This window comes from Loxodonta africana, chromosome 11, assembly GCF_030014295.1.
Source record: "Loxodonta africana isolate mLoxAfr1 chromosome 11, mLoxAfr1.hap2, whole genome shotgun sequence".
NCBI classification, from domain to species: Eukaryota; Metazoa; Chordata; class Mammalia; order Proboscidea; family Elephantidae; genus Loxodonta; species Loxodonta africana.
In genome coordinates, this window is record NC_087352.1 from 96007392 (window position 1) to 96151570 (window position 144179).

Genomic DNA, 144179 nt, shown 5'->3' on the forward strand with positions numbered 1-144179 from the left:
TCAACTCAATTTTAGTGCTGGTAGAAGCCACATTAGAACTTACTTGAACAGGTCCAGAGTTCTGGGTACAGCCACAAGAGCTCTGAAAAAATGGGTGTTCTGGATGTTGTGTAAAATGTGACATTTTTACATCTAAATTATTAGAAGAGGACATTGGGGGTCCAGTGGTAGAATTTTCACCTTCCATGTGGGAGACCTGGGGTTGATTCCCAGTCAATGCACTTACCGTGTAGCCACCACCCATGACAGTGGTATTTTGCACATTTGTTATGATGCTGACCAGGTTTCAGAAGAGCTTTGACTAGGAAGATAGGCCTGGTGATCTATTTTGGAAAATCTGAGAATTGTAGATCACAGCAGTCCAATCTGCATCCCAATCATGGGGATGGCACAGGAGTAGGTGGTATTTCATTTTGTTGTGTATGGGTTCACCATGAGTCAGGGGCCAAATCAACAGCAACTAACAAGTTGTTAGAAAATTCCTGAAATTGAGTTGTGACCCGAGGTAAATCAACTTCTCTAGAAATGAATTCTTATTCCTAAAATGAAGGGGTAGAGCTAGACTATTTCTTTGAGTTTCAAATTATATATCTTCTGCTTATTTCAGAGCAAAGATACCATGAAGTCTGAAAGAACTTAGGAATCTTGGAAAGGAAGGCTCTGGATCAGGAGTGAGTTGGACTTTATGTGTCCACTTATTAAGTTTTATAGTTTCGTATAGTTTATACCAAGGATTGGCAAACTTTTCCTGTAAATGGCAAAATAAAGCCAATAATACGGCTTTGTGGGCCATACAATCTCTGTCACGGCCACTCTGCTGTTGTAGTGTGGAAGCCATTATTCACAGACAATACATGAATGAATGGGCATGACAGGGTTTGGCACACACTGTAATTTGCTGACTCCTAGTTTAAGTCCATAATACCTATCTTCCTACCACTTGAAGTTAGGTGAAGAAAAATGAGGGAAAAACACTGTTGATTCAATTTTATTAACTCTAAGTACACACGTAACTGGTCTTTCCCATATAAAGGTAACAATTCAACGGTTTATTATCATTTCAGGTTATACGTATTTTACATTAATGAACAAGATTTATAAAAGATACAAAAATATTCCACAAGCTTGGGGAGATATGATCATGAGACTTCTTTGTAAGGAGTGGTATAAGACAGATTTTTTAAGCTTAGAGAGAACATTTCAAAATTTACACTGTTTAATAAAGTTCTTGCTTAATCAACATTTCTTCATTCATCAGAAGCCTTTAGTAGAGCAGCTTTCTTCTTATACTTGTCTGCAATCTCTCTAATATTTTCTAAGATATCTTCAGACATGTATTCTTCATACTCTCTATCAACTTTAGCAAGCTGCTCCTCAAGATGTTTCTAGGGGAAACAATTGTTAATGTAAATACATTATTTTTTTTAAAAGTCTTTAATTCTAAAATTTACAAACAAGAGTGTAACATTTGTAAGTTAAGAACAGGAATAAAAGGAGCATTCTCGTATCTACCATGCAGTCCCATTTTGTGTCCTTTTCTAATCACGTTCCCCTTTTTCCTCCCTCAGAGGCAACCACTCTCCTGAATGTTTTTTTTTTTTTTTTTGGTGGGGGAGAGGTAGCAGGATTGAGAGTGATTTTTATCTACTTTTTGGTTCTTCTGATTTTTTAAAAAAACATTTTATTTTGTTGTTTTTGAGAATATACACAGCTAAACATACACCAATTCAACAGTTCCTAAATGTACCATTTAGTGACACTGATTACATTCTTTGAATTGTACAACTACTTTCGCCCCCCTTATCTGAGTTGTTCCTCCCCCCTTAACATAAATTCATTGTCCCTTAATGTTCCTATCTAATCTTTCAAGTTGCTGTTGTCATTTTGATCCCATACAGTTCTTATAAGAGCTTAATGCTCAAGGTGGACTTTTTTTTTTTTTAATTAAGCTAAACTATTTTTTAGTTTTAAGATGACTTCAGGGGATATTTTTGGCTTAAGGTTTAAAGATATCTAGGGGCAATAGTTTCAGGGGTTCGTCCAACCTTCACGGTACAGGAAGTCTCAGGTCCATGAGAATTTGAAAATCTGTTCTGCATTTCCCCCCTTGTGATCAGGATTCTTCTAGAGAAATCTTCGATCAAAATGTTCAGTAATGGTAGTCAGACACCATCTAGTTCTTCTGAACTCACAACAAAAGAGGCAGTATTCATGGAGGCTATTAGCCATACATTCCATACCCTCCTCCTATTCCCTTCTTTCTTCCTCAGTTGCTCCAGGAGAATAGAGACCAATTATTGTGCCTTGGATAACCGCTTGCAAGCTTTTAAGACCCCAGGCACTACTTGTCTTAGTCATCTAGGGCTGCTATAACAGAAATACAAATGGACAGCTTCAACAAAGAGAAATTAATTTTTTCAAAGTCTAGTAGGCTAGAAGTCCAAATTCAAGGTGTCATCTCCATGGGAAAGCTTTCTCATCAATCTCCCCTGGACTAGGTGTTTCTCTGTGCAGGAACCCTGGGTCTAAAAGATACACTCTGCTCCTGGTGCTTCTTTCTTGGTGGTATGAGGTCCCCAACTCTCTGCTTGCTTCCCTTTCCTTTTTGTCTCTTGAGAGGTAAAAAGTGGTGCAGGCCATACAGCAGGGACTCTCTTTTCATTGGATCAGGAATGTGACCTAGGTAAGGGTGTTACAACCCCACCCTAATCCTCTTTAACATAAAATTACAATCACAAAATGGAGGACAACCACACAATACTGGAAATCATGGCCCACAAAATTGATATACACACTTTTCAGGGGACATAATTCAATCCATGACACTACTCAATGGACTAGGAGGTAGAGCAGAAGCACTAGACATGTTGTTAGGCCAATTAACTGGGATGTCTCATGTAACCATGACCCTAAGCCACCAAACCAAGGAGCCAAATCCCATAAGGGTTTTGGTTGTATATTAGCAGCCTCAGCAGTTTCTCTTTTTGTTGTTGTAAATATATCACACAACTTTTTACAGGTGTACAATTTATTGACAGCAATTACAATAATCAACTGTACAATTCTACCCTTATTCTATATATTTCCATTACCGTTAATCCCCCCTTGGCCATCTTTCTTTCCCTGGTAACCACTAATAAACTTTGTTCTCTGTACATTTGCCTTATTTTGTCTTTTTCTGTAAGTGAGGTCATACAATGTTTGTTTTTATGATTCACTTATTCCACTCGGCATAATGTCTTCCAGCACCATCCATATTGTAGCATTCATCAAGACTTCATTTCTTCTACTGGCTGAGTACTATTCCATTGTATGTATGTACCATATTTTGTTTATCCATTCATCTATTGATGGATATTTAGGTAGTTTCCATCTTTTGGCTATTGTGAATAGTGTTGCAATGAACATACATGTGCAAGTCTGTTTGCGTCTTTGCTTTCAAGTTTTTTGGGTATGTAGCTAGGAGTGGTAGTTCTATTTTTAGTTTTTTGAGGAACTGCTATACTGTTTTCCACAACGTCTGACCCATTTTGCATCCTCAGCAGCAGTGGGTAAAAGGATTCCAATTTCCCTACATTCTCGCCAATATTTGCTATTTTCAGTTTTTTAAAAAAAATCTTGTGTCATCCTAGTGGGAGTGAAATGGTATTTCATTGTGATTTTGATCTGCATCTCTCTGATGGTTAATGGTGCTGAGCATCTTTTCATGTGTTTGGTAGCCACTTGAACGTCCTCTTTGGTGTATTCAAGTCCTTTGTCCACTTTATGATTGGGTTATTTGTCTTTTTGTCAAGTTGTCAAAGTTTTATACACATTTTGTTTACTAGATTCTTGTCAGATGTATGGTTTCCAGAGATATTCTCCCAGTCGGTAGCTTGTCTTTTCACTTTTTTGGTAAAGTCTTTGTCTTTTAAAAAATTTTGTTATTATGCTTCAAGTGAAAGTTTACAAATCAAGTCAGTCTGTCATACAAAAATTTATATACCCTTTGCTATGTATATTCCTAGTTGTTCTCCCCCTAATGAGACAGCACACTCCTTCTCTCCACCGTCTATTTTTGTGTCCATTCAGCCAGCTTCTGTCCCCCTCTTTGTCTTTTGATGAACAAGTTTTCAATTTTTATGAGGTCCAATTTTTTAATTTTGTCTTTTGTTGTTTGTGCTTTTGTTATTAGGTAATCCATTGTTAAAAGCTAGGCCTGACAGTGTAACCCTTGCTTTTTCTTCTAAAAATTGTATGGTTTTAGTTTTCACATTTAGATCACATTTCACTTTAGATCCTCAATCCATTTTTAATTTGCTTTTGTGTATGGTGTGAGGTATGCACCTTGTTTCCTTTTTTTGCATGTGGAAATCCAATTTTCCCAGCACCATTTTTTGAAGAGACTCTTCTTTCCCAATTGAATGGACTGAGCACCTTTGTCAAAAATCAGCTGACCTCAGATATGTGCCCGAATGGTATTTTGCTTTTCTTTATAAGTTACCACACACACATACACGCAGACTCCAGATATAGATACAGTAGTGTGTCACTTAATATCTATGATACATTCTGTGGAATAGGATGTTATGTGAGTTGGACACTGTGCCAACATGCCTAAATCTCCAGCAATAGCATTCACTGATTTTCCACCTTTGTGTTGTTTAATAACCTTTTGTTTCACTTCCAAATTGATGTTTCTCCTTTGTATCTTGCTACTGCTATCAGTAGCACTGGTTTTGCTATGTTTGGGAGCCAGGATGCACTTCACGGTAACATTTTCAAAAGAAAATTAAACAGAGAGATAACACTACAACACTCAAACACGCGTCATACATGAGGTTGGATACTACCGCCTATGAGTCGAAGCATGCACTGTCATACGGTAAACTTTTTATTTTTAAGTAGGGAAAGTCACATTAAAATAATGATAGAAAAACACAGTACAGTACATACATAAGCCAGTAACAAAGGCATTTATTATGACTATCAAGACAAACGTATTATAAGTTATATATGTACTGTACCTCTATACACCTGTCAGCACACTTTGTACACAAGAGACATGAGATACATGTGTTGTGTTGAGGGAAGTGGTTGTGCTTCCTACGTCCCATTCACCAGTCAGAATTTCTGAACTCTATCGTAACCTTCTGGGACCATGAACGTACATGTGGTCGGATGTTGCCCAAATGGCATTATGTGCAGTGTGACTGTGATACATATGTGTCTGTAAATGATTTATTAGTTTAGTGTTATCTGGCTTTAACTTTCATATTTATAGTGGTATTAAATGTTAGGTTCTATGACTTTTTTTTCATTCAGTTTGAGATTCATTCATGTTAATGCATACAGCTGCAGTTTATTCATGTACTGCTATATGGCATTCTACTGAACGAACATATCAACATCTACTTATCCATTTTACTGTTAATGAATTTATGTTTATTCCCAAGTGTGGTAGGCTGAATAATGCTCTCTCCACAACCCTAAATGTCCTCATTCTAATCCACAGAACTTGTGACTATTACTTTACATGGCAAAAGGAACACTGCAGGTATGAGCAAATTAAGGGTTTTGATATGGGGAGATTATTTTAGATTATCCAGATGGGTCCAATGTAATCATAAGGGTTTTTATAAGAGGGAATCAGGAGTATCAGAGTAAGAGAGAGATGTAAGGCAGAAGGAAAGGTCAGAAAGGAGATGGAGGAAGGGGCCAAAGTGAAGTAAGCAGCCTCTACCCAGTAAAAACCCAGTGCCGTCGAGTCGATTCTAGATGTTGGAAAAGCAAGGAAATGGATTTTCCCCTGGAGCCTCTAGAAACGATGCAAACTTGTGCATCCATTTTAGATATGACCTCCAGAAGTGTAAGGTAATAAAATGTGCGTTTTAAGACATTAAATTTGTGGTAATCTTCTATAACAGCAACAAGAAATTAATATACCAGGTTATCTGTCTATCTCTATTTTAAATATTGATACTCTAAAAGAAAAAACCCTGAGAGCAGCTCGAAAAAAACAAAAAGTCACATACAGAGGAGAAACAATAAGACTAAGCTCCGATTATTCAGCAGAAACCATGCAGGCAAGAAGGCAAAGGGATGACATATATAAAACCTTGAAAGAAAAAAATTGCTAACCAAGAATAATTTATCCCACAAAACTTTCATTCAAATATGATGGTGAAATTAGGACATTTCCAGATAAAGAAAAATTAAGGGAATATATAAAAACCAAACAAAACTTACAAGATTTTTAAAGGGAGTCCTTCAGTCTGAGAATAAACAACATCAGACCATAGCTTGAATGTAGGATGTAAGATTGTACCAGCCAGATACCAACCTAGGAAATGAACTCTCATCTACTATCCAAAATCAAAAGAATTGCAACAGGGAACCAGAGAGGTTAATCCGTTAATGACAACAACGTCAGAATAATGAAAGAAAGAATAAAAGAAAGAATAAACAGGATAGGTATAGAACTTTCTAATGGAGAGGAAGGCAAGGTGAAACCAAGTAATAACAGACTGGTTTAAACTTTCAAGGTAACCACAAAGAAAGTTAACAAAATTACTCACCAAAATGAAGAAAAACAAAGTCTCAATAAAAACAAAATCTACAAAAACAAAAGAAATGAAAAAGAAATCAACAAGCGAAAGGAACTCTGCACAGCAGAGTAAGAGGAACAAAGAAAATGTCAGCACCACAAAAAAAAAGCACTAGGAACTGACAGCAATAAACTCATAAAAAAAAAAAAAAAACAAAACTCATACCTATCAATAATTACACTGAATGTAAATGGCCTAAATGCACCCATAAAGAAACATTGGGTGACAGAATGGATTAAAAAACAGGATTCATCAATATGCTGTCTATAAGAGACATACCTTAGAAACAAAAAATGTAAATTTATTAAAAATCAAAGCATGTAAAAAAATATATCAAGCAAATAACTACCAAAAAAGAACAGGAGAGGCAATACTAATCTCAGATAAAATAGACTTTAAGACAAAATCCACCATAAAAGACAAAGTAGGGAACTACATAGAGATTAAAGGGATGATCCATCACAAAGACTTAACCATAACAAACGTCTATGCATTCAATGACAGGGCCCCAAAATACATAAAACAAACTCTAACAGCACCGAAAAGAGAAATTGACAGTTCCACAATAACAGCAGGAGACATCACTCTTGATAAAGGACAGAACATCTAGAAAGAAACTCAAAAAAAGGTACAGAAGAGCTAAAGAGCACAATCAGCCAACTTGACTTCACAGACATATATAGGACACTCCACCCAACAGTTGCAAAGTACGCATTCTTTTCCAATGCACATGGAACGTTCTCCAGAACGGACCAGATCGTAGGCCACAGAGCAACCTTCAACAAAATCCAAAACACTGAGATAATACAAAGTATCTTCTCTGACTACAATGCCATCAAAGTAGAAATTAACAACAGGAAGAGTAAGGAAAAAAAATCAATTACCTGGAAACTGATTAACACCCTGCTTAAAAACCACTGGGTAATAGAAGAAATCAAAGGTGGAATAAAAAAATTCCTAGAATCAAATGAGAATGAAAACGTATCATACCAAAACCTTTGGGACATAGCAAAGACAGTGCTCAGAGGTCAATTTATAGCAATAGATGCCCACATCAAAAAAGGGATAAAATCAAAACATTAACTACACAACTTGAATAGAAAGAGAACAGCAAAAGGAGCTCACAGCCACCAGACGAAAGGAAATAATAAAGATCAGAGCAGAAATAAATGAAATAGAGAATAGAAAAACAATAGAAACAATCAAGAAAACCAGAAGTTGGTTCTTTGAAACGATCAACAAAATCAACAAACCACTGGCCAAATTGACAAAAGAAAAACAGGAGAGAATGCAAATAACCCAAATCAGAAATGAAATGGGGGACATTACAACAAGAGTATTATGAAATACTCCAACAAATCTGAAAACCTAGAAGAAACAGACAAATTACTAGAGACACACTACCTGCCCAAACTAACACGAAATGGCATTGAAAACCTGAACAGACCCATAACAGAAGAAGAGATTGAAAAGGTAGTAAAAAAACTCCCAACCAAAAAACGCCCTGGCCTGGATGACTTCACTGGAGAATTCTACCAAACATTCAGAGAAGAGCTTACACCAGTACTACTCAAACTATTTCAGAATATAGAAAAGGAAGCAATACTTCTGTATTCATTCTACGAAGCCAGCATAACCCTGATACCAAAACCAGGTGAAGACCACAAAAAAAGAAAATTACAGACCAATATTTCTCATGAATATAGATGCGAAAATTCTCAACAAAATTCTAGCCAATAGAATTCAACATCGTATCAAAAAAATAATACACCCATGACCAAGTAGGATTCATACCAGGTATGCAAGGATGGTTCAACATTAGAAAATCAATTGATGTAATGTACCACATAAATAACAGAATCCCATGATCATATCAATGCAGAAAAGGCATTCGACAAAGTCCAACACCCATTCCTGATAAAAACTCTCAATAAATACCTTCTGTCAGTTTGTGACTTGTTTTTCAATTTCTTTCTATGTCTATTGGTGTAAACCAAAAAATCTTAATTTTAATAAAACTTAATTTACCAATATGTATTTTGTGGTTTTTGCTTTTCACGTCTAATTTAAGAACTCCTTTACAACCCTGAAGTAGTCTCTTACGTTTTCTTCGAAAAATTAAAAAAGTTTGTCTCACATTTACTTTCTTAATCTATATGTTCTTAATCTGGAACACACTCTATGTTTGCAACTTCTTTTTGGTGACAACAAATTCTCATGAATACTTACCATGTGTCAAGCATAATGAAAAATGAGAGTAAATATTATAAAATGGCAACAATTTTAAGGCACTTACTATTGCTAGGGGTACAGTTACAAAGATAAAGAATAAAAAAAATTACCAACAGTTCTGTGGTTAGGTGTTTGTAACAGAGCAGTGGTTAGCTGAACACTTCATTCTGCTTCACTAATCTGCAATAGTGCTTGTCCCATACATCAGAGCTCGGCTGCTAACCTCTCATTTATGTTCTAGCATCTATTTCTGGACTTGCAATCATATAGACGGTCTGTCTACATCAATACTAGAATGTTAGTTATTATAGCTCTACAATAATTATTGAAACACCTAAACAGACAAAAAATGATTTTGTGTCCCTCTGGGAGGCAGGCGTCCAGAATAGGAGTGAGCAAACTTTTTTTGTAAGGGTGAAATAAATATTTTAGGCTTTACGGGCCAGATGATCTTTGCTGTAACTACTCAACTTCATTGTTGTAGTGAGAAAAGAGACAGTACAGAATGAGTGTGGCTGTGTTCCAATAAAACTTTATTTACGAAAGAAGGCTACAGACTGAATTTGGCCTATAGTTTGCTGATCTTTGGTCCGGAATACCAAGTCACATTAGGACCTGTAATCAGAGACTGCTTAAAGAAACATTTTGTCCCACAAGAAAAATATACCACCCTTTAAAGATAGCACTGGATCTAAACTCCTCTGTTTTCTTTAGTCCAACTGTTTATCATTCATTACAAGATTTTCCACTAGGTTTTAATGATGATCTGCTTGCCTTTCTGTGCTTCTTCCATACTTGACTAACTTTACTAAGAAAACTATTATGTTTAATAGATTCACTGGCTAATTGTAAATTTTACATATTGTGAATTAAGTGCTCAGGTAAATGTTTATTGAATTTGGTCTGGTCCTTTTGAACAATACTGTATAGAAAATAACTAAAAACTAATAGTAATCTACCATTAGATTTTCAAATGCAAGACTTTATGTTAATGGATTTAAACTAATCATTGTGGTTACCTTTTATACAATCTCTAGTGATAAGTAGTTACAGGTAATAGAAAGTTAGAGACGCTAGGGATATTGGAAATTATTTAGTACAACACCCCTCATTTTGCAGATGAAGAAACTAAAGACCAAAAGAAGTAAAGTGGTACATGCAAGTGGAGCTCCTCAGCCAAAGGCATCCATTGTACATTATGAACTTATCTCCTATACCTCTAGTAATGGTACTATTACATGCCATCTTTGGGAGAACTGGGAAAATCGTCATTCAAATCATTTTCTGGTCTGTGGCTCAGATGAACAATAATGGTTGAAAAAGGCTCCACGCAAGGTTATAGAGCCACTAAGCCCGTTGCTATAGATTCTGACTCACAGCGACCTTACAGGACAGAGTAAAACTGCCCCACAGGGTTTCCAAAAGGCGGCTGGTGGATTCCAACTGCCAACCTCTTGGTTAGCAGCCAAGCTCTTAACCTCTGTGCCACCAGGGAATCACTAAGTGGTTGAACTAAGTTGAAGGTGGGGGTGGGGGGAATCCAGGTTTTCTGATGTCGTATTCCGCAATGCTTTTCTTAGTTCTTACAACTAAGTAATGAGGAGACTTGGAAACAAGAAAGCAAGAGTTCAATGTCTTTCAGGCGAGATGATACAAACCAGGGTATCTATCACATGCTCATAACGTTTCCAATAAATGTTTCCTATTAATGAGGGTTGCTATGAGTTGGAATCGACTCGACGGCAGTGGGTTTATTAATGAGGTATAATGAGGTTTTTTTCTTTTTAAATGACTCTCAACAAGAAATATGTTATCACCTAATAAATTATAGAGAAGTTTTAAAGTTTAGCAATTTATCTTAGCTTTTAGGGCTGTGTACAGCAGGATGGAAGAATAGTTCTTATTATGGAACTTTCGAGCTATGTGAAGAGTGAAGCTAAGGTAAATTAACCACCTTTCAGAAATTCTTTATTCTATGTTTAAATGAAATCAACAGAAAGGAAAAAACATTTTTCATAAAACAGACTTTTCCATCTCAATGTTAATGAAATCTCGTATGTGCCAATATGTTTTTACTATGCAAAACGTGGCCTTGCACATTATCAGTATAAGCTACTGAAGTAGTAAGTATCAGTTTGTTTTTTATGTCATAAAGCAGATTACTTTATAAAATGCAGAAGTGTCCCCTTGAATTCCCTTGCTACACTACTACATAGGATTCTTCTGGTAAATTTTTACTAGATGTATTTTCCATAGAATTAACTTATCTTTTAATTTTTATAGAAACAAAACAAAAATACATCAAAATTAAAAAAAAAAAAAACTTTCTTAGAACGTAGGAAAGACCTTCCCAAACTTACCTCCACAGACCCTACATGTGTAGCAACCATTTCTAAAAGTCGCTGCAAGTTATTTCCCACTTTTCGTCTTTCTTCACTTGTGGTCTGCACAACTAGCTGGTATCTGAAGAATAAAATTCTTGCTTTAGTTATCTAAGAAAAAACTTGGGTATCAGCTCTACTTAGCTCACTTCTCATTTCCACACTCAATAAAACCACGCTGTGATTGGTATATGTGCTGCCTCCTATGTATATAATTCATAGAGGCCCAGCTATTAATCATTAAAACAGAAGTAAAAACATCTTCAAGAATCCTTTGCAAGTTAGGTTAATATACCAGCACAAACATAACAAAGAAATTCATTTTACTCAATCAAATATTTACCAAAACAGATTTCCTGACTTAAGAGTGTTAACTACATTAAACACAAACAAAGATGGGACATTGAGCTCTCCTTGGAGAACTGATTAAACATATGATACAGAATAAATTAATTCTTATTTTATTACTTCATCATTATTTTACCCCCTCAGTAGACATGGGCCCAAGGTATAGGTGAGTATTAAACAAAACCAAAACCTCGTGATTTAATACATAAATTTCTGGAGCAAATGGTCTTACCTGGGCCTCCAAAAAGACTGTAAACTCAAAAGCTTTCAGGGGCAAGATAGATAGACTTGTGAATGGGGAGTAGAAGAGTAATACATTGTTTGAAGTGTAGTGTGGGGCCATAGTTAACTGGAAAGCAGAAGTGCTGTATTTAGGCATTCAAATTCAAATTAAAAACTGTAGGTCAAACAAATCACAACTGAGTTTTCTACCCCTAGCCTGTTATTGTGGCTCTGTGCCCTTGAGTGGATTCCAACTCGTAAGGATCCTATAGGACACAGTAGAACTGTACCGTATTTTTTACTAAAATAACACACACCTTCTACATTTGTTTGCCAAACTATGTCCTCCCCCAACCCTGTGAAATATTTTCATAAGCGCACTATGCTAATATTTTTTTTTACAGCAACATGTAAAAAAATTGGCATAGTGGTGCTTATGAAAATACCTTGTGGGGGGCTGGGGGGAAGAGGGTGTGGTTGGCATGTTATTTGTGTAAAAATACAGTAATCTTCTGGGGGGACTGGGAGGGGTAGATTACCAGGTTTTTCTCCCTCAGAGTGGCTTCTAACTGCTAACCTTTCGGTTAACAGCTGAGTGCTTAACCATTGTGCCACCAGGGCTCCTACTCCTAGCCTACTAATAAGGAAGAGTTGTGACTTTCTCAGTGCTTGTACTTGCAACTTTAATAAGGTTTTCTTGTTATTTGAGGGTCCCTTAATTGAGATTAAAGAAGCCCTGGTGGCGTAGTCATTAAGCAATCAATGTTAACTGAAACGTCAGCAGTTCAAATCCACTAGTTGCTCTGTGGAAGAAAGATGTGGCAGTCTGCTTTCATAAAGATTTACAGCCTTGAAAACCCTATGGGGCAGTTCTACTCTATTCTATAGGGTTCCTAGGAGTAGGAATTGACTTGAAGGCAATGGGTTTGGTTTTTAATCGAGACTTTAAAAAAAAATGGATATTTGTATATAAGAGTACATAGAACCTATGGATTCAATATATTGATGTATTATCAGTATATGAAAGAACTACATACAGACTACTCTTTAAAGAAAGGATGCCATTAGTTTTAGTCATTACTTAGTGCAACTAAAATGTTTCCTATATGAGTGCTAAATTTTAATGGGAACCAATAGAGAAAATCTGACAATGTATAATTTGAGTATAAATAACTTCTAAGAAATATAACAGTCAGTTCTGCTATAATGCTTGTTTAGAAAAAGGAATTTGTTCCAACTTGATCGATACATTAAGTAGCAATTCGAGCATAATGAAAATCTTGCCTTTGCATATGCCATTTCTGTCATGAGAAACATGAGGTGAGCCCAGAAAATGGCACCCAGCCAAATTTAGATGTACAGGGATACACAAAACGCACATACTTCAAAAGGTCTACCAGCTATCTCAGCTCAGTTCATGCACACTCATCTACAACTGCTTACAGCTTTCTATCTGATTTCAGATAATGCTCCTTCCACCTCGTCACAATAACTCACAAGCTGTAATTCTCCTGACAATCAGCTCCCCAAGCAAACTTCAAGGTAAAGTGTCATATTTATCACAGTACTTACAAATTTCTTAACCAGCTAATATATGGAAAACTGTGCTAACATTTTTCATTCCTATCTTTTATGTATGTTCCTGATGAAGTTTTTGAATATTGTGCCCCAATTCCAATTTTCCCCTAAGTCTTGTGGTTCTTATTGCACAATTTTGCACAGCATGGTGATTTTTAAGAAGGCAGATGTTGTGTTACAGGACTGTATAATTTATAGTCTAATTATATTTTAGTATAAATATATATAATTTCTACAAAATATATCTTAAAATATGAGAAACTTATGGGAGTTTAGTGATTTTATTAAAATTCACTAAAAAACAGCCAAAGTTACTTGAATTCATTTAAAATTCTATGTTGCTTTTAGGAATTAAAAGCCATTTATTAACTATATGTAAAAATGAATGATTTTTTTGGAAGGCACTAACTATAATAGTAGTAGAATGTATTTGTAGACAGAAAATATCTCAAGTTATAAGCAAACTTGTAATTCTAAGTATGCTGTCCTGCTTAGGTATCACTCTCCACCCCAAATAGCTCTATAATATAGATTAAAGCAAATTAAAATAGACCTAATTTTACATAACTGTTAATTAATCTGATATACTGTAAATCTTGGAGAGATGAACTTACTCCCGCTGAATAGTATCTAATTCATTCATTGCTTCACTGAGGCCTTCATTAACCCCACTCTCCAGTAGGTGCTTGTGTTTCTCCAAGGACTCAAGCTCATTGGCACATTTTTTGTCCTCTTCCTCAGCTTCCTATAAGGATAAACTCATGGTTACAATTTTTGATATTCCCATTCTATATAATCCAGACAGATTATTTTCAAAGCATTTCTTCATCAGATCGCATCATTAATATTCTCAGGATGCTTACTGCTTTACGTGTAAAAGACTCTAGATGATCTTTTGGGAATTCCATACCATAAATATAAATATGACCCTTTAAACAGGCCTGTATAATAGGACTCATTCAGCAATACTTTCAATTGTGAACTACTAGAAAATCTTACGTTACTTTGTTTTAAAATTTTTTTACATGAGCATTGAGGAGGACTAGCCTAGGTCAAAATGTAACTCTTATACTACCATCATTTTACATTTGCATTAACTGTGTATCAACCATATTTTCTAGCTTCTGTAAAATGATATTTTAACACCCACACCAAGTGACTCGTCTCTACCCATGTCTGCTGTACCTAGATAAGAAGCTCCCTCGTTTCCCCTTTGGTAAATGTCCCAAGTCCTAAGGTGTATTTCAAATATATATAGGTGATCAATAAATTCCCCATGTACTCTGACCTCTTCCTGTTCCGTCTTCCACTAAAACCACAATAAAAATGCTTGCCCCCTTTCCAGCTCTGTCTGTGACTGTTCCCTGCATTTTTCCCATGTGGTCTTGCTGGGTATGCTGTGAACACCAGGGCCTGTGAGCATAACAGCACATTTTCAGACCTTACCATATCTTAAACATTTACCATTATATCAAGCTACAACACTATGCATAGGCGAAGTGGCCAAATTTATCAATTCTTAGATTTCTCAAGATAAAGTATCGTGAAGTCTTTCATTTAAGCACTTCAGAGAATAAACTAAGTATTGACATAGAGGACAAATGAAAAAATAAAAATGGTTAACAAATGTCTCACATTTTACATGTAGGTCATAGTAAGTGGTATATTTTCTAAAAATTTCACAACTGACTTAAAAACAACAAAAAAGTATAGACCTTAAATATGATACAGGTCAAGAGAAGAGCTTTCTACTCCTGAAACTTTTTTGGCATAATTATGTACAAAATATTGGCATGGTTAAAATTTCCACACCAACTGTGTAAGTGGTGATGAACAGAGTTATCTGAGTACTTCCGTAAGTCAAATGCTGCCTAGGGGTTGGGGGAGATGGGGTATGGAATCAATCTTGTTACTTTACCCACATTCTAGATTTCGCATAAATGTTCTTTGGAATTTGGCCAGGATGGTCACTTTGCAATGACTCTTGATGGGAAATTACATACACAAAAAGGCCTTGTTGTTGTTGTTTGGTGCCGTCAAGTTGATGCCAACTCAGAGCAACCCCACAGGACAAAACAGAACTGCCCCATAAGGTTTCCAAGGAGCAGCTGGTGGATTCGAACTATCGACCTTTTGGTTAGCAGCTGAGATCTTAACCACTATGTCACCAGAGCTCCACAGAAAGGTCTTATTGGAGCCCTGGTGGCGCAGTGGCTAGTGGTTAAGAGCTAAAGCTGCTAACCAAAAGGTCAGCAGTTCAAATCTACCAGTTGCTCCTTGGAAACCCTGTGCGGGCAGTTCTGTCTTTTGGGGTTGGTATGAGTAGGATTTGACTTGACGGCAACAGGTTTGGGGTTCAGTAACACCAAATCTCTACAGAAATGTCAACCTAAAAAAACCCAGTGCCGAATGTTTAAAAAATGTTTTAATCTTGCAAAAATACTGAATAGTACATATTCAAGTGCAAAGTACTAGAAACGGAACAGTAAACATGTTCTATGGTAAAATAGTCCTAATCCAGAAATAAGTTTTTTAAAGAATAAAATAACCTAATTCCTTACAACAAACTTTTGGAATGGAAGACTAAACTAAAACACAAGTTATAAAATATATTTTAAAATTTCAGTTATGACATCAGAATGTGCCTAGTCAATCAATCCTGACACAGCTTTGGCTAAACTCACACAAACCGTGGCAAGGTTCTTACCTTAACCTTGTGTTGGTAGAGGTCATCCAATTTTTGAACTTCTTCTTTCAGAGTTCTTACACTTCTCTTGCTTTCTGTTACCATTATATTCAACTAGGGGAATAAAATTTTGGTTGAGAAATTATAACTATATGAAATATTTTTTAACAAGTTATTGAATTTTTATATTGCCAATCAACTAACGGAACCATATGATTTCTTCTGGTCCTTTTGGACTCTCACCTTTCACTTGTCCAACAATTTTATATTCCTCAGAGAAATTTATGGTTTTTAATGTATAATTTATACTTATAAATTTATACTTATAGTACAAATAAAAAGTGCTTACATAAAGAAGCATACATAATGATTTACTGGAAATATTAATTACCATGTTTAAATGCAAAATGGTAAAGTGGGGCAATAGTTAGGAATGAAAACTTAATTCTCAGTAAAATAAGGGTACTAATATCTGCTCTTTCACTGGTGGCTGTAAAAGTGTTTTTTTCGGTTGCTAACCGCAGTTTGAATCCACTAGCTGCTCCCTGGAAATCGTGTGAGGCCGTTCTAGTTTCTCCTGTAGGGTCCCTGTGAGTCAGGATAGACTCGACAGCAATGGGCTTGGTTTTTCTTTTTCAGTAGCTATTATACAAATATTACTTACATTACATGTAATATTAATACATTACAGATATCATTATAAATTGTTTTTGAAACCTAGTTTTGAAGTCCAGTTCTATTAGATTTTATCTATGTTAGCTAGTTATCTAGCTTTCCGTCTATGCACTCACTTTCTGGGGTGTTAAAGGGACTATTTATGTTAGTTTTACTGGATGATGTTTGCTAATTGCTTATACTCATGCCTTCTTCCCAAGAGGAGTAACCACATTTAATTTTGCTAAAGCTTGAATTGTACGATGCGTTGACAGCAAAACTGAAAAAAGTTTTTTCTAAAGTTCATTTCCTATTGACAAATACTGATACCAGCTGATGCCAGTAATTAATACAAAGCGTTCTTCAGCTAGACCAAGAGGAAACAGAAAACAGCGATATATAAACAGCTGAGATTTTTTTTAAAGGATGATTCTACGCATACGTGGATTAAAAAAAATACACGTATTTTAGGAAAAATTCAGCCAAGCTATTGTTACCCGGGAAAAGGTAGGGTAGGTGGTCAAACAATTAAAGAAACTTGTAACTTCTCATTTAATCATCAAAAAATCACTTGAAAGTTTTTTCACTATCTTACAAGTGAGAAGAGAGGGGCGGGAAAGAATGCTATTTGCTCAAGGTCACACAACTAGTAAATGCCCAGTACTCGAAGCCAGATGTCCTAACTTGCACGACCTTTTCTTTAATACCACCTGCCTTTCAAATTAAAGCCTAGAGTTAATGAAGCTATAATCTTAGCTTCTAGTCTATTTTCACATGTATAATTCAGTGACACTGATTGCTCAGGCTGTGCAACCATTAACACCGTCCTTTTCAGGACGACATGATTTCATTTCATAGCTTACAACTTGTTAGTCAGAACACAATCGTTTCTGAAGTGCTGACTTATAAGTATTTTCCTTTAATTGTTTGGTGTTATATAAACAATACCCTTGGTGTACATCTGAGAAGTAGCTTTTAACTTTTCTTAATCAGCTATAACAATGTTTAAAGATTATTGAATATAATAATAGTGCTCTCTTCCAGGGATGTTGGCGATATTCTGTTTCCAGGACCTCTGAAGCAGGAACTTTCGGAAAACTAGTTTTGGAAATTAACTTTTGTATGCATCTAGGTTTTTGAATTTCCCTGAATTTAATGACCCAGAATGAAAAACTTTGTAAAAAGAAACCTCTTACTCTATCACAGCTAATTTTAAGGTAGTCACCTCAAATCTGTTTTCTGTTACTTCATCAATGAAATGTGAATCCTAAGATGTTTAAGTTATTTACTGTACTTCAAATATTTCTAAGTCAAGGTCACTGCCAACTCTCATTTTTCATAATTTTATTAAAAAACTCATTCCTTAGCAATCAGAAAACACAAATCACATTTAATTTTTATTTTTTAAAATTCTGATTTTTGTTTTTAATGACTTTGTTTCATTACTTACTTGTTCTAAGGTATCCTCTAAACCCATTTTTTTATTTAGAACTTTATTAATTTCTTCTTCAGTTTGGTTCAGGAGTTCCTTGAGTGGTGCCTATAAAATACGTAATAATGTGGTTTATATATGACACGTGTATTTATAAAATTTCTCTCATGAGGCATCTACACATGGTGATGGGAGAAGCCACTTGTGGTTTAATACATTAGAGAAAAAAGTGAAGCCATGATATTTTTAATACAGACTAATACACCATCAACAAGAAAAACCAACCAACCAAAACCGTGAATTTTTAATACAATTTCTATAACTGCAGAATGTAATCTGCTTTTTTTCTTTTAGAGTTAGGGTTTAGTGTTTGCGTTTAGGTTTAGGGTTAAGGTTTGGTTTAAGTTTTGGGTTAGGGCTATAGTTATGGTTAGTGTTCAGTGTTAGGTTTACTTTAGGTTTAGAGTGTTCATTAATTTAGGTTTAGCATTAGGTTTAAGTTTTAGGTTAGATTTAGGGTTTAGTTTATGTTTAGATGTGAGTTAGATTAGGTTTTGGGTTAGGGTAACATACGTTTAGGTTTGGGTTTAGGGTTAGGGTAAGGTTTAGGTTTAGTAATTTGCTTTCTTTTTTAATTAATACTGGCAAAATTCCAGATTTGCCATTTAAAAATTTAATTTCAACCAATAATTGTTACTTTCTATACAGCCTATTTTAGCCTGAGTTCTTAGTTATTCTGGAAATTCATCTCCGTTATTTAAGTTTATTGCAGTATCTTCCTTTCAAAATAATTCATATGTAGGTTGTATTTTTATTCTTTATATCTTAGATGCACAAATTTCTCTTAATCTTTTTCAACTGTTTAGTCCCACGATTCTCTGCTTTTATGTTTATTTTCTGTTTTACTGATTTAATTTCAATACAGTACTTCACTGCTTCCCACTGTTTTTCTTTTTAATTGAGGTGAATCCACATTTTAACATGGTTAAACAGAAATGGTTAGGTTTAAATCAATTTAAGATAAAACTAACCATTTTAAAGTATACACTTCAGTGGCATTTAGTACATTTACAACGTTGTACAACCATTACCTCTAGTTCCAACACATCTTCATCACTGCAGAAGAAAACCCCGTATCCCACTATGTTTTAAATAGGCCTTTTGAAGTTTTTAAGGAGTTTTAATTTTGGCCTGCTCATTTTTGAAAGATGCAATGGCTCCTTTAATCTATTTAAGAGCTGATTTTCAACTTTTCTTCAGTTGTATTTGTAACACCTGGGACTGCATGCCATTGATGCTATTTCTATTATTCTATTATCATATAATAGGACAAAAGGCCTGGCAATCTACTTCTGAAAATCAGCCAGTGAAAACCCTATGGATCACAGCATTTCCTTCCATTATGCATGAGGTCAACTCAACTGCAGCTAACAACAACAGATTGTGATGTAAAACTATTTCCAGAGATCACAGAAAGTTTTCTCCTTTTCTAAGCATATGCATTCTTTATATGCTTGGTAACTTCTTTTACTTGACAGCACCTAACAATGCAACAACAAACTCTTCTACAGTGATTTAATGCAGCTAATTATTGTCTTGGAAACACTGGTGGCATAGTGGTTGCTACGGCTGCTAACCAAAGGGTCAGCAGTTCGAATCCTCCAGGCGCTCCTTGGAAACTCTATGGGGTAGTTCTACTCTGTCCCATAGGGTTGCTATGAGTCAGAATGGACTCTACAGCACTGGGTTTTTTTTTTGTTTTTAATCATTATATTGTACCAGACATGTCAAACTACTGAAAGCAGTGGTGAGCAAACTCCATTCATCTATTTTTTGATCTATCTACTGACTTTAAGAACAATTCAGTGAAAGACAAAATGTTTACTAGGTATATTTTTTCTATTGAAAATGAGTCTAACTTTATTTAATTAATGTTCGTTCATCAAAAGACTAATTGCTATGGAAGCAGGAGCTGTATCTGTTTTGAGTTAGTATTTTATCTCCAGCACTTAGCTGGTTTGGTACATAACAGGCACTCAATAAATATTTGTTGAATGAGTGAATGGTTCTCAAGCAAGAAATGCATAGCTTTATGATTTAGGAAAAATCATTATTATTATTTTAGTTGTAAAAATATCATAGCCTTATGACTTAAATCCACAATTTTTAAACTTAAAAACGAAGTATTTTGAAAATTGGCATTTTTGAGGGGGTTATGGAAATACTAAAATCTGTAAATAGTTGAGAAGTTAGAATACAGCATTTTTAAATTTTCTTCCCTGAATTACAACTTTTGCCATATTTCAAAATTAGGCACTGATTTTTCGTCATTGACTGCTAGTATTATTTAATGCTCTATTACATGTCATGCCTTCATGTGTGTCCTTTGCCTAGAGCTCTTTCCCACGGACTGCCCCCATAAATAACTCATCTTTCACGATTTCACCCCAGCGTCACCACCCACCACCTCTATGGAGTCTGTTCTATTAAATGGGAAGAATGACTTTGTTACCGTATCTGTAAAGATTTCTAATAAAGCATGTCTTAAGGAGACCTGAGGAGGCCACTAGCAACTTGGGAACAAGTGTCAGGTAATACTTGTCTTTATAATCCTGGTGTCTATCATAGAACCTTATAAAATGTACTATATGTAATCAAATATTTTATTGATAGTTGAATAGATAAGACAGAAAAAACAGGTTTTATAATTTGAAGAGTAAGATACAATTAAGAGAAGATTTCTACTACCAGGAAGAAAAATGATAAAGCTGCAGTGTTTTATTTCTATGTTTAGTCCTGAGCTATGGACACGCTGAGTTGTAAACACCTGCATATAAATATATAAACCAGTCATCAATCATATCATTTAAAAACCTTTTAAAGTATTCATAATTACTTACATAAACTTGAGCCTTATATTTGACAAGGCAGTTGGCACCAGCCTCAGGGTTAAACTTAATTTCAAAGTCATAACCTTTGGAATTCTCAGCCCCCTTAGGGATAAGTTTTAATTTTCTAGCCAGCTTATGATATTCTGCTAACTGTGCTTCAATCTGTAAGGAGAGGACAATAATAAACAAAAGGAAATGTTAAAAAAAGGCCCCATTCCATCCACTTTTCAACTGTCATTTCTGTAATTTTACATGTGATATGTCCATTTTTCAGTAGCTAAGTTTTTTTTTTAGTAGTATTTTAAAATACACAAATGAAATGGTTTGTTTCTGCTAAATTTGTAGAACAATTTAAACCCTATAATTGGTTAGTAAGCAATATACTATTATTCTTCCATTTACCTGACAAATATTTAGGATTAAGAGTTCATATTGAGGAATTAAAATTTTACTTTTCAAAGTACCAGAGATGATATTAAAAAACTAAACAAACTTTAGTTTTGTCAATGTACAAATCAAAGCATTCCATCTATCCAAAATAAGTGAAATATAATCATTAAAGTAACAAAATATTATTTTAACTGTTTCAATTTCCCACTCACATTACTTCCTTCAAAACTGTTCAAATTACATCATCGGAAAGGCTTTCCCTCTAATATAGTCCCTAAATCTCTTTTTACCCCCTCACTTTTTTCCTGTAATTTTTAGTTCTATTTTTCTTTATAGCACTTATCACTACCCTGACATGCAATTTATTTTCACACTGCTTTCTCCATTTAATATGTATTAGCTTCTCACTGCTGCTACCCATCCTAAAAATAATTTGAACAGAAAAAAAAAAAAAAAATAGTGACAAACGCACACATCTAGAACTTGTCTAAATAATTCACAATTTCAAAAAATGTACCAGACCGCAAAAGCAATACTACCTATATATTTTAGCTTTTTAAAAATTAATCAGGTCATCATTTCATTTTTTATATTGCAGTATAGTAGTTCTCTATAGATGACTAAAGTACATAGGTCTGTTTGTCCTAACTGTCCTAGAATTGTGGGCTTTCTAGGAGTAGTTCTGTTTTCACTATCATTTTATCCAATGAAAGCTGCTTTCACAAGTCCATGCACTTTATTGTGTCTCAATGCAGGACAGCAAATATGTGGCACATCGCTCACTACTCTCTCCTTTCGACAACCAATTCAGACCTGACAACTCTTTCTTGATGAGACTAGATGCAGCCTCATGTCCACCTCAATACAGAACTCCAGAAAACTACTACCCATCAGAGTTAGCATATGGAAAAAAATTAGTTCAGAAAAAAGGTGATGGCTGAAATGTTTGTGCATCTTTTGAACTCCATCACTGTCCTTATGGTCCTTCTTTCCTGACTCCCAGGTATGTAGTACCCTAAGGCTTTGCTCACACTGTCCATTGTCCTTACTCTGGCCCCTCATCAGGTCATAGCTCACTGATTTCCCAGGTTTTTTTTTCCCTTTCAGTCTGCACCTCCAAATAAAAAATAGTATCCTTTTTAGAATACCTGATTTTAGTCAGTTGAACTCATACTTCACCTAGTCCAGGGACTCCTAACTTTTCCTTTCCCACAAAGTGCTTGAGATAAGATACATTCATTACTATCAATTGAAGTAACTCAGTTTCCTTTTAGGCCTCTTCAGGGGCCTCTGCCTACCCCAAAATGCTGGTGTTTCCGAGAATTCTCTCCTCGTCCTATATATCCTTCCTTGGAGAATTCATCTACTCCTGTGGCTTCAGTCACAATTTACAGATTTTTGAGAAATCTATATTGCAAACCTAATACTTTATGCTGAGGTCCAGACCCATACATACAATAGCCTGTTAAGTATTATCACTTGGATGCCTCACAGATACATATCCAACATACCATCCCCATTTCTGCAGTAATTTCTTCCTTCTCCTTTATTCCTGAATGAACGGTACTACTACTTGCCCAGCTGCCCAGGCCAGACACCTAAATATCTACACTGTGACTGCTTCCCCTCTCATTGACCAGGCCTTACTTACTCTACCTCCTAAGGAGTCAGAATCTATCCACTTCTTTCAATCCCCACTAACAATACTGAAATTAAACTTATAATTTCTCCCCAGATTACTGCCATGGATCCTTATCTGACTATCTTGCTCCTTTCCAACCCATTTTTTAAAGTACCAGAATGCGATCTTGTGAATTCTGGTCATGTCGCCTTAAAAAAATTTAAGATCTTCTTAGAGTTTTCAGGATTAAATCCAAACTTCTAAACACACAAAGGACTCAACCATCTGGTCTGTGTTTCTCTCTCAAGTCTCATCTCTTGCTACTTTCATCCCTTGCTAATAAGCTCCACTCATACAAAAAGCTTACAACTCCAGAATGTGTCAAGCTATTTTCTCTCTCTTCCACCTAATCCTTTTTTTGCTGACCCCCCCACCTTTGCCATGTTAATTCTTCCAGGTAAACGTCACAATTCGGCTCAGGTGTTCTCTCTTCAAGGAAGCCTTCCCTAAAAACCTCATCCATCTCCCCATACCATGCACACCAAGTCTGGGTTAGGTATACTCTACTTCCTCAGTACGGTTGTAGTAGAGGTATGATCCTATGGTAGAAATATACATAGTAGACTGTAGGTTTCTTGAGGTAAGAGTCTGTCTTTTTATTTTCTGTATGTCCAGCATGATAACCGAGCCATAAAACCCATGGCCTTTGAGTCGATTCTGATTCACAGCGACACTACTGGACAGAGTAGAACTGCCCCATAGGGTTTCCAAGGCTGTAAATCTCTACGGAAGCAGACTGCCACATCTTTCTCCTGTGGAGCGGCTGGTGGGCAGCTGAATGCTTAACCACTGAGCCACCAGGGCTCCTTTTAACCGGCCCATACAAAAAACCAAAAACAAATCCACTGTCATTGAGTTGATAGATGTTAAATGTTTCAGTACTGAATAGGTAAATGAAGATGTGACTCTTTGCCTCTTCTACAGAGTAAAAGGAACTAGATTTATGAAAATTACTTTCATAGGCTTAGAGACTTTTTGGTTTATTTCCTGGCTCATAGTTAGAAAATACAGGCTACCTTAAATATGACTGAGGGAAATTAGGGTGTTCCTGAATTAAGTGTTTTAGTCAGTGCTGATCAATTCTAGCTCTTTGGCCAATTTACTCTATCCACTGCGTTCTTCTTAACTGAGATAGACCTTTACAAATGTCAGCTCTGATGAGTTCCCATTCTGGAAATGGTATGACATACCGTCTCTTTGCCTCTGGCATATTTTAGCTCCTCATTCCACAACTGCTGTTGTTCAGCCTGCAGGTCCTTGGTTAATTTATTAATGGTTTGCTGCAATTCATTTCTTTCATGATTTATTCTCTCAATGTCTGCAACTGAGTACTTCTGGTTATCAACAATATTCTGTAGTCGAGTATTCTCCTGTTTTACTGTTTCACATTCTATTTCTGCAATGGGATAAAAATGAATTCATTGAGGTGGGGCCAATATGGCAGAGTAGTCAGACACTTCCTGTGGTCCCTCTTATAACAAAGACCTGAAAAAACAAGTCAATCAATTATACATGACGATCTAGGAGCCCTGAACATCAAAGGCAAAGAGGAAGCAGACTGAGTGGAAGGGCCAGGGAGAGATGGTTCAGAAACAGTGAAGAGTTGACAGACCTGTCCCGGGGGGTACCGGTATCCTGCAGGTCAGACTGGCTGGTGCAAGCGGTGGGATAAGCAGTGGCGCTTGGAACGCATTTTCCACGTTGGGAGAGAACGAGCGGCGGAGGGTCCACTCAAGCCTCCAGAACCAGTGAAAAGCAGCACTCAATCCGCAAAAGTACATGTGTCTAACCTACCACGTGGATAAAAAAAACACCCCTTTGGGAGGAACCTCTCTCCCATTTGTTTGTCCCCCACCCAACTCTGTACCAGGTCTGGCCCAGCTTCAGAGACTGCCGTGTCCCCTGGGCTGGAAGTAGGGCTAGTTACACTCCCTGAGCCATTCTCCTGGCCTTGGAGAGGGAATAAAGTAACAAACAGGAAAAAATAACCCGCCAGCTCTCCTAAGCTGGAAACTTGGCAAGAACAGCTCCTTTGCCTAGGGACAGGCATGAGGGGTCCACGGGCTTTGAATGCCTTTCACCCCTGCATAGACCTGCAAAGACCAGTATGGGCCTATTTCAACAGCATAGGCCCCCATCAGCACGGTACAACAGGGTATATGCCTGAAGCCTAACTTCAACTGTATCAACTATATGGTGGAGTAGCAGGTTTGTGACATTTGACACCACTCTGCCCATTAAGCAGGGTCCTCACCCACCCACATCAGGGACCTCAGGACTGGTGGCTCCACCCACACCACCTGGCTACCTGTGACAGGGTACCAAGAATAAGTGGTACCTCCCAGTCCTTACATCCAACAGCACTGGGTGCCCATAGTCTGGCCACAAAACCCACCCAACTACACATTCTAGGGAACAGGGACACAATTTTCTCCCAGACATTCAGGGGCAGCTGTCAGCCCCCTGCCTTGCTCAGCACATGACCCCCTACTGCAGCCAAATACCTTTGGCTACTTCAATCACTCCTGCCTGTCTAGGACTGTAAGTGAGATCCCGTACCACACACTTGGTGACCAACTTCCTGGACACCTCAGCTGAATCCATACAAGAAAAGTAAATGGATTCCTTGGCTCACATACCTAGTAACGGATCTAATCGCCTGGTGACAGGACATTAGAGCTTCAAAGGTGCCAATACTCAAACTAGCTCACATAAGCAGCCTATTTGGGCATATCAAAACAAACAAAACAAGAAGCTAAGGCACAGTAAGGAAACATAAAATAAGTAAATAGAATAACTTACTGATGGCTCGGAAATAACAGTCAGTATCAAATCACATAATGAGGCAGACCATGATGACTTTAGCACACTCCCAAAACAATCAAGAAATTTTCCGGAGGAAGAGAACTTCCTGGAATTACCAGAGGTAGAATACAAAAGATTAACATACAGAACTCTGGAAGAGATCAGGTAAAATGCAGAACAAGCCAAGGAATGCAAAGACAAAGCAACAGAGGAACTTAAAAAGATTATAGAAGAGCATGATGACAAATTTAACAGGCTGCAAGAATCCAGTAGAGAGAGAGAGCAAACAAATTCAGAAGATTAACAATAAAATTTCAGAATTATATAACTCAATAGAAAGTCAAAGGAGCAGAATTGAGGCAATGGAAGTCAGAATTAGTGAGACTGAAGATAAAGCACTTGACACCTACTTATTTGAGGAACAATCAGATAAAAGAATTAAAAAAAAATGGAGAAACCCTAAGAATTATGTGGGACTCTAAAAAAAAAATTTTTTTTTTCTATCAAGGAGAATAACTTATGAGTGATTGGAATACCAGAATGGGGGGGGGGCGGTAAAAGAAAATACAGAGAGAATTGTTAATAATTTGTTGGCAGAAAACTTCCCTGATATCGTGAAACGTGAGAATGTATCTATCCAAGATGCTCATGGAGCCCCACACAACGTAGATCCCAAAAGAAAGTCACCAAGACATATTATAGTCAAACTTGCCAAAACCAAAGATAAAGAGGGAATTTTAAGAGCAGCTAGGGATAAATGAAAAATCATTTAAAAAGGAGAGTCAATAAGACTAAGCTCAGACTACCCAGCAGAAACCATGCAGTCAAGAAGGTAATGGATGAAATATATAAAGGCTTGAAGGAAAAAAATTGCCAGCTAAGAATTACATATTCAGCAAAACTGTCTCTCAAATATGATGGTAAAATTTTAGGGCATTTTCAGATAAACAGAAGTTTAGGGAATTTGCAAAAACCAAACCAAAATTACAAGAAATACTAAAGGGATTCTTGTGGTTAGAAAATCAATAACATCAGATAACAACCCAAGACTAGAACACAGGACAGAGCAAGCAGATATCAACCCAGATAGGGAAGTCACAAAAATAAATCAAAGCTAAAATACTAAAATAGCAAAAGAGATATCAATATGTTAAAGATGACAACATTAAAACAAAAAAGAGGGACTAAAAAAAGTAGTCATAGATCTTTCATATGGAGAGGAAGTCAAGGCAATATCAAGAAATAAAAGATTGGTTTAAACTTGGAAAAAGAGGGGTAAATATTAACGTTACCACAAAGGAAACTAACAATGCTACACATCAAAATAGTAAAACAGGAAAAACATACAGATTCAGCAAATACAAAATCAACAACAATGAAAAAGATGAAAAGAAAACACACGAAGAAAAACAACTCAGCACAGAAAATTAAGTGGAGCAAAGAAACAAACACACAAAAAAAGACATCAAAATGACAGCACTGAACTCATAAAAAAAAAAACAAAAAACCTCACACCTGTCAATAATTAGCAAATGGACTAAATGCACCAATAAAGAAACAGAGCAGCAGAATGGATAAAAAAATACAATCTGTCTATATGCTGCCTACAAGATACACACCTTAGACTTAAAGACACAAACAAACTCAAAGGATAGAAAAGAATATGTCAACCAAACAACAATCAAAAAAGAACAGGAGTGGCAATATTAATTTGTGACAAAATATAGACTTTAAAATACAATCTACCACAAAGGATAAGGAGGGACACTATATAATGATTAAATGGTCAATACACTAGGAGGACATAACCCATAATAAATATTTATGCGCCCAATGGCAAGGCTCCAAAATACATAAAATAAACTTTAACAGCATTGAAAAGAGTGACACACAGCTCCACAACAGTAGTAGGAGACTTCAACACGCCACTTTCAGTGAAGGACAGAACATCCAGAAAGAAGCTCAATAAAGACACAGAAGATCTAAACGCCAATCAACCAACTTGACCTCACAGATATATACAGAACACTCCACCCAACAGCAGCCAAGTATACTTTCTTTTCCAACACACATGGAATGTTCTTCAGAACAGACCATATATTAGGCTATAAAGCAAGACTTAACAGAACTGAAAGCATCTAAATATCACAAAGTATCTTTTCTGGCCATAAAGCCATAAAAGTAGAAATCAGTAACAGAAAAAGCAAGGAAAAAAAATCAAATGCATGGAAAATGAACAACACCTTGCTCAAAAGCTACTGCATTATAGAAGAAATTAAGGACAGGATAAAGAAATTCACAGAATCAAATAAGAATGAAAACACATCCTACCAGAACCTTTGGGACATGGCAAAAGCAGTGCTCAGAGGTCAATTTATAACAATAAATGCACATGTCCAAAAAGAAGAAAGGGCCAAAAATCAAAACATTAGCCCTACAACTTGAACAAATAGAAAAAGAACTGCAAAAGAAGCCATTAGGAGCCAGAAGAAAGCAAATAACAAAAATTACAGCAGAATTAAATGAAATAGAAAAACTGCTAGAGTTAACAAGACCTAAAGCCAGTACGTTGAAAAGATCAACAAGATTGATAAACCACTGGCCAAACTGACAAAAGAAAAATAAGAGAGGAAGCAAATAACCTGAGTAAGAAATGAGACTGGTGGTATCACAACAGACCCAACTCAAATTAGAAGAATCATAACAGGATATTATGAAAAATTGTACTCTAACAAGTTTTAAAACCTAGAGGAAATGGACAAACTTGTAGAAACACACTACCTACCTAAACTAACACAAACAGAGGTAAACAACTAAATAAACCTATAACAAAAGAAGAGATTGAAAAGGTAATTGAAAAACTCCCAACAAAAAAAAGCCCTGGCCCTGATGGCTTCACTGGAGAATTCTACCAAATTTGCAGAGAAGAGTTAACACCACAACCGCTAAAGCTATTTCAGAGCATAAAAAAGGATGGAATACTTCCAAACTCATTCTATGGAGCCAGCATAATTCTGATACCAAAACCAGGTAAAGAAACCACAAAGAAAATTACAATCAATGTCCCTCACGAACACAGACGCAAAAATCCTTGACAAAATTCTAGCCAATAGAATTCAACAACGTATCAAAAAAATAATTCACCATGATCAAGTGGGATTCACACCAGGTATGCAGGGATGGTTCAACATTAGAAAAACAATCAGTGTAATCCATCACATAAATAAAACAAAAGATAAGAACCATGACAGCTTACCAATTGATGCAGAAAAGGCATTTGACAAAGTCCAACACCCATTCATGATAAAAACTCTCAGCAAAATAGGAAGAGAAGGGAAATTCCTGAGCATAATAAAGGGCATTTACACAAATTTTAACAGCCAAAATCATCCTAAATGTAGAGAGTCTGAAAGCTTTCTCCTTGAGAACGGGAACCAGACAAGGATGCCCTTTATGACCACTCTTATTCAACATTGTGCTGGAGGTCCTACCCAGAGCAATTAGGCTAGAAAAAGAAATAAAGGGCATTCATATTGGTAAGGAAGAAGTATATCTATTTGCTGATGATATGATCTTACACCAGAAAATCCCAAAGAATTCACAAGAAGACTACTGAAAGTAATAGAAGATTTCAGCAAAGTATCAGGATACAAGATAAACACACAAACATCAGTTGGATTCCTCTACAGCAACAAAGAGAACATCGAAGAGGAAATCAACAAATGAATACCATTTACGATAATCCCCAAGAAGATAAAATACTTAGGAATAAATCTAATCAGAGATGTAAAAGACCTATACACAGGAAACTTCAAGACGCCACTGCAAGAAACCAAAAGAGACCTACCTAAGTGGAAAAGCACACCTTGCTCATGCATAGGAAGACTTAACATTGTAAAAATATCTATTCCACCCAAAGTGATCTACAGATACAATGCAATCCCAATCCAAATTCCAATGGCAGTTTTTAATGAGATGGAGAAACAATCACCAACTTCATATGGAAAGGGAAGAGGCCCCGGATAAGTAAAGCATTAATGAAGAACAAAGTGGGAGGCCTCATACTACCTGATTTTAGAACCTATCATACCACCACGGTAGCCAAAACAGCCTGGTACTGGTACAAAAACAGATATATAGACCAATGGAACAGAACTGAGAATCCAGATGTAAATTCATCCACCTATGAGTAGTTGTGAAGATCAAAGACCACAGCCTTCAGTATGGATCGCATCTCAACATAAAGAAAACAAAAATCCTCACAACTGGACCAATGAGCAACATCATGATAAATGGAGAAAAGATTGACGTTGTCAAGGATTTCATTTTACTTGGATCCACAATCAACAGCCATGGAAGCAGCAGTCAAGAAATCAAAAGACACATTGCACTGGGTAAATCTGCTGCAAAGGACCTCTTTAAAGTGTTGAAGAGCAAAGATGTCACCTTGAAGACTACGGTGCACCTGACCCAAGCCCTGGTATTTTCAATCAAATCATATGCGTGTGAAAGCTGGACAATGAATAAGGAAGACTGAAGAATTGATGCCTTTGAATTGTGATGTTGGCAAAGAATATTGAATATACCATGGACAGCCAGAAGAACGAATAAATTTATCTTGGAAGAAGTACAACCAGAATGTTCCTCAGAAGCAAGGATGGCAAGACTGAGTCTTACATACTTTGGACATGTTGTCAGGAGGGATCAGTCTCTGGAGAAGGACATCATGCTTGGCAAAGTACAGGGTCAGCGGAAAAGAGGAAGACCCTCAACGAGGTGGATTGACACAGTGGCTGCAACCGTAAGCTCAAGCATAACAACAACTGTAAGGATGGCGCAGGACCGGGCAGTGTTTTGTTCTGTTGTGCCTAGGGTTGGTATGAGTTGGATCCGTCTCGACGGCACCTAACAACAACAACATAAGTAGCTGACATTTGACAAAGGACCAAAGTCCGTTAATTGGGGAAAAGATAGTCTCTTTAACAAACGGTGCTGGCGTAACTAGATATCAGCCTGCAAAAAAAGGAAATGAGACCCATACCTCACACCATGCACAAAAACTAACTCAAAATGGATCAAAGACCTAAATATAAAATCAAAAACGATAAAGATCGTGAAAGAAAAAATAGGGACAATGCTAGGAGCCCTAATATATGGCATAAACAGAATACAAAGCATTACTAACAATGCACAAACACCAGAAGAGAAACTAGGTCACTGAGAGCTCCTAAAAACCACTTACACTCACGCAAAGACTTCAACAAAAGAGTAAAACGACAATCTACAGGCTGGGAGAAAATTTTTGGCCAAGTCAAATCCAATCAGTGTCTAATCTTCAAAATCTACAAGATACTGCAAAACCTCAACAACAAAAAGACAAATAGCTCAGTTAAAAAAATGGGGCAAAGGATATGAACAGGCACTTCACCAAAGAAGACATTCAGGCGACTAACAGATACATGAGGAAATGCTCAGAATCATTAGCCACTGGAGAAATACAAATGAAAACCACAATGAGACAGCATCTCACCCCAATAAGGCCAGCATTAATCCAAAAAACACAAAATAATAAATGTTGGAGAAGTTGTAGAGAGACTAGAATACTTATACACTGCTGCTGGGAGTGTAAAATGGTACAACCACTTTGGAAATGGATTGGGTGCTTCCTTAAAAAGCTAGGAAAAAAAAAAAAAAAAACAATTCAGCAATTCCACTCCTTGGAATATATCCTGGAGAAATAAGAGCCCTCACACGAGCAGATGTATGCACACCCACGTTAACTGCAGCACTGTTCACAACAAAAAGAAACAACCTAGATGACCATCAACAGATGAATGGATAAACAAATTATGGTATATTTACACAATGGAATACTATGCAAAGATAAAGAACAATGATAAGTCCGTGAAACATCTCGTAACGTGGAGGAATCTGGAAGGCCTTATGCTGAGTGAAATTAGTCAGCTGCAAAAGGACAAATATTATATGAGACCACTATTATAAGAACTGAAGAAAAGGTTTAAACCCAGAAGAAAACATTCTTTGATGGTTATGAGGGTGGGGAAGGAGGGAGAGGGGTATTCACTAACTAAATAGTAGACAAGAATTATCTTAGGTCAGGGGAAGGACAACACACAATACTGGGAAGTCAGCATAACTGGACTAAACCAAAAGCTAAGAAGTTTCCTGAAAACAACCAAACACTTTGAGGGACAGAGTAGCAGGGGTGGGGGTCTGGGGACCATGGTTTCAGGGCACATCTAGGTCAACTGGCATAACAAAATTTATTAAGAAAATGTCCTGCATCCCACTTTAAAGAGTGGCATCTGGGGTCTTAAAAGCTGGCAAGCGCCCATCTAAGAGGCATCAATTTGATTTGTCCAACCCACCTGGAGCAAAGGAGAATGAAGAACAGCAAAGATACAAGGAAAATATTACCCCAAGAGACAGAAAGGGCCACATAAAACCAGAGACTCCATCAGCCTGAGACCAGAGCTAGACGGTGCCAAGCTACCACCAATGACCGTCTTGATAGGGAACACAATAGAGTCCCTGATGGAGCAGGTGAAAACTGGGGTGCAGAACTCAAATTCCAGTAAAAAGACCAAACTTAACGGTCTAACTGAGAGTGGAGGGATCCCAGAAGACATGGCCCCTGGACTCTGTTAGCCCCAAACTAAAATCATTCCTGAAGCCAACTCTTCAGACAAAGATTAGACCGGACTGTAAGACATAAAATGATACTTGTGAAGAGTGTGCTTATTAGCTCAAGTAGATATGCTCATCAGAGATTATTCTTATTTCACTGAGATTTTCAGTGGTTTCATGCGATATTAAGTAGCCACAGTGGTTGGGCTCTTGCTTTGCCTATTTACCAAAATCTGACATGAAGAATGACTATACTGTACTAAGAGAATATAGTACATACAAACAGTAATGGTTATATGGAACAGTAGTTCTTCTACTACCTAATGTCGTTCAGAAAAGACTTTCAGCATTCATGATCCACAGCGGCTTACATTGCCTTTCTGGCTGATGAAGGCTCTCTTAACTCTTCTGTGGCAGTTTGCAAACTGAGGAGACTGATGAAAATAAGATGGCAACTGAAAAACGTGTATGTAGAAACCTTGTAATGAAGCTAAACAATTTTTATAATTTATTAATTGTCTAAATCCGCAAAAGCTGAATTAGTACAGATAAACTATTATATCTGAGAGTTATAGGAAACATTAGCCAAATATCTGCAAAGGGGAATAATTATCAAATTTAAAATATTTGGGGTTATATAGAACAGTGCTTTCCAACCTTCTGTGACTCATGGTTTACATAGAACATGATAGTATTTTTACAACAGGCTGGGATGAATGGATGAAGATGCTCATGACCAAAGGGGCTAAGATAATCATCCTGAGGGCTGAGGGAATTAATATCTTAGCACTGTTATAATCCACCTGCATCATAATAGTTGGAAATCTCCTAGTTGGAGCTTAAAATAATGGTTGGTTTAAGAAGATCTTTTGCATTTTTACAAGAATGTGTAAAAAAATAAATAAATAAAGTACAATATATAGAGAGGTTAAATATGTATTGTTCACTTTTGGCCACAATGGTTTTAAATAATCAAGAAAGTTAAAATACTTACAGAATAAAAAGATCTTGGTTTGGCAGTTATCAAATGAATGTCTCAAACTAAATCACTCTAGAGTGGCAAATGACTGCTGAACTATTTCCTCAACAAAACCCACTCAGTTTGCTACTATTGGAAAAAAATCCTGATCAAGTAGGAAGTATGATAACACTCTTGATTAAATATCAGTAAGAAAAATAATTACAGTATCAATATCGGAAAGTACTGATTTAATTGCATTATAAACATTGCTATAACAAAAACCAGTGTAAAGCTCCTTCCCATCATGGAGAATACAGGACCAAATTAGGGGCCAAGTGTAAAATATTTAAAAAGTTGGCTGAGAGCATATCCAATATATAGAAAATCAGGGGTATCTGGAAAAAAAATAATAAAGTGACTCAGAAATACCCTGGGTTACTAGCCTCGTTTTGACAGAAGATCAATACTCCATAGACTAAGGGTCAAAGTCAAATATCCTAAGGACCATCTACATAGCTCCTACGTGGGACAGATGCAGTGTGTAGAATCCTAAAAGAATAAACATAGAAGCAGGCAAAGACGTGGGATAGCAATACGGTAGTCCATACTGTTATCTGTCTTTTAACCCACAATCCAAAGACTCTGTGATTGTAGATACCTTCCTCTGTCCTCCTGGCACCTTAGAAATGTTAACCAATTGTGTGTGACACATTGTTCTTCAGAGTTTTATGATTAAGATCAATAGCATTTTTATGAAAACAAGATTAGGAAGACAAGTTATAGACAGGCATTCTTTAATTGGGCTTTTGCTCCCCAAGAATTGTATGGTGCTTGCAGCTTTTTATCTTATTTTCAATCAGCTTAAGCTAATGAGTTGCTTAGTAGGTGGTGCTGGAGGATAGAGCTGACTGAGGCAGGCAGAGATCAAGAACATGGCTTATTAATTAAAATGTGGAATAGAATACATATTATATCCAGGAAGCATATGTTATGTTCCAAGTGCTTGACAACATGTTAGAAGGTATGGTGGGATGAATAATGAATAAGCATCCAAAGATATCAAGTCCTAATGCCTGGAACTTGTAACTATTACTTTATTTGGAAAAAGGCTCTTTGTAGATGTGATTAAGTGTCCTGAGATTATTAGATTACCCTGGATCATCTGGGTGGGCCCTAAATGCCATTAAAACTGTCCTAAAAGATAGAGGCAGAGGGAAATTTCACAAAGATAGGAGAAAGAGACACACAGAGAAGGTGACGTGAAAATGGAGATAGACACTAGAATGATGTGGCCACAAGCCCGGGAATGCCATCAGCCACCAGAAGGCAGAAGAGGCAAGGAACAGATTCTCCTCTAGAGCCCCCAGAGGGAGTGTGGTCTTGCTGGATTCCAGACTTCTAGCTTCCAGAACTGTGAGAGAATAAATTTTTGTTGTTTTAAGCCATCAAGCTTGCAGTGATTTGTTACAAAGCCACAGGAAACTACAACAGAAGACAACGAAAATGTGAGTGCCTGAGGGAAAAAGGGTGTGGATGACAAACCTGTCTCTATATGTGACAAATCCCAGACACCTCATATCTCAGTCTGAACGATCTTTTAGTGTTAGATGTGCTTACCTACTCTGGCAATGTCTTCATCAAGACCATTCAATTTCTGGTCAAGAATGGCTGAGTGAGACTCCAAATTGCTCATGTATGCCTGATACTTTTGAACATCTGCTTGCAAGGAACCTTTCAGTTTCCTCAATGACTCTAGACGATTCTTTAAGAGAAAAGAATATTAAATTAGTTTCTTTCATCAATAATCACTCCATATTTTGTCTGCAAGTAAAGCAGTATTGTTTAAATTCATCTTAGAGAAAGGTCAATTACAGGTTTCCTTTCATTTTTAGAAAGAGTCAAAAGAACAAAAGGGGACTTAAACCAACAGCCAGGGTAGAAAAGCACATTTTTCCATCTGATGTTTTACAGAACAGTCTGGGTGCTTTGGTAACATAACACACAAAATAAAATTAGACATACGGTTATTACCATTTAGCTTTCAGAAAGCCCTCAGGACACCATATATTATATAAACCCGTTTATTACCATTCCTTTTTCACTAACTACAAAACTCAGGGTCTCTTGTGAATAATACTCCCTGAAGGTATATAACATGGGTACCTTGTACAAAAGATACTTTTGGTCTTATGTAAAGAGGTGAGAATCTTTCATCATATTCTCAGTACCATTAGTCTAAGACTGAGAGACCACAAGGGAAAACAAAGCTCCACAAATACCAAACATGTTTTCATAGGGAGTTCTGCCCTATGTAAAATAATTTAATTTTTTAAAAATACTTGTTAATCTTTTTTTTTCCCCAGTAAAAAAATCGTTGGTATTCTCTGAGGAGGCCCACAAATCTAAAAGAGCCCCCGAATGTATATGCCTATTGAAGACAAGCATGTTTACTAACCGGTTCTTTTTCTCTCTCGCGCTCCAATCTTGCAATCTGCTCATTCAGCGCTTTGTTTTTGGCTGCTAATGATTCCAACTTGGAAGCATCCACATTAAACAAATCCTCTGGAGACAAAACCAGAAGGCCTTACTTCAAATCTGCCCGGAACGTTCTTCCCCAGGGTTTCGCCATCGCTTGCCCCCTCACTTCCTTACATTCTACCCTCAGTAAAACAGCAAAGCCTTCTCTTCATGCCACTGCACTCTCCATACCCTTTACCCTGCTTTATTTTTCTCCATAGCACTTACCATCATTTGACTTACAGTTATTCATTCCGATTACTGTCTTTCTGTCTACGAAAATGTAAGTTCACAAGGGCAGGGATTCTTATCTTTTATTCATGACTGTATACTCAGTGACTAAATGGTGGCTAGCACACAGTAGGTAAACAAACAGTTGTTTGAAATAATGAATGCAATTTGTATGCTCAATTATATACAGAAATACTAAATAACTTACTAGATACTTTCTGTATGAGGTCAATTACCAATATTTCTCTTTGGGAACAAAACAAAACAAAACACCCCCCCATTTACCATGCTCCCTTTCCCATGTGGACAAATTGAAATTGTTCCGGTTATTCTTCAGGAAGGTTATCCTTCCAGAGGGAACATATAGGTAAGCTTTCACCTTTTGTGCTAATAGTGGCAAGATGATATTCTCCTCTTTTGCCTCTCCTTTACCTACCACCCTGGCATTTTATACACAAGGCTATTGCAGTTGAACATTTTAGGATTATCCAGTAAATACCGAATGCCACTAGATTATAGTTGAATGAAATAAATAATTTCCTTATTCAGACCATTAACTTTCTGCTACAAATTTTGAGAGATTTTAGGTCTTTTGACAAACTGGGGCTTTAAATTAACAATAATAAAGCAAGGCTATCACAAGGATATTATTCTTCAAGAGAAATAATATTTGCAGGTTATCTTCTGGGAAACCCTGGTGGCGTCGGCAGTTCCAATCCGCCAGGTGCTCCTTGGAAACTCTATGGGGCAGTTCTACTCCTCTGTCCTATAGGGTCGCTATGAGTCGGAATCAACTCAATGGCACTGGGCTTGGTTTTGGCTTTTGATTATCTTCTGTGCTCCTGGTAGTGTCCAGTACTTTACATACATTACCATCTAATCTTGTAAAACTTTGTTAGCCAGGTTATATAGCTTGTTAAGGTCACATAGCCAGTAAGGGGTTATGCCTCAGCATTCTTTCTGCTTATTACTTCTCGCCACCAAAGAAACTATGAGGATAAAAATCAGCAGTCATCAAAATGCATTTAAAGTAAACCGGTTATATAAACACAGGGTAGGTTAAAATAAACTACAACTCCAGAAAAAGAATTAATTTAAATGACCAAAAGCAAACACACCAGGGAGGAAGAACACTTACTAAGCTTTGACTGCAACTCCGTGTTCATCTCTTCGAAGCTGTCTGCACCAGTCATAAAACTCTCATAGCATTTTATGGTGTAGTCCAAAAACAACTAATAGGGTTAAGCAGATTTTAAAAGCAAAGTTATAATTTTTCTGTTTAATTTGTTTTGCTTTTTAAGCGAAAATTTAAATTTGAATTAAATGAATAAACATCAAGAATACTAAGTTATGATACTGAAGAGTTAGAAGTGAAAATACAAATCTAGGGTATATCATTAATTATATGGAATAGACTCTCAGAGTACCCCACTACTTCTAATATGAATAATGAGGATAAAACTAATACTTAAATTTAGATAAAGATGATATATAATAGACAGGTTATCATACCTGTGGAATTTTGGTAAGGTTAAACAAAGAAGCTCATTAATAAATATAATTACACATAAAGTATACAAGCAATCACTTTTAGGAATAATCCACCTTGAGAAAAATACAAGTGTTTTGCTGATCATCTAATTAAATTGACAAAATCCAGTCATCAAAACCAGAATGTAATTAATCAAGGTTGCAATTACATTGTAACTTCAGTCTAAAAAGTGGCGTGATTAAGTGGAGATCTAAACAGAGTATTAGAATTTATTAGCATTTCTCTAGGAGGAAGTACGACATTATGCTTTGCAGACATGAGGCATTTGGGTCACTGCGGATATACATACTTTATTAGGAGGCCAATGATGGCTGATCTGAATTTTCCATAGCCTGGATGAAGTACCTACCCCAGTGTAAATATCCCTAAAGACAAACCTATTCCCTTTGCACTGACGGTCTGCTTACTCAGCAGCCTCCTTATGGCTTAGTTGACACTGAAGGGGTACTGTGAATAGGCATTATGAGTATTTCTGTAACTGGGAAGGTGTACCACTTATGGTAAACTAATAACTCTTCTACTTCACAGATCAATGTCAGGTGAATCTGGTAAGAATGAATCTGTTTCCTTAATAATCTTGGTAAATTCTCATTTTACAGATTAAAAAAAAAAAACAGTTTCTGGACCCACAAAACTGAGGATTAGAATTTTACCATAGTGAAGCTAGATACTCTGATAACCCTCTTTAATTAAAAACAGCACTTTATAGTTTCCAAAGTGCTGCTTCTATATATTGTTATTTAAAATAATAGCTAAAGTAGCAAGAACAGCTTCCATCGGTTTTGCTTTCAGGATGAATGTCAAGAAATTTAATACTCAATAGGTGTTCTTATAACTGTACTTGGGTGAAAACTTAGGCGCGACTAAATTTAGGCCGGTATACACACTGTAACAGGGGTGGAGAATTCTTTCAAGGGTAGGATCAAAGGCTGTCTAGCAGCCTCTCCAGCAGGGATAATTCCTGAAGTGGTAAAGGGGCATGTTTATTCTTTTTTTTTTTTTAAAAAAAAAAAAAAACAAAAAACCATGATATTATGCCAATTAGTTGGTATGTCTTTGAACTATTTCCCAGGCAGGCAGTAATAAAGTATGAGGCTGAATTTATTTACACTTCCCTTTTGTGACAAATGTACCAGAGTTAAGGGTAAGGTTAAAATTAGAGTAAAGGACAGTTTTTTTTTTTTTAGGAGTGTTCCTGGTGGTTGGTCTTTTATGTATACAAGGGGATGTTAATGTACAACCTCAACATTTTAAATCTACTTTTTTGGATTCGCTGTTTTGCTCCATCTGGATATTTATATTTGAGTGTTTCAGGAAATAGGGTGAGGTTAGTTACACAGTTTAGGCTTCCATAAAGCTTGGTGTGGAACCAATTCAGACTGCCTGTTTTTTTCGACCTCAACTACTTTAGGAAGTGGTAATGCTGACTACAGTGGCACTATGCCTAACTACAACAACATGTTACAATTTAATTCCAACCTCGCATTTTTACTTAGGTAACATTTTCAAGTTTCTGTTCCTAGTTATTTAGGAAACTACAGTGTGACTCTAACACTGGAGCCATTGATTAATATTTGTAAAAATAAATTTCAGTAGCCTTCTCAGAGAGCAAAAAGACAAGCTCTACAAAAGGATGTATATTAATAGTGACACATTTGATTACTTAATAATATTAAGACAACTCCTTACTATAGTTTGTGATGAAGTATGGTACCTTATTATGCATAATTCCATCTTCAGTTTCTTCTCCCCAAGGCTGTCCATCATCAAATGAAGGCGAGCTTTCTTTCATGGCAGTGTATAACTAATTAGTACACAAGTAACACATGAAGCTGATCTTTAGCTCTAAAACACATAGCTTTCATGTTCTGTCAAATTGTTCATGTTATTTTTAGAAGCATTTACATTATTGCATGACTAAAATTGTCTTCTGAGAGTTATACTGATCCTGTTGATATTTTGGTAAATAAATCCTATACAATTAAGAATGGATGGATTCCATATTTACTTCTGTTCTAAAGAGAAAAACATGCTGACTTTTATGCTGCTATTAACCCAAGCAGAGCAGATATACACATTTTAGTCCAATTCTAACAGAATCCAAAACGGAATTATCACATAAAAGGTGAACGAATAACAATCATTTCTTTTATGTGAACTAAATTTTGGGGCTCAAATTTTATCAACTGACTTCTTCGATATGTACAAATGTAAATTTGGACCAAATGTTATTATATAAAATCTTCCAAAAATACTGCAGGTACTTGTTTAAGCTTGAAAGTGGTAACAGATGATACACTACCATAAAACATTCAGATAGTTCTTGTAACGGACAAGTTAAAAGGAAAATGGTTAAAGGTTTTTTTAAGGAACAGAAGTCTCATTTTGGAACACCTGTTTTTTAAACTTATTTTAAAAAATATCTTTCAAACATGAAAAAAATTTAGAAAATTTAAACAAAATTGCTATAAAGTGTAAAGATATAAGTGTGTATCTAGTAAGATGAACCCTAAGCTTCTAAGAAAAGGGCTATGCATTAAAAAAAAAATGTACATAAAAGAAGAATGTGGTTTCTGTGAAAACATTTAATTGAATTTTCTTATCCTGGGTCTCATATCTGGGATTCATGAGGGAGGACACTGTCCTTAGTCCAGGGCTGCTTGCCCTCCAGCACTTTTCTATTCCAAAGCCACTCATGGGACTTTCCATACACCCAGGGTGAATGCAGGGAAGCTCCATTATCCTCTACCTGTCCCTCCCTTGATAGAGCCAGAGGTGACAGTCAGATTTAATTAAGTCTGAATAACACAGGGTACAGCCCAAGATGAAGAACAGAATCCTCTACCTTGTCATCAGGGTAGATGAAGACAGAATTTCTATTGCCTTGTCAAAGGTCCTTATAAAAATTCAGTGCTCTGTAAGGTTCGAGGAGAACTTTACACAAGGACAAACAGATTTGAAGGAGTTACTGAAAAGACTACTACAAGTATTGGGAAGGTCTTCCGAACTTAGAAGATTTGGTCAAAATAGTTTCAACTTGAAGTTGTACAGAGATAAATAGAAACATGGATTTGAGTAATCCTTTTTTAGCTAAAGGTGCCATTTTCCACTATAATACCACATTAAGAGGAAAACACAATAATCTCAATAGATCAGGCAAAAGCATATGATAATCTTCAATAATTACTCTTGATTAAAAATTTCAGGTAAACTTCAACATGAAAAACATTGTCTTCTATCTGAACATATGATAACTAGCTGATAAAACAGGAAGTATTTCATTTGATAACAGTGGTAATAAAAATCAACTGAGAACAGTCATAATAATAAAGTAATTCAATAAGGGTAGTAAACACAAAAATAACAACAAAAAAGGCCTGTTCATAATACTAACAAAATACATGGAATGAAGAGCTAACATAATAGAAAATATGCAGCCTGACATCAAAGAAAACTACATTTCACTGAAAGAAGAAAAGAGACATGAATAAATGAGAAGACTAAATATTGTCAAGGTGGCAATTTTCCCCGAACAAATTCAATGTGATACCAAAAACCAAAAAAACAAAACAAACAAACAAAACCCCTACAAGCTATCTTTTGGAATTTGGAAAACAATTTAAAGTGTGAGAATAACCAGGAAAATTATGAAAAACATTATAAACCTTCCTCTACTAGATAAAAATCTATTATAAAGCTACAGGAACAGAATGGTCACAATGCAGGAACAGAACATACCAGTAACAACTCAAAACTGTGGAAAAAAGATGAGGATTAAATAAATAGTACTGAGTCTTTCTCCTCCTTACACCAAGATAAATTTCAGATGGATCAAGATTTAAACACACACAAAGAAGGCATAAAAATACTAGGTGAAAAAAAAAATGGGAATTTTTTTTTCCTGAGAATCAGGGAGCAAAGGAGGCCTTCCTAAGTGTGCCTAAATTTCCAGGATAATGTTACGTGGGAAAGACAATTAGAACAAGAAACTTCAGTCTCCTACTGTTTCTTACATTGCTATAGCGTTCAGCAAACAATCTCGAGCAAATCAAGATAGCAAGGAGGGGATTTCAATGCAGATAGAGGACTTAGAGTCTTTTCAAGAGGTCCCTCCCCAACAGAAGCCATGGCAGCTGGTCCACAAGCTCCTGTATCACTGTGGAAATGTTATCTCCCAACTACAAAACAATGACATAAGCTGTTCAGGCAAAAATCTGTGACAACAGGGGTGTGAGATGGTGAGAGCAGAGTACTCAATTACCATCGGCATCACTAGGGAGAGACAAATTGAATGCATGAATGTTATAAAGTCCAATAGAACCTAGTTTCATTAATGGACTATGGTATTGGATTTCTACTCCTATCTTGACAACCGGAGATAGTGAATGTACTAGCATGGCTCCTGGATCAAAGTCCACCCACCAGTACCCAGTGCCTGCTCATATTTAGTTAAGGGCTTGCTGATGGCCAAGAGAATGTTGGGGAGACAGTATCAGTTTTAAAGATTCCAGCACTAAGTGAGACAGAAAATTTAGAAGCAGTGAAAGGAAAAGGCTACGCTAAAGTAGATAAACTCAACATTTCTGAACAGTCAAAAACCAGGACATACAATCAAAAGGAAAAAGAGGGAAAGTATTTGCAGCATATATGCAGGAGCTAATTTCTCTAACTTAAACATCTTTGACTTATAAAACGTTGCTCTTGCGAATCAGTAAGAAAAAAGAAAAATGGCGAAAAACATGAACAGGCAGTTATAATAAACGTGAAAAAATGTTCAAATTTAAAAACAAACAAAAAATGCAAATGTGAAAAAATCAGCTCTTGTTTTTTGCTTGCCACATTGTCCGCTATTAAAAACATTAATATGCTTAATATATAACAACCTCAATATATAAGGGTCCAAATTAATAGGCAAAAACAAATAATCCAAAGCTCAATTATATATATATGCACACACACATATATATAATATATAAAAAATTAAAACCATCTATTTTTCACCTCCCAGTTGGTAAAGATCTTAAAACAATAATGCCTGTGGTGTGGGAAATGGGCAGGTGCATACACTGCTGAGGAGCTTTTAATTTGTAAGAGTTTTCTGGAGAGAAATTTGTCAGTATGTATCAAAAGCTTAAAAAAAAAAATACATATTTTGTGCAGAAATAACATACCTTTAAAACCTATAGCCCAAAGAAATGTCATCAGTTGTTGTTTCCGGGCTGCAAGATTATAGGTGTACTACTTCTTGGGTGTAATTTTCTGTATTTTCCAAAACTTCTTCAATGAATATAGATTTTAATTGGGGGGGAACCTAATGACTGTCATGAGGAGAAAATAATAAATCTTCTATTTTTTTGAGTTGTAAACCCTCATGAAAACGAATGATCTCCTTGCAGATATGTATACTTCCTTCCCCTCACCTATGCTATCATGTGTTTCGGTCTGAAGAACTTAGAAAATCAAATGTACTTTGAAAAAACTCTGAAGCAGACTTTCAGATAACTGGCAAAAGCAGAATTGGGAAGAGAAACCGAAAATCTTTTTGACAAAAAAATCTTTCTCATATATACACTTGAAAATGACAAATCAAATACCTTGATGCAGTCTATCAGCCAAACCAAGGCTGCCACAATGTGAGGCCATGTATGAGGGGCCCCCACTGTATACATGGAGCTTTTAGATAATGCAAAAGGATACCTGCAAAAAATGAGAAAAGATAAGCTTACTTAATATGTTAATCTAGTAAAAATAAGGTAATCAAGAAGTCACAATAAAAAATTTGGCATATACATTCACAGTCTTGACATACTTAGAAGTTATTTGTTGAGATCTGTCTTTAGTAATCTTACTCTCAAATAATTTTGCTTATTCTTTGGTGTCTTCATTACAGATTGTTCTACATCTAGCCCTCCTAAAACTGCAGAACTTGATTAACAAATAAGTACTGGACTTCTTTCCTAAAAGATCTTTTGTTCCTTTGAATTCAATGTACTCTAAGTTCAGTAAACCACAGGTATGCACTCCTCATCCCCAAATCCATTCCTATTCCTGTGTTTACTCAACAGCAAAATCCTCTAAAAACCAAGCTAAAATTTCTGAAGCCCTTTTTGACTTCATCTCACCCCATTTTCACTACGCCTTCAATCCTGTCTTTCCCACTTCTGTAAAAATTCTGGTATCCAGTCCATCTTTTCTATTTCTCCTGTCACTTAAGCAGTTCAGGGCCTTATATCACTTGTGGTTTTATAACAACCTGAAAAGAGTAAATTGTTTGCCTTTTTAGTTTACTTGGAGCCCTGCTGGCACAGTGGTTAACAACTATGGCTGGTAACCAAAAGGTCGGCAGTTCGGATCTACCAGCCACTCCTTGGAAACCCTATGGGGCAGTTCTACTCTGTCCTACAGGGTCGCTATGAGTCGGAATTGACTTGATGGCAACGAGTTTGGTTTTAGTTTAATTTAGCCTACGTATGGTGCCCACAGTGACCCTCTTAAAGCATGTTATTATTATTCCAATAGTCTCTCTAATGAGAAATATAACATACAAACCCAAGATCCTTAAAGATTCTTGGAACCTCTTCCTCAAATTTTGTATCAGGAAGTTCATAGGAAGGGCACAGGAAGCCATATAGAAAAGTGAAGATCTTTAGGAAGTCTTTAACAGATGGTGCTTGGAGAGATTTCATGGATATACTGTAAGCATAACCATTTTCTGTAAGAAACTATAATAATCTTTATGAAACATGATATTTCATAATAGAAAAATTATTGAAAATACCTAAGAGAACATTCACAATTACAAAATACCTCACAGAGTTGACGAATACACTGCTGAATAAACGCTTTGTCATTTAGTGGTCTTGGGTCCTTGATTTTTTCAGAACTGGAAAATATGCCAAACTGACTGTTCCGGGATCCAGTTCCACTAGTTCTGGAAATGTATTTTTAAAAAAGTCAATTAAAATGAATCCTTCTGTGGTCAAATCTAAATTATATATTATATCTTAACATTAGCATCAAACAAGGAAGTTCAATTCTTTAATTTGTATTTAACTAAACAAAATTCTCTCATCCAAAGCAGAGAAAAAGAACATGTTGAAGGATAAAGCATGACATTATGGCAGTTAAATAACTGAGATATGAGGGAGAATAAACACGCATTCCTGGAGCTCTGCATTAGCAGCACATACACTGCCCTCTAAGAACATAACTTCCAGTCCAGTCTCAGAATGCGGGTATCAGTGCACAGCCCAGGCCCTCTGCACCACCGGCTCTCCAGTCTAGTCAGTCACCTAGGTCCTTTCACCATCCTAGTCATCCCTCCGTGACTACTCTCTCACCCCCAACTCCTTCATTTACCATTATTTCCTGTGGGAAAATTGCCTTCCAGTTATGTTAAAAAAAGGTTGTGTATGCTTTTTCTTATGAACATTTCTATGTTATGCAATACCCATACTATGTATCTGATTGTTATTTACTGTGAACATATATGCTGCTTTTTAGTCATTTATGAATATAGCTATATGCTTTATTCTAAGTCCCCACCCACCAAAACAAAACCTCATTAGTTTAAATAATCTCCGTGTTTCATTTTTCTTACTTTGCTTGTGCTCCAGTTGAGCTAACCAACATAGCCTATTAAGTATTCTCTGAACAGTAATTTTCCTTATTGGACAGATGCCATAAAGCTGAGTTACAATGAACACTGTTGTAACATCTGAACTCTTCGTCCACGCTTCATTTCTCTGTGGAAGTTTCTTGCAAGTTCTCCCCTGCTTGGTTCTTTAGCTTGAGACGTCTAATTCCACTGCTATGATTAATTAGCTATTTTTTCCCTGGGAACTTGCTAATTTGAGAACCACCTTTCCATATACATTCTATTACTTCATTTTTAATATTTTTTACCATAACAAAAAGAGATATATAGAAATATGTGATGGGATTCAGCTCTTATTCTACACAAAACTCGACTTACAGATATCTTTTGAAATTATAAGAGAATTACCCAACCAATCAAAATAACAATTTACACTTAACAGCATAGGCTCTAGAGCCAGAGAATATGGTTTTAAATTATGTCTCTCTTACTAGCTGTGTGACTTTGGGTAAGTTACTTAACCTCTCTGTGCTTCAATTTCCTTATCTATAAAATGGAACAGTAACACTAGCACAATTCTGAGGACTGATTAAAAGAGTTAATATAGATAAAGCATTTAAAATGCTCAGCAAATGACAGGTTTCATAATTATCCACATCATCTCTGAAGCTCAGCTCTGGGATGAAAGCTACATTACAAAAATGTCTTAATATTGTTCACCAACTGGAATAAATGTGAGAAACAGAAGTCTGACTTGATATCACAGCAGAGATTTTTATAAGGTGACAAATATTTCACCTCTAAATATTTTCAAAATAACTGAACAAACAGGTTTGTCTTAAAAAGTTATATTTTGTTGTGGCAAGAAAACAGAACATAGTTTACTTTCATAATTTTAGGGTTGAACATTTAAGATCAATTTTATTGAGATATAATTTGCTTAGAACAAAATGCACCTGTTTAAGGTGCACAGTTGATGAACTTTGACAATGCATACACCTGTGTAATCTTTACTACAATCAAGATACAGGACATTTCCATCATCTCAAAAAGTTCCCTTATCCCTCTTAACTGTCAATCCTCCTCCCATTCTCCGCCCCAGGCAAGAACTGATCTGCTCTAAAAGTAGTTCTCAAAATGAGATCTTGGGGTTGGAGAAGTCAAAACTATTTCCACAAAACTAATACGTTATTTGCCCTTTTTACTCTCAGTCTCTCATGAGTGTACAGTGGAGTTTTCCAGAGGCTACGTGACGTGATACTGCAAGACTGAATGCAGAAGCAGATAGGAGAATCTAGCTGTCTTCTGTTAAGCCAGACATTTAAGAGATTTGTACAAATGTAGAATGCTACGTTTCTAACTGAAATTGCTTTGTCTTTGAAAATAAGTTGTTTTAAAATTTAAAAACATGTTATTCATGTTAACATGTAATGGGTTTATTATTTTTAATTGGATATACAATATTTTTAAAAATTTCGTTTTAATTTTTAATACGGTAAATATCGATAAATATAACCCAGAAAGCAAATGCTCTTAGGAGTCCTCACTAATATTTAAGTGTAAAAAATCTGGGACCAAAACGTGAACTAGATGATGATCCCTCCTAATTTAAAAATGCTGTAACCTAAAGGTTGGCAGCTCAAATCCACACAGTGGCACCACAGAAGAAAGGCCTGGCACCCTGTTCAGTAAAGATTACAGCTAAGAAAGCCCTATGGGGCAGATTTACTGTGTAACACATGGGGTCACCATGAGTTGGAATCAACTTGATGGCAACAAGCTTGGTGGGGTCTGGGTATGATTTCACAGCATCTCAAAGGCAGGCACGGAATTTTAGATCAACTAGATACTTGTAACAAACAGTGGTCTGAATGTGCTAATATATTTCTTGGCACCATCAAAATAAATATAACCATTGCTAACCATTTAAAATAAAGGAAAATTAGAATCTAACTTTGTCTTGGAAAAGGACCATGCCATATAATTTTTTGTAGTCTGAGAGGATCTAGCTGAATGCATGACTATAACAGTTCTTTCATTAGAACTATTCAAGAAATATCATTACCTTTTGCCAAACACAGAGACTTTTCTTTCAGATGTAGATGATGTGGGTTTGTTTAAACTTAACTTTCCAAAGGCTGATTTCTCTTTGCTTTAAGAAAAGGAGAAAAATATCTCTTTAAAATAAATATTAAAAATATTAGTTTAAGAAATTTTTGGAAATATGTTAGACCCAATACCTCCCAATGCCTGTAAAAATAATTCAAAATCATAAAAATTTTCTAGCGTATAAGTTCTAATGCTAAGACATTAAGAAAAATGCAGAACAAATATCACATCTATATTAAGATTTCAATTACTTCATATACTTACGGATAACAACTTTTAGGAGAAATAAAAATTAAAAAATTAGATATGTTTAATCATAGCATGATAGCTACAGTAAAATATATTTTTAATGTTGTCGTATTTGTATAGGTTTAAAAGTATTATTTAAAATCTAAGCTTTCTTAGAATGCAGCTGCTCTTAAGAATATACATTATCTAAATTACAGGCAAAACACATTGGCGATAGTGACCTTTTAGCTTCTAATGCAACTCACGGAATAAATCTTTTTCTTTTTTTAATTTTTTTTTAATTTTATTGTAGTTTAAATGAAGGTTTACAGAACGAGTTTCTCATTAAACAGTCAGTACACATATTGTTTTACAACATTGGTTAACAAACCCACAATATGTCAACACTCTCCCTTCTCAACCTTGAGCTCCCTTTTACCAGCTTTCCTGTCCTCTAGTCCCTGCCCCTGCGCTGGTGTGGCCCTTTAGTTTGTTTTATACGTCTGTGCAATCTCTGGCTGAAGGGTAAACCTCAGGAGTGGCTTCATTACAGAGCTGAAAGCGTGTCTGGGGGCCATACTTTCAGGGTTTCTCTAGTCTCTGCCAGGCCATCAAGTCTGGTCTTTCTTTTTGAGTTAGAATTTTGTTCTACATTTTTCTCCAGCTGTCTGGGACCCTCTATTGTGATCCCTGTCAGGGCAGTCAGTGGTAGTAGCCAGGCACTAGCTAGCTGTACTGGACTCAGCCTGATGGAGGCTGTGGTAGATGTGGTCCATTAGCCCTTTGGACTAATCTTTCCCTTGTATCTTTAGTTTTCTTCATTCTTCCTTGCTTCTGAAGGAGTCATACCAATGGAGTATTCCAGACGGCCACTCGCAGGCTTTTAGGACAACAGAAGCTACTCACCAAAGTAGAATGTAGAACATTTTCTTTATAAACTCTGTTATGCCAATTGAGCTAGATGTTCCCTGAGACCACGGTCCCCACAGCCTCAGCCCAGCAATTCCATCCCTTAGGGAGTTTGGATGTGTCTATGCAGCTTCCATGACCTTGCCTTGTACGAGTTGTGCTGGCTTCCCCAGTACTGTGTACTGTCTTACCTTTCACCAAAGTTACCCCTTATCTATTGTCTATTTAGTGTTTTTCCCTCCCCACCCTCATAACCATCAAAGATTGTTTCTTTTTGTGTATAAACCTTTTCATGAGATTTTACTGTAGTGGTCTCATACAATATTTATCCTTTTGTGATTGACTTATTTCACTCAGCATAATGCCCTTCAGATTCATCCATGTTATGAGATGCTTGACAGATCCATCGTTATTCTTTTATCGCTTCCTAATACTCCACTGTGTGTATGTACCACTGTTTATCCATTCATCTGCTGATGGGCATCTAGGTTTTCTCCATCTTTTTGCTGTTGTAAACAAGGCTGCAAGAACATGGGTGTGCATATGTCTATTTATGTGACAACTCTTATTTCTCTAGGATATCAAGGAATAAATCTTTTTGTGTAAGTAATGTGCAACAGTACAAAAAAATTGTTTAAAGTGTTCAGATGGAAAAATATATACATTCTTCAAATTTTTAAAAGCAGCAGAGGCTCATACTATGTAAACCTAAGTAATCTAAAAACACTTAGCAAGTAACTTGGTATTAGAGAAGGATTGATATAGCTCTGCTGAGGCTTATGAATAGCCTTCTTTTTTAAAAATTCATTTTATTTTTTAATTTATTTTTGGTAGCAATATATATAATCAAATGTACACACATTCACAATTTCTACACGTGCAGTTCAATGACATTGGTTACATACTTCATATTGTGTCACCATTCTCACTATCTCCATGCATATTGTTTCATCACAATTAATCTAGAATATTCTGCTCCTTAGAGTTCTCATCTGTGTTTTAGATTAACTGTTGTCAATTTGAACTCACATAGAGTCTTCTTTATTAGAGCACAATGCTCAAGGCAAACCTGTATTAATTGAACTAAACTGTTTCGTTTAACGATGGCTTCATGGGATGGTTTTGGTTCACGGTTTGAAGATTATTTCTGGGCAATAGATTTGGGGGTTTCTTCAGTCTCAATGGATCCAGTAAGTGTGGTTTCCGTATGAACTTGAAGTTCCTTATGAAAAATCTGTTCAATGATTTTCCTCCTTTTGATCAGGATCCATCTACTGGGTCCTTGATCAAAATATCCAGTAATGGTAGCCAGGCACCATCCATTTCTTCTCGTCTCACTGGCAAAAGAGGTACTAGTTTATGGAGACAGCCTCTTAATTGGAACAAAATCACTCATAGAAAAAAAAAAATACAGTTTATGATAGCATATTCCTTTGGACACTTTTTTCCAGCAAATCTTAAGGAAACAGACCAGAGAGGTGGTGTTCTGTAGGCTGCTACTACACTACAGCTCATGATCTGAGCAAATACTACCTTTGACTGAGAGCTCTGCTAGCTGGATACACCTCGATAAATTATCAATTACAGTAAGCAGTTCTAGAATAAAGAGAAAAACTTATAGCATGCTTGGAGTCTCATAAGTGGATATTATTCTAGACAGTCCTAGATAAAGCTACCCACATGGGAAGTGAAAACTAACAAGGTTAGCGATATGAAAAAGTGCTCAAGGTAAATTAATAGTTGTTTTAGGGGCTGCCAGACAAAGGTGATTGACTTAGTTTTGGGAATTTAAGAAACAAATTAGACAAGTCACAACACCTGATATTGTGCCTATCTTTACCCTTCACTGATCCAAAATTAAGCATGACTGGGAACAGATAGGAAACCCTGGTGGCGTAGCGGTTAAGTGCTACAGCTGCTAACCAAGAGGTCGGCAGTTCAAATCCACCAGGCACTCCTTGGAAACTCTATGGGGCAGTTCTACTCTGTCCTGTAGGGTTGCTAAGAGTCGGAATCGACTTGATGGCAGTGGGTTTGGTTTTGGTTTTGGGAACAGATAAGGAAACCCTGGTGGCGTAGTGGTTAAGAGCTATAGCTGCTAACCAAAAAGTCGGCATTTCAAATTCACCAGGTGCTTCTTAGAAACTCTATGGGGCAGTTCTACTTTGTTCTATAGGGTGTTATGAGTCAGAATCAACTCGACGGCAACGGGTTCTTGGGAACAGATAAAATTCACCAAGACACCCAGTCATACAACATCTTTGTATTGACTATTTTTACAGATTTCTTTGCCCTAGGTGGAGGTACTTACTTTTGAGGGGTATAGAGGCCTTGTTTATTGAGGTCCTGGGATCTTAACTCTTGCACAGAGAGGCGGCCAGCACCACCGGTGGAAACTGAACTGCGCTTCATGCTTGTGACCTACATTCATGAAATCAGTATTTAAAAATCCTTCCACACATAAACTGCACATTTAGCAAGCATCATTATCTTTATCTTCAAACAGAAAGGAGGCCAAGTTTCATTCTTTCTTCAAGATAATCTTTCCCCTGCACTATCTTTACTCATTTATGTATTGTGTACCATAGCCCTCATTTCAGGGAATGTCATCTACTTAATTGCATTTTTAAGTATTCACCATACATAAACATTTACTAACTACCAACCACCTACACAGGAGTGTGCCAGGCAATGCAAAAGATACGATGAATATGGTATGATTCCTGCCCTGCATGGTAGTTAGAGACCTGAATCTTAACCCAGACCACATCTCTATGGTTGGCTGTGCCTGTTTCAAATGGGAAGGCAGAGGCTACATGAGAAGCCCAACTTCTCAACTTCTTGCATCCATCACAAAATGTTTCTTTTTCTTTGGTCTCTGAAAATAGAATTTATTGTTTTTTCTTAATGACAATCTCTCCTGCTCTATCCTTAACTCATTATTTCTCAGTTTAATATTCTTCAATCACCGCCCCTCTTGCTTCACTCTCCCCTTCAACAAGGATAAATCTGGTCCACAGAAGCGTCTCTAGGCCACATCCATCTTCTTGGGCCACATTAACACCTCATTCCCTTACCTGTACTGAACCTGCGGCCTCCTAGGTTACTCACGATTGCCAATTTTGGGGGTTCTGTCTCATCTCTCAATGGCATTAGGCACTATACATACAGCCAGCCTTCTCGGGTCCTGCCCTGGCTTCCATGAAAGCGGACATCTGTGGTTATCCTTCTACTTCTCTGGGCACTCCTTAGTCTTTTACACTAATCAGGCTCTTTCTCGGTTTTGGCCGCCTATTTCCTCTCCCTCAATATACCCTGCTTTCTTCTTACAACTTTCCCACTCTCGCCTACTCGTTCACTCCCCATCTTCACTTAAGGAGCAGAGTTCCAGATGCACTCCTCCCACAGCCAGTAGGATACCACATTAGTATCTCAACCCCCACCCACCAAATCACAATTCCTCATCTTGCTCTCTCCTTTCCCCATCAGTGGCCCCCTACGCCCTCCCCTCCTCCCTGAGAATTCCTTGGCAGTAGAAATTTACTAGTCTCTGAGAAACTAGCGCCCCGCACAGATGCGGCCCGAGGCCTCTCACAAAGCGGACGCTAAAACATTGTGCCTCAGCGTCGCTCAAGGTAAACTGTCGGCGCTATCGCTTTCGCCCCCCGGGACCGTACCGGCCGGAACAAAACTAACCCAAAGGTCTTTCATGAGTCCACCACCCGTTAGTCACCTTTCGTCCAGCTTCCCGACACGACCTAGGGGCCGAATTTCTGAACGGCACGATTCCGTAGAAACACCGCTCCCTCCTCTACCCGCCCGCGCTCTTCAAATTTTAAAATCTCCGCCCGTGCGAACGTCCCCACGCACGACGTGCGCGCGCATGCGCAATACTCGTACGCCACCGCCCCGTCGCCGGGACTCTGCGTGCGGGCTGCGCCCCGCCGCCTCGCTGGCTCCGCCGGCTTCCCCAGGCAGCGTCAGCGTCTCCTACGAAGTTTAGTCCGACCGCTCGATTTAAGTTCTGAAGACTTGAGGGCTCTATGTCACTGAGGAGCGGGCAGAACGCTCGAAGTCGCCCTGGAAACGCTTTCCGTACAGCAATATGGCTGCGCCCGTTGACGCTTAGAGAAGGAATTTTCCCTTCGCTTTAAAAGGGGCTCCCTTCACGACAACTACTTAGATGGGCGCTGTTCTTACTCTGGGAGTCTGGGAAGGCGGCGTGCATTTTTCTGACAAGGGAAGCGGTGAGGTAGGAGGTGGGGGCTGCGGAGTGTGCGTGTAGCCGGCTCCGAGCATCGCCCTGCTAATACTCATGGAGTTAGAAGGTTCAGTTTAAATGTGCTATTAGCCCCTTACTTCGCAGCAACTGTGCTGTTAGCCACTTACTTATTTCTTGTCTTGGCCCCCTCTTCAATTCTCCATTACACTAGTTTGAGAAAGCAATATCCAGAACCGTAAATCATCTCTTGAAAAAAGATGAAGTTCTGAAAAACCTAGTTTCCTGAGAAGTACTGCTCAGAAGCAGTTACAGATCTAGACCCTTAATCTTACAATTTTGCTAAGGTCCAGTGCTTCTGATGTGCAATTAAAAATTGCATTTTGCTGTGCCCAGACCAATAGTTTGCCATCTTCATTACCCCATTATTCCGTTGATAGCAGTGGTTTACTAGGGCAGTGATACTGAAGAATGGGCTAAGGGGAATGTTTGAAAAAACAAGGGCTGTTCTGCTAATATGTTCTCTTGGAATTCTGTGACTCTCAAGATAGGGTCGCTATGAGTCGGAATCGACTCGACGACACTGGGTTTAATTTTTTTGGTTTGGCCTCAAGATAGGTTTATATCATCAAAAGGGCTGAATTTATATAGATAATGTAGTGTTCTTTGCTTTAACACGTCACTTTCACCTTTCAAGGATTCAATGATTTCCTGACTTGGAGACTGTGTACTTGGTTGCTAGAGCCACAGACTTAAGCAAGAGGTTGTGGAGGGCCCAGGAAGAGAGGTAGATTAAATTGGGTTTACGGAAATAAGATCAGGTATTGACTATCTTTGGCAAAATTGGCTGACAATTTTAAATGTTCAACTCTGACATTAAAAGAAGTTAATATCAAAAAGTTGCCATTTTCCTTAGAACTACTATATAAATGCTAAATATGTAAAGTTTATATGTATTTGTACGTCAAATGTGCTTGTGTGTATGAAGTATATTTTTCCTGAAATACAGGATATTTAAAGACTTTATATGGAAAGTTGGGCTTTAATTCTAGTCCTTAATTTCTAGAGGTACTTTTTATGGGAGAGAATGTCTGTGGTGCACCAGCTGTCACCTGGGTGGTTACTGGATCATCTTTCATTCATTAACAAGATAAACTATCAACTTCATCAGCATCACAAGGCTTGTTGCAGTAAAAATGAGCCTACTTCTTTTGTCCACTTTGATTCTCTTCAAACGGATTCTATGTCTTCTTTTGGACCCTCTGCTACATATGTTGCTTCTTACTCGACCACTGTGCCTGAGAATGTTGATAGAGGAAACAGTGACATGCTCATACAAAACTATGTTTTTCGATCTGAATTATTTGATGTCACCAAACCCTATATAACTTCAGCTGGTCGTGAAGAATGCCAACGAAGTAATGAAAAGGAAGATCTAAGAGATGGTGTTAAAAAAGAAAGCTCCACTCCTATCATTGGGAAGGTAGAAAGTTTAAAAAAATTTTGTTTATAGGAAACATGAAAGAAATTTATCGTTACAATATCTTAGATATCTTGTGATGTATTAAGTATAAACATCAGTAAAGCATAAGAAGGCTTTAGCATATCCAGAATAGTTTTTAACTCTTTCCAAACATTTCACCATTCCTATAAGACCAAATTTGCATAATTCAAAATTAAGCAACGTTCACAGGGAGTGAATGTAAGTTAAACATAACAGTCAGATAAAGAGAAATCTCTGCTTTTCTACTTAGGTGTTTATATTGATGGCATGTTTTTTTTACAACTGATTTTACTCAAAAGCATGTTTCCTTTTCTGCAAAATTCCAAGGTAGCAGTTGGATTTTGGGATTTTTTTTTAGAGGCCTGTCCTTTGGGGAGAGGAGCCCTGGTGGGATAGTGGTTAATGTGCTTGGCCACTAACTGAAAGGTTGGCGGTTCGAACCCACCAGCTGCTCTGCCGGAGAAAGATTACAGTCTTCGAAACCCTATGGGGTGGTTTTACCCTAGTGTCCCTATGAGTTGGAATTGACTCGACGGCAGTGGGCTTTATCCTTTGTGGGTAAGCTCAGATAATAACATTTAGACGAGGGTGATGTTTCTGAAAAATTTCTAGTGATGGAAATAGAAAGCTATTGTGGAAAATGTGTAGAGTTTTTTATCTTTGTATACACACAGTGGCAATCTTTTAATAAAGTTTTGAGAATGTCATATAATACCAAATTAATTGTGCTTCAGTAATTTGTATTTTTGAAGAATTCGGAGATAATTATACAAAGTCCATGTCAGATAGATACACTAACATTTTCTTTGGTGGAGATAGGAATAACATTCATTATTCACCCAACAAATGTTTGAGTTCTTTTCTGTGTGCCATTGTACATAGAGGGATGAAACAAGATAAACACAATCCCTGACTTCATGAATCTTACAATGGAGTGGAGAGGAAAGATACTAAGCAGGGAAGAAAGTATCTTGAGAATTGGAATAGGAAAGTAATAGAAATAGTATGTTGTTACAGGTACCTGAAGTAGAATTTTTAATATTATGATTTCTTCTTGTACATTATCTTTTTCCCTTTCAACAAATATTTATTGAGCATATGCTGTGTCAGGTATAGAAAAGGCGTAGTGTTGCCTGAGATCTCAATAAAATAGTATATAAATACTGTATCATTGCTATTAGTAATTCAGACAAATAAACATTTGTAAAGGACTTTACAATTTACAGAGTATGTACACTACCTTTTAATGCTTAGTTTCTTACGTGGGGTAAGTTTCTCACATTTTAATGTTGAAGAATAAGGTGAACATATGGAATGGTGTTGATGTATCTGATTTGTACCTAACCCTCAGATAAATCCTAAAGAGTTACTACAAGATACGTTGCCACTTCTTTTGACTGTAGTATGTGGGTAGTTCCTCTCCTCAAAAATGAAGAAAGATGAGAATAATTATACTCTGTATTTCAACTCATAGGTGACACTCATTACTGTCCATATAGTGTCACTGCCAGTGCTACATTTTATCATGTGGTGGTGGTGTTGTGTGCTGTTGAGTTGATTTTGACCCACAGTGACCGTATATGACCCTATATGACAGAGTAGAACTGCCCCGTGGGGTTTCGTAGGCCGTAATCTTTACTGGAGCAGGTTGCTGGTTCTTTTCTCCTGTGGAGCCTCTGGTAGATTCGAGCTGCTGACTTTTCAGTTAGCAGCTGAGTGCTTTAGCCACTGCACTGCCAGGGCTCCTTGTCATGTTGTACTAGTTCTCATTAAACAGGTAAGACTGAGGATGACCTTTCATTACCTATTAAGTTGGGATTTATTGATTTATTACTTACTTTGGGGAAGTCTGTCTCCTTAGTCCATACCCTTTCCATTCATTTTGACCTCAACAGATGATTATTATCATTTAAAGATTGGAATACACAATATGAAAAATGTGACAAAAATGAAATACTGATATATTTCAAAAGATCAACATTGTGACAGATGGCAACATAATTTTTTCCTTGTGACTTATCTACCTTTTAGAAGCGTAAAAGGTGTGTGGTTTTCAATCAAGGTGAATTGGATGCTATGGAATACCATGCAAAGGTAAGTGTAAAATGTTCATTGATCACATTGGAAGATTTACATGACATAGTATAATAAAGGAGTCCCTGGGTGGTGCATAAGGAACCCTAGTGGCACCGTGGTTAAACATTCAGCTGCTAACTGAAAGGACGGTGGTTCGAACCCACCAGCCACTCTGTGGAAGAAAGTTGTGGCAGTCAGCTTCCGTAAAGTTTACAGCCTTGGAAAACCTATGGGGCAGTTCTACTCTGTCCTGTAGGGTCACTATGAGTTGGAATCAGATTGATGGCAGTGGGTTTGCTTTGGTTTGGGATGGCACATACGGTTAAACACTCGACTGTTAGCTGAAAGGTTGGCAGTTTGAACCCACCCTGAAGTGCCTGGGAAGACAGGCCTGGCAATGTGCTTCCAAAAGATCACAGCCTTGAAAACCCTATGAAACACTCATGGGGTTGCTGTGAGTCAGAATCAACTTGACAATACCTTGAAAACAACAAAAGGATGGCTTAATACTATAGGATTTTTAACGTACTGAAGATAGCCGAGGACACAGAAGTTGAATCCTTGAATATCAAAAGTCTACTGTATCTATTAATTTTGGAAACATACCTGTTGCCTGGAAATGCCATTTGTGTGATTAAAGTGCAGAGAGATGCAAAAATCCAGGGTATGATATGATACATGAAGAATGTTTACTTTAAGATGTTAAATGATATTAGAGAATAGAGTTTCTTGAATATATGTATATTCAGAGTGCTAAATGAACTACAATACATTTGACTGTTAATGGTTAATACGAATTATGAAATATTTGTGTGCATCAGAATAGAATCAAACTTAAATAGTCATAAAAGAAAGAAAAAGTTTTTTTTTTTTTATAGGATATTTAAAAAATCTTATTTAGATCTCTTAGTGCTTCGGTAGCAAATTTGAATAAAGATAATATAGGGTATTTATTATCAGTGAGTAATTTCATAGAAATTAGAATCTATTTGCTATAGTGTGGTGTTAAAAAATGAACTATTAAAAGGGCTGGAACCAGGGCTGTTAATAGCTAAGATATCTAGGTTATTTTAACTTATATTAAGGAGAAGCCTGAAGTAGAACTTGCCTTGTTTGCTTTCTTTACTGAAGTTATCGGTCTCCCTCCCTTCCTATCTAGTTCATTTATCCATTCACTCACCGAATCATTAAGGTTATTTACAAATATTCGTTGAATGCAGACTTCATTCCAGACACTGTGTCAGCCTTAGGACTTCAGTGGAAGTTGAGATAGATAGAGTCCTTCTATCACAGAATTTATGATCTTCTTGAGGGGTACAGACAAATTACATTACATTGTAAAAAGCACTGTCATAGGAGAATTATAGTATCTCTTGGAAACCCTGGTGGCATAGTGGTTAAGTGCTACAGCTGCTAGCCAAAGGGTCGGCAGTTCAAATCCTCCAGGAGTTCCTTGGAAACTCTATGGGGCAGTTCTACTCTGTCATATAGGGTCGTTATGAGTCAGAATCGACTCGACGGCACTGGATTTGGTTTGGGTTTGGGTATGGGGGCATATAGGAAGGCATCTAACCCAGACTTAAGGATGGGGATGTCAGGGGAAAGGTTTATGGAGGCAGTGATAATTGTTCAAGTTCAATTCTTTTGAGTAGACATTAATCATGAAGAGAGTGATGGAGAGTGTTCTAGGCTTAGAAAGTAATAGTGTTTGCTAAAGCTTAGAAGCAAGAGGGAGTATGGCTTGTTTGAAGAACCTGTGTTTTCCTTCAGCTCTTTGGAAATATTTAACGATGTTTTAAAACTTATGTTTAAGTCCATTATCTGAGCTTCTGTGGGGATTGTTTCTGTTATATTGTTCTATTGAATGATCCATCTTTTCTTCTTTCTGTTTTTGTGTCTCTTGTTAGTTTTTGTCAAAACCAGGACATTTAAATATTATAATGTGATAACTTTGGAAATCAGACTCTTCCCCTTCCTTAGGGATTGCTGTTTTTTCTTTTCTTTTTTTAACTGCGGTAATGTCTTTGTTTAGTGACTTCCCCTTTCTGTATGTGTGTTGACATTGAAGACTCTGTTTCTTAGCTTGTGCTCAGCTAGTGTTTTGAGAGAAATTTCCTTTGAATATCAGGGAGAAAACGAACAAGCAGTGACCTCTCCCAGTCTTTGCAAACTGGACTTGTGCCAGAGCCTTTCTTCAGCAACCCCTCCCCCCAGCTGATTTTCTTTTTTACTCAGAGAAATTTGATTATGATGTTCCTTGGTGTAGTTTTCTTTATGTTTCTTTTGTTTGATGTTCACTGAGCTGCTTGTACCCATGAGTTTATAATCTTCATCAAATTTGGAAAATTTTTTTACCATTACTTCCTCAAATATTTTTTTCCATACCTGATTTCTCTCTTCTACTGTAGGGTCTTCACTTATACATATATGAGACCACTTGAAAGTACCTCACAGCTCATTCATATTCTTTTCATTTTTAAAAATCCTTTTTCTGTTTGTGGTTTTTTTTTGTATACTTTCTTACTATGTCTTCAAGTTCATTAATCTTTTATTGTATAATGTTCAAGCTGCTGTTAGTTTGATTCAGTGTATTTTCATCTCAGATATTGTTATTTTCATCTCCAGAAGTGTAATTTTCTATTTATGTCCCTACTTTTTGAAAAGATGGCATTATAATAACTGCTTTGCTGTCCTTCTATGCTTATTATATCATCTGTGTTAGTTCTGGGTCCGTTTTGATTGATTTTTATTACCCTTCCTCATTGGTTGTATTTTCCTGCATCTTTTTATGACAGGCAGTTTTTGATTGGATGGCAAACATGGCAAATTTTACTTTGGGTGCTGAATATTTTTGTGTTACTTTAACTTTGATTTTTAATTGTATTTTCAGTGCTGATTTTTTTTTTTTTTTTTTTTGATTCCTATAACTTTGAATAGATTTTCTGCCTTGGACTTTGTTCTGAGATGCAGTTATTTGAAAACAGTTTGATCTTTATTCTTGCTTTTCAAATATTGTAGGTGGGCTTAGAACAGGGGTTGGCCTAGGGCTAATTGTTCCCCTTTACTGAAACAAGATCCTTCTTCCCTACCCAATGTCAAGAACTGTAAAGGATCTGAAATTTTAGTGAGCTTGCCACAGTTGCTTGGATGCTGGGAGAAGATATGAAAATCTTAGGTCAGGGACAGAGGATTTTATTATTAACAGTACAGCAGGAAACATATGCTTATGATCACGTATTTACTCTTGTACCCCCTGTCCCATGGGATAATGCTAATCAGCCTTGTTGGATGCTGTGTGTGCCGTGGGTTTGAGTCACATCTTAAGGAACCCCAAGGTTAGGGAACCCCAGTCTTTTAAGTGGGCTGCAGTCAAACCTATTCAAACTTTGCCCCAGATGGAAACTTTATTAACCTTTATACAAACAGACTCTCTGCCTTGGAAGAAGGCGGTATTTCCGTCTTCCATGGATTTTTGCTATACAAATATCCTTGAAATTTTTGTCTGCAAAAAAAGCTGTCGGAGAGACCCGTGGTAAAATTTCTCCCAGTAGCCTTGTGAATCGTGAGGTTTTCCAATCTGGCTGGTTGACACAGGCATTATTCTTGGCTCTGTGAAAGGAGCAAGCACTGTTGCCTCTAATCCTTTTGGGTGGCCCTTTTCCCAGTCATGCATGCACTGATCAATACTTAGGTGAATTCTCCAGTGGGGACTTCTGCAGATCTTGCTCTATCTCTGTAGCTCTTTGCTGTCTGGTACTCTGTCTTGTGAACTGTAACTGTCTTAACTTCACCATCCTTTCAGCTCCATCTCCCCAACTCAGGGAATCTGCTGGCCTTTGCTTATATTCTTTCTTCTTGTGGTCTGGAAATTCTCTCCAGGCAGCTAGCTGGGGCAGTCATAAGTTTACCTATGATTTCTGTCCCATCTCTCAGGAATCACTGTCTGTTGTTGCCTCATGTCCAGTGTCTTAAAAGCTGTTGTTATCATTCTTTTTGGCTGGAAGTAGAATGCTTAGGCTGCTGTTAAGATTTTCTCTTTATCACTGATTTTAAGCAATATGATTATGATGTTTCTTAATGCAATTTTTTTTTTTTTTTGGTTCTTTGGTGTTTTTTGAGCTTCTTGGACCTGTGAGTTTGTAGTCTTAATAAAATTTAGAAATTTTTGGCCATTATTTTTCAACTTTTTTTTCTGTGTCTTCATCACTTTCTTTGGAGACTCCAGTTATACATATATTAGACTGCTTAAAATTATCCCACTCATTGATACTCTGGTCATTTCTTTTTTAGTCTTTTTTTCTCTGTATCATTTTGGATACTTTTATCATTACTTTTTCAGTTGCACTCATCATTTCTTCTTTAGTGTCTAATCTGCCAATCCAATCTGGCATATTTTTCATTTCCTACATTGTAGTTTTCATCTCTAGAAGCTCAATTTGATCTTTTTTGGAGGTTCCATTTCTCTTAACGTGTTTATCTTTTTCTTCATGTTCTTGAACATATACAATATAATTATAATAACTGCTTTAATATCCTTTTGTACTCCCTCCCCCAATCTTTTAAATGGGCTGGAAGCAAACCTACCCAGCCTTTTCTACTAATTAAATCACATGTACTATTCTTCTGTCCACTTCTATTGAGTGATCTCATTTCTTGTAATGTGTCCTATTTTTCTGCTTTTTTGTATACCCAGTAACTTTTTATTTTTTGTAAGACATTTCAATTTTAGCTTGTTGTGTGCTGGATATTTTTGTATTCCTATGAATATTCTTGAACTTTGTTTTCGACGAGGTTGCTTTGAAGGGGTTGATCTTTTAGAGACTTCCTTTAAGCTTTTTTAATTAGGAGCAGAATATATTTTGTCTAAAACTATTTTTTTTTCTCAGTACTAAGACAGTATCCCTCTGAGTAATCCACCTGATGCCCTGTGAGTTACAAGGTTTTTCACTCTGCCTGGTAGGAGCACTAATTATACCCAGCCCTGTGTCAGCTCTGAGGATTATTCCCTCTAAGCATTTCATCTGGTTCTTTTCCTGACCTCGAGTAGTTTCATCACACACTTATGCTGATCAGTATTCAGCTGGAGTTTTGAGAGGACCCTCACAGATTTCAAGAACTTTTCATCTTTGTAGCTCTCTTCTCTCAGTGCCTGCTGTGAAAACTCCAGCGCCTTTGTCTTTCTAGACTCCTGGGTCTATCTCTTTGACTCAGAGAAGACTGCTGGACTCTGAATGGATACTCTTCTCTGTGCTGCTGCCTGTAAACTTTCTCAAGGCAGTAAGCTAGAGTAATCATTTGTTTCTCCTTTCTTAACTGTCTTTGCCCTGCACGGCTTGACATTCCAAAGTCTAGAAACCTTTTTTTATTTTTTAATATGTTTTCATACATTCTTTTTAGTGATTTTATGTGGTAGGGTAAATCTGATCCATGGTACTTCATGTGGTCCAAAAGCAGGACTCAGGCTTTTAGTTTTATAATTACTGCAGTTTAATTTCTGCAAAGCTTTGTTTATACGTTAATTTACCTGTTATTTTTCTCTCTTGCTCCCGCCCCCTTTTTTTCCCACAATTCAGGCTATATTTAAAAAAATCAAAGGCATGTTTATTTTACAATTGTTGTTAGGTTCTGTCAAGTCAATTCTGTCTCATAATAACCCAATGTAACAGAGTAGAACTGCCCCATGGGGTTTACTAGTCTGTAATCCTTATGGGAGCAGATCACCAGGTCTTTGTCCCACAAATTCACTGGGTAGGTTCAAGCTGTCAGCCTTTCAGTTAGCAGCCTAGCACTTAACCATTGCAACACCAGGTCTCCTTATTTTACAATTAACCAAACCCAACCCAGTGTCATCGATTAGGCCACTAGAAATATATTAAATATTGTGATTTAAACTTAATTCTATTTATAGGTTAGAAATTCTGTTTTCTTATAGGAACATTCATATTATCAAGTTCATTTTATATATTTTAAGGAAATGTTTTCCTAAATATATACTACTTGGTTATTTAATTGTCGGTACATTTGTGAGGTTTGTTTCATTTTACAATTAGGGAACAGCAGTTCAGAGGTATACCAACACATTTGTTTTATTCTAGTATAAAGTTATTATATAATTTTATTATAGGCGTTAAGAATGTTGATTTCATCTAAATTCAAATATTCACAGCATAGGAGGAATCTCATTATTTAGAAAATTGTTTTAATGTCAATGTCCTTTCTTTTAATGTGTTTTTTAAAAATTCTTTTACAGATCAGGAGTTTGATTTTGGATGGATCTTCACAGTTAGTTCAAGAAGGTCTCAAAAGTGGTTTTCTTTATCCACTTTCTGAAAAACAGGACAAGTGTAGCGATCACATTACTTTATCACTTGATACTTGCAGTTTATCAGAATTATGTGAAATGGCAAAGCATTTGCCTTCTCTGCATGAAATGGAACTTCAGACATTACAGTTAATGGAAGATGATATGTCTGTTACAGAGCAGGATTTATTTTCACGGGTTGTTGAAAACAACTCTAGCTTCACAAAAATGATTACTTTAATGGGACAGAAATACTTGCTGCCACCAAAAAGTAGTTTTCTTTTGTCTGACATTTCTTGTATGCAACCGCTTCTAAATTGTAAGTAATTATTTTGTTTATTATTAGAAATAGATAATTTTTCTGCATTGTCAAAAGCCAAGACCTAGTCTGAGTTTTGAATAAGGCTCAACATTTTATGAGAGTAGGGTAAACACTTTTCCTGGGTTCATTTTTCCTTTATATTTTATTTCAGTGTTAAATTTTGCTTTTTTAAAATTCTAAATTCTTACTTTGAACAAAGTGTCAAAACTAAATAGCCCCCAGAAGAGCAAATATAGATACTGCTCCATAGTTAAGAATTCATGATACAAATTATGTTTAGTCAAATTACTTAAGTCTTTTTCATAGCAAAGTAGAAACACCTCAGACATGAATATTAATTCCCAGTCTTTTAGGTTAAATTGTAAGTGAATTTTCAAGTTTATTGTCTAAAATTTCTTGGAACATTTTCTTCCACAAAGTTAAAGAATTTAAATATTGAAATCTATAGCCACATAGACCTGGTTTGAATTTAAATTCTGAAGCTTAATTGACTGTGTCTTTTACTCTTCACAGAAATAATGGCTATTTACTTCTCAAAACTGATCCTCTGTTTCCTAATCTGTAACATTTATACGATAGCACCTACTTCTAAGGATCATTTTGAGGATTAAATAAGATAATTTGTGTCTAGTGCTTAGCTCAGTGATTTATATATCTTTAATAAATTATAAATATTTTAATATTCTTAGGGATGAAGTGGGTAAGAGGTGTATTGATCAAATTGAATTTAATTTGCTGTGTATTGTTATTTGGATATTTTATAACAAGATTTAAAATCTTAAGCAGCTACAACAAAGCTTACTAATGAAAATTTCTTTTAATTGCTGTCAAGCCATCTTACTCACGGGTGGTTATCCATGTACTAATGTCAGAAACTCTTCAGAGGCAAATGACAGGATAACAGATTAATGAGAAATTCATGCCATATGTTTGAACATAGTCTTCAGTTCTCTTTGATCTTTGTTACTCTAATATTTGAAAATCTCCTTATTTTAATTGTTTTTTTTTTTATATTTATGAGATCATGCATTTACTAAAATGTGTCTATGTTTATAAAAGGGAGAGAAGGGACAACTGTTTATTACAGCAAAATTCTAATGAATGAAAAAATGTGGATAGAGTGATAAAATGATAGAGGTAGTAAATTTCCATTTGGAAATCGTCATGGTAGTAATCGTTATAGGCAGGTATCCTCAGTTGAGGTCAAAATAGTGTTTGAAAATATGAGACACAGGATATTGGCCTAGTCTGAAAGTACTCCCCGACAAGATACTTTTTAGTGATAAAGAGAAAATAATAAATTTACACTGGATCAACGTGGCAGACTACAGTGTAACCTGGTAACCAAATGTAACATCACCAACAATAAGACATATTGGCATCACATACTTGCTGATATGATGTTCTGATAAGGGCACAACATTACTTCTGAGATACTGTTGCCAAAAATGGGCAATCTACATTTGATCATGAGGAAACATCAAACCCAAATTGAGGGACAGTCTATAAAATAACTGGCCAATAGCCTTTAAAATGTCAGGTCATGAAAGTCAAAGAAAGACCGAGGAACTTTCCCAGACTGGAGGAGATTTAGGAGACTTGGCAGCTAAATGAATATGTGATCCTGGTTTAGATCTTGGACACAAAAAAGTACATAAGTAGTCAACTGGGGAAATTTTACTATGGTTGATATATCAGTTAATATTGTACGAATTTTAATTTTTTGGTTTTTGTAGTTGTATTATGGTTATCTAAGAGGTTAACATTTGGGGAAGCTGGGTGAAAGGTATATGGGAAACTCTTTGCACTGTTTTTACAACTTTTTTATAAGACTGAAATTATTTCACAATAGAAAGTTTAAAAAGAGTAGTAAAGTAAAAAGCACATAGGTTTGAAAAGGCCACATTAATGGCTACAAACTTGAAATGAAAGGTCCACAAATGACTGCTAAGACTTGTGGTGAATTTATAAATCATTATCATGTAACCAGTGAGCTGTAGCCATCTGCAAGTAGTCTCTGCAAAAATAGCAATAATTGAAATCATGTTAAAACCCTAAAATGAATAAATGATAAGGGAAACCTCTAGTTTTTCAGATAAATTACTCCATTTGAATAAATGCCACAAATCTTTTGTGTTTCGTTCCATTATGTTTGTGTCTATAGTGAAAGCATTTCATCTTTGAAGAATATATATAGTTTTTAAAGTGATCATATATAGAAGGAGGTATTTTCTGAAATTATGTCTTTGTTTTCAGGTAGAAAAAAATATGATGTAATTGTGATAGATCCACCATGGCAGAACAAATCAGTGAAAAGAAGTAACAGGTAAGTGGAAATAATTTATCTGTTAGATATGCTATGGATTGACCCTCTTAATTATTATGTAATGGCCTTTGTTGTCTCTCAACAATTTTTGTTTTAAACTCTATTTTGTCTGATATTAGTATAGCCTTTCCAGCTGTCTTATAGTTACTGATAGCATTCTATATCTTTCCCCATTTTACTTTCAACCTAATTGTGTCTTTGAATATAAAGTTTATCTCATGTCAACATTATGTATCTGGATCCAGTTTTTTTAATCCATTCAGCCAATATTTTTTCATTGGTGCGTTTAAGCCATTTACATTTAGTGTAATTACTGATAAGGAAGGGCTTACTTCTGCTATTTTTTTATTTGTTTTCCATGTCATATCTTTTTTGTTCTTCAATTCCTTGATTATTGTTATCTTTTGTGTTCAGTAGATATTTTCTAGTACAGCATTTTAATTCCCTTGTTGTTTCTTTTACTATATATTCTTGAGTGATTTTCTAAGTGGCTGTCCTGGGGATTACAATTAATATTTTAATTTATAACAGTCTAGTACAGATTAATGCCAGCTTAATTTCAATAGTATATAAAACTTTGCTCCTATATAGTTCTTTTTCCCTTCATCTGTTTATGCTGTTGTTGTCATCAATTTTATTCATATGTTTATTTATACAAACTTTTTTATACATTGTATGCCCATCAACATAGATTTATAAGTATTGCTTTATGTGGTTGATTTTAAATCTGATAAGAAAAAAAGAAGAGTTACAAACAAAAATACATTACTATCTTTCATGTTCTCCTATGTAGTTACCCCTACCGGTATCCTTTATTTTTTCCTATGGATTTGAGTTATTGTCTAGTGTCCTGTCATTTATCCTGAAGGACTCACTTTGAGGGCAGGTATGCTAGCAATGAATTGTCTCAGTTTTTGTTTATGTGACAATGTCTTCATTTTTTCATCAGTTTTGAGGGAAAGTTTTGCCAGATACAGTGTCATGATTGACAATTTTTTTTTTCCTTCCAGCATTGAGTATGCCATGCCACTGATTTCTGGCTTCCATAGTTTCTAATGAGAAGTCAGTTGTTAATCTTATTGAGGTCCTCTTGTACGTGATGAATTGCTTCTTTCTTGCTACTTTCATGATTCTGTTTGTCTTTTTCTTTCAACAGTTTGATTATAATGTGTCTCTGTGAGGTTCTCTTTCAGTTTATTCTGCTTGGACTTTGTTGAACTTCTTAGATTTGTAGATTAATGTTTTCATCAATTTGAGAAGTTTTTGGTCATTATTTCTTGAAGTAATCTTTTCTCCCTTTCTCCTCTCTTTCTGAGACTCCCATAATATGTATGTTGGTTCACTTAATGGTGCCTCACAACTCCCTTATGCTCTGTTTACTTTATTATTTTTCTGATTTTCAGATTGGATAAACTCAATTGACCTATCTTCAAGTTTGCCAATTTTCTCCTCTGCTCAACTCTGCTAAGCTCCTCTAGTGAATTTTTCATTTTAGTTATTGTACTGTTCATCTCTTGAGTTTTCAATTTGATTCCTTTTTGTAATTTCTGTTTTTTTTTTTTTAAATTGATATCTGTACTGGTTTAGGCATTGTTCTCGAGCTTTGCTTAAGTTCATTGTCCATGGTTTTCTTTAGCTCTCTGAACATATTTGAAATTGCTGATTTAAAGTCTTTGTCTTGTATGTCCAATATCATTGCTTCCTTGGAGACAATTTTTATTTATTGTTCCATATTCTCAGAGGGTGGACTTGATCTCTGGCTCTGGAGTGAGAAAAGCAAAATTTACTGGTGGACTATTGTGTGTGTCTGTTCTGATCTGTCCAAGGGCTGCCTGAAGAACCGAAGTGGGACACTCCCCTTGGTTAGGCCTGCCTTGTACCTTATGAGAGGTGGGAAGGGAGTGATGAACAATGCCTAAAGGCTGTGATCACTCTTTAGTTGGCTGGGGCTAAATAGTTTGAATGGAGCATACAGTTAACTCCTAACAGCTGAAGGAGAACCCAGAGTGAGAATTTCTTGCAGAAATTATTGCTTTTAAATGCACTGACTATATGGGGGAGTTGGAGAAAACCACACATTTGTTCAGGGTAAAAACACATGGACTGAAAATGCCCAATAATATCCTATATTGTCACCTGAAGTGGATTCTGAAGTGTTCTATAGCAAGGCTTAGGGTTGAAAGAGGGCGCCAACACAGAGCCAAGTTGCAAAGACTGGCATAGGTTTTGTGTGTGTGTGTATGTGTGTGTTTCAATGGAAGTTATTGTTATTACTTTTTTCTCTTTTCCCTGGAGTACAAGGAAATCTCTTTTTTAAACATAAGTTGGGCACAGGCTGGGGAATAGAGTTCTGTGTGTGCATGTACATCTAGGAGGGCAGTTGTTGCAAAAATAGTTAGAGGAAGTTGCTGAACTGTTATAGCCTTCAACAGTTTAAAAAATATCCAAACTCTGGGGGAAGTTTCAGAGCTAACACATTATAATTTTTAAATGTCTGTATCTCAACAAAGAAATAATAAGGCATACAAAGAAACAGGAAAAGATGGCCCATTCAAAAGATCAAAATGCAGTGACAAATCATCTTTATGGAAGCCCAAATAATGAACAGAAAGACGGTATTAAAGGCAATACTAGGCTCAAAGAACTAAAGAAAAACATGGACAGAGAACTAAAGGAAATCAAGAAAATGATACATGAACAAAATAAGAATATTAATAAAGAGATACTTTGAAAAGGGACCAAACAGAATTACTGGAGTTGAAAAATACATTAACTGAAAGGAAAAATTCACTGGAGGGGCTCATTGACAGATCTAAGCTGGCAGAAGGAATAATCAGTGAACTAGAAGATAAGATAATTGAAATTCTCCAGTTTGAGAAGGAAAAAGCAGAAAGAATGAAGAAAAGTGAACAGAGCCTAAGAGAATTGTGGTATAGCATCAAGCTAACCAACATACATTATGGGAGACTCAGAAGGAGGAGAGAAAAGGACAGAAAGAATATTTAAATAATGACAGAAAACTATCAAAAGTTGACGAAGGACATGAGTCTATACATATCCAAGGAGTTCAATGAACTCTAGTTAGGATAAACCCAAAGAGACCCACACCAAGATGCATTATAATCAAACTCTTAAAAACCAAAGATAAAGAAAATCCTGAAATCAGCAAGAGAGAAGAGAATTGTTACATAAAGGGATCCTCAGGAAGATTAGCAACTTCTCAGAAATCTTTGAGGCCAGAAAGCAGTGGGATGACATATTTAAAGTGCTCAAAGAAAAGAAGTGCCAACCAAGGAAAACTTCTTTCAAGAATGAGGACAAAATTAAGTCATTCCTGGATAAAAACTGAGTAAGTTTGTTAGGACTAACCCTGCCTTACAAGAAGTGCTAAAGGGCGTCCTTCAGGTTGAAATGAAAGGACACTAGATAGTAACTCGAAGCTTAAGTAGAAAAAAAGATCCTTGATAAAGTTATTTCATGGTCCAGATTTATCGACATTTTTGGTTTGTAAGTCTAGTAATTATGTCATACATGATTTAAAATAACATGCATTAAAATAATTATAAATTGATTGTTTGGATACTTTATGTATAAAGATGTAATTTTTGGTAACAGCATAAATGTGGGGGGGAAAGAGCAGTATGGGAAGGGCTTTTGTATGTTATCGAAGTAAGTTGGTATCAATTTAAACTAGATTGTTAAATGGAATTGTCATAGTAACAAAAAGGAAAATATCTAAAAAGTATATGCAAAAGGAAAGAGAAGGGAATCTAAATGGTTTGCTACAAAAAATCAACTAAAACACAAATGAAGGCAGCACTGGATCCATGATCCATCTGACATCAGCAATGGTATCCCTTGTTCCATGTCCTCTTCTGAATCCGGCTTGAATTTCTGGCAGCTCTCTGTTGGTGTATTGCTGTAACTGTTTTGAATGATTTTCAGCAAAATTTTATTTGTGTGTGATATTAATGACATTGTTGATAATTTCTGCATTCTGTTGAATCTCCTTTCTTTGGAATGGGTACAAATATGGCTCTCTTCAGTAGGTTGGCCAGGTAGCTGTCTTCCAGATTTCTTGGCATAGAGTGAGTGCTTCCAGCGCCGCATCCATTTGTTGAAACATCTCAGTTGGTATTCTGTTAATTCCTGAAGGCTTGTATTTTGCCAATGCCTTCAGTGCGCCTTGGATTTCTTCCTTCAGTACCATTGGTTCTTGATCATATGCTACCTCCTGAAATGATTGAACGTCAACCGATTCTTTTTGGTATAGTGACTCTGTGTATTCTTTGACCTTCTTTTAATGCTTCCTGCATTGTTAAATATTTTCCCTATAGAATCCTTCAGTATTGCAAATCAAGACTTGAATTTTGTCTTTGGTTCTTTCAGCTTGAGACATGCAGAACGTGTTCTTCCCTCTCAGTTTTCCATCTCCAGGTCTTTGCACATGTCACTATAATACTTTACTTCTTGGGTTGCACTTTGAAATCTTCTGTTCAGCTCTTTTACCTCATTATTTCTTCCTTTCGTTTTAGCTATTCTACGTTCAAGAGCCACTTTCAGAGTCTCTTCCGATATCCATTTTGGTCATTTCTTTCTTTCCTGTCTTTTTAATGACCTTTTTCTTTCTTCATGTATGATGTCCTTGATATCATTCCCCAAGTCCTCTGGTCTTTGGTCGTTAGTGTTCAGTGCATCAAATCTATTCTTGAGATGGTCTCTAAATTCAGGTAGGATGTACTCAAGGTTGCACTTTGGTTCTCCTTGACTTGTTCTAATTTTCTTCAACTTGAACTTGCATTTGAGCTGACTGTTCTGACTGTGTATTCCATCTGGTGAGGCCCATGTGTGTAGTTACTGTTTATGTTGTTGGAAAAAAATATTTGCAATGAAGAAGTTGTTGGTCTTGCAAAATTCATCATGTGATTTCTGGCATCATTTCTGTCACCAAGGCCATATTTTCTAACTACTGATCCTTCTTTGTTTCCAATTTTCACATTCCAATTCTCAGTAATTATCAATGTATCTTGATTGCATGTTTGATCAGTTTCAGACTGCAGAAGTTGGTAAAAATTTTCAATTTCTTCATCTTTGGCCTTAGTGGTTGGTGTGTAAATTTGAATAATAGTTATATTAACTGATCTTTCTTGTAGGCTTATGGATATTATGCTATCACTGACAGTGTTGTACTTCAGGATAGATGTTGAAATGTTTGTTTTGATGATGACTTCATCCATGTCATTAAGGTCGACTCTACTTTGAGGAGGCAGCTCTTCCCCAGTCGCATTTTGAGTGCCTTCCAACCTGAGGGCCTCATCTTCTGGCACTATATTAGACGATGTTCTGCTGCTCTTCTCAAGGTTTTCACTGGCCAGTTTATTCAGAAGTAGACTGCTAGGTCCTTCTTCCTGGTTTGTCTTAGTCTGAAAACTCAGCTGAAACCTGTCCACCAAGGGTAACCTGCTGGTATTTGAAATGCTGGTGGCAAAGCTTCCAATATCACAGCAACACGAGAGCCACCACAACACGACAAACTGACAGACACGTGGTAGAAAAAAAGAATTGATTAGTAGTATTGAAGCCTGAGAATGGATCTAGTAAATGTTTATTGAGCATTTATTTTCCCTCCACTTGATTTTCTCAGTATGAAGCCAAATTGTGGTATTGATTTAGGATTGGAGGTTTGCAGGAACGGTGAGACTGATAAGCCAAGGGGATTGAAAGTTGAGGGAGCTAGTGAGAAAGCAATGAACTGATTGGTTTCTGGTAGCCTGTGTGGAAGAGGAGTACTTGTGATCAGGGAGAAGATGATATACTCAGTGAAGTAGAGGGATGGGACTCTGGTTGCTTTGATGAGGCCAAGAATAGGTGAGGGAGGGATAGGTGGTTGTGGCCAGAGTTGTTTGTGGTTTCAGGGGTGGAGCAAACCTGAGTCAGACAAGGTCAAGGTTATGGACATTGGAATGAATGAATGAAATAGATAAATTCAATTGTATTTGTTTAGGCAGAGGAGAGTCAAGATGTGTATATTATATGGATTGTGCTTTGAAATTGCTCAATATAATGGCAAGGTTTGTGTAGGTGAGGTAGAGGGATCTCAGAGATGGAGTCCTCGTTGAATATGGAGTGAGAATGAAGTGGATTCAATAAGGAAGATAAGAGGCTAGGATAGCTGAATGGCCTAACTCTTAAAGAGTTTTTTCTTTTTTTTTAATGAAAAAGTACGTGATTTATAGCCTGAAAGCAGTGATGGGGGAGCTAGGAGAATACTGACCTTTCCCCTACCTGTTTTATGTGTTGGGCGTTGAAAAAGAACCACATTCATTTGACTGGGTATTGTAGTGTTCTAGGAAGAGAAACCAGACTTCCTCCGATTAATGGCCAAGAGGTGCAAGGCTATAGGATTTTTTTTAAAATGAAAGACTAAAGGTCTCAGAGAGCCCAGTGGAATTGATTGGGAAGAAGAAAAGCAGCAGCGTAAGAGGTTAGGGGCTGAAAGCACAATGGGTAAGTATGAATGAGATGATAGGTGACCAAGTGACCAGCATTTTGGGCAAGATTTGAGGATTATAGGGATATGAACAGCTTTGTTGAAATAAATTGACTTTAACACAATCAACTTCATAACACTCGTGTGCTGTCAGGTGAAGTCTGTAGATATTCTAGTCTTTTAAATTACCCTTATTGAGGTATAATTTATATACAGTAAAACACATTTTAACAATATAGTTTAATGAGTTTTGACAAATGTATAAACCCTTGTGTCTAGCACCCCAGTCAAAACAGAATCTTCCCATTACCCCAAAAAGTTGTCTCCTGCCCTGTCCCAGTCAATCGCCCCACCCCAGGTAGACACTGATCTGATTTCTGACACTAATTTTATGTAATTTTTATTGTTGTATGATATATATGCATATATACATACATATATAAAGTAAAACTTGTCATTCTAACCATTTTTAAGTGTACAGCTCAGTGGCATTAGTATATTCACAATGTTATGTGACCATCACCTATGTGCGGGTTTTGACTTGGGTTGTTGAGACAGTAGTTTCTACAGATTATGGGATCCAAACAATAATATATGGTTAATTTTGAATGGGAGAAAAGCATATCTTAAATATTAATAGAGTAAATGATATGTATTTAGACGTGATTAAAAAAAAAAAAAATACAGCCTGACAATTTTAAGCTAGTACACCTGAAAAAAGAGGTTACTTCTGACCTGTGTATAAACATGTGTCCACTGGATGTCACTGTGGCTCCATATTTAGCTACAAAAATATTTAGAGGAGCTTCGTATTTGTGGAGTCAGTGGTATACAGGTCTTCTCCCTGCTTTTTCTCTTTTGCAGTGATTTAAAAAAATTTTTCTGTTTATTTTTAGGTACAGTTATTTATCACCTATGCAAATAAAGCAAATACCTGTCCCTCAAATGGTTGCTCCAGACTGCCTTGTGATTACTTGGGTAACCAATAGACAGAAGCACCTGCGTTTTGTAAAGGAAGAACTTTATCCCGCGTGGTCTGTGGAGATGGTTGCTGAATGGCACTGGGTAAAAGTAAGTTCAGAAGTTAATTTACTTGTCAATACAGTGTAATATATAAGTCACATAAAGGTAGCATCTACTTTTAAAAGCTTGACATGTCACTGCTCTACTTCTTCAGCATGGTCTAATTAAAACTTTTACTTCGCTGCTAAACGGTTTTATTGTCTTACTCTCAAGGCTTTGACCTGTTTCTTTAGTGTCTTTTTGTAATAGGGTCCCACGCTGCAGGCCTTGGGAAATCACTAGGAGAGACATCAGGATGAAATTTTTTTAAAAAACTTTGGTGTCCATAGCTTTAAAAAAAAACAGACAAAAACTTTGGGGCATTTAGACATCATTGTCTTCGTTTCACAGGGCTGCTATAACAAGATAGCACAAAGCGGGTAGCTTTTATTGCCTCACAGTTCTGCAGGCTAGAAGTCCAAGTAAACTAATCAGCAGAATTGATTTCTTCTGAGGGCTCTAAGAAAGTAGCCGTTCCCTGCCTCTCCCCTAGCTTCTGTTTGCTCCTGGCAATCTTTGGCATTCTTTGGCTTGTAGATACATCTTCATATGGGGTCTTCCCCCTGAGTTTCTCTGTGTCTCTTCTTTGAATTTATAAGATAGTACTCAGAAGGGATTAGGACCTACCCTACTTGGCATGGAGCCCTGGTGGTGCAGTGGTTAAGAGCTTGGCTGCTAACCAAAAGGTTAGCAGTTTGGATCCACCAGCCACTCCCTGGAAACCCCACGGGGCAGTTCTACTCTGACCTATAGGATCTCTATGAGTAGGAATTGACTCTGTGGCAAGAAGTTAGGTTTTTTAGGTTTTCTGTTTGTCATGACCTCATAACTTAAATGATAATATCTTCAAAGAAGGACTCTATTTCTAAACAAGGTCACATTCACAGATACAGAGGTTAGGACTTCAACATATCTTCTTGGAGAATACATTTCTGTCCATAACAATCATTAAACATAAAAAGCCTTACACTTTATCTTCTTCTTGTTACACACACACAAACACACAATTTTGGTCACTTTTTGTGACTTTTTTTTTAATGTTCCAGGAGACAGAAGGGAGAATAGCAAGGTGACCTGGTGTGGGAAGATGCTAGAATGAAGACCCTTTTATAAAATCTTAATTTAGGTCTTCAGTGCCTTTTGTGCACTCACTTACCCATACTCTTATAGTGCCTATTTTTGAAGAAATGATTCCAGCTCTAGGGCAGGTTGAATGATCTTCATATCTCTGCTTGCTGTAAGAATACCAAAAAATACAGAAAAATGACATCAGTTCAGAGTTTATTGGGCATTCTTCTAAAGATACATTATCTACTTAGATGAATTCCGCAGAAGCCTTCCTCAATTTTGAAAAGATAAGCCAAATTATTGTCAATTAAATGCTTAATATTCACATAGCTAGTATATTCATTTTAGACACAGTACAGTTGTATTTCTGTGTGCTCTGTGTGTACTTTGTCGTCTGTTGGACTGTCTTGTAAAAGCTGTGTGCATTGTTTATTTGTACCTGTTCTATGGGACTTGACAAAGATTTTCAGTTGTGTCTTTGCTTTCACAGTGTGTCTGTGGTCTTACCTTTGGTTGATTTGGTATAGGACTATGACGCGACTCTAACACCCCCTCCTGCCCTGCCCGCTCAGACAGCCCTCTTACAGTCAGAGACTGGTGCCAAAACTAGGAAGAGGTCACTTTATGAAACCAAAACCAGTCAAATGTTAACACATAAAAACTGTGATTAATCTTCTGTATTAGTAACCAGTTCTCAGAGATGTTCTGTGAATGGGTTACTGGTAAGACCAGAGTTTAAAACGAAAGTACAGTAAATTATGTGAAGTATTTATTAGGTAATTACACATATTGTTATAACTGAAGAGGTGATCTGTATTGAATGGAAAGGATATCCAAAGAATAAGAATTTACAGTGTTTACATAGCACTGTGTGTACGAGATGTTGTGTCCCAGAGGAGATAGAAGGACCCACTGATTACTGATTAGGTCTTTCAGGTATCCTGATACAGGGTAGAGAGTTTCATACATAATAGATATGAATATTCTAACGATGGAAGTATTTATCCCCCATGGTATATTAATAAATTGGCATTCTTATTATAAATTATGCTTTGAGTTTGATTAGTTCGAGTGAGTTTTGAGAGTCTGATTGCTTCAGGGTGAAATGTTAAAATTAAATATCTGAATTTCATGTTAGGGGCTGGTCTCTAGACCAAGTATTGTGTAGTTCATCAATCATCCAGTTTCTTTCCTTATTAATTTTTAGCACTGATAGTATTTAATGACAATATTTTCTGTAACTAAAGAAAAATACCTTATGATCTACTTACCAAAAAACCCAAACTTACCAGCAATCAGTAAATGGTGTTTAAATGAATGAATAAGTAGATTCATAATGACATGGTTTTCAGGAATAAATTTTAATAAAAAGTAGAACTCGTTTAAGTGCAAGATGATAATAAAGTTATATTTAAAATATCATTTAACCCCTCAGAGCTGTTCTGTCTAGTATGATACCCACGAGCCACATGATACCCATGAGCCACAGTTGGCTCCTCAGCATTGAAATGTGGCTGGTCCATAGTGAGTTGTGCTGTAAATGAAAATTCTGTGTTGAATTTCAAAGACTTAGTATAAAAAAATGTAATATATCTCAATGATTTTTAATTGATTATGTATAGAAATAATATTCTAGATGTTAGATTTAATAAAATATATAATTAAAATTTATTTCACTACATTAAAAAAAACTTTTTTATAGTGCTGTTACTACACCATTTAAAATTACATATGTGGCTCACATTCATGACTTACGTTATATTTTTATTGGACAACACTAGCCTAGAGCTTCAGTCATTTTATTTTAGTAGAAACTATATAACCAAAAACCCAAACCACTGCCGTCGAGTCGATTCTGACTCATAGCGACCCTATAGAACAGAGTAGAACTGCACCATAGAGTTTCCAAGGAGCGCCTGGTGGATTTGAACTGCTGACCTCTTTGGTAGCAGCTGTAGCACTTAACCACTATGCCGCCGGGGTTTTCAGAAACTGTATAGTGATGGAAAAAATAACTCTTTTCTGTATACTTAGAGATTTTTTTTTTCTGTTTTTTTTGTGTCAGATCACCAAATCAGGAGAGTTTGTATTTCCATTAGATTCTCTGCACAAAAAGCCTTATGAAGGTCTTCTACTGGGGAGAGTTCGAGAAAAAACTGCTTTACCATTAAGGTAGGAAAGGTTATTTTTCAAAGTTGCATAAAAATATTAAATTTTAGGGTTTTTAAAAATTATTACTGCAGTGACTGTTGATTTTCCTTAAATTTTACATTTTTGAAAATTTCCCAGAGCAAAAAAGGGTAAACGATATGACACGTGCAATTTTATGGTATCTTTTGTTTCATGTAGCGTGTGATTGTCATTATTTATTGTAGAATAGGAAATAACTCAATAGTTAAGTTGTTGATTTCCTTCATTGTTTCCATTCTTTATTTTAAATTCAGATACTATTTGAAAGGGGGAAAAAAATCAAAGCAAATGTGGCTTGTATGTAAAAAAATTCTTGAAAATATAATTTACTTTCTTGTTTTGTTTTAATTAGGAATGCCGATGAAACAGCGCTCCCCATTCCAGACCATAAATTAATTGTCAGTGTGCCCTGTACTCTTCACTCACATAAACCCCCTCTTGCTGGTATGTTTCTTCTGTAAAGTAGAATTATTATTATTGTATGACCTTTGTCAAAATGAAAAAAAGATTGAACGTAGTATTTGGATGGTCTAGAGATAAGGAGCCCCAGTGGCGCAGTGGTTAAGCAGTTAGCTGCTAACCAAAAAGTCGGTGGTCGAATCCACCAGCCGCCCTGTCTTGTTATCTTGAGCTGCTATAACAGAAATACTGTTAAGTGGGTGGCTTTAACGAAGAGAAGTTTATTCACTCACAATTTAGTAGGCTAGAAGTCTGAATTCAGGGTGTCAGCTCAGGGGAAGGCTTTCTCGCTCTGTCGGCTCTGGAGGAAGGTCTTTGTTATCAATCTTCCCCTGGTCAAGGAGCTTCTGTGCACAGGAACCCCGGTTGAAAGGACGTGCTCTGTTCCTGGCACTGCTTTCTTGGTGATATGAGGTCCCCCTGTCTCTCTGCTCTCTTCTCTCTTTTATATCTCGAAAGAGATTTACTTTAGATAGAACCTAATCTTGTAGATTGAGTCCTGCCTCGTTAATGTAACTACCACTAATCCTACCTCATTAACATCATAGAGGTAGGATTTACAACACATAGGAAAATCAAATCAGATGACAAAATGGCAGACATTCACACAGTACTGGAAATCATGGACCTACCAAGTTGACATACATTTTTGGGGGACACAATTCAATCCATAACAGCTCCATGGGAGAAAGATGTGGCAGCCTGCTTCTGAAAGATTTACAGCCCAATAAGGGCAGTTCTGCTTTGTCCTATAGGGTCACTATGAGTTGGAATTGACTTTATGGCAACAGGTTTAGATTTTTAGAGATTACTTGGAAATTAAATCAGATATGTGTTTTTTTAATTAATATTCTAAAATTTCATAGCAGAACTTATGAAATGGAGGATAGATTAGTTTTTATTACCTTAGCCTTTTCTGTTATACAATATTTCAGGTTCTCCTTACCGTCTGTTGCCTCCTTGACAGAATGAAGCCTGATGTTAGGACATCTGAGGACTGTAGTTAAGCTAGAGATTTTGTTTTTCTCCCATAGCTTTATCTTTTGCTTTATCCAAAACCAGGAGCTCAGAATAGCAGTCAGAAAGATGGCTCGAATTCCGTTGATAATTTGGTAGAGGCATTTTTATGTTTTTAAAAGGTAGTGTTGCTTTCTTAAGACACTGGAAAGGTAATTGCTACAGCTTACAATTCTTGCTAGTCTTAATGCTTTAGTATAAAGCATTCAGTGACCCCAAAAAGCAGGGTGTAGGTTCTAAGCACAAAAAATTGGATGACACACAGTATCAAAAGAAGATGTAAGGAATACACAGAGTCACTGTACCAAAAACAATTGGTCGATGTTCAACCATTTCTGAGGGTAGCATATGATCAAGAACTGATGGTGTTGAAGGAAGAAGTCCAAGCTGCACTGAAGGCATCGGTGAAAAACAAGGCTCCAGGAATTGATGAAATACCAATTGAGATGTTTCATCAAATGGATGCAATGCTGGAAGTGTTCAGTCATCTATGCCAAGAAATTTAGAAGACAACTACGTGGCCAGTCAACTGGAAGAGATCCATATTTGTGCCATTCCAAAGAAAGGCAATCAAACAGAATGTGGAAATTATTGAACCATATAATACAACATGCTTGCAAAATTCTGCTGAACACAGTTCAAAAATGACTGCAGCCGGATTCAGAAGAGGACATGGAATGAGAGATATCATAGCTAATGTCAGATGGATCTTGGTTGAAAGCAGAGAATACCTGAAAGATGTTTACCTGTGTTTTATTGACTATGCAAAGGCAGTTGACTGTGTGGATCGTAGCAAATTATGGATAACATTGCGAAAAATGGGAATTCCAGAACACTTTGCACTCACTTGGAATCTGTATGTGAATCAAGAGGTAGTTTATTGAAAAGAACAAGGAGTACCACCTGGTTTAAAATTGAAATTGGTGTGTGGCAGGGTTGTGTTCTTTTACCTTACTTATTCAGTCTGTTTACCTAACAAATAATCTGAGAAGCTAGGTTATGTGGAGAGGAACGCGGTGTCAGAATTGGAGGAAGACTCATTAACAGCTTGAGATTTGGAGATGACACAACCTTGTTTGCCAAACTAAAGACTACTTGAAGCACTGGTAAGGGTAAAAGACCACAGCCTTTAGTATGTATTACACCTGAGTATATAAAAAACAAAAAATCTTTACAAAAAAAAAAAATAATAATATGTGATAAACAACATCATGATAAGTGGTGAAGATATTGAAGTTGTCAAGGATTTCATTCTTGAATCAACAATCAATGCCCAAGGAAGCAGCAGTCAAAAAGTTGAACAACGTATTGCATTGGACAAATCTGCAAAAGACCTCTTTAAAGTGTTAAAAAGTAAAGATGTCTCTTTGGTGACTGAGGTATGCTGGGCCCAAGCCATGGTGTTTTCAGTTGCCTCGTATGCATGCTAAAGCTGCACAATGAACAAGGAAGACCAAAGAAGAATTGATGAATTCAAATTGTGGTATTGGCAAAAGGATATTGGATGTACCATGGACTGGCAGAAGAATGATCAAATCTGTCTTGGAGGAGGTGCAGCCAGAATGCTCCTTAGAAGCAAGAATAGCAAGACTTCGTCTTGCTCACTTTGGAAATGTCGTTAGAAGAGACCCATTGCTGGAGAAAGACATCATGCTTGATGAAAAAAGGGTCAGCGAAAAAGAGGGAGACCTTTAATGAGATGGTTGTAACAATGGGCTCAAACATAGCAATGACTGTGAGAATGGTACAGGACTGGGCAGCATTTTATTCTGTTTTACATAATGTTGCTGTGAATCAGAGCTGACTCCACTGCACCTAAGAACAACAGCAACAGTGGAAAATTTTGGCTTTGGAGATTGACTAATGTGAATTTGAATCCTCATTCTGCTGCTTAGTAGCTGTGTAATCTTGGACTACTTTCTAATCACTTTCCACCTCAAATTCCTCATTTAAAGAGGGAATGGTGGTATTTAATCTTTCAGAGTTGTAAGGATTGGTGATAATGTATTAAAACCCTGTATCGTATATGGAAGCTCAATAAATGCTAAATTTTTCAAGTGAGAGTCTTAAAAAATAGGAGTGGAAGTCCTTGAGGGACTTTGATATTCAAAGTTTACTTTTCAAAAAATTTCTTCAGGAGTACGTGTTTTATAAATTTGGTGATTCCTGCTTTAAAAAAAAATCCGCCAAGCTGCCAATCAGGAAAATTATAGGAAGCCTATGTTATTTTGCAGAATATGGGATAGTACATGAGCTAGGAAACAGAGGAAAGTGAGCTCAATTTACCAGACACAAATTTCCAAGGTAATTTTTATTGGTAGCACTCAGGATTTGTTATCTTCAATTGCTTACCCAGAAAAGGCTATATAGTATTACTTCATTTGAGAAATAGTCAATCATCTACTGATGATCTGTTCTTTGATTTAGATTCTCGGTGATTAACACTCTGGACTGTCATAGACTCTTTAATGCACAAATATGTGACTTAAATGAAAAGTTAAATTGTACTGTTCTTTGAAGGAAAAAACATTTGGTACCAGTTAAACTCCATGAAAAACCAAAAACCAAACTCATTGCCGTTGAGTTGCTTCTGACTCAGCGACCATATAGGACAGAATAGAACTGCTCCATAGGGTTTCAAGGTGGATTTGAACTGCCAACCTTTTGGTTAGCAGCTGAACTCTTAACCACTGTGCCACCAAGGTTTCCATACTTCATGACAGAAGTCTGATTTTTAAATTCTCTTATTTGAATTTTATCATTTGGCGGAAACCAAAGCTTAATTTAGTGTTTTTTTACTTTTAAAAATCCAAAAGCTAAAACTCAAAGCGTTAACATTCACATAATAGTTAAACCATTTTTCAGTTCCTTTAAAATAGAATAAAATGATATTTAAAGATTAACCTTAAGGGGCAAGATTTTAAAATACTGAATAAAATTTTGTTTTACCCTAAGGTATTCAATCTGTCTGTGAAATGCAGTACTGCCATACTTCCAGTAGAGAGCAGCACAAACACGTTTTTGGAACTGAGAACATTTTTAAAAACAAAAATTAGATTTGAGGGGAAAATCTGGATGACTCAATATATGTAACCCTTTGTATATGTATGTATGTAACCAAAGTTAAGTAGTGATAGACAAAAAATATTTGTAGTAGTATTTTATCTTTAAGTTCATGTTACTACATATCAAGTGCATTGCATGTATTCTGAGTATAATGATTTAGTCTCTGGATTAGGTTTAAAACCAAAAAACCCACTGCTGTTGACTTGATTCTGACCCACAGCAACTCTGTAGGACAGAGTAGAACCATCCCATAGTGTTTCCAAGGCCATAAATCTTTATGGAAGCAGACTGCCACATCCTTCTCCCACCAAATGGCTGGTGGGTTCCAACTGCCGACCTTTCAGTTAGCAGCCAAGCACTTAACTGTTGGGCCACCAGGGGGCCTTAGGTTGGGTATAAACCAACCAATTACCACTGAATTGATTCCGACTAGCCATCAGAGTTGGGATTTGGTTGGTAGCCATCAGAAAGCAACTTTCAGATTTCTGCAGTATATTTTACTCTGAAGTGATAACTCTAGGGTTTTGGGATAATACATGTTCTGTATATAATGCTTGTAGCTTTTACATGTAAATGTTGTTAAACTGCTTTATGCAAATTCTTAAAATGAGATTTTTGCCTCCAGTTTTTGTCCTAAAAACACCAAGTATTTTTTTAAGGTTTAATTTGTTCTTTTTGCTGCAATATATTAAAAAAAAGAAAACTGCATTGGTAGACTATTCCATTTCAAAATGGTGTATTAACTCCATTTTTTAAGTTTAGAAGCTTCTATAGATTGAAAGGTAAGCCATGAACAGCTATGGCTTGTAAGATAACAAGTGTATTTTCTAAAGTTTGAAAGCTTAAGGTAGGGAGACTGTGAAATAAAAGTATTTGAACTAGAATTTTGGTTTCATATTTTACTTTAGAGGACTTTCACTCCTTTTTAGTAATAACAGTCCTATCTCCCCTACTCCTGCCCCGTAGTCCCAGAGCCAGCGGGGATGACTGGCTAGACCTATATCGCCTCCTCCCCATTGGTTAAAAGTATGTTTTTTACTAATACCAGATGTTATGTAATTAAGTATTTATACATCACACTCATATTTAATTTTATACCTTAGCATTTATTTTAAATTGATATTTAAAATTAGTAAGACTAATACATTTCCATTAAATTACCTTAATTTCTTTTACTTTGTTTTGAAATTAAAACATAGGTGGTTTACATCATGAAAGGCACTACTCCTTGTTTTCCTATTTTTCCTAAGTAGAAAGAAAAAGACCAAAACGTGTAAAGATGTGTTATTACAGTAAGAAAGTGGGATGGTAGTAAATGGCTATAGGGTATTTATTTTTTACTGTGCTTTAAATGGAAGTTTACAGAGCAAATTAGTTTCTCATTAAACAATTAACACACATATTGTTTTGGAACATTGGTTGCCAACCCTATGACATGTCAGCACAACCTTGGGTTCCCCATGTCCAGCTTTTCTGTTTCCTCCTGCCTTCTTTATAGACTGGTGCTCCCGTTTAGTGTCATATACGTGGTTGAACTATGTGTGGTGGTGTTTGTCTTATAGGCTGGTATAGGTTATTTTTCAACTCCAAGTACTTGGAGGTCCTTTTCTACTAGACTGTGAACTCTTATAAATGAACATTCTGCTTTCTTTGTTAAGTCTCCATAGCACTGAGTGTAGTGTGTGCTCAGAATGCTAAACACTTCTCACTGGTTGACTTCAGTTTAAGTTCCAAAATAGATTCCTAACGTCTTTTACTGAACAAACAAGCAAAAATAAACAAACAAATCCTTTCTTTAGTGTAACTTTAGACCACATTAAAAGTGAATCGAGGCTGGTAAGGCATTGAATACGTGGGAAAGAAAATGGAAAAGTGATGTGAGTTATTGTCCTCTAAGACTGGGGAAATCTTTCTCTTTCAAGTTTAAAACCAACCCACTGCTGTCAAGTTGATTTTCACTAATAGTGACCCTGTAGGACAGAGTAGAACTGCTCCATAGGGTTTCCAAGGCTGTAAATCTTTATGGAAGCAGACTGCCACATCTTTCTCCTGTGGAGCCGCTGGTGGGTTCGAACTGCTGACTTTTCTGTTAGCAGCAGAATGCTTTAACCGCTGCGCCACCAGGTCTCCTCTTTCAAGTTCAGTGGCATTTAATTGCATACTTATCAAAGGACTAGAAGTTTTCATGCCAGCATCTCCTAGAATCTATCAAAACCCAAATTTGTTGTAATCGATATCAATAAATTGTACACCTGTAAAAAGTTGAATTGGCAAGAGTTGTATGATAGATATATTTACAACAACTAAAAAAAAAAAAAGCTGCTGAGACTGCTTGTGTACAACCAAAAACCTTATGGGATTTGGTTTCTTGGCTGGGAGGTTTAGGGTCATGGAGTCACAGGACATCCCAGTTGATTGGCCCAATAACTGTTTAGTGCTTCCGTTCTACCTCCTAGTTCCTTGTGTAGTGCCTGAGGTCTTAAAAGCTTCTAAGCGGCCATCCAAGGCATGACAATTGGTCTCTATTCGCTGGAGCAATAGAGGAAGGACAGTCAGGAATAGGAGGAGGGTATGGAATATGTGGCTAACTGCCTCCATGAACAACTGCCGCCTTTACCATGGAACCAGAAGAACTGGATGGTGCCCTGCTACCGTTACTGAACATTTTGATCAAAGAGTCTATATAAGAAACCTGATCAAAAGGGGAAAAATGCAGAAGAGAATTTCAAATTCCCTTGAACCTCAGACTTTCTGGAGCAATGGGGGCTGAATGAAGCCCTGAAACTCTTGCTCTGAGGTAATCTTTAAACCTTAAACGAAAAATACTCCTGAAATCTTTTTAAAACCAACAAATAGTTTAACTTAACTACTAAAAGATGTCTGCCTTGAGCATCGTGCTATTTTAAGAACTATATGGGATGAAATTGACAACAGCAGCTTGAAAGAGTAGATAGGAACCTTAGGAGGCAGTGAGTTAATATTAAAAATGTTGTCGTTAGGTGCCATCACATCAATTTTGACTTATAACAGTCCTGGGTACTTCCAGAACGAAACACTGCCTGGACCTGCGCCATCTTCATTATCTTAGTAATGCTTGAGCCCATTGTTGCAGCCTCTGTGTCAGTCCATCTAGTTGAGAGTCTTCCTGCCTTTCGCTGACCCTTTGCTTTACCAAGTGTCTTAGTCATCTAGTGCTGCTATAACAAATACCACAAGTGGATGGCTTTAACAAAGAGAAGTTTATTTTCTCACAGTAAAGTAGGCTAAAAGTCCATATTCGGAGTGTCAGCTCCAGGTGAAGGCTTTCTCTCTCTCTCAGCTCTGGAGGAAAGTCCTTATCCTCAATCTTCCCCTGGTCAAGGAACTTCTCAGGCGCAGGGACCTCGGGTCCAAAGGACGTGCTCTGCTCCTGGTCCTGCTTTCTTGGGGTATGAGGTCCGTCCTGTCTCTCTGCTTGAGTCTCTCTTTTATATCTCAAGAGATTGCCTCAAGACACAATCCAATCTTGTAGAGTCCTGGCTCACTAACTCAACTGCCGCCCATCCTCCCCATAAAGGCAGGATTTATGACATGTAGGAAAATTACACATGACAACATATAGGAAAATCATGGCGCAGTCCAATGGTTACACACATTTTTTGGGGGACATAATTCAATCCATGACACCAACCATGACGTCCTTCTCCAGGGATTGGTCCCTCTTGATAACATGTCCAGAGTATGTGAGATGAAGTCTCGCCATCCTTGCCTCTAAGGAGCATTCTGGCTGTACTCAATGGGGGAGGGACAGCTCAGAAAAGGAGGGTGCGAATGGTTGTACAACTCAAAGAATGTGATCAGTGTCACTGAATTGTACCTGGAAAGAGACAATTGAATTGGTGTATGTTTTACTGTGTATATTCCCAATAACAATAACAATAAAAGCAAAACAAAATGGTCCCCAAATTTAAGTTCAGTTAAATTATAGACAACAAATGCCTTTAATTCTTTTTTGATTTTTGATAAGCAGAACTTATACTTTCAAATAAATAATTATTTTGATTTGAGAGCTACTGAAGAGTATTACGAAACCTAAAATGTTTGATATGTTGTCTTTTAAACCTCACCTATGTATTCTTAAGGAATCCTTAGAGGAGATTTGATAGATATCTCCCAAGCTCAATCTTGTATAACAATTAAAAACCATATTTTACTGTGACTCTTTTTCCCTGAATATTATTTTTATACAAAAAAAATTTTTTTTATTATTATTTTCATACCCAGTTTTTCTCATGTGTTTGATATAGTTCACCACCAATGTGATCAAGGTTAAATCGATTTAAATATTTGTCATCCAGATGAACATGTGCTTAAAATATTTTTTTCCATGGTATTCTTCTCTTTCTTTTATTGTAGATGACAACTATTTAGCCAGCATATATGATGTCCTTTTTCCCAAACAAAAGATAATCTTCAATAGCTAATACTACTTTGAATAAGCAATACTTAAGCATGGAAATAATATGGTGAAATTTTAGGTAAAGAAGGATCTCTGTTTGGAACATGAAGAAATGTTCTGGGGACTGCTAAGTTATAGCTAAGGAAGCCATGTTTATTTGTGAGTTATTTGTTCTGAATATTCATATCTGAATCCAACCTTCATTTACTGCTGTTTTATTAAAGAATATGTTTGCAGAGACTTATATTTTATCTTTGTTTTTTAAGTGGGTTGTCTCTGTATTTCTGTAGGCTTTTCATGTATGGATTACATTTATTAAATAAATTAGTCCTCAGGAGATGATAAGTCAGCGGTATTGGAAAATGGAAAAGTCACTCGTATGGGTGTTAAAATCCTCATTTCTCACGTACAAATGGAAACCGATACATCGAGACCGCTGAGAGTTAAGATGGCGTTGTTCCCAATCCCAAGGGTGCTGTTTCAAATCACTTTCTAACTATAAATAGTAAAGCCTGTCAATGAAATCCTTGAAATTAATTTGCTGTCTTTTTTTTTTAAGGAAACATTTCGTTTTTTCTACTTGTAACTGCTAAAAGGAAATTGATTCATTTCTTCTTAATAATCTTTGTGTTTTTGTCTTTTTTGAACAGAGATTCTAAAAGATTACATCAAACCAGATGGGGAATATTTGGAATTGTTTGCTCGAAATTTACAGCCAGGTTGGACTAGTTGGGGCAATGAAGTCCTCAAATTTCAGCATGTGGATTATTTTACTGCTCTGCAGTCTGGAAGCTGACTCTGATCTTGATCAAAATAGTGGTTTTCTTCAGTTTTCCTCCCTTCTTCTCCCTTCACTCTCACTCATTACCTTTTACTACTAATCACTATGCTTAGAAATGTAAATAGGACTTGGTATTTCAGCAAAATGACCAGAGTTACCTAGCCTTCGTGTGATTTTGAGATGACGTTTACTTCAGTTGTCCTGGTATTCCACTTCATTCTAGTCTCTCTACAAATAAAGTGGTAAACAGTTAAAAACGTGGCAGGGCTATATGCTATTCAAAACATTCAGAAAGTATATACACTGAACCAAAGCTCATAATCCTGCCTCTGGATCTATTTTGTTTGGCCCATATAGTATTATAAAAAATTTTTTTTTGAACTGTTACCATGAAAAATCAGGACATTTCACGTAAAAACCCAGATTTCTGTTTCCCTTTAAACATCAGAACTGCTGGCTACTGAGGCCTGTGCTCTCTCATGTCCTCAGTCTGCTGGGCCTAGTGGTGGTCGCGTACTTCAGGAGGGCTTGCACTCTCCAGCTTACTGCAGTGCCACCAACCCTGTCCCACTCATTTGTATTACCTACTTGGCCTGGGTACGACCTGAATTTTTAACCTCTGGTATACTGTTGCTTTCCTAAAACCTGCCAAATATTGCATCATTATATTGAGTTTATGCAACATTTTGGAGGCTTCAAAATGTTGCAGCTTTTCACTTTTCAAATACTTCTTAGTTTTGCTTGTTTTTCTAGAAGAAAATTAAAAAAAATTTCTTATAAAAATATCAGAAAATAAACATTGTTATGATTGTGAAAACAGTATTTGTGTCATTTACAGATTTTCTACAAATAAATACTTGAGTAAAATGTTTTGACTGAAATGCTTTTTTGAAAAGCTGACTTATTAGGTATTACCTTTTTAAAAATTGAGGCATAGTTTTCATCTAATCCCACAGCTTTCAGTGTAGAGTTGAGTGAGTTTCGAAAATGAATTCAGTTTTCTTTATCTACCACCATAGTCACCATATAGAACGTTTCCATCACTCCCCCAGATTCCCATGGCATGGATTAAATTGTGTGTCCCCAAAATATATGTCAACTTGGTTAGGCCATGATTCTCAGTATTGTGTGGTTGTTCTCCATTTTGTGATTGTAATTTTGTGTTAAAGATTAGGGTGGAATTGTAACACCACACTTACCTAGGTCATAGCCAACGTAAAGGGATCCAATGTAAACAGAGTTTCCCGAGGGTGTGGTCTGCACCACCTTTTATCTTACAAGAAATGAAAGGAAAACAGGCAGAGAGTTGGATACCACCAAGAAAGCAGCACCGAGAGCAGAGCGTTTCCTTTGGACCTGTGGTCCCTGCGCCTGAGAAGCATTTTGACCTTCTGATAACAAGGCATCTTCCTCCAGAGGCGACAGAGAGAGAAAGCTGTGCCCTGGAGCTGACACCCTGAATTTGGATTTGTAAGCTGCTGAACTGTGAGAAAATAAACTTCTGTTTGTTGAAGCCATCCACTTGTGGTATTTCTGTTATAGCAGCACTAGATGACTAAGGCATCCCACGTGTCCCTTTGCAGTCAGTCTCCTCCTGCCAGTCCTGGCCCCTGGCTACCAAGAAATGACCTGCTGTCCATCACCAACTCTGATGTTTTAGAATTTTATATAAATGGAGTCATGCAGTATGTAATCTATTGTTTGGCTTCTTTCACTGAGCACTTTGAAAAAAGTATTTTTATGAGGTACAGATTTTCTCCAAATATTTATCTACCCAGTAAAATGTTAGACTGAAATGATTGTTTGACAAGCTTGCCTATTTAGTGATTGATTTTATAAAAGAAAAACATGTTCTTTTTGAAGTTTTTTCATCCTTTGAGTGTGAGTATAGTATCAGAAGTTTAACTTTGTAGGGGTATTCTAGCTTGTTATTTAAAAGCAAAAAAAGTATTAAAGCAAACTTCTTTCACAACCTCATTTGAAACTTTTCAGCTTTTTGTGGTGTTTATAGATTTTATATAATTTGTGGAAACACCCTCACCAAGTTTTTTACTTTGACTTTTGCATCATAAATACTAGCACTTAAGAGCGAAATGGTTTGATTCAGTGAGCCTGGCATTCATGTGGCTTGAGTTCTAGTCCTTGCTCTGTTCATACGTTGTATAATCTCGGCTTTGTTTGTAAAACATCTGTTTAATTATTGGGCTGTATTTTGAACTACGGATGATTCTGCAAAATATAAGAGTAACACACCTTAAAAACCCAAAAAAAAAAAAAAAAACCTTTTTTTTTTTAATATACCTTATGAGAGCCAAAATGCAGGGGTGAGGGATGAACTTTGACTTCATTACCAGCTGACCTAATGAACCTAGATATTGTAAGGCATTGCTTAGGGCTTTTATACCTTTATAACTTATCTGAATTTTGTGTTTTTTTCTCTCATGTTCTTTTTACAGGTTTAAGGTCTTCTAAGACTCTGTGGGAAACCCTGGTAGTGTAGTGGTTAAGAGCTACAGATGCTAACCAAAAGGCTGGCAGTTTGAATCCACTAGGCGCTCCTTGGAAACCCTATGGTATGGGGCAGTTCTACTCTGTCCTGCAGGGTCGCTGTGAGTTGGAATTGACTCAGTGGCAGTGGGATTTTTTTTTTTTTTTAAGACTCTAAAGTTCAGACAAAGAGAAGGGAGCTACCATTTGTTGAATAGTATGTATTAAAGTCTGGGCTGCACTCTTTACATATTTTGCATTGCAGTTAATCCTTGCACACCCGTGAGGTGGATATTATTCCCATATAATGTGTTAGAAAATTGAGACCCAAGGAGAGTATTTTGTCCAAAAACATAAGTATTGAAACTACTAGCCCATAATGTGTTCTGCATAAGAACATGGAAAATGGAGCAAATGATTAAAATTTCTAAAGTGTTATCGTTGCACCGTAGCCTGTTGCCTGTAGCTTCAGAGTTTGGGTTGATTTGGGCTTACTCCAGAGAACATGAAATCATAATGGGCATTCAGGGCAATCAGTAAAACAAAGCCTCCCAGCCAGTTTGCCACCGTGTGGCCAGCGGCTGACACCCCTCAGGAAACAGTAGGAAATGGTGACTGATAAGGTCATATCCTCTTCCTGACATACTTTCACCCTCGCACAGGGTCAATTGGAGTAAAGTAACAACACATTTAACTGCTCTTGGAGGCAGATCCTCTTTAACTTGATCATTTCTGTCACGTGTGTTCCTTTCCTGTTCAGCCTTTATTTGTACTCTCTAGGCAAAGTTCATATAGGGTTGCTATGAGTCAGAGGGGACTCGACGGCAGCAGATTTGGTTTTTCTTTGGGGGGGGGGTCAATCAAAGTTCAATTCAGGTTTTTTTTTTTAAATCTTGGCCACCGTAGGTACAAGGACTTTTTAAAATATATATATATATATATATATATATATATATAAAGCAGTACCCTGAATTAAAGTCCAGATTGTGATAAAGAGGAGCTTTTAAATCCTGAAATTGAAAAGCAGGGGGTCCAAACAATAACCATAGGCAACATTTTTTGAGTACTTGAAATATTCCAAGCACCGTTCTCAGTGCTTTACATGGATTAACTCAATCCTTCTAGCAAGCGTATGAGGTATTATTATTGCCCCAATCTACGGGTAGAGAAACTGAGGCTAAAGACTTATCTAACTTGTCAAGGTCAAAAGCTAGTAAGTGACAAAGTTGGAGTGCAAGTCTAGACAAGTTGGCTGCAGATTGTACAGACTACTGCCCTGATTCCAAACCATAGCGTTTTGCTGTCTAAACATTTTTTTTCAGAATCTGGTTCTTGGGATTAGATTTAGCAAACTGCACCTGATTTCATATATGGGAAAGCTATGAATGCTTTCTTTATTCTCATTTGGTTCTACCTAAAAACAAGGCAAAGGCCACAATGTGACTTTGGGACTTCAATTCTTTGCATACCGCCATGCTGACTCTGAGCTGTGTTGCTGCTTCACATTGTTCTTTGCTGACTTCCATAGGTGCTTAATAGATGGCCTTTCTACTGTTCTTCTCTATTCAGGGCCTTCAGCCCAGGCCACATTAATTTTGGTTCATAATAGATTCAGTTTGCTAGAGAGGTCACTTTTCTGTGTCACTCAAGGTTTTTTCTAGTTGACTAAGTCACAGGCCAGATAAAAATAAGACCTTGTTCTTCAGATGATCTGAAGGCATCAGTGGAGAATAGGTTTCCCCTTTTGGATATCAACATTTGAGGGAGGCCAACATCACTGTGGGCCGGTGGTCTTCTTGGAGAAGACCTTACAGAGAGGCTTGGGGGAGATGCATCTGTACTTGGCTCTGGGCCTGGCTTCAGTTGCTGCCCATACTGTAGGCTTGTCTACTGTGTCCTGTTCTAGTCCTCCAAATTCCATGACTACTCATGTACACCAGAAAATCCTAGGCCTCCAAATCTCATCTTTTCAGGCTTGCTACCCTAGAGACACATTCTTTAGTGAATTTCTACGTATTCAACTTCAATGAGACATTGGGTTTTCAACAGATTGTGATCCAGAGGAAGGTTATAATCACCTTAAGGAACTCTCTTCCCTTCTCTGATTCACCCTGTTTGACTCACCATGCACTCACACCCTGGGAAGCACCACAGTACTTTGCATAGTACTTTGGTTACCAGAGTCCTCATACCGTGGTTATCTCATTTCATCCTCAAAGCAATCTTAGGAAGTTGTAGTTGTAATGAGGAAACAGCTTTATAGAGGTTAGCTGACACGGCTAGTAAGTGACAACCAAGACTTCAGTTTTATCCTCCTGATTCCTGAATTGAGGCACTTTGTGTTGTGCCATGTTTGCTAATGAAGATGGAATCTTAATAACAGGTTCTTTGGCTGCTAATCAGGGGTCCATTGTGTGGCCTGGAGCAAATTTAGAATGGTTCATATATCACCATTTAAATATACTTTTTTCAGTGTATCTGTCGGGTTATTAACATAATATTTTCCTTTAGAACTTTTAGTGACATTAGTTGAACTGGTAGGCTCAGTGTCGCTCAGAATCACTGAATCAGGTGGGCTGTGAAACCATTAGTCCATTTACCATCCAATTGTATTTTACCTACTCAATCAGACTAGGCATTTTAAGTTCATAGTTTGAAGGAAACTTTTCTGAAAATTATTAACCTGGACATGAAGTTGGCCATTTAGTGGTTAGAAAAGGGAGGTTAAGTAAGGTGGTTACAGGTACAAATGATTTTCTGTGCTATGGTGATCTGATAGCAATATTGGATACATGGGCCAACCTAGAACTTCACTGTTCTAGTTAGCTGCTGTCAAGTCAGCCCCGACTCATGGCGACTCCATATGTTACAGAGTGGAACTGGTCCATGTGGTTTTGTTGGCTGTAATCGTTTATGGAAGCAGTTGGTCAGGCCTTTCTTCTGTAGAGCCGTTGGGTGGGTTTGAGCTGCCAACCTTTAGGTTAGCAGCCGATCACAAATTGCACCACCCAGTTTCCTCAGAACTTCTCAGTGGGCCTTAATTAAATTCACAGCGCTATTGACTAGCCTACTTCAGCTTGAAAGCAAATCAGTACTACCATGATAACTGCACATCCAGCTTTTCCCCACTAAACGTTCTTAGTGGTTAACCTATACCTCCTGGGGCTTCTATGAACTTGAGTGGAAGCCCTTGAACTTTTTCAATGTCAGTCCAAAACGCTGAGCCGTATGAAAACAAAGTGATCTCTAGGAGTGGAGAGCATAAAGAAAACTATTTGTCCACTTTTTCACATTAGGCTTTGGCCTAATTATCAGATAACTGTGGCACAAAAATGAGATGACTTTGCCTAACAGGTAAGGCAAATGAATGGTCATTTGCAGTCTTAAAATAGTCTTTGGTCAATACGTTTAAGGAAAAAATCAAATTATGGTGCCCAGCCTGCTTTTTAGCTTCTCCCACATACCCCGAACACTTGTCAAACTGGACTATTTCCTATTATGTGAATTTAGGCCTTTTTGCTTTTGCTCATGGTTCTTCCTTTGCTGGGGAAAAAGCAGACTTTGGAATCAGCTGGTTCTACCTATTGAGTCTTGATATTTAGCTTTTGGATGACGTTGAACAATTACTGAGCTGCTTTTTCTGAGGAATAAGAAGGCTTATCTTTGGGCCTTGAAGGATTACTATGAGGATGAAGTGAGAGAAAATATGTGAAGGGCCTGGCACCTAAAAGTTATTCAATGTATGTTTGTTTCTTTTTATTCACGGTTTTTCTCTTATTTCACAATTTTTTTTTTTTTAATTTTGAACTAATTTAAAGCTTTCAAAAAAGTTGAAAAACGTTTCCCTATATCTCTCAACAAGGCAGGAATCACTTTTAAGTGTAACCTTGTGAAACATACCGCTGTTTTGTAGTCAGATGTAATCTATCTTGGATCTAGCATTTTGCATGTTTCTTGTAAGACACTGTCTTAGTCATCTAGTGCTGCTGTAACAGAAATACCACAAGTGGATGGCTTTAACAAAGAGCAATTTATTTCTTTGCAGTAAAATAGGCTTAAAGTCCAAACTCAGAGTGCCAGCTCCAGGGGAAGGCTTTCTCTCTCTGTCAGCTTTCTTAACAATCTTTTCCCTGGCTAGGAGCTTCTCCACACAGGGACCCCGGGTCCAAAGGACGCACTCTATTCCTGGCACTGCTTTCTTGGTGGTATGAGGTCCCCAACTCTCGCTTGCTTCCCTTTCCTTTTATGTCTTGTAAGATACAAGGTGGTGCAGGCCACACCCCAGGGAAACTCCCTTTACATTGGATCAGTGATATGACCTTAGTAAGGGTGTTACAATCCCATCCCAATCCTATTTAGTTTAACATGAAATATACACAAAATAGAAGGCAACCACACAATATGGGGAATCATGGCCCAGCCAAATTGATAAACACATTTTTGGGGGACATAATTCAGCCCATGACAGGCACTTATCAAATTAAGTTATTTCTTTGTATATCTTCTATTCGATACATTGTAGTAGGCAGGACCAGCTTTTATTCGTAACTGCCAATGAATGAACTGACTGTTGACCTCCAAGTATCTTTCATTGAATAGATGGGGCTCCTGTAAGAAACTATCAGAGCATAACAAACAGCAGTACAATCAAGCAGTAAGAGCTGTGGAATAGATGGAAGGCGATGTAGAAATTTAGAGAAGCAGATCACTGAACGATCACTAAGAATATGAGAAGTGGATAGCAAGAACCATGTCCTGATTAAATTTTGATTTATTTTCTTATTCCAGGTGTTGGCTATAATGGTGTTACTGGACAGTAGGCAGCTCAAATGTGCTAGTTCAGAAGAGTTACAAAGGAAGCATTTTTGTTCTTTCCAGATTATAAATTTTTAAAAATTATTTTCCCAGAAATTCAGAAGATATTAATGCACACAACTTATTTTGTCAACTTAACTGAACTGGAGGTTAAGTTAACTGAGGATTTTTTCTTGCTTCTCTGAATTCTCTGCCTTTTGATTAATGGAAAATAATCCTAATCCCTTAATTTCAAGGCAAGTACTTTTTCCTCTAAATTTTATTTATTTTGGCATTGTTGAGAATATACACAGCAAAACATGCACCAATTCAACAGTTTCTGCATGTACTGTCTAGTGACGTTGATTACATTCTGTGAATTGTGTAACTATTCACAGAATGTAATCAACGTCACTAGACAGTACATGCAGAAACTGTTGAATTGGTGCATGTTTAGAGGTTCCTCCCCCATTAAAATAAATTCACTGCCCCCTAAGTTTCCTATGTAATCTTTTGAGTCGCTGTTGTCAATTCAATCCCTATGAATAGTTCTTAAAAGAGCATAATGCTCAAGGCAGATATTTTTTTACTAGTTATGCTAACTATTGTTTGGTTTTAAGACTTCAGGGGATATTTTTGGTTTTAAGGGCAATAGTTTCAGGGGTTCATCCCATCTTTATAGTTCCAGAAAGTCTGGAGTACACAAGAATTTGAATAAATGCAGACATATTTTTCTTAATTCCCAATTTATGTCAACTGCCAGTTGCTTTTAGGTTCACATACACACACACACACACACACACACACACACAAACACCTGCTTGTTTTGTTTTAATTGTAATAGCATTTAAATAGATGCACAGAAAATAATAAATAGAAAACAATGAGTTACAGAAACATTGGAATTAATTAAATTTGCTTAATTAATTAATCATACAAGAATTTTATAGAATGCTTTCTTTGTGCCTAGCACTGCTCTAAGGAGGTAGAGGGAGTCATGATGGCACATTGGTTAAAGCACTCACTGTTGACTGAAAGGTGAACGGTTCGAACCCACCAGCTGCTCTGTGGGAGGAAGATGTGACAGTCTGTTTCTGTAAAGATTTTGACGAGTAGGTTTAACTTTCCTTGTGGTTACCTTGAAATCTACCCTTATCTTCCTAAGTTTGAACAAGTCTTTTATTACTTGATATCGCCTTGCCTTTCTCTACATTTGAAAGTTCTGTACCCACACCATTTATTCCCTCTTGATTTTTTTGACATTGTTGTCATTTACATATTGATGTCTCTGTTTCCCTGTTTTAAGTATTTTAGCTTTGTTTTATTATGTAGAGTTCTTTACCTAGGTTGGTTTCTGGCTGATGCTGTCCTGTGTCCTAGACTCTGGTTGTTGTCTGATTTTGTTGGTTATCTAACCGAAGGACTCCCTTTACTGTTTTTTGTAAGTTTAGTTTGGTTTTTACAAATTTCCTTAATTTCTGTTTATCTGGAAATGTCCTAATTTTGCCACTGTATTTGAGAGAGAGTTTTGCAGGATATATTATTCTTTGTTGGCTGTTGTTTTCTTTCAAGATTTTATATATGTTATCCCATTGCCTTTGTGGAAACTCTGGTGGTATAGTGGTTAAGAGTATGGCTGCTAACCAAAAAGTTGGCAGTTCAAATCTACCAGGTGCTCTTTGGAAATCATATGGGACAGTTCTACTCTCTCCTATAGGGTTGCTATGAGTTGGAATCGACTTGTCAGCAACGGGTTTTTATTGCCTTCTTGCCTGATATTTTCTGTGGAGTAGTCAGAGCTTAGTCTTGTTGTCTCCCTTTTGTAAATGACTTTTCATTTTTCTTGAGGTGTGACTTAGTCATCTAGTACTGCTATAACAGAAATACCACAAATGGATGGCTTTGACAAAGAGAAATTTTTTCTGTTACAGCCTAGTAGGCTGCAAGTCCAAATTCAGGACATCAGCTCCAGGGGAAGCCTTTCTGTCTGTAGGCTCTGGAGGAAGGCCCTCGTCATCAATCTTCCCCTGCTTCACGAGTTTCTCAGGCATAGGGGTCCCTGGTCCAAAGGACATGCTCTGCTCTCGTTGCTGCTTTCTTGGTGGTATAAGGTCCCCATGTCTCTCTGCTCGCTCATATCTCTTATATCTAAAAAGAGATTGGCTTAAGACACTAATCTTGTAGATCTCATCAGCATAACTGCCTCTATTCCATCTCATTAATGACATAGTGATAGGATTTACAACACACAGGAAAATCACATCAGATGACAAAATGGTAGACAATCATACAATACTGGGAATCAGGACCTAGCCAAATTGATACATGTATTTTTGGGGGACACAATTCAATCCATGGCATTCCACCCTTTGGCCCCCCAAAATTCATGTTCTTGCTACAAGTAAAACACATCCGCCACATCATACCATAGCAAAAGTCTTAAATCAACTCCAAGTCCAAAATACAAAAATTCCTCTTCATCTGTGAAATTTAGAATACAAGTTATCTGCTTCCAAAGTACAATGGTGGAACAGGTACAAGCTAGACATTTCTGTTACAAATGAGAGAAATTGGAGGGAAGGTAGGGATAACAGGCACCAATCAAGTCAGCAGAACATATTATGTTAGCCCTCAAGGCTTGAAAACAATACCCTGTTCTCTCAGACCATTTACACAGTGGCTCTGCCCTCCAGACTCTGGCTGTTGACCACACTCTCTGGATTCTGGATAGAGGCCCCTCAGCCCTGGGCTTCAACTCCACCTTCCAGGTCCGCTGGAACAGCAACTTTGCTCCCTTGGCTTTAGGCGCACCATTCTCCTAGTCCAACTGGGTGGTGACTCTGCCCTTAGAAACACCAGAGGCCATGGCTCCACCTTTTGAAATCCCAGAGGTCGTGGCCATACCTTTCGAGACTGAGGCAGCTCGGCTTCCTGTGTTCCTCTTCAGCTTCTGCTTCCTCGTTCCACTCTGCCAGTAAACTTTGGCTGGAAGGCACTCAGCTCTCTTGCTCCACTGATAAGTGGCTGGAAGCACCCCACTCCACCAGGAAGCCTCCTGCGCAAAGGCACTCAGCTCTCTCACTCCAGGGGTCACCTCCAGCACTGTCTGGAGCTGGTCTCCTGGTTCTGCTGCTTCTGGTTCTCTGCTGCTGCTGGTCCTCTGCTGCTGTTTCTCACCATCTGTGTCTTCTCTGTTGTCAACACTTCTCACTTCTATCTCAGTCTTCTATCCATTCACAGTTCCAACACTGCTTCCACATTTTAGGTATCTGTTAGAGCAGCACCCCACTCTCTTGGTACTAAATTCTGTCTCAGTCATCTAGTGCCGCTATAACAGAAATACCTCAAGTGGATGGCTTTAACAGAGAAATGTATTCTTCCACAGTCTAATAGGCTGCAAGTCCAAATTCAGGGCATCAGCTCCAGGGGAAAGCTTTCTGTCTCTGTTGGCTCTGGAGGAAGGTCCTTGTCGTCAATCTTCCCCTGGTCAAGGAGCTTCTCTGAGCAGGAACCCTGGGCCCAAAGGACACGCTCTGCCTCTGGTTCTGCTTTCTTGGTGGCATGAGGTCCCCATGTCTCTCTACTCACTTATCTCTTTTATATCTCAAAAGAGATTGGTTTGAGACACTACCTAATCTTGTAGATCTCATCAATATAACTGCTGTTGATCCATCTCATTAACATCATAGAGATAGGATTTACAATACTTAGGGAAATCACGTCAGATGACAAAATAGCAGACAATCGTACAATACTGGGAATCATGACCTAGCCAAATTGATATGCATATTTTTGGGGGACACAATTCAATCCATGACAAGCTGCTCTCTGGATTCTTTCTTTGTCTTTGGTTTTGACAAGTGTGACTATAATATGTTTTGGTGGCTTTCTTTTGGGGTCTATCCTATAGAGGGTTCGTTGAGCTTCTTACATGCTCAGCTTTTCATCTTTCATGATATTTGGGAAGTTTTCTTCCAGCAAATCTTCAACAATCTTCTCTATGTTTTCCATTTTCTCCCCCTGTTCTGGAACTCTGATCACGTGCAAATTTTTTATCTTGATTGTGTCCCACATAATTCTTAGGTTTGTATCTGTTTTACTTAGTTTTTTGGGTCTTTTATGCAAAGGGACAGCATTGTACGTCTGCCTGGGGTGCCATTTTGGCATTGCTTCTCTGCTTCCATAAAGATTTACAGCCTGGGACAGTCCTACTTTATCCTGTAGGGTCACTGTGAGTTAGAATTTTCTCGACGGCAATAGGTTTGGTTTGGTTAAGAAGAGAGCGGGATACAATTCCCGGGATTTAAAATTTGATTGGAGAGATAAGACATAGCAGAAAATTTAAATAAACTTGCAGGTAGTGTGTGAGTATGTGTCTAAATGTCAGCCTGAATGGTAATGACAATAAGTACCACAGTATCTCAGAGAAGAGGGATATACAAAATAAGCTTTCTAAAAGATGTGAAATGAGAAAGCTTTTTGTTTTTTCTGTATACTTTAAAATTTAGTTTTATATTTTTAACAAGACCCAAATCAGAAGCAAATTGCCTGGGTGGCCTACTTTTTGTTTATCATGTATTATTTAGAAAATTATACATTGGGGGTGAGCTAGTAGATTTTGAAAGTTAAAAAATGTTGTGTAGGTTGTAATTTTGGGGGGGTTAGCTTTTGTTTATCTTGATTTTCCACCCTGAAAATACAGAAGGTAATTGTGAGCTCAGTAGGGATATCATGGCTCCTGGTCTGGGAAAACGGTCATGAGTGACAGATCCAGAGTATCTTTGGAGAATATCTCATTCTTTTAACCTGTTGGTTCTTTTGAGCATATTGACAAGTAGTCAGGGCCTTTGGCCTTCTCTAGGCATTTCCAGTTGCTTTTTTTTCCTAATTAATCTTACCTCTTCTAGCCAGGGATTTGTAACCAGGGTGTGGTAATAGACTGAGGCATCTAAATCATTTGTGAGGTGCATTCCAAGTAAGGAATGACTTACTTTTCCCACATGTTAGAGTGCTTGTCCCCATAAAGATGAAAAGCCACTCGTTGCACTCTAAAGTGTGAGAGAAGGGGGAGAAATGTTGAGAAGAATTGCACATTATCTAACACCCTAATTTTTTTGTGTTTTTGGGGTGTTTTTAAATTAAGACATCATTTGTCATATGTGCCTTGGTGGATTAAAGGTAAAAAACAATGGTTCTGGCATAAGGACAGAGCTATTTCTCTCTGGTCTCATCTTTTCTTATTGGGAGAGGCTTTTTTTTTTCCTCCCTTGTCTGGATCTCAAATCCACTTTTTGGTAGCTGGCCAAAATTGCTTTCCTTTCAGCCACTTGAATGCCGGTTCAATTAGACTGTGTCTCCTCAGGGCGCCTAACCCTTATTATAAAAAATCACCTAACCCTTATTATAAAAAATGCCCTCGATGTTTAACACTACTGCCCAATTCTAATAACTTCTGTTTTGTTTTTCTCCTGAAGTTTTCCAACTTTCTACACAACTTTGCCTCTTTCTTTTCTTTCTCCCTGCCCTTTTATTTTGGTTGCTCATCTGAGAATCAACTTCTGGTCCATTGTCTCAAATAAATATTAGCAGACCTACCAACTAGTTGCACTTTAATCTCTCTGGCCTCAGGTAGCTTGGTTTGAAGACAGGATTGATTTTTGTTTCCATTGCAATTATTTAATGATTCAACATTTTTAGAAACGTAAACTTCAGAGGGGTGAGTAGCTTCAACATATGTCTAATTAAGCTCCATATTACCCTAGTAAAGCAGGAGGAATAAGAAGGCAGGGAGGTTGCAATCGTTTCTGCCAAAGCCCGATGAAAAACCAAGTTTTAAAATGTTGAACTGGTGCTAATCTGCATGACTGCTTCAGGTTTCATTTGAGAAAGAATTGTGGCTGCTAATATCACTAAAATATGTGAATCTATTTACATAATCAGAGCTTGATGGGAAGAGCATGGATTTAATGTGGTTTTCGCTCTTATGTATTTTCCAGTACACTGATTAATACTGTCCTCTCAAGTGGAACCCAGTCAGGAGCAACCTGTTAGAGGATGCTTTTCTACAAAATTCAGCCGTACTAATATCTGTGGAAATCTTAGCACTAAAGAAGAGTACAATTAAACTTGCCTTGTGAATTGACGAATGAGGCGAAGGCTAATGAACATATTGAAATGATTCTACATGTTTTATGCATAGCACATTTGTAATTAAAACAGGTCCTGAAGGTAAGTCTGCATATACTAAAATCATGATTTCAGAAAAGCAGAGAGTGTTATTAAATATCTACAGGGCATATTTCGCAAGTCGAGAATGTGAAAATTTAGCTCATTTTACTTCCTCAACAGTTGTTTTTCAGAAACTAGAGATTGGGTGCACCAGCAAAACACACTTAAGAAATTTGTTTATAATGATCATATATATACATATCACATAAATCTATTAGCTCATTCCCAATATATAACCTCCTAGACAATGTTCTATGAGTAACTTTAGTTTCAAATACTCAAATAAATATTAACATTTGTTAAAACTCCTCAGTTTTATGAGGGTATTTAAGACCTTCAAAAATCCAACAGTTTTTGTCCTTAGCAGCTCAAGATTACTTGGCTATTGCAGCCAGGGCCCTTTTAGGATTTGTTACTAATAATTTATATTTGCAAATGAGATCAACCACATTGTAGTTGATAAAATGTTACAACTTTTTTCTCATTTAATCCTCAAAGTAATCCTGTGAGGTAAGAATGAATGTCATTGCTAATATTTTACAGATGAGGAAAACAATGATGTCTCATAGACTTTTATTTTTAAATATGACTAAGGCCTAGTTACCAATAGCCTCTTAAATGAGTTATTAAAGCTGATTCATATTTGACCTTCATAAATGAAAACTAGCAGGTAGCTTTGTCATTGTGTGCCATCGAGTCGATTCTGACTCATAGTGACCTATGAGTAGAACTGCACTATAGGGTTTCGTAGGCTGAATCTTTACGGGAGCAGATAGCCAGGGCTTTTCTCTAATTTGATGTATTTGCTAAGGACTCTGCCTACTAAACAGTTCTTGGCAAATTTGCAAAATCCTATTGTATTTGTTAACATGAATGGTAGCAATTCCAACAGTATTAAAGAGGAACACTAGTTATCCCTACATCATCTTTTTTCTTAAACAAGTTATTGTTTCTTTTAGTTGCTACTCTTTTGCCTTGCAATTATAAATTACCATTAGGTTGCTGTGGGTTGCGTGGTTAACCTTAGAATGCAGAGTGTTGCATATTTGCACCAACAGCATTCTCGGCCCCTACTTTCATCATAAGTACAGCTTAAGTTATACACGCACATCTAAATTATTACATTTTATTGCACCACTAAGTTGTTTATGCACAGATACAAACCAGCATACGTCTATTGAATGAAGCAGATGTATACAACAGTCAGATGGATGGAATGGGTAGACCCTGGCATCTTTGGCATCCTTACATGGGCAGTTTAAACAGTGTTCGAGAACCACTTGTCTTCAGGAGTCTTGCATTGGAGAGTGACGGGCAGCTCTTTGCTTGGTGTGTGGTGACAGGGCCCTGCATGCACACTTCCAGTTTCCATAAGAATCATGTATATGCCTTGTGTTTATAAGAAGAGGCTGGGGCTGTCTGCATAGAGTCCAGGCTTTTACTATAAGGTCATGAAAAAATGGAATGACAATTGTGTTGACCAAGGCTACCATTAAGCTTTATATGTGAAACACATAAAAGTGTTGTTTTGCTTTTTCCTTGAAGCCATGATTTTCTACACAAGCCTAACACTCCAAAACTAGAGGAGACTTCAGAGACTTGCCAAACTTCTTCCCTTTTTGAAGGAAAAATGAGCCACTGAGAAGTGAGGTGATTTGTTTAAGACCACCAAGGCTGAGGTAGAACGAGTGATCAGCACTCCTGATACCCTGCCTAGGGATTTTTCTATTTAAATCTAAACTTTATTTATTTTCAGAAGAGAAAATACATTCATATTGTTCAAAAATTACAAAAGGGCTTATATTGAAAATCTTCCTTCCAGTCCACTCCTTAGCCATCCAGTTCCCCCTCTTTGAAAGCAAACAAAGCTATCAATTTTGTATATTTTCTTCCAGAGTATTTTATGCACAAATATATACGTAGATCTTTCCTGCCTTTTATTTATACAAATGATAGCATGCTGTTCACACTGTTTTGTACCTCATGTTTTTAACGTAACATTTGAAATCATTCCATAATATTACATAAACAGCATCGTCATTAATTTCTATGGCTGTATAATATTTTGCTGAATGGCTATCGCGTATTTAAACGTGGACATATAGGTTGTTTCTAGTCTTTTGCTATATATCCAACAATGCTGCAGTGAATACCTCATACACATGCTTGAATGTATCAATAGGGTAAAACCCTAGAACCTTTTTTTTTTTTTTTTGGTTTAAGGCTCAATTATCTGACAGGTATTGTCCCAGTTTACATTTCCTGCAGCAGTGTACGACATTGTCTGTTCTCCCATGCTCTTACCAACACAATGTCCTATTAAGCTTTTTTGATCTTGGCCTATGTAACAGTTGAAAAATGGTGACTGAATGTTGTTTTAATTTGTATTTCTCTCATTATGAATGAGGTTGCACTTTTTTTTTTTCAAACACTCAAAAACATTTTGTATTTCTTTTTCTATGAACTCTTTTCCTTATCAATTTGTTGAAATTCTTTATGTATTATTGAACTTAATACATTGTCTCACATATTTTTAGTCCTACTATGTGCTCAACACTGGGCTATTACAGGCTGCTTACTTTTGTGAGTAATAGTAGAGACTTTAGTTTTGAATGTTTATGCATATGCAGGTGAGGAATCTTTATTTTTCCCTTGGCTACATTTGGAAGAAGGAGCCCTGGTGATGAAGTGGTTAAGCACTTGACTGTTCAGCAGTTCAAACCCACCAGCTACTCTGTGGGAGAAAGATACGGCAGCTTACTTCACTAAAGGTTTCAGCCTTGGAAACCCCATGGGGATTGGAAGACTTAGTGTGGTCAAGATGTCAATACTACCCAAAGTGATGTATGGATTCAATGCAATCCTGGCCAAAATTCCAACAGCCTTCTTTATAGAAACAGAAAAACCAAACCTCAACTTTATATGGAATGGCAAGAGGCCCTGCCTAGTTAAAACAATGTTCAAAGGGAAGAACAAAGTAAGAGGATTCACACTTCCTGGTTTTAAAACATATTATACAGCTACAGTAATCAAAACAGCATGGTACTGGTATAACAGTAGTCACATAGACCGATAGACTAGAATTGAGAGTCCAGAAATAAACCTGCACATTTTTGTTCAACTCATTTTTGACAATGGTACTAAGTCCATTCAATGGGGAAAGAAGAGTCTCTTCAATAAATTGTGCTGGCAATTGGATTTCCACATGCAGAAAAATGAAACAGGATCCTTGTCTCACACCATACGCAAAAACAAATTCAAAACGGATTAAGGGCCTAAATGTGAAAACTGAAACCATAAAATTTTTAGAAGAATAAGCAGGGTCAACACTCTCAGGCTTAGCTTTCAACAATGGGTTGTCTAATATCAAAAGCACAAACAGCAAAAGACTGAATAAATAAATGGGACCTCATAGAAATTAAAAAATTTGTTCATCAAAAGACTTTACCAAAAAAAAATTAAGAAACAAGCCACTGACTGGGAGAATATCTTTGGAAACCATATATCTGATAAGAATGTAATAACCAAAATATATATAAGACTTTGACAACTTAACAACAAAAAGACAACCCAATAATAAAATGGACAAAGGACTTGAATAGACATTTCACCAAAGAGTACATTCAAATGGCCACCAAACACCTGAAAAGATGCTCAGTGTCATTTGTCACTAGCCATCAGAGAGATGCAAATTGAAACCACAGTGAGATGCTATTTTATTCCCTCTAGACTGGCTAAGATAAAAAAAAAAAAATCAAAACAAAAAAACAGAACAACAAATGCTGGCAAGGATGTGAGGAAATTGGAACACTTATCCATGGCTGGTGGGAATGTAAAATGGTGCAGCTGTTATGGAAAACAGTGTGGTGGTTCCTCAAAAAACTAAAAAAAAACAAAAAACTACCATAGACCCAACTTTAGGGGGCAGTGAGTTTATGTTAATGAGGGAGGAACAACTCGGAAAAGGAGGGTGAGAATGGTTGCACAACTCAAAGAATGTAATCAGTGTTGCTAAATTGTACATATAGAAACTGTCAAATTGGTGTATGTTTTGCTGTGTATATTCTCAACAACAACAACAGAATAAATGAAATTTAGAAGAAAAAAAAACTCTGTCGAACATAACAAAACATTGTCCAACTTAAAAACAAAGAAACCAAACCAGACAAACAAACAACTGCAAATGTTTCACCCTCTAGTGAATAAGATCTGAGTTGTTTAGCAACTTCTATTACTTGAAAATAATCTAGATAATTGCAATGTTCAGCTTTTTAACTAACTTCCCAAGCCCTTTGTGATCATGAATTTCAGTGATAAACTGACAGAATGAGACAATCGAGAAGATTTCGTGATGATACCCCAGAAATGGAAAACAATAAAAGTGTATCAAAGGAGAACACTGAATATGATATTACAGTATTATCTCCAATATACTGCACTGAGACAAAAGATCAATTGTCATAATTGTCAAAGAGGTATGGACAAAAAAATTATTCCAATTATTCAAAAATGCCTCAAGATATGGGTGAGGAGGAAGGAAAAAACAATTCCGGGAGTAAATAAAGTGGGCAGTGAAGAACTGGTTCTGAAATCTGATGAATTATGTTACTGAAGTCATACGTCTGTGTGTAGCCGGTAAGTCATGTTACCTAATTCTATAACTCTAATAAGGCATATTAAGTTATAACTGTAATAAGGCATACTAACTGTAGTTAATAGTTTCTGTAAGGAAGAACACAGAACTTCTCTAAGTAACATCAGTTCAACAGCATCATTAGGTCGTGCAGTAGGCTGGTCATCGTTAAATCATCTTGGTGACAGCTGGTTGAAGATCACCGAGAGAGCGTGTTGATGGCACCAAAGGTGCATTTGTCTCGTTAGTGGAATAGCCACAGCATGAAGGGGAGTTTTAAGCTAATTTATAAAAAGATGAATTTGTATTCACACAAAGCAATACAAAGCACTTTAAAATTTTAGATAACGTGGCCATATGAGACCTGCTGCAGTCTTTCTAAGAATGTACCTTGCTCTCTTGCTTCTTGGCCTTTGGACACGTAGTTTCTCTGTCTTAAATCCTCTCCATCTCTGCCCTTCTTTGTTTGGCCAACCTCTACTCCTTTGTCAGCTCCCAGCTTCATTGTCACTTCCTCCTGGAAGTTTCCTTGTCCCACCTCAAGGAGGGTTCTGTTAGGTATTGCTGGAGCAGATTGGATTCCCCATCACGAAAGGCATCACTCTGTATTCTAATCGCCTATTTCCTTGTCTCTTTTCCTGACTAGGCTATAGATTCCCAAGGGCTCGAGTCCATTTGTCTTTTATATATCGTGTTCTCCTGAGGCATATAGTAAGCTTCAAGAAATATCTGTTAAGTGGATAAATATATGAATACATTCACTTAAGTTACAATACCTCTAAATAGCTTGTTATGATTTTGGTAAAACAAACAAAACTTCAAAGACTATGGTCTAAGTTATAGATAATAATAATAAAATATTTCTATAAATATGCTCTTTTAAAAATGAAGATGCTGTGGACCCTGTTGTTGTAAGGTGCTGTTGAGTTGGTTCCAACTCAAAGCAACCCTCTGTAGAACAGAACAAAAAACTGCCTGGTCCTGCGCCATCCTCACAATCATTGCTATGTTTAAGCCCATTGTTGCAGCCAATGTGTCAATGCATCTCATCAAGGGTCTTCCTCTTTTTTACTGACCCTCTACCTTACCAAGCATGAGGTCCTTCTCCAGGGCCTGATCCCTCCTGATAACATGTCCAAAGTGTGTGAGATGAAGTCTTCCCATTCTCACTTCCAAGGAGAACTCTGGCTGTATTTCTTCCAAGACAAACCTGTTTGTTCTTCTGGCACATCATGGTATATCTAATATTCTTTGCAACACCATAATTCAAGGGCATCAGTTCTTTTTCAATCTTTCTTATTTATTGTTCAGCTTTCACCTGCATATGAGATGATTGAAAATACCATGGTTGGGTCAGGTGCACCTTATTCTTCAAGGTGACATCTTTGCTTTTTAACCCTTGAAAGAGGTCTTTTGCAGCAGATTTGCCCAATGCAATACATTGCTTGATTTCTTGACTGCTGCTTCCATGGGCGTTGACTGTGGATCCAAGTAAAATGAAATCCTTGACAACATCAATCTTTTCTCTGTTTATTATGATGTTGCTTACTGGTCCAGTTGTGAGCATTTTTGTGTTCTTTATGTTGAGGTTTAATCCATACTGAAGGCTGTGGTCTTTGATCTTCATCAGTAAGTGCTTCAAGTCCTCTTCACTTTCAGCAAGCAAGGTTATGTCATCTGCATAATGCAGGTCGTTAATGATTCTTCCTCCAATCCTGATGTCCAGTTCTTCTTCATCTAGTCCAACTTCTCTGATTATTTGCTCTGGATACAGATGGATTAAGTATGGTGAAAGGACACAACCCTGATGCACACCTTTCCTGATTTTAAGACACACAATATCCCCTCGTTCTGTTTGAACAACTGCCTCTTGGTCTATGTGTTGGTTCCACATGAGCACAATTAAGTGTTGTGGCACAATTAAGAGTTCTGGACCCTAATCTTCTGTAATTAATCACCTTATAAACGAAGGTATTAGCAAATACATTGTGAAAAATCAAACTAGTATTTACACTGTTTATAGTTTTATTTACCACTTGTTTCTCAGTCTGTTGTACTGTGGTGGCTTGAATGTTGCTATGATGCTAGCAGCTATGCCACCGGTATTTCAAATATCAGGGTCACCCATGGTGGGCAGGTTTCAGCAGAGCTTTAGGACTAAGGCAGAATAAAAAGAAAGGCCTGGCGATCTACTTCCAAAAATTAGCCCATGAAAACATTATGGATCACAACAGAATATTGTCTAACTCACCTGCTTTAGTCACATCATCAGGAGGGATCAATTGCTAGAGTAGGACATGATGTTTGGTGAAGTAGAGCACCAAAGAAGGTATGAGAGGCCATTTACCATGTGACACAGTGGCTCCAATGATGGACTCAAACATGCTGACTATTATGAGGATGACACAGGAATGGGCAACATTTCGTTCTATTGTCCATAAGGTCGCCATGAGTCAGAGTTGACTCAAAGACAGCTAACAACAACAGCAACATGAATGTATAGGTATTGATTAACTAGCATGTTGACATTCCTTTGTATTCACTGGTCTCTAGAGCATGCGCTTCCACTATGCTGGCTACTTACAGTAGTGTGCTTTTATATTAAAATATCAAAATGATGTATTACAGATTCGATGATGAAAATTGAGGTGTCTTTGTATTAAAAATGTTACATCCAGCAGTAGAGAAAAATTCAATAATCTAGTACAGTATCAGTCCGGACCCTGTTGAATTATTGGGGTTTTACTGAAACTTGTCCAAGGGCATCTCCTAGTAGATGGCAGAACACTGATTGAAGGAGTCAGCCTGATTGTAAAAGTTATTTTACTATTTTAGACAGTTTTTCTATTCTAATATGGCTCCTTATAGAGGTTTTTGAATAACTGTGCTGATGAATAAAAGACACAAGAGAAAGAATACTATTCTGAGAGAACAAAACACAATACTGTAACGTATGACATAAAGGAAGTAAAGTATGTAATTTTTTTTCATAGTTACAGGAATGTGGTTCTTAGCTAGCCAAGAATCAAATTGTTCTCTTCTTAAAAGAGAGAGTTGTTTACTTCCTTTAAATTAGTTTATTGCATTATTGGTAAGATCATGAATTTTATTCTCCTTTCCCATTCAGGGCCTAAGTCATGATCGTATTTTCTCTTCCAGTGAGATTACTACAGGATCAAACCAAATGAATTCCAGAAAAAAAAAGTGCCTGAATAAATGGAATTTCTAGAATCTTATACCAAGGAGTAGACAGATAGGTTGTAGAGAAAGTATGAGTGTAGGGTGTTGAGGCAAATGTGAATGGGTGGGTGGGGGATGTGGAGAGGAGTGAACCAGGGAGACAGAAGGAGTGAGTGGCATTCTCTTCTGGTTTTCTTCTTCTAGACTATGGTCAGAATTTGATCTTTCTCTTTCCTGGTCATTGACTCTGTGACTCAGCAGGGGCAAGGGTGCAAGTCCATGAGACAGAGCTGTCCAAGGTGCTCTACCCAAACTATGCCTTTGTCTTACCCTGAGAGCAGAACTGGTTTGCAGGTATGGAATGGAGGGATTCATCTTTAAGCTGTGGGCAGCCAAAGCAGGGTCCCCCTGGAACTCTGAGGAGCCATACAAATGCACCTCAGATTGTCCACCTGAACAAAGAAGGAAGGTGGCGTTTATCCACTGGCTCTTATCCTCCCCTACTCAAAGACTGCCTCATGGGTTGTGATTTGCTCAGGCTTCCAGATTACACCTGCATGAATGCCACAGTGTCAGAAGAGCCCTGCGGCATAAAGGGAGAGATGACTGGTACAGGTGAGGTAGGAGCTGCCAGAAGGGCTGGCTCCATAGCATATAGCCCTTGGTTTTTTTAATGCACTCATGTCACTGTCTCAAAATTCTTAATAATATTTGAACAACCGGCCTTGCATTTTCATTTTTCACTGGGCCCTGCAAATTGTACAGTCAGCCTTGGCTGTCATGTTATCTTCACGGAGCTGGTTACTGCACAATGACTGGAATAAAAGCTCTTCTAAGAGAATGTGAGATAAGACACAGTAGGTTGTTTGATACACTGATTTAACATTTGTAATCCCCTTATGAGTTAGGTGTTATTATCCCATTTTAGAGCTGAAGGAACAGATTGAAGTCAGGTAATTCATGTGATGGGTTCATTTCCAGTGCTGGTGGTAGATGATGGAGCTAGGATTCAAAACCAGGTCAGTCTGAATTGAAAGCACTAAGTCTTTCTACCAGATCCCTGTCTTCATGATTGGGAGTGAAGCAGAGCTCATGATAATCATTGAACCAACTTTTACTTTCTTCCTTGTGCATTCTGGACACACTGTAAAACTCAGATGTTTGTGGCACAGTCAGCCAAAAGGAATGATCTTGCCACATTCTAACACTCTGGAAACTGCTTGCACAGCTGGGTGGACCTGGAATCTCTGGCACCATGTCAGGGTTTTGTTCTTCTGTTTTAGACGAGTAAGGGAGAAGCCATATATTTTAGCCAGCAGTAGGGGCATAAGGAATGAGACATCCATTGCTTTTTCTTTTTCGGTTTTCAAGCCAAAAAAAACCAAATCCGTTTCTGTCGAGTTGATTTTGACTCATAGTGACCCTAAACTTCCAAGTGAGAACAAACCAGTATCTGTTGCCATCGAGTTGACTCTGACTCTTGGCAACGCATGTGTGTCAGAGTAGAACTGTGCTCCGTAGGGTTTTCAATGGCTGGTTTTTTGGAAGTAGACCACTAGGCCTTTCTTCCAAGGCCGCTTTGGGTGGACACAAACTGCCAGCCTTTCAGTCAGCAGCTCAGTGCATTAAGCATTTGCACCACCTAGGGACCCCGCAGGTGAGAATAGGTGTACTTAACTCCTATCTAATGAATGGAAAGAAAGTGCAACAAAAGGGGAACATGGTTTAATCAAGTTGTCGGCCAAGGTCCAAATGATCAAGTGGATTCCAATTCTGTGTGCAGTGAGAACTGCATAGCCCCACTCTTGGCCTTTTTGCTGCTTGCACTCCTGGCTCTAAGTCCTTTCCTTTGGGGCAGTGCAGTGGATGGATTGTTGGGCCATCGTGTAAGGCTTTTCCTGTCCAGCACTCACTATTCCTTTTTTTGAGTTTCATCTAAAAGCCTCACACAAGCAACCTGCGTGTGGTCTAAGTGGCAAGAAGTATTATGTCCAGAAATTCTCAGACTTGTCATGGGTGCCTTCACCAGGGAAATTCCATGTTCTTCAACTTGTAAACATTTCTTTTGTGTTACTGAGGTGCCCTAATGAGGGAGCAGGTAGGAAATTATATTCAGGGAAAGCAATCTAAAGCAACAATTGAACAAGTTTTTAGAAAAAATGGAGTGGAATTATAAATTTGCCTTTATTGTTATTCCAAACAGAAGTAAGTTAAGTTTTGATTTTTGAGTTTTTAGTGTTACACGGCCAGCATCACTGGATAATGGATCACATCTGGATGTACTGGTGTTTTTTAGAAACAATTTGTGTATACGAGTGAGAGAAGGGAAAAAAGCCAGGAAGACTCAGAAGAGGAAAGAAAAAAAAAAAATACCCTTATGTATGGTACAAAGCTAATAATGTAAACTATGCCTCATATATATGTATAATTGAACAAATTTCTTTTTTAAAATGAAGTTGATCAAAACCTTCTGAAAATGTGATTTTAATTTAGAGGGAAAAAAGTAGAAGTCCTTATATTTTCCTCTGCTGTTAAAAGGGTTTTGCAGTGGAAGCATTACTTTGAAATATGTTTTCTTTTGAAGAATTAAAAAAATTTTTTTTTTAAATCCAAGCCTTTAAACCTTTTCTGGCTTAAATGTTCTTAGAAATAATGGATGTAAATGACCCCCTTTGTACCTCACTTGTGAATCAGCGTGATAGGACAAGTGAGACTTAACGATTCCCAGCTGGTGGGTGGTGAGTGAGAAAATATGCTCTGGAGCCACCACACTAGCTTCATAGAGACTTGTAATGGGGTCTTTAAAGAAAGCACATAAACCAATGGACCCAAAAGAAAAAATGAAAAACAGTATAAATTATAGATCATTGTACTCCTCTCCGCGATCTTTCAGTTTGTTGTACCGTGGTGGCTTGTATGTTGCTATGATGCTGGAAACTATGCCACTGATATTTCACACACTGGCAGGGTCACCCACGGTGGACAGGTTTCAGCAAAGCTTCCAGACTAAAATAGACCAGCGAGAGAGATTGGTGACGTACTTCCAAAACTTAGCCAATGAAAATCCTATGGCTCACAATAGAATGTTGTCTGATGTAGTGCTAGAAGATGAGTCCCCTGGGTTGGAAGGCACTACACAATGGCCTCATCAATGGACACAAACATGCCAACAATCATGAAGATGGCTCAGGGCCTAGCAACATTTTGTTTAATTATACATAAGGTTGCCATGAGTCGGAGCTGACTCAACAACAACTAACAGCAGTACTCCTCTAGCATTTTCGTTATTTAAAGTTCTGAGGATTCAGACAACCAATTTTCCTGAGTTACCCTAGAGTCATGAACATGAGGAGATGGACAGGGTGGAGTCGTTCTTAGAGAGAGTCCCAAGCATACCTCGCCTTACTCAGTAGGCATTTCTGTGAAAACTTGTGTCTCAGTGGAATCATATAAAATGCAGTAAATTTAGTCCAAGTGTTGGGTACATAAGTATTTGTTACATTATTCTCAGAAGTTTTCTGGAGTTTTAAAATTTTCAAAGTAAAAAAAGTTTTAAAAATTTCCAAGGGAATTTATTATTTAATAGAAGCAAGTCATAATTTCCTCATTTGTTCTTTTTCGAATTGATGTGTCCGTCCAGGTTTTCTGAGAAGCAGCCAAGATGGGATTGAATGTGGAGGGATTTCACAAGGAAAATGCTTTTGGGAGAGAAGGAGGAAGGGAGTGGGAGAAGGCGGGAAGAGCTGTCAGACAACAGGCAAATCTGGCTGTGTGAAGGAAAGAGGAAAAGAAGGTTGGTGGAAGCATTCTAGACTGCTGTGCTGTCTCAGGAAGCTTTGGCAAAGTTGTCAAGGAGTCCTTGAGCCAAAGGTGAGAGTCAGAAACCCCCTGTCTCCCAGGAATTGGTGTCCTTTAGTATACCTGCTGTGCTCAATCATTGGTCTATGGGAAGTGCAGCTTTGCTAAAATGCTCCGACTCTGACCGCTTTCAGAGGCCTCCCCTGGGACCCTCAATCAGCTATGCTCCCTGAAGCTGGAGATCTATGAGGAGCTCTCTAATGGCTGCCATAACCATGATTTTCTTATCTTGAATATCTACACTATATTTCTATAGTTTGTTTCTCTAGCCAGTACAGCACGTATTGCCTAAAACTTTACTAGTCTTCACATTCTTTTTGGAGAAACACTACACAGAAAGCAGCTATGACTTTTCAATTGTTGTTCGTTGTTGTGGAGTCATCTGTAACTCCTGGTGGCCCTGTGTACAGCAGAACGAAATGTTGGCCTGTCCTGTTCCTTCTTCATGATTGTTGGTATGCTTGAGTTTATTGTTGGCCATCGCTGTGTACTCTGAGTGTCTTCCAACGTAAGGGGCTCATCTTCTAGCACAATATTGGACATCATTCTGTTGTGATACATAGGGTTTTCACTGGCTAATTTTCCAAAGTAAATCATCATATTTTTTTTCCTAGTCTGTCTTAGTCTGGAAGCTCTGCTGAAACCTGTCCACCATGGGTGACTCTGATGGTATTTGAAATACTGGTGGCATAGCTTCCAGCATCATAGCAACATGCAAGCCACCACTGTATGATAAACTGACAGACTGGTGGTGGGATTTTTCAATGGAAACTTATCTTTTAAAGTAGCCCTGACTAAAGTAAGTTGGCCCTGATGTCTGCACCTTCATTTACACTTTATCTTGGAGAAGATGAACGATTATTTACCGGAGTGATCATTCATTTATTCTTGTAGCAAATATTTATTGAGGGCCTATTATATGCTGGAGCCCTGGTGGCACAGTTGTTAAGTGTTTGGATGCTAACCAAAAGGTCTGGAGTTCAAATCCACTAGCAGCTTCTTGCAAGTCTTACGGAACAGTTCTACTTTGTATTATAGGGTAACTGTGAGTCAGAATTGACTCACCTGCAACAGGTTGTTGTTTTTTTTTTTTTTAGATGCTAGACACTATTCCAGCTGCTTAAGATAAATCAGTGAACAAAATTGAAGATTCTTGCTGTGTAGTGATTTACATTGTAGCAAGCAGATACAGACAATAGATAATACACAGAACAAATCAGTAAATTATGCAACATATTGGAAGATGGTGAATGCTATGTAAAAAAGAAAAAGTGGAACAGGGTAAAAAGGATGCACTATGCCAATGGTGAATGGGAGTGGGTTACCATTTTTAATTGGGTGGTCTGAGCAGGCTCCTTTGAGACTCTGACATTTGAGCAAAGACTTGATGACAATGAGTGGTGGAGTTAGCCCTATGGATATCAGGGAAAGAGTCCTTCAATTAGAGGAAACAACCAGTGCAATGGTTCTAAGATGGGAGCACTGCCAGTGTGTTGGGGAAACAACAAGGAGGCTGGTGTCCTGTGGACAGAGTGAGTTAAGGTGCCGAAGGGAGAAGATGAGGCCAGGGAAATAAATTAGGGGCAGACCATATAGAGTTTGAAGGCTGTAATGGATTGAATTGTGTCCCCCCAAAATATGTATCAACTTGGTTGGGTTATGATTCTCAGTATTGTGTGGTTGTCCTCCATTTTGTGATTGTAATACTATGTTAAAGAGAATTAAGGTGGGATTTTAACACCCTTACTGAGGTCACATCCCTGATCCAATGCAAAGGGAGTTTCCCTGAAGTGTGGCCTGCACCACCTTTTATCTTACAAGAGATAAAAGGAAAGAGAAGCAAGCAGAGAGTGGGGACCTCATACCACCAAGAAAGTAGCACTGGGAGCAGAGCGAGTGCGTCCTTTGGACCCAGGGTCCCCGCACCTGAGAAAGCTCCTCAGCCAGGGGAAGATTGATGGCAAAGACCTTTCTCCAGAACTGACAGAGACAGAAAGCCTTCCCCTGGAGCTAATACCCTGAATTTGGACTTCTAGCCTATTAGACTGTGAGAAAATACCATCCACTTTTATATTTCTGTTACAGCAGCACTAGATAACTAAGACAAAGGCCATATAAGGACTTTGGTTTTTACTTAAAGTGGGGAGCCAGGGTTTGAGCAGAGGAGTGAGATGAACTGAAGCACTGTGAGACCAAAAAACAACACCCATTGCTGTGGAGTCAATTCCAACTCATAGTGACCCTACAGGACAGAGTAGAACTTCCCTGTAGGGTTTCCAAGGCTGTAAGTCTTTACGGAACCTGTGGAGCGGCTGGGGGTTTGAACCACTGACCTTTTGGTTAACGGCTGGGCTCTTAATCCCTGTGCCACCAGGGCTTCTTGATGTACCTAGGGACTCCCCTATAGTTGATGAAATTATCGTGTACAGCATCTAGGACTCTATATAGCAATGCATATTTGTAAATGAATGATCATTTGTGATTCTTGAGGTGGGCAGAATGGATATGCAGCCCCTTTCAGAGTGGACTTCGCATTAGGCAGGTTTCTATCTGAGTGTGCCATGTTGCTTTGCTTGGATCAGCAATTTGAGTATTTCTATGACAAATACGGTACATGTAACAGGAATACACAGTTCTTTTAACCGCTGATAGGACTCTGTTTTAGGCAGCACATGCTGTTTAAAATCTCTTTGAGAGAACTACCACTTGGATTAACTGGCAGAAAAGAGTGGCAGGCTTGTCTGAAGCAATCACAGCCTTGAAAAGGGATAAGAAAAGATTCTCTGTGTGATTATCCCAGCTTGAAAGGTATCTAAGCAGCCTCTCTCTCTTTCTTTATAGTGAGTTCTTATTTCTTTGGTCTCCACTGCCATTCGCCTGGACAAACATCTAACAAGATACGGAAAGAGGACTTTTTTGACAGTTAGAGCATAAAGTCATGCTCTGTGTTCTTCCTGCTAATTTACCAGCAATGAAAACCCAGCAGTGGCCATGGCACTTCCTACTACAAGCAGTTAGATCTTCTTGATAACAAACTACCCAGAAGTCATAGCCAACTCTTTCTTCCCCTCCTGGAAAGTATTTTTTTTGGTGGAGAAGTTGCTGCAGATGAAGTGAACAACCTGGGAGATGTAGCATGTATAGTTAGAAGTTAGAGGGTTACCTTTATGATATGATAGTTATGGTTACATGCACACTTCACTATTTAAAAATGGATGCTGATTATTTTTGCTTCCTTTTAATATTTAGCTACCTCAAACCATCACTAGTTTCTATTTTAAGATCAAACGAAGCAAGAGAGACTTGGAGTCAGAGACTTAAAGCCAAAGGGTTTGATTTCATGCCATATATGACAGAAATTTTGCTAATGGGCAAAACAGTCATATTTTAGTTCACATTTTCTTCAATAGCAAAAAAAATTCAAGGTTCTTGTCCTTTTATGATTCATGTATCTGTAATTAAGATCTTCCTTAATATATCCTTTAAGCATTTGTGTTTATTAATTATATTAGAGAAATACATATATACATTCATATAATTAAGGCCTGCTTGAGCCTGAAAAAAAAAATGTGAAAATTAAGTGTTTTGATTTACTGTTCAGTATCTCCTCAAGTAGAACCTAGTCGATTGCTACTGGTAAAGGACCTCTTTCTGAAAAAATACACGATGATGTAATATCCTACTTGATGACTAAACAGAAATCAATTAAAAAAAGAAATCAGTTAGCTTATGGCTTAAACTGCTTCTTGCATAAAAAATTCAATCTTTAGTTTTATACCACTGAATTTTGGATGACTATTTCTCACTCTCACACCAGCTAGCTTGCAGACTTACTCTCCTTCAGTACTTCCCATGTGACACTGGAGTGGATGTCTACTGTTTTGTGTGTGCTTTGAGACCAGCACCTCCACCATCATGTGGTGAAGCTGCCACCTTAGCCACAGTGATTAGTCTGGGTGGACAACAGACTATTGTTGGGCCAGTGACAGGATCCCCTCTGGCCTCAGTGGAAAGGTGATGCTGTGGGATGAGAGGTTGGAGTTGCTGGGGCCTGTGGCCCCTGCCCCTTCCAAGTCAAGTCCAAAGTGGTGAGGTTGGCCTCACCAGAGGCATGAGACAAACAGAGATGAGAGAGAGAGTGGATGTGTTCCAGTTCCTGGTTCCAGCACCATTTCTACCCTTTTAGAGACTGGTTTAAGTGAATGCCTCTACCTTTTTTTCCTCCTTTAACCTGGTGTCATAAAGCGTTTGCTCTTGACTATTAACCATAAGATTGGTGGTTTGAACCCACTCAGCATCCCCACAGAAGAAAATCTTGAAAATCTGCTCCCTTAATATTACAGCCAAGGAAACCTTATGAGCAATTTTACTTTAAAACACATGGGGTTGCCCTGAGTCAGAACTGACTAGATGGCAACGAGTTTGGTTTTTACTTTTAGTTAGGAGTAAGCTTTGTTCACATACAACTTAAAGAATCTTTAAAGGAAGAAAATTCAGTTGCATGCAGCATTTCCTGATTTTTGGTAGACTTTGCTTTTTTGCGGGGCGGGGGGGGGATTACAGTTAGCATTTCCCTCAATATATTTCTCTCCAATCTCCAACTCCAACGAAAGCTTCTCCTTCCCTGACAGCCCAGTGTCTTTCTATAGACCCTTTTTCCCTATCAGCATTGGCAAACTGAATTTTCCTACTGGCAGTTCAAATCCACTAGCCACTCTGTGGAAACTCTGTGGGGCAGTTCTACTCTGTGAGTCGGAATTGACTTGACGGCAGTGGGTTTTTGGTTTTTACTCCCTCCAACAAAAAAATTTTCGTTCCAAATGATGACTTCTTCCCTCTTTCTCAAGAAACCAAAAGCCTGGCCAATTTGCTTCTCTTGCAAAGGGACTTATCAGAGCATCTTCTCTCCCTACAAAGGAATTTTTGCATCAACTGTTAAGAGAGTGCAATTTTCTCCCTATTAGAATATTTGCAATGTCTTAGATCATTCTCCTCATTAACTAAGCTCTCTACTGTCATTTTCAAAATCTAATATCAGCACATTTTATTCTAATTAGCTAATTTATATCTGTTGCTTCCCTTTTTTCCACCCAATTTTTCCATGTAAACCTAGACATGCTTCTCATCTGATTTTACTGCTTACTTCCCAAACTGATTAATATAATCTAAATATTCCCTTTTTTCATTGAAGGCCATTTGAAATTCTACCACTTGCACATGTTTTATGATTTCATTGAATGAGATGTTTGAAATGACTTGTTATTTTACTAAAAATTAATGCATATACCATATTTAGCAATCCTGCCCTCACTTCCACCTTTCTCAACTTCCCCCAACTATTCTTGGCAACTACTTTGCTGTTGAAATGGAGGAGTGTCTGAAAGGGTAGGAGATTTGAAAGGAAGGAAGAAAGAATAATTCTACTAGACATTTCCAAAGTTACTTCAGAGAAGGAGAATTCTGGGAGAAGATGACTAGTATAGCTGAAGCCTGGGGCATAACTCTACCTCTGTAAGTTTAATAAGAACATTTGAAGATGTAAGGATTGTGTTTAAAGAGGCCTCTTGATGCTTTCAGCAAATGAGACACTGATATTTTTAGTTACTATGGCTGTGGTGGAATAAAAATGGCCATAAAGTCTTCATAACCTCTCTCATCAAGAGATGGAATCTCTTTCTCCTCTCTTTTAATCTGGGCTGGCCTTATAACTTGTTAAGAATGCAGAGGGAGGGAAGCATGATTTCTGAGGAAGGCCTTAAAAGGTGTTGCAACTTCTGGTCATTCTCTCTTGGAATGCTCCACCATCATTACAGAAATCAGAGCCAACCTGCAAGAAAGGCCAGGTGGAAGAGAACTGAGGCCCCACAGCCAATAGCCCCAGCTGACGACCAACATAGGTGTGAGGTCATGTTGGACCACCAGCTTCCATTGGACTGCCAAATGACTGCAGCCATATGAATGAGCTCATAAGAGAACACCAGCCTGAATTGCAGAATCATGGGTAAATATATAAATATACTGTATATAAACCAAAAAAATAAAACCAAACCCGTTGCCGTCGAGTCGATTCCGACTCATAGCAGCCCTATAGGACAGAGTAGAGCCGCCCCATGCAGTTTCCAAGGAGCGCCTGGTGGATTCCAACTGCTGACATTTTGGTTAGCAGACATAGCTCTTAACCGCTATGTTACCAGGGTTTTCATATACTGTATATATAGAAGATTATATATAAAATCTCTAGAGAGGGAAAATGGATGTTACAGGGTACAGAGGGAGCAATTACAGAAGCAACGCTCTGTAGGAAGAAAGAGGTGGTGGAATCCAGTCAAGAACGGAAGGAGCTAAGACCACAAAGAGTTCATCCTTTGTAATAGAAGGGGCGACAACATGTACGGGTACATTTGAAGATAAGAGGGCAAATTTGGTGGGGTGTGCTCAGAAGTTCTCTTCATTGCTTCAATTTTTTTTAGTGTGAAGATATGAAGGTGAGAGGGAGTTGTAGAGTTTGAGGCTAAAGGGGGACGTATCATTTGAGAGTAAATTGACTATGGGAATTCAGTAGGATTACAGGGAAGCACCAGATGGCTTTTGAGGTCAGCATTTATATCCTTCACTGAGATTTGTCAACCGTGTGATTTTCTTCAGCTGTATTCACATGCTTAGGGATTGAATCATGATTCAAGCTTAGAGTACGATAGAGTGGGATAGGGCTAAAATAACTGAATGTATATGCAAGGGAGTGATTATAATCATGACCCATGGAATACAGCCAATAAAGGGGTTATGGTGAGGACACGAGGAGGGTAAAGGTTTGAGTAAATGAGTAAGATAAATAGATTGAATACAGTCCTGTGAGGAAAGGTATTAACTGTGTTTAGCATTTGATTCTAATATGCATTGTGATCTTGTGAAAATCACTTAAATTTACTTATTTGTAAACCAGGGGGTTGGGCTAGAATAAACTCTAAGATTTTTTTCCCAGTATTAACGATCTGTTCTATGATTCCACATAAAAGTAACACATGATACAGACACTAATGAGGAATAGTTTCAGTTTTGTAAAAAAAAGTACTGGCAGACCTCTGCTAAGGTTTCTTCCAACACCTTAAGTTTGATTAGTCACTTAATTATTTTCCTCAATTATTTGTTGCATTGTTTTTGTATGACTGCTGCACACGTTTTGAGAGAGACAATGGAACATATCTGAAATCACTGGAAGTATGGGCTAGTGGACAGAACTACACATTGAGAGGTAGGAATGCTGGGTTTCTGCCAGGTTCTAACTCCGTTCTGATTTGCATAAGCCAAAGTTTTTAATAAATATTTCACAGGGATTTATTTAAAGTTCTGAGAGACTTGTGCTTTGCTTCAATATTGGACCAAACTAGAGCTGGACACAGAAGTCCTGGACTAGAGGGGGCATGATTATATTCTTTTCACCTTGTTCATCAGACTCTGGACTAGGTAAGAGCAGCCACGATGGCATTTTGGGGAGATGTGAAAGCAAATAAAACTTCCTAGTATTACGGGCAAAGACTTTTCATTTTAACTGAAAAGAAGCTTCCATTGCGCATGCCACTGTCCTTGCTTTGAATGACAACCACAACTATGTCTCACTTTGACTATTCCAATTTCCTCATATTCCTCTCCTTCTCCCCTTGTCTCACACTACAGTTTATTCTCCATACAGCAGCCAGAAATATTCTTTAAAAAAAGTAAATCAGGTCCCTTTACTCCCTTGCTTGAAACGCTACATTGACTTCCCATTAGATTTAGAATAAAATCCAGACTCCTCATTTTGGCTGCCACCATCTTATAGAAATTAGTCCGTGCTTTTCTCTCTGACCTCATCCTGAACCCGTGACCTCTTCATTCACTATTTTCCAGACACACTGGCCTTTTAGTGTTCTAAAAATATGCAGAATTGTCCTCTACCCCGTGGCTTGGCAGCAGTGGGTCCATCTACTTGGAAGGCTGTTTCAGATCCCTGCAGGGCTGGTTGGTCCCTATTAGAATTTATCTATTTTGGTTTTCTGTCTACCTGTGAACTAGACAGAAATGCGTGATGTACATTTTTCTATCTCACTGGCTGTGTAGCCTTTGTGCCTACGAGAGAACCAAGTAGGTGCTCCACAAACATTTTTTAATGGTTAACAGAGGGACCTAAAAAGTAGACAGAGTAGAAAGTAGCCTGTCTAGGATCAGTTGAGGGGGCTTGAGGCTGGGCTATGTTTTTGAAATAGTGACCATATTATCTTTCCTACGACTATTAAAGCTTTACTTCTTTCAGTCTTGAGCTTTTGAGATTCCCCTTTTGTAACGTAAAAAAAGCAAAAACCCTGTGAGTTTATTTCTAAAGTTTATACCAACTAATTGAGTTACCTTCAGCAGAATTTTGCTTGCATGTGGTATTAATGATATTATTTGATAATTTCCACATTCTGTCAGATCACCTTTCTTTGAAATGGGCAGAAATATGTACCTTTTCCATTTGGTTGGCCAGGTAGCTGTCTTCCAAAGTTCTTGGCATAGACAAGTGAGTGCTTCCAGCTTTGCTTCTGTTTGTTGAAACATCTCAGTTGGTATCCCGTCAATTCCTGGAGCCTTGTTTTTCACCAATGCTTGTAGTGTAGCTTGGACATCTTCTTTCAGTACCATCTTGATCCTATGCTACCTCCTGAAATGGTTGAGTAATGACCAGTTCATTTTGGTATAGTGACTCCGTGTATCCCTTCCTTCTTCTTTTGATGCCTCTTGCAGCATTTAGTATTTCCCCAGTAGAATCCTTACTATTGTGACTTCATACTTGAATTTTTTTTTTTTTTCAGTTCTTTCAGCTTGAGAAATGCTGAGTGTGTTCTTCACTTATGGTTTTTTGACTCCAGGTCTTTCCACATTTCATTATAATATTTTACCTTGAGCTAACATTTGAAATCTTCGTTCAGCTCTTTTACTTCATCATTTCTTCCATTTGTTTAGCTACTCTGCACTCAAGAGCAAGTTTCAGAGCCTCTTCTGACATTCATGTTAGTCTTTTAGTACTCTCCAACTGATTGGAAGAGATCCATATTCACACCCATTCCAAAGAAAAGTGATTCAGTGGAATGTGCAAATTATCAAACAATGACATTAATATCACTCGTAATCAAAATTTTCCTGAAGAAGATTAAAAAATGACTGCAACCATACATCAACAGAGAGCTGCCAGAAATTTAAGCTAGATTCAGAAGAGCACACAGAACAAAGGATTCAGAAGAGCACACAGAACGAAGGATATCATTTCTGATGTCAGATGGATCTTGGCTGAAAGCAGAGAATGACAGGAAGATGTTTACCTGTGTTTTATTGACTACCAAAGTAATTTGACTGTGCAGATCACAACAAATTATAGATAACATTGCTATGAATGAGAATTCCAGAACACTTAATTGTGCTCATGAGGAACCTGTACATAGTTGAGAGGCAGTCATATGAACAGATACTGTGTGTTTAAAAATTGGAAAAGGTATGCATCAGAGTTGTATCTTTTCATCATATTTATTCAATCTGTATGCTGAGGAAACAATCTAAGAAGCTGGACTATATGAAGAAGAATGTGGCTTGAAGTACTTACTGATGAAGATGGATCTTCAGTATAGATTATACCTCATCACCTCAACATAAAGAAAACAAAAATCCTCACAACTGAACCAATAAACAACATCATGATAAACCAAGAAAATATTGAAGTTGTCAACGATTTTGTTCTTTTTGGAGCTACAATCAAAGCCCATGGAAGCAGCAAGAAATCGAACGATGTATTACATTGGGGAAATCTGCTGTAAAAGACTTCTTTAAAATCTTAAAAAATAAAGATGTCACTTTGATGATTAAGGTGTGCCTGATTCAGTCCATGGTTTTTTCAATTGTCTCATATGCATGCAAAAGCTGGACAATGAAAAAGGAAGACCAAAGAAGAAATGACTCATTTGAATTATGTTGTTGTCAAAGAATATTGAATATACCGCAGACTACAAGCAAACAAATCCATCTTGGAAGAAGTGCAGCCACATTGCTCCTTAGAAGTGATGATGGTGAGACTTGGTCCCGCTTACTTTGAACATGTTATTAGGAAGGACCAATCCATGGAGAAGGACATCATGCTTGGTAAAGTAGAGGGTCAGCAAAAAAGAGGAAGTCCCTCAACGAAATGGAGTGACACAGTGGTTGCAACAATGAGTTCAAATACACCTACTATTGTGAGGATGGTGCAGGACTGGGCAGGGTTTTGTTCTGTTATACACTAGGTCTCCATGAATCTAAGCTGACTCAACAGCACCTGACAACAACAATAATATACTAACTAATGCTTTGGTTATTTATTTTTAAATAATGTTTTATTGTATTTTTGGTGAAAGGTTACAAAACATATTGAGTTTTCCTTTAACAATTTCTATACGTATTGTTCAGTAACATTGTTTACATTTTTGACAATGTGTCAATACTCTCATGATTTCCATTCTGGTTGTTCTGTTTCCATTAATCTGGTTTGCCTGTCCCCCTTACCTTCTTATCTTTGCTTTAGTGTAGCTGTTCACTCTTGGGTCTCACATACCAAACCTGACCAAACTCATTGCTGTCAAGTTGATTCCGACTCATAGAGTCTGTATAGGACAGAGTGGAAATGCCTCATAGAGTTTCAAAGGAGTGGATTTGAACTTTTGACCTTTTGGTTAGTGGCCGAGCTCTTAAGCATGGTGCCACCAGGGCTTCAGATGATTTTTTTTTTTTTTAAGGAGCACAATTCTCCCAGGTTCATTGTTCATTTTGTGAGCCAACCTGTTATTTAGCTGAAAGTTGATCTCCAGGAGTAGTTTCAGTTGAGAGTTTAAAAGATTTCTCAGGGTGACAGTCTTGGGGTTCCTCTAGTCTCAACCAGTCCATTAAGTCTGGCCTTTTTAAGAATTTAAGTTTTGTTCTACATTTTTTTCCCATTCTATCTGGGACCATCTATTGGGTCCTTGGTCAGAAAGGTCAGCAGTGTTAGCTGGGCACCATCTAGTTTTTCTGGTCTCAGAGTAAATAAGGCTGTGGTTCATGTAGACTATTCTGTAGACTAGCTTCTTCTTTGAGCCTTTGTTTTCTTTCTTTTTCTTTTGTTGCAGGCAAGTAGAGACCAATAGTTGTATCTTAGATGGCCACTGGCAAGCTTTTAAGACCCCAGATGCTACTCATCAAACTAGAATGTAGAACATATACTTTACGAACTATGTTATGAGAATTGACCAAGTTGTACCATGAGACTATGGTCCTAAGCCTTCAAATCCAGTAAACCAATCTTGTGAGGTTTTTGGTTATGTCTAGGAAGTATCTGTAACTGTACCCTTATGTGCTTTATTTTATATATATAAATATATATGCAGCACACACTTACATGTGTATACATATGCCTATAGATACACCTATACATACACAAATACACACATATACTTTCCCATACACATACATGCATATATATTCACCTATGTAACCACACACATATTTTGGTTGTTATTGCATAATTATATATGTTATAGCATTTACCAAAAACCTCCCTCATTCTTGTGTACTTCTTAGTGTTATCATTTACCTTGGTAAAATTGTGAACACTTCACCCATGTTCAATATTGCCTTTCTCATCATCAAAAATAGCAAGTATCCACTAATGTGCACTCCTGTCTATTCTTTCTCCTACCCTTAGACTCTGATGATTCAGTCTGCTTCACTTTGATCTAGTAGCACTTCCTTGTGGTTCTCTTGCTTCAAAGCTAGGCCACTCCCATGCTTAACCCTCTCAGGGTTGCCCTATCCCAGGATGCATCCTGCCTACCTTGTAGTTTCTTCCTGGGATTGTTTACATAGACTCTCTGCCACTTCTTGCGCTCTCCTTGTGATTGTTTTCCTGGGTTCCTTACTCCTGGTTGTTGCTTGATGCAATCCCAGAATAGCCACACTGAGTGGCACCGCTGGCAGGGCATTGTTGATCCACAAATGTCTGTTTTCCTGCTGGTCTCTTTCTGTCTGTCCTTCTAATCCATGCTCAGCCTGTTTCTTCAACCCTCCATTGGATATTCCAGGATCTGAGGTCATTATTTGTGTCCATTTTATTTAGCTTCTTGAGTCTTTGTGGTTGGGGCTTGTTATGGTGCATTTATGGAAGTCACCATCTTAACTGGGACCTCAACACTTTGGTTCTTGGTGACATGTAGGTAGAAATAGGATACAGGACATGCAAGTGGTGTTGAGTGGAGAGTACAATAAAAGAGCCAATAATTTTGGGGTAAAGGACCAACAGGGAGGAAAAAAATGTCTAAAAATAGACAAAGGGATGATAAGAAGAAGGGAGGAGAATTACATCAGAATTTTGTGTAGAGTGGGGACATTTCTGTCCTTCAATCTACAAGATAACAACTCTATTGACAACTGGTAATATATATATTCAAGTATCAAAAAGATTTAAAAAAAAAACAACTCCTTGATAGTTTTTCACAGTACAAATAAGCTGAGGAAAGGTAAAACTACGCAGTCTCAGTTTAAAAAAAAAGTGGAAGCTACTATTACATAAGAAAATGTAGGCTGCTCAGCATGAGTCTTTCAGGGAAAGATTGTTGTCTTATAATGTTGCAGTTACTATGGTGACAATGCGTTTTTAATGACACCATTAAGTGGTAGTATAACTACTTGTACCTAAGGAGTACTGAACAGTCACAGCTGCATTGTTGGGAGCTTACAATGTCTTTTCTCCAGGATGTTTTTTTTAATGACTTCAAAATAAAAGTGTTATATAATAGAACATCACTTTGGCATACGTGAAAAAGACCTTAGAGAATGTTAATCCTCCCTGCTTCTAAATGTACACACACACACACACACAGGTGTACTTTACAGATAAAGATCTAGAGAAAGAGAGAGATTAAGTAACTTTCCCCAAATCATTTACTTATCAACAGAATTAGGGTGAGATCCCAGGTTTTTCTTACCCCTAAAAGTTTCCTTCTACCATTGCCTGCTGCCTCTCCCCAACACAATACAACACACAAGCTACTGTGCCTTCTCTTCGTGCATCAACATTTGTTAGAAGTTGCAATGAGTTTTTATCACCTTGTGTGGTTTTGAGGTGGTAAGGACCCAGACGAAAGAGTAATGAATAAGTAATGTAATTTATGGAGTCTATACATGGAATTCGAGAGGTCCACAAACCCCCCAAAGTTGGTTGGCAGCTTGTTTGTGTGTGCATGCATAAGTTCATTTTTCTGATGAGTGACTCAGATTCTAAGAAATTTGTGACTTCCTCCCAAATAAGTGATAAATAATGACTCTTTTCCCACTTATGATATCAAAATATAAACAAAATGGAAAGACAAATGATATATGGAGAAAACTATTTGCCACAATATGAAAAAGGATTAATATCTTTAATTTATAAAGAGCACATACACATCAAGAAACACAAAATCAAGATGGAGTTGAAATTAGGGTGAAGAAGATGAATGGCCAATTATAAGACAGGAAGTACAATTGGGTATTGGAAGTGAAAATTATTCTTCCTTGTTATTAATCAATAGAAAGCAAATTAAAACAATAAAAATTTACATTTTCACCCAACAATTAGCACAGATTAAAAAAAAACAAAGGTAACATTGTATGTGCTAAAGAGGTGGCAAGATAAGCAGACTCCTATACTATTTATAAATTGGTGCCAAGGTTTTAGAAATCAAATTAATAATTTGAAGCAAAAGCGTTAAAAATAATATTAAGTAGTAATTCAAATTCTAAGGAAATAGTTCTATGCTAAGACAATAATCAGAAATGCTGACTTTGTGTGTAAAATTATTTCTCCCAGTGTTATTTAAAACAATAGAAATCAGAGAGAATAAATGTCAAACACACAAAAAAGTTGAATAAATTATAGTGTTTCTAGGAATCCAACAAGTTGTATTGAAAAATTTGTTAATGATATGAAAAACTTTTGTGATATATTTAAATACATTCAGAATAGTAAAATGTTTGTAGAAGACAATTCCAGTCATAGAAATGAATTAAAAAGTACTAGAAAGAAATATACTAAAATGTTAATATTGGTTATCTTCTGGGTTATGGGATTATTAGTATTTTTTATTTTTCTAATTTTCTATCTTTTCTATAGTGAATTTGCATATTATCGGAATTGAAGTAAAAGTTATATAAAAAGTTTTCCTGAGCATATTTCTGACACAATTGTCCTGAGCTGGCAAAAATCTGTTTTCCTAAAGAATGGTAGCAACTAGAAAGACATCTTTTTGAAAAAAAAATTTTTTTTTACAGAAACTTAAAAAAAATTTTTTTTTTTCATTTAACAAGTAGGTAATCTACTATTTGGGTCAGAGGCTGGGGAAACACATAAGACACCATTCCTGCCAAGGAGAGTTTATGGTCTATTAGGAAAGACAGGGAAACCCTGGTGGTGTAGTGGTTAGGTGCTACAGCTGCTAACCAAAGGGTTGGCAGTTCAAATATGCCAGGCATTTCTTGGAAACTGTAGGGCAGTTCTACTCTGTCCTATAGGGTCGCTATGAGTCGGAATCGACTGGACGGCACTGGGTTTGGTTTTTTTCTGAGGAAAGATAGATGTGTAATAATCATACTAAAATAGCTCATGTACGCCTTGTAATATGGCAATACAAAAAAAGGAGCGATGAAGTCCTCCTGAGAATACGGGGAGAAGATATTTGATTCAAGTCTGGAATGATGGGTGAGAGATCATGAGGTGGGCAAAAAAGAAAGGCCCTTCCTCATAAAGGGTATGTAGGTATGCAAGTCAGTACTTTACTGAGAGCAGGTTTTTGACTGGGACTTAGGGTGTTTAGGTTTACTGTTGCTGTCGAATGGATTCCAACTCATAGAGACCCCACAGGACAGAGTAGAACTGCTTCATAGGGTTTCCAAGGAGCGCCTGGTGGATTCAAACTGCCGACCTTTTGGTTAGCAGCTTAGCTCCTAATCACGATGCCACCAGGGTTTCCTAGGGTGCACTGGGGGGAGCCAAATTCTTTCTACTGGGGGGTTTTGATAGAAAGGTAGAGAAAAGCCAATTCTTGCAGGGTTTTATGAGGTCTGGACCATATTTTGTAGGCAAAAAGGGGTTATGAAGGTCACTGAAAGACTCATATAGTCAATGATCAGATTTGATCACATAATGAGCATGTGAGGGAATAATCTCTGGCCACAGAAACAGAAATAATGATTCAATAATGACTTAGATATTTTTGTTAAAACAGTACTCAACATGGTAGAACTTCAGAAAAAAAAAAAAAAGAAAGGTTCTATCAAGGTGCTTAGTGTCCTGTTCTGCGCTACAGTATTCCACAAAGGTTATTTGATACTGGGGATGTGTACCATCCCATGGTGGTGCAGTGATTAAGAGCCTGGCTGCTGACCAAAACGTGGCAGTTTGAATTCATCAGGTGCTCCTTGGAAACCCTATGGAACAGTTCTACTCTGTCCTGTAGGGTCACTATGAGTTGGAATCGACTCGATGGCAACAGGTTTGGTTTGGTTTGGTTTTAAACCATACCGTGGTGTTAATGAGGCCAAAACCATAGCCTTCTAGTTAATTTAGTTGGCAGAAAAAAGATTTTGATTTGTGGTCACCAGCTCAGTGAGGCAGTTTGTAGCTGCATTTACTTTTCACATGGAAGCCTTTCACTTTAAATCATTCAAGGTGAAGATTCTCTACAGGGTTTCATTTCCATAACCCAGAGGAGCCCAATGGTGCTCTTTATGACAACAAGGCTGTTAGATAATCCCAGAACATTCTACCCATCTTTGCTTGGCTCAAGCACCATTCCTAAACTTTCTATAACCTTGAATTACAACATGGGGCTTCTTACTCATTACATTTCTCAGATGCCAGTGTTTTTCTGAAGGATCACTTTTATCAGGGCTATTACTGTGTCATTTCAAGTTGTACTTTCTTGCTTTTTGTTAGTAATGGCACATGAATGACAGTATTAGAGATAAATACACTACCTTTAAATTTCTTGTTGTTAGGTGCCATCGAGTCGATTCTGATTCATAGTGACCCCATGTATAACAGAACAAAATGCTGCCCAGTTCCTCACCCACCATCCTCACAATCGTTGCTGTGCTTGAGCCCATTCTTGCAGGCAATGTGTTAATCCATCTTATTGATGGTCTTCCTCTCTTTTGCTGACTTTGCCATGCATGATTTCCTTCTCCAGGGCTGGTCCTTCCTGATAACATGTCCAAAGTACAGGAGATGAAGACTCACCATCCTTGCTTCTGAGGAGCATTCTGGCTGTACTTCATCCAAGACAGATTTCTTGGTTCTTCTGGCAGTCCATGGTGTATTCAATATTCTTTGCCAGCACCATAATTCAAAAGCGTCAATTCTTCTCGGGTCTTCCTTATTCATTGTCCAGCTTTTGTAAGTATACGAAAATAAGAAATAAGTATATGAGGCAATTGAAAATACCATGGCTTGGGTCAGGCCCACTTCAGTCCTCAAAGTGACATCTTTGCTTTTTAACACTTGAAATGGGTATTTTTGCAGCAGATTTGCCAAATGCAGTGTGTCGTTTGATTTCTCGACTGCTGCTTCGAGGAGTGTTGATAATAAAAATAGATCCAAGTAAAATGAAATCCTTGATAACTTCAGTCTTTTCTCCATTTACCATGATGTTGCTTATTGGTCCAATTGTGAGGGTTTTTGTTTTCTTTATGTTGAGGTGTAATCCATACTGAAGGCTGTGGTCTTTGATCTTCATCAGCAGGTGCCTCAATTCCTCTTCACTTTCAGTAAGCAAGGTTGTGTCATCTGCATATTGCAGGTTGTTAATGAGTCTTCCACCAATCCTGATGCCATGTTCTTCTTCATACAGTTCACTTTCTCATATTATTTGCTCAGCATACAGAATGAATACATATGGTGAAATGATACAACCCTGACAAACACCTTTCCTGATTTTAAACTATGCAGTATCCTTTTGTTTGAATGACTGCTTCTTGATCCTATGTAAAGGTTCTTCATGAGTACATTTAAGGGTTCGAGAATTCCCATTCTTAGCAATATTATGTATAATTGGTTATGATTCACACGGTCAAACGTCTTTGCGTAATCAATAAAAAACAGGTAAACATCTTTCTGGTATTCTCTCTTTTCAGCCAAGTTCCATTTGACACCAACAATATCTCTCATTCCACTTCCTCTTCTGAATCCAGCTTGAATTTCTGGCAGTTCCCTCTCCATTTACTGCTACAACTGTTTTCAAATTATCTTCAATAAAATTTTACTTGCAGAAATCTAGCGGAGGTGGAGCCAAGATGGCGGAATAGACAGATGCTTCCAATGAGCCCTCTTTACAACAAAGACCTGAAAAAACAAGTGAAACAAGTATATTTGTGACAAGCTGGGAGCCCTGAGCACCAAACGCAAGCTTAGACAACGAACTGAGGGGCAGGGGGAGGAAGAGACCATTCAGAAGTGGGGAGGAGTTACCAGACATGAATCGCAGGCAGGCCTCAGGCACCATTCACAGGGTGGTGGCGGCGGCGGTGATGGGCTGGTACTAGCATTTGGCCACAGTTTCCTCAGGGAGAAGCAGCCAGCCACACAGCCTACTCACACCTCTGGAACCTGAGGAGGATGGTGCTCTCGGCGAAAGCTAAGTACTTGTGTATATTTTACACGCCCCCCCCAACCCCCAAGCCGGCTTCAGCGGCTGAATCCCTGGGCCTGAGACAGACCCTGGTGAGCACCTAGAGCCATCCTCCCAGCCTTGGGGAAGGAAAAAATTTGCAACTGGGGAGAAAAGATAATTTGCTAGCTCCATTAACTGGGGGAGCTCAGGACAGAAGTGGCTCCTGTCTAGGCATAAACCATCCGTGGACCTTGAGCACCCTTTCCTTCTGCATGGACCTGTGTGGGCCTATTTCTGGAGAATAGGCCCTTATTGGCAAACTCCAACCATTTCAGCTGTGCGGTGGAGAGGTGGGTGTTTGACATTTGACATCGCTTTGCCTATTAAATAAGGTTCTCACCTACCCACATCAGGGACCTAAGGACTGGTAGCTCCACTCAGATCACCCAGCCACCCGTGACAGGGGTCCAAAGATAACTGGTACCTCGCAGTCCTTACAACCAAAAACTTTGGGTGCCCATCGTCCCTCTGCAGAACCCACCCACCAGCATGCTCTAGGGAACAGAGATGCTTTTTCCTCGTAGACACTTGGGGGTCGGTTCTCAGGCCCCTGCCTTGTTCAGAGTGTGACCCCCTGCTGCAATCAGATACTGGTATATATTCCAATCACCCCTGCCCCTCTAAGACTGTAGGACAGAGCCTGTACCACACACTTGATAATTGGCTACCTGGGAACCTGAGCTGAATTCATACAAGAACACTGAATGGACTCCTAGACTGATACACCTGGTAACATCTATAGCCAGCTGGGGACAGGACACCAGAGCTCCAACTCCAAAGGTGAAAATAATCAAGCTAGCTCACTCAAGCAACTCATAGGGGTACACCAAAACAAAACAAAGCAAGCAGCTATGACACAGAGGGCAAGCATAAACTAATGCAATAACTTCTAGATGCCTCAGACACAACAGTCAATATCAAGTCACATAAAGAAACAGACCATGATCACCTCAACAGGCTCTCAAAACAAAGAATCCAGGGATCTTCTAGGTGAAAGTGCATTCCTGGAATTACCAGATGCAGAATACAAAAGTTTAATATACATAACCCTTCAAGACATCAGGAAGGAAATAAGGCAATATGCAGAACAAGCCAAGGAACACACAGATAAAGCAACTGAAGAAATTAGAAAGATTATTCAGGAACATAATGAGAAGTTTAATAAGCCGGAAAAATCCATAGACAGCAATCAGAAATTCAGAAGATTAACAATAAAATTACAGAAGTAGACAACTAAATAGAAAGTCAGAGGAGCAGAATTGAGCAAGTAGAAGCTAGAATTTCTGAACTTGAAGATAAATCACTTGGCACTAATATATTTGAAGAAAAATCAGATAAAAGAATTAAAAAAAATGAAGAAACTTTAAGAATCATGTGGGACTCTATCAAGAGAAATAACCTACAAGTGATTGGAGTACCAGAACAGGGGGGGATAACAGAAAATACAGAGAAAATTGTTGAAGATTTGTTGGCAGAAAACATCCCTGATATCGTGAAAGATAAGAAGATATCTATCCAAGATGCTCATCGAACTCCACATAAGGTAGATTCTAAAAGAAAGTCACCAAGACATATTATAATCAAACTTGCCAAAACCAGAGATAAAGAAAGAATTTTAAGAACAGCTAGGGATAAACGAAAAGTCACCTACAAAGGAGAGGCAATAAGAATAAGCTCGGACTACTTGGCAGAAACCATGCAGGTAAGAAGGCAATGGGATGACATATTAAAAAAATTGAAGGAAAAAAATTGCCTGCCAAGAATCATATATCTATCAAAACTGTCTCTTAAATATGAAGGTGAAATTAAGACATTTCCAGATAAACACAAGTTGAGGGAATTCGCAAAAACCAAACCAAAACTACAAGAAATGATAAAGGGAGTTCTTTGGTTAGAAAATCAATAATAACAGATATCAACCCGAGACTAGAACATTGGGCAGAGGAACCAGAAGTCAACCCACACAGGGAAATCCAAACAAAACAAAACAAAACAAAACAAGATTATTAAAAAAAAAAAAAAAAGCCCAAAACAGGGTAACAGTGATGTTGTTATATAAAAGAAGGCAACTTTAAAATAATAAAGAGGGACTAAGAAATGTAATCATACACCTTCCACATGGAGAGGAAGATGCGGCAATACCAAGAAATAAAAGTTAGTTTTAAATTTAGAAAAATAGGGGTAAATAATAAGGTAACCACAAATGAGACAAACTATCCTACTCCTCAAAATAAAATACAAGGGAAAAATACAGACTCAGCAGAAACAAAATCAACAACAACAAATATGAGGAAAGCACAATATATAAAGAAAATCTACTCACCACATAAAATCAAGTGGGAAAAAGAAACTGTCAACAACACACAAAAAAAGACATCAAAATGATAGCACTAAATTCATACCTATCCATAATTACCCTGAATGTAAATGGACTAAATGCACCAATAAAGAGACAGAGAGTGGCAGAATGGATTAAAAACCAAGATCCATCTATATGCTGCCTACAAGAGACACACCTTAGACTTAGAGACAAAAAGTAAAACTCAAAGGTTGGAAAAAATATATCAAACAAACAACAATCAAAAAAGAGCAGGAGTGGCAATATTAATTTCTGACAAAATAGACTTTAAATTTAAATCCATCAGAAAGGATAAGGAAGGACACTATAAAATGATTAAAGGGACAATACACCAAGAATATATAACCATATTAAATATTTATGCACCCAATGACAGGGCTGCAAGATACATAAAACAAATTACCAGCATTCAAAAGTGAGGTAGACAGCTCCACAATAATAGTAGGAGACTTCAACACACCGCTTTTGGCGAAGGACAGGACATCCAGAGAAGCTCAATAAAGACACGGAAGATCTAAATGCCACAATCAACCAATGTGACCTCATAGACATATACAGAACACTCTACCCAACAGCAACCAACTATACTTTCTTTTCTAGTGCACATGGAGCATTTTCTAGAATTGACCACATATTAGGTCATAAAGCAAGCCTTAGCAGAATCCAAAACATTGAAATACTACAAAGCATCTTCTCTGACCATAAGGCCATAAAAGTGGGAATAAATAACAGGAAAAGCAGGGAAAAGAAATCAAACACTTGGAAACTGAACAATACCCTGCTCAAAAAAGACTGGATTTTAGAAGACATTAAGGATGGAATAAAGAAATTCAGAGAATCCAGTGAGAATGAAAACACTTCCTATCAGAACCTTTGGGACACAGCAAAAGCGGTGCTCAGAGGCCAATTTATATCAATAAATGCACACATCCAAAAAGAAGAAAGGACCAAAATCAAAGAATTATCCCTACAACTCGAACAATAGAAAGAGAGCAACAAAAGAACCCCACAGGCACCAGAAGAAAACAAATAATAAAAATTAAAGCTGAACTAAATGGAATAGAAAACAGAAAAACCGTTGAAAGAATTAACAAGACCAAAAGCTGGTTTTTTGAAAAAATCAACAAAAGTGATAAATGTTGGCCAAACTGACAAAAGAAAAACAGGAGAGGAAGCACCTAACACAAATAGGAAATGAGATGGGCGATATTACAACAGACCCAACTGAAATTAAAAGAATCATATCAGATTACTATGAAAAACTATACTCAAACAAATTTGAAAACCTAGAAGAAATAGATGAATTCCTAGAAACACACTACCTACCTAAACTAACACAAACAGAGATAGAACAACTAAATAGACCCATAACAAAAGAAGAGATTGAAAAGGTAATCAAAAAACTCCTAACAAAAAAAAAGCCCTGGTCCAGACGGCTTCACTGCAGAGTTCTACCAAACTTTCAGAGCAGAGTTAACACCACTACTACTAAAGGTATTTCAGAGCATAGAAAAGGACGGAATACTACCGAACTCATTCTATGAAGTCACCATATCCCTGATACCCAAACCAGGTAAAGACACCACAAGAAAAGAAAATTATAGACCTATATCCCTCATCAATGTAGATGCAAAAATCCTCAACAAAATTCTAGCCAATAGAATTCAACAGCATATCAAAAAAAATAATTCACCATGACTAAGTGGGATTCATACCAGATATGCAGGGATGGTTCAACATTAGAAAAACAATTAATGTAATCTACCACATAAATAAAACAAAAGACAAGAATCACATGATTTTATCAATTGATGCAGAAAAGGCATTTGACAAAGTTCAACACCCATTCATGAGAAAAACTCTCAGCAAAATAGGAATAGAAGGAAAATTCCTCAACATAATAAAGGGCATTTATACAAAGCCAACAGCCAGCATCACCCTAAAAGGAGAGAGCCTGAAAACTTTCCCGTTGAGATCAGGAACCAGACAAGGATGCCCTTTATCACCACTCTTATTCATCATTGTGCTGGAAGTCCTAGCCAGAGCAATTAGGCTAGATAAAGAAATAAAGGGTGTCCAGATTGGCCAGGAAGAAGTAAAAGTATCTCTATTTGCAGATGACATAATCTTATACACAAAAAACCCTAAGGAATCCTCAAGAAAACTACTGAAACTAATAGAAGAGTTCAGCAGAGTATCCGGATACAAGATAAACATACAAAAATCAGTTGGATTCCTCTAGACCAACAAAAAGAACATCGAAGAGGAAATCACCAAATCAATGCCATTTAGAGTAGCCCCCAAGAAGATAAAATACTTAGGAATAAATCTTACCAGAGGTGTAAAAGACTTATACAAAGAGAACTACAGTACACTTCTGCAAGAAACCAAAAGAGACTTACATAAGTGGAAAAACATACCTTACTCATAGATAGGAAGACTTAACATTATAAAAATGTCTATTCTACCAAAAGTGATCACATTTAATACAATTCCGATCCAAATCCCAACGACATTATTTAATGAGTTGGAGAAACAAATCACCAACTTCACATGGAAGGGAAAGAGGCTCTGGATAAATAAGGCATTACTGAAAAAGAAGAACAAAGTGGGAGGCCTTTACCTGATTTTAGAACCTATTATACCACCCCAGTAGTCAAAACAGCCTGGCACTGGTACAAAAACAGATACATGGACCAATGGAACAGAATCGAGAATCCATACATAAATCCATCCACATATGAGCAGTTGATATTTGACAAAGGCCCCAAAACAGTTAAATGGGGAAAAGACAGTTTTTTTTTTTAACAAATGGTGCTGGCATAACTGGATATCCATCTGCAAAAAAATGAAACAAGACCCATACCTCACTCCATGCACAAAAACTAACTCAAAATGGATCAAAGACCTAAATATAAAATCTAAAACAATAAAGATCATGGAAAGAAAAATAGGGACAATGTTAGGAGCCCTAATACATGGCATAAACAATAAACAAAACATAAAGAACGTAAAAGAAAAACTAGATAACTGGGAGCTCCTAAAAATCAAACACCTATGCTCATCCAAAGACTCCACCAAAAGAGTAAAAAGACTTCCTAGAGACCGGGAAAAAGTTTTTAGCTATGACATTTCTCATCAGCACCAGATCTCTAAAATCTACATGATACTGCAAAAACTCAACTGCAAAAAGACAAATAGCCCAATTAAAAAATGGGCAAAAGATATGAATAGACACTTCACTAAAGAAGACATTCAGGTAGCTAAGAGATATATGAGGAAATGTTCACGATCATTAGCCATTACAGAAATGCATATCAAAATTACAATGAGATTTCATCTCACTCCAACAAGGCTGGCATTAATCCAAAAAACAAAATAATAAATGTTGGCGAGGCTGTGGAGAGATGGGAACACTTATACACTGCTGGTGGGAATATAAAGTGGTACAACTACTTTGGAAATCAATTTGGCACTTCCTTAAAAAGCTGGAAATAGAGCTATCGCACTCCTTGGGATATATCCTAGAGAAATAAGAGCCTTTACACGAACAGATATATGCACACCCTTGTTAATTGCAGCACTATTTACAATAGGAAGAAGATGGAAGCAACCAAGGTGCCCATCAACGGATGAATGGATAAATAAATTATGGCATATTCACACAATGGAATACTATGCATCGATAAAGAACAGTGATGAATCTGTGAAACGTTTCATAATATGGAGGAACCTGGAAGGCATTATGCTGAGTGAAATTGGTCAGTTGCAAAAGGACAAATATTGTATAAGACCACTATTATAAGAACTTGAGAAATAGTTTAAACTGAGAGGAAAACTTTCTTTTGTGGTTATGAGAAGGGGGAGGAAGGGAGGGTGGGAGAGGGGCATTCACTAATTAGATAGTAGATAAGAACTGCTTTAGGTGAAGGGAAAGACAACAGACAATACAGGCGACGTTAGCACAATTGGACTAAACCAAAAGCAAAGAAGTTTCCCGAATAAACTGAATGCTTCAAAGGCCAGTGTAGCAGCGGCAGGGGTCTGGGGATCATGGTTTCAGGGGACATCTAAGTCATTTGGCATAATAAAATCTATTAAGAAAACATTCTGCATCCCACTTTGAAGAGTGGCGTCTGGGGTCTTAAATGCTAGGTAAGTGGCCATCCAAGATGCATCAATGAGTCTCAACCCACATGGAGCAATGGAGAATGAAGAACACCAAAGACACAAGGTAATTATAAGAGACACAAAGGACCACATAAACCAGAGACTATACCAGCTTGAGACCAGAAGAACTGGATGGTGCCCAGCCTTAACCAATGACTGCCCTAACAGGGAATACAACAGGTAATCTCCGAGGGAGCAGGAGAGCAGTGGGATGCAGACCCCAAATTCTCATAAGACCAGACTTAATGGTCTGAGACTAGAAGGACCCCAGTGGTCATGGCCCCCAGACCTTCTGTTGGCCCAGGACAGGAAGCATTCCCAAAGCCAACTCTTCAGACATGGATTGGACTGGACACTGGGTTGGAGAGGGATGCTTTTGAGGAGTGAGCTTCTTGGATCAGGTGGACACTTGAGACCATGTTGGCATCTCCTGCCTGGAGGGGAGATGAGAGTGGGGAGGAGGTTAGAAGCTGGCGAAATGGACAAGAAAAGAGAGAGTGGAGGGGGAGAGCAGGCTGTCTCATTAGAGGGAGAGTAATTGGGAATGTGTTAACAAGCTGTCTATGGGTTTTTGTGTGAGAGGCTGACTTGATTTGTAAACTTTCACTTAAGGCAGAATAAAAATTATTAAAAAAATTTTACTTGAATATGATATTAATGATATTGTTCGATAATTTCCTGATTTTGTTGGGTCATCTTTCTTTGGAATATGCATAAATATGCATCTCTTCCAATTGATTTGCCAGGTAGCTGTCTTTTAAATTTCTTGGCATCGACGAGTGAGCACTTCCAGTGCTGCATCCATTTGTTGAAGCATCACAACTGGTATTCCATCAATCCCTGGAGCTTTGTTTTTTGCTAGGGCCTTCAGTGCAGCTTGGACTTCTTCCCTCAATAACACCATTTCTTGATTATATGCTGCTCCTGAAGTGATTGAACATTGCCCAATTCTTTTTGGTACAGTGAATTTTTAAACATTGCAACTCAAGCCTTGAATTTTTTCTTCAGTTCTTTCAGCTTGAGAAATCTGAGTATGTTCTTACCTTTTGGTTTTCTAACTCCAGGTCTTAGCACATTTCATTATAATACTTTACTTTGTCTACTCGAGTATCCCTTTGAAATCTTCTGTCCAGCTCTTTTACTTCATCATTTCTTCCTTTCACTTTAGCTACTCTATATTCAAAAGTTTCAGAGTCTCTTCTGACATTCATTTTGTTTTTTTCTTTCTTTTCTGTCTTTTTTTTTGTGTGTGCTTTAGCTTAAAGTTTATAGCTCAAGTTAATTTCTCATTCAAAAATTTATACACATACTGTTTTGTGATATTGGATGCAATCCCCACAATGTGACAGCACGTTCCCCCTTTCCTCCATGAGCTCCCTATGTCCATTCATCCAGTTCCTGTCCCTTCCTGCATTCTGTTCTTGCCTTTGGACAGGAGTTGCCTATCTTTCCTGTCTTTTTAATGGCCTTTTTCTTTCTTTATATGTGATGTCCTTGATGTCATCTCACAACTCATCTAATCTTCGGTCATTAACATTCAATGCATCAAATCTATTCTTAAGATGGTCTCTAAATCCAGGTGAGATATACTGAAGATCATACTTTGGCTCTCATGGACTTGTTTTAATTTTCTTCAGCTTCATATTGAACTTGCATATGAGCAATTGATGGTCTGTTCCACAGCTAGCTCCTGGCCTTGTTCTGACTGATGATACTGAACTTCTCTATTGTCTCTTTCCACAGATGTCATCAATTTGATTCCTGTGTATTCTTTCTGGTGAGGTTCACGTGTATAGTCCCTATTTACATTGTTGAAAAAAAGCTATTTGCAATGAATAAGTCACTGGTCTTTGGAAATTCTATCACCAAGACCATATTTTCCAATTACCGATCCTTCTTCATTTCCAACTTTTGCATTCCAGTCATCAGTAATTATCAATGCATCTTGATTGCATATTTGATCAATTTCAGACTGCAGAAGTTGTTAAAAATCTTCAGTTTTTTCATCTTCAGCCTTAGTGGTTAGTGCATAAATTTGAATAATAGTTGGATCAACTGGCTGAATATTATCCTATCACAGCATTGTACTTCAGGATAGATCTTGAGATATTCTTTTTTATGATAAAAGCAACACCATTCCTCTTCAATTTGTCATTCCCAGCATAGTAGACCATATGATTGTCCGATTCAAAATGGCTAATACCATTTCTTTTCAGATCACTAATGCCTAGGATATTGATCTTTCATTTTTGACAACTTCCAGTTTTCTTAGATTTGTACTTCGTACAGTTCATGTTCCGATTAGTAATGGATCTTTGCAGCTGTTTCTTCTCATTTCGAGTTGTGCCACATCAGCAAATGAAGGTCCCGAAAGCTTTACTCCATCCACATTATTAAGGTTGACTCTAAGGAGGCAGCTCTTCCCCGATTGTATTTTGAGTCCCTTACTTCCTGAGGGGCTTATCTTCTGGCACCATATCAGATGTTCTGCTCCTATTTATAAGATTTTCACTGGCCATTTTTTTTTCAGAAGTAGATCACCAGGTCCTTCTTCTTAGTCTGTCTTAATCTAGAAGCTCCATTGAAAGCTGTCCACCGTGGGTGACCCTGATGGTATTTGAAATACAGATGGCATAGCTTCCAGCATCACAGCAATATAACAAGCCACCACAGTATAACAAACTGAAAGGCGAGTGGTTGACCTCCAAATTAGCTTACCTCCATACTCACATTCTCAGTGATCTTTTAAAACTACTTATCAATCTATTTTATATTTAAAGTATGTAGATTGAGACAGGACCGTTTAGTTTTGGTTCTTGGATATTAAGGGTGATTATGTAAACATGTTCTTTAAATATTTTTCACATCCTTCTTTTTCTTCTCTGCTGAATGATGGTTATTCTTCCTTGTATTTAAGTGGATACTGTTGTTCAGAGGGAGGGACATAGATTGCCACTCAGAAGACACAATCTAATTTCACCCTCACAGTTCACTTGCCCTATGAACTTAAGCCAAGAATCACTTAATCTAGCCACACATTATTTTCCCTATATTCTATACTCCTTAGTCATATGTTAGCCCATTTGGTTTTCTGAGACTTAATGGATGAGCTAAATCCTTAGAAAGATCTTGAACTAGGGGAAGAGTCCAAGAAAGGATTTGACAAATAAGAGGTGTTTTGGAAGGCAGGACAACAGAAAGATGGCAAGGAAGATGATGAGGCATGAAATTCAGGGAATCCAGGAGAGTTAGAGATATGCAAGGAAACTCAGGGATCAAGAGAGATTTATCTTAACTTAATGTTGTTGAAAGAAAGAGTTGGGCAGATCTAAAATAATAATGATAAAGGATAAATGTCAGATAAGAAGGGGTTTTAAAATATCTGATGAAGAAGGCTCTAGGGAATGAGGAGGCATAAAGAAGTAATGCAGTGAAGTAACTGATGGGGAAGATTGTTCTGTTTTGTAGAAAATAGGCCAGGATGAATCACAAGCTATAGACAAAACTAGGTTTATTTACTTGCAGTCTGAGAAAACAGCTTTGGGCTATTTACTGAAAAACACCCTTGGAAAATTACATGTTGATAGGACTTCTTTTGATAAACTATCCTCTGTTTTTGCTCTGAGACTTTCAACTTTAGAGCAGAACTGTATTTGTGCACAGATTTTTATGTATTTACTTTATATTTTGTTAGAGGCTGATTCATGTAGTGGAATTAGCATGGGACTGGAAATCAGAAAATTTGGGTTTTAATCTGGGTTCTGATGTTAAGCTTAGCACTTTATTTTTTTGAATCTCAGTTTTCTTATACGTGAAATAATTGATTTAGAAAGTTGCTTCTAGCAGTGACATTCTGTGATTCTAATACTAAGACTCTATTTGGGTGTAGATAAAGGAAATAAATCAAAATAAGTACAATAACTTTGAATGTCATTTGTCTCTACCTTCTCTTTTGATTGCAGATGGAGTCTTTAGAGATGAATTTATAGCAGAAGTCCATTTAATATACATTTAATATTTGGAAAATGTTAAATATCAAGCCACCTGCATTATTTATCCTACACATTTTCCCTGTAGGTCTAATTGCGAAATTAGTGTATATGATTAATACGAAAACCAAAACCCAGTGCCGTCGAGTCGATTCCGACTCATAGCGACCCTATAGGACAGAGTAGAACTGCTCCATAGAGTTTCCAAGGAACGCCTGGCAGATTCGAACTGCCGACCCTTTGGTTAGCAGCTTTAGCACTTAACCACTACACCACCAGGGTTTCCACATGATTAACAGACATGACAAATATTTTAAATCCGTGCACCGTATGCCCATTGTTATGTCTTCCTCCTCATGCATAATAGGGTGATAAACACAAACATTTCTTACATTCTTTTATGACGGACTTGCCCATGTTTCCAGTTTTCTGAGTTGCTCTAGTCAATGATTTTTGAATACTTTTCCAGCTGAAGATAAATTCCTTGTTGCATCTAGCTTTTTTTTGTGTGAAATTTTTGCCAAAGAGAACAAATAGAAGTAGGTAACGCATTCTATTTACTGATGTGTCAGGCAGTGTTCTAAGAGCTTTAGATCTGTTAGCCGATTCAATCCTTAGAGCAGTCCTATGGTATAGGAACTACTACTAATCTCCGTTTTACAGACGAGGAAACTGAGAGATTAAGTAACATTCTCAAGGTTACATAGCCACTGAGTGGTAGAGCTGGGGTCAGAACCCATTCTGACTGGTTCCAGAGCTCACGACAACATCTCTAATAGAATTAGAGGTTTTTACGTTTATTTTAGTGCTCATGTTGGAAATTTAAAGAACAGGGAGGGGGCTGTGATAGTCAGGATTCTAAGATGGCTCTCAAGGTTCTTGCCCTCTGGTATCTATGTCCTGTATAATTCCCTCCTCTTGAGTGATGGGGGCATAGCAGGTATGGGGGTGGTGGGGGGTGGAGTGATGGGGTTGGGAGGGTTGGAGGGTTGGGGTTGATCTGTGCATATGATGTGGTATCACTCCTGTGGAGTCCCTGGGTAGTGCAAATGGTTAATGTGCTCAACTACTAACTGAAAATTTGGAGGTCTGAGTCCATCCAGAATGTCCTGGGGATCTACTTTTGAAAGATCAGCCATTGAAAACACTATGGAGCACAGCTCTTCTCTGATACCCATGGGATTGCCGTTAGTTGGAATTGACTCAGTGGGCAATCGGTTTTTATCACTTCTGTGAGCATGTTATATAGCAAAATGAATTTTTCAGATATAACTAAGACCCTGCTCAGTCAACATTGAGTTAAATCAAAAAGGAGATTATTCTGGCTGGATCTAACGCAATCAGGCCAGCCCTTAAAAGGGACAGGAAGTAGCAGCAGATTCTCCTGCTGGCTTGGAAGAAGAAGTAAGCCACCATGAACTCTAGAGCTGTGAGGACATGCACTCTGCAACATAAGCTTGAAAGAGGAGCCTGAGGCTCAGACGAGGCTGCGGCCTTGGCTGCAATGCCTTGATTGCCGTCTCATGAGACCCTGAGCAGAGGACCCAGCTTAGTCCTGCCAGACTCCTGAGCCATGGAAACTGTGAGATAATAAATGCATGTTGTTTTAAGTGGCCAAATTTATGGTAATTTACTATTCAGCAACAGAAAACTAATACAAGAATGTACTGTCAATAGATTTTAAAAGCTTATTTTAAAAAGTGCTCTGGGCAGTATCTATGTGTTCTGCAGAATGTGTGAGCCCACATATACCTGCATAGTTTTTCATTCCATTCACTCATGTTGTAAACTAAATAAAGGAAGGGTTTATGCTTGCTGTTATCAGGGGGAATCATCATTGTTTTTAGTTGCCTTCAAGTCCATTTGGACTCGTAGTGACTGGGTGTGTTCAGAGTAGAACTGCTACATAGGGTTTTCAAGGCTGTGACCTTTTGGAAGCAGATTGCCAGGCCTATCTTCAAAGGTGCCTATGAGTGGGTTCAAACCACCAACCTTTAGTAGTCATGTGCTTAACCCTTTGTGCCACCTAGGGACTCCATATTCAATCCACAGCACATCCACTGGGTTATCACTTATGTTCTCCTAATTGTTAAATCCAATGAGCATTTATCTTCTCTCTCTCTCTTTTTTTTTAAAACTCACCTTTTGTGCTACATTTGACACTATTATTTCCTATATGCTTGGGATTCCCAAATCACATCCAGCATTGATCTTTTCCCTGAGTTTTAGACTCTTATCTCACTATTTGCTGGACATCTCCACTTGGGTATCCAATAGGTAAAGGTGAAAACCCATTGCTGTTGAGTCGATTCTGACTCATAGGACTCTACAGGACAGAGTAGAACTGCCCCATAGGGTCTCCAGGGAGAGGCTGGCAGATCTGAACTGCTGACATTTTGGTTAGCAGCCAGTCTCTTAACCACTGTGCCACCAGGGCTTCTAAAGGTGAAGGTAGGACAGGTTAAGATCCCTGCTCTATTCACATACGTAGTTAGCTGTAGAACCATGGCTAGAAAGTCAGTCTATATTTGTATTCTTCAATCCAATATTGTTTTCACCACATGATTCTGCCAGAACATATTCTTTTGACTGCCAAATCAACTGAATGGTCTACACTATATATTTTCCTTCAGAAATTTCATTTGGATAAACTGAGGATTCTGGATTTGTGAATTCTCCTACCTGGTAAAATTTATTTGCAACTCAAAATCAATACTCAGAGTGCTTTTGCAGTCCTTAACAAACATGCACAGGGCAATGAAAGTTTTGATTCACCTGACGTCCCATCTCATGTTGAACAAAATGATGCTCTGCCTTCCTGTTTCAGCTCTCATACTATAAACAAGTGGTTTTTTTGTGGTCTATTTGGTGGCACAATTTCCACATTTTGGTGCTTTTCACTGGGGAATTTGCTGTTTAGAATGACCCCAAGTATAGTGCTGAGTGCTGTCTAATATTTCTAAGCAGTAGATGGTGTGAGAAAATGTGTTAGGAAAGCTTTCTTCAGGCATGAGTCAAAGTGCTACTGTGAGTTCAATGCTAATTAATCACCAGTATCCATTAGAAACACACAAAAAACAAGGTTATGTGTTGATTGGTTGATGACAACGTTGTGACCAGAGGCTCACGGGACCCTAACCTTGTATTTCCGCTAGGGGCAATCGTTCAGTATTAGCTACTTTAGTGTTTGTGGCAACATTATAGAGCATATCCACTGTGGATAATAAGAATTGACTGCATATATTCCTTTTAGAAAATTTGTTTAAGGCAGAGTGAACATTCTCGCCTCTTGCAGATAACTGATCATAGCATTTAAGCCAGATCCCAAATCACAAACATTGCTCTAATACTGTGCCCTGCTCCAATTTCCTTTCCCTTCTTCTCTTCTCTCCCTTTTTAAGGTCAAAGTAGCTGACAGAGAAGAGATTTGGTAAATGTCAGTGAAGAGGGCCTGCAAAATTGAATTCATCCTTTCCTATGCATACAATATTTTCACGTCTTTGAAGGGTCTTGTGCAATAAAAGAAATACACAAGATGAATTATTATTGAGCTATGTTTATTTTATAGATACTAATAATAGAAAATGACAACAGCAACATACCAAACTCATGGTGAGGTGCCAGATACTGTGAGGAACAGACATCAAAGGTCTTGTCCTTATTTTAGGAGTTTTTGTATCTGTCAAGGTCCTTTTTTCCAAACAACAGACAAAATGATAGATTTAAGCACAGAAATGATGTGATGGCTCATAAAATCGCCAGGAGGACTGAAGAATCAGGCTTGGGTTCTACGTTACAGAGCTGGTCCAGCAAAGACACTTCTTCTCTGTACACCACCTCCTACCATTCACCCAAGCACTTACACTTCCCACATCGATGACCCCAGAAGGTGGATGAAGCCAGCACCACCTCTGCCCTTGCAGCCCCAGGAACTTGGACTTGTTGTGACTCCCTCTGTAACTAGAGAGAATTCTTCCCAATCTCTACTTTTTTGGGTTGTTAGCACTCCAGTCTCAGCCTGGGTTGGGCTCCTCTGGGTGGTGGCAGCTAGTGAGTGTACTCAAAGTATGATCCAAGTACTGGTAGCATCAGCATCCGTTGAGAGCATGTTCATATCTGGCTCCACTGTGTCCAACTGAGTCAGAATCTTGGGGGTGTTTTAACAAGCTCCCTAGCTTTGAGAAGCCCTCAAAGGTAGTATACTGTGTGCAATGAAGTCTGAGAAGCACTTGCCTAGGTCACACATCCATACCTGCAAAGGAAGTGGGGAAACAAATCATCAGACATTTTCAGTGTCTCTAGCAGGAGGGGGCTCAGTTTTTCCCCAGGCTGACAAGGTGAGGAAACCCAAGACAGAAGGGGGGGCTTCAGCTGTTTAGTAGCCAAAAAGAATGACAAATGTCATTCTTTTTGGCTGTTTCTGCAGCCTATGATGACTACTCAGTGGAGTTTAATCTGCTTTGTTAACGGGTGTCTCCAGGTTAGCTATCCCCAACAACTGCCTCATGATTATAGCATTCATCTTTTCTTGTATCCTGAGTGATCACAAGCGCCCTCCCTTTACCTAGTTACCTATTTTCTTCCCTTTCCTCTCCCTCCCTTTCCCCATCTCTTTAGTTCCCTCCTGTTTCTTCTCCTCCAACCATTTCTAAAGTTGATTTGAGGTGTCTTTCCTTAAGATTTCAGGGAAAAGGAAAGGTATTCTTCCTCTATTAAAGGCTGCAGTAATCACTGACTCATGGAGTTAATGAAGCTTTCACGGCAAGCACTATTTCATCTTTCAGGCAGGCTAAGGTATCATACACC

At 37.6% G+C, this 144179-nt stretch overlaps 2 protein-coding genes across 4 annotated transcripts; one reads left to right on the forward strand and one right to left on the reverse strand.

Moving 5' to 3' along the window:
• Positions 1-1028: 1028 nt before the first annotated feature.
• On the reverse strand, positions 1029-52476 carry NDC80 (NDC80 kinetochore complex component). The gene is made up of 17 exons (XM_010586843.2): positions 52373-52476; positions 50951-51060; positions 47459-47545; positions 44604-44727; positions 44346-44518; positions 43391-43493; positions 39511-39600; positions 37383-37476; positions 35952-36058; positions 35114-35258; positions 24273-24478; positions 21021-21173; positions 18139-18228; positions 16056-16148; positions 13963-14093; positions 11180-11282; positions 1029-1385 (listed from the first exon to the last, which is right to left on the reverse strand). The coding sequence occupies exons 2-17, from the start codon at positions 51049-51051 to the stop codon at positions 1248-1250; spliced, it is 1938 nt and encodes a 645-aa protein (XP_010585145.1). The 5' UTR covers positions 51052-51060; positions 52373-52476; the 3' UTR covers positions 1029-1247.
• Positions 52477-52547: 71 nt separating this feature from the next.
• METTL4 (methyltransferase 4, N6-adenosine) lies at positions 52548-87480 on the forward strand. 3 transcript variants are annotated; one of them, XM_003406376.4, is made up of 9 exons: positions 52548-52891; positions 53925-54341; positions 56394-56456; positions 62689-63058; positions 65318-65387; positions 72774-72948; positions 76073-76179; positions 76550-76641; positions 85828-87480. In XM_003406376.4, the coding sequence occupies exons 1-9, from the start codon at positions 52823-52825 to the stop codon at positions 85971-85973; spliced, it is 1509 nt and encodes a 502-aa protein (XP_003406424.2). In that variant the 5' UTR covers positions 52548-52822; the 3' UTR covers positions 85974-87480. The 3 variants fall into 3 exon arrangements, with proteins under 3 accessions (XP_003406424.2, XP_023399739.1, XP_023399738.1); XM_023543971.2 differs by having other exon boundaries at positions 52548-52886; XM_023543970.2 differs by lacking the exon at positions 85828-87480 and adding an exon at positions 85135-85760.
• Positions 87481-144179: the final 56699 nt, after the last annotated feature.

What these genes read in the sequence shown, in the direction of transcription:
- METTL4 (XM_003406376.4), top strand. Translation starts at nt 52,823, where the DNA reads ATGGGCGCTGTTCTTACTCTGGGAGTCTGGGAAGGCGGCGTGCATTTT. An exon ending in CCACTCCTATCATTGGGAAG is followed by an intron (nt 54,342 to 56,393) that starts GTAGAAAGTTTA and finishes TCTACCTTTTAG; the next exon opens with AAGCGTAAAAGGTGTGTGGT. An exon ending in TCAGTGAAAAGAAGTAACAG is followed by an intron (nt 65,388 to 72,773) that starts GTAAGTGGAAAT and finishes GTTTATTTTTAG; the next exon opens with GTACAGTTATTTATCACCTA.
- NDC80 (XM_010586843.2), bottom strand. Translation starts at nt 51,051, where the DNA reads ATGAAGCGCAGTTCAGTTTCCACCGGTGGTGCTGGCCGCCTCTCTGTG. An exon ending in GTATTCGTCAACTCTGTGAG is followed by an intron (nt 44,519 to 44,603) that starts GTATTTTGTAAT and finishes AGATTATTATAG; the next exon opens with TTTCTTACAGAAAATGGTTA. An exon ending in GCGAGAGAGAAAAAGAACCG is followed by an intron (nt 35,259 to 35,951) that starts GTTAGTAAACAT and finishes TTTCTCTTAAAG; the next exon opens with AATCGTCTAGAGTCATTGAG.